The following is a 131,091-nucleotide window of genomic DNA, read 5'->3' as shown; positions in this document are numbered from 1 at the left end:
CATTCTCTCCCCACCCCACTTGGTTTAAGGAGCAGAACAACTGAACTTTGAATTTCATGGTTAACTTGGAAGAGACAAATATTTATTTTTCCCTCTGTTCAGTAAATGGCTAATGTAACTTGGTATATGTGGTTTACACTTAACCACAATGTTTGCAGTCAGGTAACACACAAAAAGTGGAGGGATTTTCTATTTTAAATGTGTTTTATTGAATCATAGGGCTGGAAGGGATCTTGGAGGTCTTCTAGTCCAACTGCCTGCTCAAGGAAGGAGCCTATACCATCCCAGTCAAATGGTTGTCCAGTCTGTTTTTCTGATAAGATATCCTTACTCCCCTAGCCTTCTAATCTCTCTCTCTTGTCCCATGACATTCCCTGACCCTAATCTCCAAAGAAATATCTTTGCCAGAGAACCAAATAACTGGGTGACCTATTTCATTTAGTACGTCAAAATTAGAACAAATCAGTGGTGGGTTCCTACTGGTTCGGTTCAGCCGAACCGGTAGTGGTTTGGCGGCCTGGGTCACTGGAACCAGTTTCCCCCCATCTTGTTTTTTGCTTCTATGCATGCGCGGAGCAATCTTTATTGCACTGTGCATGTGCACACACGGCACAGTCACCCCTGGAACAAAAAGAGTAAGGTTCTACATTTAGGCAACAAAAACGAATTTTTTTTATAATGCCTTGGTAAGGCCACACTTGGAATACTGCATTCAGTTTTGGTCACCACAGTGTAGAAAAGATGTGGAGACTCTATAAAGAGTGCAGAGAAGAGCAATAAAGATGATTAGGGGACTGGAGACTAAAACATATGAAGAACGGTTGCAAGAACTGGGTATGTTTAGTTTAAGAGAAAGAAGGACTAGGGGAGACACGATAGCAGTGTTCCAATAGCTCAGGGGTTGTCACAAAGAAGAGGCAGTCAAACTATTCTCCAAGGCACCTGAGGGTAGAACAAGAAGCAATGGGTGGAAACTAATCAAGGAGAGAAGCAGCTTAGAACTGAGGAGAAATTTCCTGACAGTTAGAACAATTAATCAGTGGAACAGCTTGCCTCCAGAAATTGTGAATGCCCCAACACTGGAAGTCTTTAAGAAGATGTTGGATAGCCATTTGTCTGAAACGGTATAGGGTTTCCTGCCTAGGCAGGGGGTTAGACTAGACAACCTCCAAGGTCCCTTCCAACTCTGCTATTGTATTGTATTGTATAAATGGCAAATGATTGGATCCCCAGAACTGCCGTGTTCTGGTAAGCAAATCTAGATCTGCTGTGTTCTGTGTACTTACTGCAGTACAAAGAAAAAATCTAATCTGTGTTCTGATAATGTCTCTTGTGGGCTATTTTTACTCTTTGGCTTTATGCCACATCATCACTCACCTCAGGGTGTGTTCTATTCCAGCTAATTTTCTCTTCCTTATTCCTCCATAAAATATATTGTTGCATCACATTTGAGAGTGATGCAATCATTTCCAAGAAAGTGGCATAGGAAGTTTCCAGGTGCAGTTTGGGAGACGCCCTTGCATTTTCAAAGTTCCTGACTAGTGGACAGAAGACCAGCTATTCCTTCCCCTTAAGAGCTCTAATAATCTTTAGAGCAGGGCAGAGGTGGGTTCCTACTGGTTTGGACCGGTTCGGCAAAACTGGTAGTGGTTTGGCGGCTTGGGTTGCTGGAATTGGCAGCTACCCAAGCCTACTACGCCCCTGAACTGATTTTCCCGGTGGCGCCATAGGCGCCACCATCTTGGGTTTTGCATCTGCACATGCGCGGAACAATTTTTATTGCACTGGGTGGCCCCGCCCCCACCTGTTGTGACGCTCGCCCTGCCTCTTTTTCGCATGTGGATCCACAGAACTGCCACCTCCTGCCTACCCACAGGTAAGCAGCATTCACTCTAGCCTAGCCCCCCTCCCGCCGGCTGCAGCACAGGCCTGGTTAACTGGTCAACTGGGCGACTGGCAGGGAAAGCGGTGATCAAGTGAGTTGGCAGGCAGGAGGGCGGGGAAGGCGAGAGCAGTCATGGGTCCAACCCAGCCAACCTTGAGAGATCACTGAGAGGAAGAGCAGCGCTCGCTGAGGCAACCTGGCTCGCTTTCCCATCTCCCTAGCAGAAGCTCGGCCTGCTCCTGTCTCTCCCTCTGATTTCCCCCCGTCTTTCGCCAGTTCGGTGGGCATGGATAGATGGGGAGGCATGTGACTGAGTGGGCATTTGTGTGAGTGATTTCAAGTTGGCCATGCCCACTTAGTCACATGCCCTCCACCTACCCATGACCCACTGAACCGGTAGTAAAAAAAATTGAAACCCACCCCTGGAGCAGGGGTGTCAAACTCAAGGCCCAGGGGCCGGATCTGGCCCACAGGGTACTTAGATCTGGCCCGCAGGGCCACCCTGGCGACAGCGAAGGGACTGGCCTGCAGTGCTTCTGCCAGAGAAAGTGGGCTCCTTAGCTCCATTTTCAGCTGCCACAGCCTCCTGTAACCCTCTGCCAGTGAAAACGGAGCTATGGAGGGTCACCCTATCCACTGCCTAGTAACATTTGTATATTTGAAAATGTCTCCAGGCAATACTACATCTTTAGTAAACATTTTATTAAGGCGTGTGCATTCATCTGCTTGCTGTAATAATTGACTTTCTGACTTGGAATCAGATGCTGAGTTTACGGCTTCAAACACAATCATTTTGGATTTTAAAAAAATAATATTCAGATACAATAGTTCCTTGTTTCATACAAACTCTTTACAGTTTGAAATATTTGAGTTCCCAATTAACAAATGGCATCATCTGCATGTAAGAATTTAGTTTAAGTCCTTCGGGAGAGGGTGCGGCTAAGAAATAAATATTTATTATTTATTTATTATTTACATGCCCAACTAACAAATCTCTCATACCACAAGTGTTGTTTACATATGTCTTATTTCATCCTTCCATTATATCCTTGTTATTGAATTCAACAATTAACTTCCAACTCTATGCAGAATATGTATTGATTTTTCCATAACTCAAACCCGTTACCATATTTTTCAGAGTATAAGACGCACCAGAGTATAAGACACACCAAGGTTTTGAAGAGGCATTTTTTTAAAGTAGGTAGGTAGATAAAGGGTGAGAGAGAGAAATACAGTAGGTAGGTAGGGAGAGAGAGAGAAAGTGTAGGTAGGTAGGCAGAGGGATAGAGAGAGAGAAATAGAAAGAGAGAGAGAGAGAGAGAAATACAGTAGGTAGGAAGAGAAAGAGAGAGAGAGAGAGGAGAGAGAGAGTAGGTAGATGTTTCCAGGTGTATTTATCCATGTGCTGGAGAAGGAAATCGCTGACAATCTGCAGCACCTAACTTTGTTTCTGCTGGCACAGCACTTGATCAATGTAATTCTCATCAATCAGTTAAAGACCTTTCCAAAAGGAAAAAAAAAGTTTTTGCACTCTGCAAACCTCCCCAAAATGGCCCGTTTTTCTCAAAAACGGTCCTGTTTTTTTTTCTCAAATAAAAGGCATGAATAGCCTTAGGGGGGGGGGCTTTGCAGAGTGCTCCTGAGGGGGTGGGGGGCCAAAATCGAGCAAACAATTGCCCGTTTTTTGCAAAATAGGCCTGTTTTTTTGCTCATTTCTGCCCTCTCCAGCCCCCAGGAGCTCTCTGAAAGCCTCCATAAGACTATTCATGGCCATTTTGGTGAAGGGGCGGGGCTTCAGGAGGCAAAAATGCTGTATTCAGTGTATAAGATGCATCCAGATTTTCAGCCTCTTTTTTGAGGAAAAAAGGTACTTTTTATACTCCAAAAAATACGGTAATTTATTATAAATTTGTTTTTAATTAACAAATACTTTTTTCTTACATTTATGCATTACTCGGCAATCTGATCTGTGTATACCCTACTTGGCATCTTGCATTTTCCAAATGATGTTAATTATTGCCATTTGTACCCTTTGACTCAGAATTGGGCCAAACACCTTCCTAGATATACAGTACTTAATAAATTAATCCTCTGTGGTCATTATGTTCACTTATGTTATATACCCGGGATGGCGAACCTATGGCACACGTAGCACGTGGAGACATTTGTCAGGGCAGGCGAGTTCAGCCTTTTTTAAAGCCATTTTTCGCCCTCCCCAGGCTCCAGAGGCTTTATAGGAGCTTGGGGAGAGCGAAAAGAGCCTCCCCCGCCCTCCCCGGAGGCCCTCCGGAGGCTTCAGGAGGTTCCCTGAAGCCTCTGGAGCCAAAAAAACAGCCCTATGGGCAAACCGGAAGTTTGGGAACGGACGTCCGGTTTGCTTGTAGGGTTGGTTTAAGCCCTCCAGAGGCTTCAGGGACCATCAGGAGGCTTCCCTGAAGCCTCCGGAGGACTAAAAACAACCCTATGAGCTCATCGTAGTTGCCAATCCACTGGCTAGCCTGTTGGGTATTGATTGGTTTGAGCCCCTGAGCCTGACTGTTGCCGGCATTCACACATTTACCATTTCTGATGACTTTGAGGACCTAACTAAAGAATTCGTGGATGTCTTTGATGGGGCACTGGGTAATTATAAAGGCACCCCTATTACGCTCAATTTAGACCCACAGGTTCCCCAATCACGTTGAAAGCACAGAGTGCAATTTGCACTCAGGGCAAAAGTTGAGGCTCAATTGGATAAATTGATCAGCCAAGGGATCCTAGAACCCGTCGATCATTCGCAGTGGGAGACACCCATAGTCACCCCTGTGAAGGCCAATGGATCCATTAGGATCTGCATGGATTATAAAAATACTTTAAATAAAGCCTTGCAATCCAATCCGTATCCTGTTCCAGTGGTGCAACACTTATTGCACTCTCTGGGACAGGGACAGATCTTTGCTAAATTGGACATGGTGCAAGCTTAACAACAGCTGGCTGTTGAGGAAGCTACGGCCAATGCCCAAACAATTGTGACACAGAAGGGGGCCTTCCAATGCCGCAGGCTCTAATTCAGAGTCTGCGTAGCTCCAGGTATTTTTCAATATTTAATGGAACGGCTTTTCCAGGGGCTTGATGGAGTGGTCCTGTATTTTGATGATATCTTACTGGCTGCAAAGGATGGGGCAGACCTTGTCCACAAATTACGGGCTGTTTTACGGCAGTTTAGGAATGCCAGGCCATGTTTAAAAAAGAGTAAATGCCAACTGGGAGTGCCCTCAGTAGAGTTCTTAGGGTTCCTAATTGATGCTGAGGGTATCCACCCTACCAAGTCCAAAGTGGACGCTATCCACAATGCCCCTACCCCTAAATCAAAGCGTGAACTCCAAGCATTCATAGGCCTGCTTAATTTTTATGCGGTTTTCCTCCCGCATAAGACGTCAGTGGCAGAGTTCTCCGCAGACTACTACACGGGTCGGCGATGTGGCATTGGGGCACAAGGGAGCAAAGGCTTTCGCAGCAGTAAAGGCCCTTCTCACGTCATCGGCAGTCCTCGTACAGTATAATGAGCGACTGCCCTTGACCCTCACTTGTGACACGTCGCCGTATGGCATTGGCACTGTCCTAGCCCACAGATTACCTAATGGACATGAGGCCTACTTCTCACGCACCTTATCGACAACCGAACGTAATTATGATCAAGTCAATAAGGAGGCACTGGCGGCTGTGGCTGGAGTCAAAAGATTCCACAATTACTTGTACGGCTGCCGGTTCCTGTTGGTCACAGACCATAAGCCCCTACTGGGCATTCTGGCCGGTGACCAACAGACCCGCAGATACTCTCACCGCGTATGTTGCGCTGGTCAGAGTTCCTAGCTTCTTATTCATACCGTCTGGAGCATCAGCCTGGAAAGAGCCTGGGGCATGCTGATGTGTTAAGTCGATGCCCACTGCCAATCCCAGTGCAGACCCCGCTCCCACATCCACTGTTCTAGCCGTAGAGGACATTAACTTACCACTTACGGCTACTGATATTGCAGCATGCTCTCGCACTGACAAAATACTGTCCCTAGTCCTTGACTATGTGCACAGAGGATGGCCGGCAGATTCCATAACGCAGGATTTCCTACCCTATTACCGCAGGCGGATGGAATTGTTGGCTCTTAAAGGGCGCTTGCTATGGGGCAACCAGGTTGTGGTGCCAGTAGCCCTGCGGACCCAAATATTGAGGAGATTACATGAGGGTCAATCAGGAATAGTACATATGAAAACCCTGACCCACAGTGCAGCCTGGTGGCCATGGTCCAGGTTACATCTAGATTTTGCTTGCTCAATCCAGGGGGCTATGATTTTAGTAGCAGTAGACACTTTTTCCAAATGGGTTGAGGTTGTGCCCATGGGCTCTACCACGGCGGACGCTATGACTAGGGTGCTACAGAAATTGTTTGCATGCCACGGGTTGCTGGACATTGTGGTCACTGATAATGGACTACAATGGACGGCTGCCACATTCAAAACATTTTTAGCCTCCCTGGGTATTCGGCAGGCGCTGACAGCCCCATTCCGTCCAGCTAGCAATGGCCGAGTGGAACGGGTGGTCCGCTCGGCCAAGGAAGCGTTGGGAAGGATGGGGGTAGGTAATTTACAGGACAAAATATTGCACTATTTGTTACTGCAACATACAACCACTTGTCCTTTGACTAACAAAACGCCAGCAGAGCTTCTGATGGGCAGGAGACTCCGCACAACTCTGAATCACATACATCCCAATTATGTCACCAGTCAAGGACCTCTTAGAGAGTACAATACTCGGGGGTTCGCTATTGGGGACTGGGTGTTCGCCCAAAACTTTGCAGGAACACCAAAATGGGTGCCAGGGGAAATAATAGAAATAACAGGACCCTGCTCTTATAGGGTCCTACTGAGAGATGGTCAGGTATGGCAGTGGCATATAGATGAACTGTGCCACCGAGAGGCATCAATGGGCCTGGCCGCCACTGAACACCCAGACTACGATGAATTGGCACCCGCAGGCCCTACCGCCGCAGAACACCGTGGAATCAACAAACCTCTGCACACTGCCTACTGGCCAAGTTCCTTGCCACCTCCGATCACTAGGCCGACCACAACCACTGACACCGCGACAGACAACTCACCTGCTAAATCCGTGTTTCTATCAGAATCTCCCAGAGGGCGGGGTGAGTGCCGCCATTCAGCCCCGACTGCGATCCCAACTTCTCCTACTTCTGGGCCGATGACAAACCTCAGTCTACAACGTTCGGGAAGGATCTGGCGCTGGCCGGCCTACCTTTCAGACTACGCATGCGCGGTCCGGGGGGAAAGTGGTGTTATATCTTAGGTGTCAATCAGTGCAGTAACAGAGCTCTCATTGGTCAAAATGCACTGAGCTTGCTGGGGGAAGAATTACATGTTCTAATTGGTTGCTGGTTTGACAGCTGTCTTATAAAAAGCTGTCAAACCGGACTTGTTTGTTCCGTTCCTCCTGAGTTGTTACTAAACACTTCTGGTTGACTTGCCTCTCGCCTCAGCCCGTGATTCCTTGTTCCGGAATGCACAAAAGGAAATCACTTCTGGTTTGTTCCTAGGGCCGGTTTAAGCCCCCTGGAGGCTTCAGGGACCTTCAGAAGGCTTCCCTGAAGCCTCCAGAGGGCTTAAACCGACCCTACGAGCAAACCGGAAGTGACTTACAGTTTGCTCATGGGGTTCTTTTTAGTCCTCTTGAAGGTCCCCGAAGCCTCCAGAGGGCTTAGGGCCAGTTTAAGCCCTCTGGCGGCCTCAGGGAAGCCTCCTGAAGGTCCCTGAAGCCTCCGGAGGGCCTCTGGGGGGGGAGGCTGTTTTCATCCTCCCTCGGGTCCTATAAAGCGTCTGGAGCCTGGGGAGGGCGAAAAAAGCATGCAAAAAATGGAAGAGGGGGACTGAATTGCATTATGGGTGCGGCACCCCTGCGCATGACCCCCCTGCGCTCCCCCCTTATGGCATGCGAGCCAAAAAGGGTTCGCCATTGCTGTTATATATTATGTTCCTATATGCAAGACCAAACAGTTTTCTGCTGTGCAACAAAAGGCTAATTTTACTTCAAACATGGCCATTTATTATTTGCAAGCTAACATCTAGATGTTATCCTGAAAGCCAATATAAGTGGCTGGCAGTATAAATCACTCTAATTAAGAGGTTCACCAGTATACTAAGATGCTTAATATTATTAATTCAGAAAAATAAAAATATAGTCATGAAGTGGAACACGGAGCCCCCTCTAGAATAATTGAACCCTATTGTCCACTCTTAGACAACTAATTCAGTCTCTGTCTTGAAGGATTTTATTACATATTGCCTATTTATTTTTTTAAGTGCTTTCTACTCCCAATAGTTAAAGATGCGATTAACAAAAATGAAAATGCTGAAGTTTTTTGGAAATGTAACTGCTGTGAATGTCCCATTGGACATAATTATTGGCACTTTGGTGACATTGTGGTTTAGGAGTAGCCCCATCTGTTCATAAGCCACGCAGGAGCAAGAGAGACTGTCAGTGGATATGTAGAGGATGGATTGTGGAGTAGCTTTTTCCTTATGAATAAATGTTGGTAGATGACGCAATTATAGAACAAAATTTATCTATGAACCGTCCATTCTCAGACCTGAAAGCACAATATCCTATTTTTAGTCGATATTTTCCACATTATGGGGAGGAAGCATAATTACAGGGTGAAAGAAATTGGATGTTCTGCTTCTTGTCAAAGACAGTTTAAACAACTGGAAAAGTTGTAAATAGGTGACAGGCATTTGCTCTTTGGCACATTGCTAAACTAGAAAGCAAACATCGGTCATAATCACCAGCCAGCTTGCCTGGAGGGTAAATTCTTTCCACTTTGATTTCAGATACAGCAAATAAAGAGAGTACAAAGCAAGGGAGAGAGAATTATGATATAGCCTACAGCTGTGTATCATTAACAGTTAACAAAACCCTACATATCCGTTACCAGCATTAATAGTCAAAGCTGGAGAGTCTACAAACAGGTTTTTCTTCCTCCAAGTTTTCCATCACATGGAATGACCTGTTGGAGTTAAGTCCTCCTGAGCCAAAGAAAAAACTTGCTAGATTGAAACACAGTTCATTCTAACCCGGTATGTGGTTTCAACGTGCCACTAGCCAGACTGGAATTCTACAATCCCAATGTGGAGCCATAGTCTCTAACCAATGTCTGAGCCTCCTGGGCACTGTAGTGTAGAAATAGCAGAAAGGAGCAGTTAAGGTTCCTGGGCTTGATCCTTTAAATGTCAAAAACTGTCAAAAGCAATCCACTGATCTGGGCCCAAAAGTGATTGGCCATTACTGCAACTGCTAATGTTATTTATGGGATGGAGAAAAAAAACGGTAAATGTTTCCCCTGCCAGTTGTGTCCAACTCTAGGAAGTGCTGCTTATCTCCGTTTCACAGCCAAAGATACAGTGTTATCTAAAGATGTTTCTGGGGTTATGTGGGTAATATCACTGTACACATGGAAGGCACATGGAACCCCGTTCCCTTCCTCCTGAAGTGGTACCTATTTATCTATTTGCATTCTGCGTGCTTTCGAAGTGCTAGGTTGGCAGGAGCTGAGGCAAGTAACAGGAACTCACTCCATCACACGGTACTGTAGTCTCAAACTGCCAACCTTTTGAATGACAAGCCCAGTGTCTTAACCACTCAGCCACAGGACCTCTTCCTAAAAAAGCAGTAACATCCTGTACCAAATGCTGCTTCAGGACAAACCTGGGGAGGGAGGGAGGGACACCAGTGATATACTGCTGTCTTTTCCCACTTCTATGTAGAATATCTATTCATTGACAGAATGTGACTGTTCCCCTGTTCCCAATGTGGAGGTCTGATTAAAGAGTGAACTAAAGGTGTGTCAGAGGAAAAATTCACCCTGAACTAAATGAGGTCTTAGATCGCGGCGTTTCCAAACAGCATTATCTTTAAAGTGCGAAAAAAGAAATAAAATCCCGGAAAACATATTCTAATTAAAAACAAGCTTTAATACAAAAATAAGAAATAAAGAAATAAAACAAATCTATCTAATTGTTACATTTTGGCAGAAAACAGTTTGTCTACCAGCTTCCTGGCAGACGGACAAAGATCAAAAGGGAAGAGAAGTCTCTGGAATGTGTGAAGAGCAGGCGCAGTACATCATTGTCAGATAAGACCTTATGACCTGCGCAGTAACTCTTTCAGTTCAGCTATTCAGTTCAAGCTAGCAAACAATTTAACGCAGTGACAAGGTGGTCCTTGCTTAATGTCCATCCATTCAACAACTGTTTGAACTTACAATGGTGCTGAACAAGTAGTTACGATCAGTCCTCATACATACAACAGCCAGAGTCCCTGTGATCATGTGATTGCCATTGGTGAATGTCACTGTTGGCCTCCCAACAAGCAAAGTCAATGGGGAAGCTGGCAGGAGGTTGCAGATGGAAACCATGTGACGTGCTCGGTTAACATCCTACACTGTGATTTGCTTAACAACAACTGGAAGTGCAGGAACGGCCACTGTTAAGCAGCACACATGTGGTGTCTCATTTTATGATTACACTGCTTTAGTGATGGAAATTTGAGTCCCAATTGCCATTGCGGTACTATCACCTAATTGTTTTGATTAAACTACCTGCTTTTTCATTGATTTAATTATGTTAAATTAAGTTTGTATGGTAGCCAAATGTTTAGCTGTATGGTTTTTTTTTTCAGAAGCAGCAAGACAGGATGATTATTTAAAATAAAATTATGGGCATGTATAAAGGTAAAGGTTCCCCTCACACATATGTGCTAGCCGTTCCTGACTCTAGGGGGCGATGCTCATCTCCATTTCAAAGCCGAAAAGCCAGCGCTGTCCCAAGATGTCTCCGTGGTCATGTGGCCGGCATGACTAAATGCCAAAGGAGCACAGGACACTGTTACTTTCCCACCAAAGTAGTTCCTCTTTTTTCTACTTGCATTTTGACATGTTTTCAAACTGCTAGGTTGGCAGAAGCTGGGACAAATAACGGAAGCTCACTCCATTGCGCTAGGGATTCAAACCACCAAACTACTGACCTTTCTGATTGAGAAGCTCATAATCTTAGCCCCTGAGCCACCACGTCCCTGGGCATACGGGCATGCCGTACTAATATTTAATTCCAGATTCATTATTATTCCATGTAACAATAAAAAAGTGCCCAGCAATATTTCCTGTTACTGTAGCAGTGCCAACATGAAACAAAATTGCTTTGTGAAAAGGAAAAGGCTGTTAGGATGCCTCAGGCTAGCTGAATGAAAATAACCAAGATATTTGGTTTTAAAAAAATTCTTTATCAGCAGAATTCGTTTTAGCTTGCAATTGTAAAGCCTGAGAACCGCAATATTGTTTGCACAGAAGAGAACAGCCCCATAGTCTGGACTCTGAAAGGCAGAATATTGCAACGGTTCTAAAATAATGCAAATGACATTTATTTTATTTAAGGTGCTTGACTTCAACCAACTTCTGGAGCAGTTGTGTTGGTAAATGGGCCCACGGTGTGTTCATTTTCTACCCTTTAAGAATGTTGATCTCTTTGTACTCATTCAATGCCCCCCTTAAGTACATTCCGAGGCCTGAAACAGGCAAGGCCAAAAGGAAGCATCAGGGATCAGACAAACACAGGATCAAAATACCGTGCAATTCCCTTCAGCATCCAAATCTGAAAAATGGTTGAAAAAAAGTAAGTTACCAAATAAGAACGGGAGAAACAGACGAAATAATACTAGGAGAAATAGGTTAAATCCTAGATCTGACATATAGGTAGCGGACATTCTTAGATTTTGGAGTAGCTGATCTTCCATACTGTAAGAAATTTGTTTGCCTCTGCAATAAAAGCAACTTGTTTCTGAGGCTTGTCCATACTCTCCCACTGATGAGTCACAAGTTACAGGTAGGGAGTCTCTCAAATTTTTCTTTTTAGTTTTATTATAATTACTCCATAAATTAAAAACCCCTTCCTGTATGATTCATGCAACCCTATTCATTAAGATATTGTTTGCGTATGCATTCATACCTTCTGCTGGCCCTTACCCATTCTCCACTCTGCCTCCCCGCCCTCCAATGAGTTATTTATGATTCTTGGTGGCATTCTTGCCAAATTGAAATATTACACAGCCTCATTCTCTACTAGCCTTTGTCAAATAGAGCCTTTATACCAGTGATGGCTAACCTTTTTGTCAATGTGTGCCAATAGTGCCCGTGAGCGCCTGCACGCATCCATAATGCAATGTGTATGTGCCCCCCCATGCCCCACCTCCAGACATGCACCCTGACCCCCCTTGCCCATTTTTGGCTTCCAGGTTGGTGCAGGAGCCTTTCCAGGTCCAAAACGGGGCGTGGAGGCCTCTGCATCCCGTTTTAGGCCTGGAAGGCGTCTTGCACCAACCTGGAAGTCAAAAATGGGCCAGGGGCTAAAGGCCCCAAAATGCAACGCAAGCACCCCCTGTGCATGCACCCTGCTCCCCCATGCATGTGCACACGGATCCCCCGGGTGCGCCCTGGTCCCCGCTCATGCGCGGCAGAGACACAAAGACCAGCTGGCTGGTGGGAAGTAGGCGCATATGCGTGGTGGAGCTGGGCTGGGGCAATGGCCGGCATGCCCACAGAGAGGGCTCTGCATGCCACAGGTTCGCCATCACGGATGTATACAGTACCTTCTTAAAGCTCACAGGCTCACCAAGGGTCAATCTAAACCATGGGTGTCAAACTCGCCATATCACGTTGCCATCACGTGACGTTTTGTGACGTTTTCCCCCTTCACGAAGCCTGGGTGGGTGCGGCCTACGTGCGACACCCCTGATGAGACCACTGATTTATCCAGAGTTTAAATGGACTAGTTGACTATTCTGCTTGTTGAAATTCAATGAACCGGATATGTCTGTCACCAAATGATGACAATCAAACTAAACTCTTCTCTCTCAAACCAGGAGAAGAGACTACTGTGGCCCTTCAGATATTCCTATTCCCATCAGCCACAGCTCAGGATGGTGAAGTCGAGCATGAGTTGGAATTCTGCAATGCTTGGGTGACCATAAGTTCAGCCCTTTTTTTCTTAAGCAAACACAGACTTCAGAAAATACAGCACATCACTAGAAAAAAAAAGGATTGTTTGTGCATAAAGTTTCATACTGAGAAAAACAGGAAGAAAACACAGAAGCTAGTCCAAAAATTACGTGTGAGAGAGAGACAGACGTCTTCCTCTGCACAGCTTTAATAAATGAACCCTATGGCTCCTGTACTTTCCGAACAAAATGACCTTGTAATTTTCTAGCAAAAACTTTTAGCACATTCCAGGAACTCTGGGGGCAAACTCTGAACTTTAAAGTGGTGGCTTGGAAGCGGAATAAGAATTACGTAATCTCTGAAAATAGCACTGAGCCTGCCTGCCTCAATGGTATTTAAATTGACATATTGTTTTGGTAATATTAGTATTGCTGGTATTGGTAGAATTCACCAAAGGCTGATCTCAGCAAGAATCAGATTATTGGTGCTCAATTGATCCTAATTAAAATGAGATTAAATGTGGGGTTTCTTACCAAGCAAACTCTTAAGTTTGGCTCCAGAGAAAGAGATTCCTTCCAGTGAAGTTTCTCAATCATATGTGTTCAGTTTGGTTTTCTTTTTTTTCCACATTCTTGACTCTCCTTCCAAAATGACTGCTTCCAAACTGCTTCACATTCCCAGCACCAGCTATTTATCATTCTCATTTTGCCAGTCTTAGGACTCTTATATCTTGTCATCCTTGAGAGTTAGCTTGACAATACTTTGAAATCTTTGAAAGGTTAAAAAAAAATATGGAAACAGGCAGCAGTGGATTACATAAAAGTATGCAAGCATGTTTACTTTGAACAAATGAGTTGGCAAGCTATATGGCTTTCCTTTTTCTCAGAATGAAGTTGACCTTGGCAACAATGTGATCATGGCATCCTGGGACAAATATGTATCATTGTTTTGCTGAAGGTGACCAGGATAGACTGGAGATAGAAGGCAAATAAGGACTGATTGATCATGGCGTGGGTTCTGGGAATAGTTTCTGCTGGAGATAGTAGAGAGAATGTGTTTTTTTAAAAAAACCTATTAGGCCTTGACATGGGACAACAGGAAAAGCAGCTGTGGTGTGAGTGGCTGTGCAATATCCCACCATACTCTGTTGAAATTGAATGCTTTTGACAAGATAGTTGTTTACAGCATGACGCAATATATTGTTTTGTCCATACACCCAATTGTACATCTTGATCCTGGGCCCTGCAAGCAATGCAGTTGGTCCTGTTCCCATATCTGGAAGTTGTGCACATCTGGGTAGGGAGAAACAGAGTCAAGCTCAACCATGATAGGACTGGATGGTTGTGGATAATTGGGAGGGGGGTGCTTTTAATCTTCAATCTAGTGCACTAGTTGTACTCATTCCTGGTGACTAATTCCCCAGCGACCTCATGAAAGGATCACTGTAGTGGTTATACATGGGGCTGCCTTTGAAGAAAATCAAAAGCTGCAATTGATCCAGAATGCAACAACATGAGCATTAATGCGTGAACCTCAGTATGTCTATGTAACGTCACTGCCGTGTGATTAGCATTGGCTCTCAAGTATGCATGTAGGTGAAATTCCAAAATTCATTTTTAAAACTAATTATTTTTATATTGGGCCCAAATGGATCACAGGTGGGTTGATCCCAGTTTGGCCTGGTTTGGCCGAACTGGAAGTGGAATTCAGGCCTGGGTTGCAGAACAGGCAGTGACCCAGGCCTGCCACCCCCACCCCCCGAATTGGTTCCTTTGCAGCCACTGGGCCACCATCATTTTGGTTTTTAGTGACTGCGCGTGCTCAGTTCACTGTAAATCGTTCTGCACTTGCGTGAAGAACAATTTACATTGAACAGCGCACATGCGTGGGGGGCACGAACCGGTAGTAAAACCAGCAGCAACCCACCCCTCAAATGGATCATTCAATCATCCCTGGTACAGAGATCCTGAGTTGATTTAATATATTCAAAACATACTTTTGTTTCTTTCTCTGGGATTTGTGGAAGAAAGAAACTTTTTATTTCAACAAGTAATCTCTCTCCCCATCCATTCAGTTGAACAGTTTAATAACCTCAGTTTGTTCTCTGGGATGTTTGAATGAGGGAAAGCCAACACAGGATAAAAGTTTCTGATTCCCTGAAAAGATGCAAGATAACATGTGATTTTGCATATGGGAATGATTTGAGGAGCAATTAAAAGAAGATAAGCATTAAAAATGCAACAGGGAAAGGCAACAACTAACTACCTACAGATATTTCTGAAGCAAAACAATAAAGCCAGTCTAACATTGCTATACCAGATGCAAATTCAAATGGTATTAGATTAACCCCTATGCCCATGACGGCAAACCTGTGGCATGCAGAACCCTCTCTGCTGGCATGTGCGCCATCATCCCAGGTCAAATCTTGGTGGCGTTTCTTTCGTGAGCTTGTTTCCCTGCAATGATGAAACATGGAAGAAAAAGATCTTATCTCTTGCCATGCTGCCGATGTTGGGATGCCCTGCCTCCCGCCGGCCAGCTGGTCTTCGGGTCTCTGCTGCGCATGCACGCACACATGCATGGCATGTGCATGTATGTGTGCATTTGCATGCATGCGCCTTTCAGTTTGGGCATGCACACACATGCAGATTGGGCACTTGGTGTCTAAAACATTCACCATCACTGCCCTATGCTGACACTCCAGAGATCCCAGCCAGACGAAGGGATGATGTATCTGTGTGCCCTATGTTTATACAATATTTATCAAATATATACATCCACCCATCTCACTAATGTGACTCTGTCTGGGCAGTATACATTTTTTTTAAAAGAATCTTAAGTAGACATTTAAACAATTAACAAAATACAAACAGGATTATGGGAGATTGCACCCAATTTTCGCATACTGTACAATCAACCATCTTGGGATCCCCAAGCCTGCTGAACCATACCCTCCCTCCCCCACCAGATTTTAAGGCATTTCTGAAAAGACAATAGGGTTAAAGCTAAACGGGGGAGGGGGAGATGAGATTTCAACTGGTGGGCGCCATGGAAGAAAAGGCTCGCTTCTTGACTCCCATCAGCTGGAACTGTTTAGCAAACAGCAGGCCCTCCTGCCAGACCTAATGGGATGGGTAAATGTAACTGAGGATAGGTGTTTATTCAAATATTTAATATCTAAAAGTCATTCTTTAAAAATGTAAGAATGTAAACTGAGGAAATTATATGCCTGAGAAGCAACAAGAGGAATGAGTTGATGTCCTAGCTTAACCTTTCTGGTTGACCACAGCAGGAATCTGGAGCAGACCATCGTAGGTTCATAAATGCATGCATTACATTTATAAGAGGGAGATAGAAAGTAAGGGCTGGTACGTGAGATATTATACTCTCTCTGTGGCTGGATTCAAAGTACAACATGTTGACATACAAGAAAAGAACTGTTTCTTGACAAGCATTTTGTATGAGAAGAAAGCCAAAGATAACACTGAAAGTCTTCTTTTATTAGTAGAAGAATTACAAGAGCAAATTGCAAACAATACAATGTCAGACTAGGGGAAAAAATGCACAGACACTTATGGTTAATTTACAGTTTTTTTTAAAAAAAGGACCCGTTAACACATGTGCATGCACAGACACACAATCACTGTGGTTTTCTTCATATAAAACATGATTAATAACAGATGTACAGTACAGCATTATTTACAACAGAGAGGGGGGGGGGGGAAATTGCCTTTGAGTCAGTATTTCTGGCAATTGGCTGGACCAGTCCCTGCAGTTTTCCTGGCATGTTTCACCCCCAGAAATGGTTTGCCATTGCCTCCTTCCTATGGCTGAGAGAATTAAGGTTACCCAGCTGTCTTTGTGCCTGAGGCAGGATTATAAATCACTGCTTAGGGCAGTGGAGGGATTCAAAACTTTTTACTACCGGTTCTGTGGGCGTGGCTTGGTGGGCGTGGTGTGACTTGATGGGCATGTGAGGGGAAGGATACTGTAAAATCTCCATTCCCTCCCCTCTCCAGGGGACAGTTACTGCAAAATTCCCCATTCCTTCCCGATCAGCTGGGACTCAGGAGGCAGAGAATAGATGGGGGCGGGGCCAGTCAGAGTTGGCGTTTACCAGTTCTCCGAACTACTCAAAATTCCCACTACCAGTTCTCCAGAACTGGTCAGAACCTGCTGAATGTCACCTCTGGTCTATGGGTTTCTAGCCTGATGTCTTAACCACCACATCAAATTGGTGTTCTATTTTCAATGGTAGACGTGGTTTGGCGGGGTTTGATTTTTTTTTTTTTTGTATATTTGTGCATTTTTGTCATTCAAAATACAAGTACTATGGTATCCTCACATTCTGTCTTCCCAAGTACTGGATTATAACTCCCAAGACTCCCAGTCACTGTTACTAAGGTTTGATTTAGCATCTTGTATGAATCCAGATATGATAGTTTGTAAGCCTCAGTTTAAGGTTCCAGGTGGTTCAACATTATACTATCGATGGCTTTGCTTGAGTGGGACTCCAGCCTAGAGGCAGACAGGAATGGCCCCTCAAATCCTGCTGAGGAAGATCAGTTCCAAAAGGGAAAAACAAGCCTAAGAAGAAGTTGCCTCTCTCTTTATCTGCCCCCAAAATAGTCAGCCCAATTTGCTGAAAATATAGAAAACCACGCCGAATACTGACCCTGTTCAAAGTTGAAAGGATAATTGCATGATCTCTGTTCAAAGAAAACACCAGCCAAAAGATCAGCTTAACCCCATCTGCATGTCAATGCCTGTTTAAAATCTGCCACTCAGTTCTGGCACTGTCCAACTCATTTCGTCTTATCATTCATTTGAGGCTGGCCGAGTACATTTTGTTCTTTGTATCCTCCTTGCCTCTTCTCATTCCCCTTACAGGTCCAGACCAGACAGGTCTTCGTCACTCAGCAGAGCAGTTTAGTGGGCATACAGTCCTGCCCAATAATCCTGCAACTGCTTATTCCTAGTGTTGAATTTAAATTTACCAACGAAGAAATAAAGGGAGACTAGTATAGCTATTTCAAACTGTTTAACTCTCATCATCTAGACATACATTTCTGGGATACGAACCTCAGCCGCTTGCATATGGCTAGCTAATGAGAGCCAAACATGTCTCCCTTTATTTCTTTGTCGCTAAATTTAAATTTAACACAAAATAGTTTGTCACGGAAACAACTGCCTGCGAAGGCTCCTGGATTGGAGCTGAAAGGCAAAAGCGGAAGCAGTATGTTCCATCCCATATTTGGGTAGACCAGGTTGCCCTGATAGATCAGTCCCACTGGAAAAAATGCTTATTCCTAGCTTTCCCAGCATCTGCTTGCTGTTGGCTCAAAAATTGAAATGTATGGTAGCAGCCTCTGCATGAGGCCCTGCTCTGTGCATGCCCTGGACTGGTTGACTCTCTGATGCTTGCATCATTTTCTGGGGTTTCTCACAACTTTTCTTGTGATCTTCTGCAAGATGCTGATGAGGAATGACAGCCAACTAGACTGGACTAGTAAGAAAAGCTGGTGCAACAACTGTGGAACCATTCAGTATAGCGATGGCTGTGGATTTTAAAGCAAAGTTGATAGAGGACTGGGCTAACAATGGCCAGGAATCCCAGACAGCTAATATGCAGTAACAATGGGGGGAGAGAGATGTCTTTCCTATTTGCATTGTGAATTTCTTAACAGCATCTGGTTGGCCTTTGTAGGGCCTGATGGAGGAAACCTCTTACATTATGAGATGGCAGAGCTTCATTTCACTTAATAGCAGAGCCAGCTCTGCTGTGTAGCTGCTGGTATATATAATCTTGAAAGACCATGCTACACTGTTCACACTTTTTAGAAACATATTAATTTCATTATTAAAAGGGGAAAAGGTCCCTGAGCTGGTTTAACTTACTCATTTACTTGCTATTTACTACTTTCAAAATCAAAGTACCTATTTTATGTAGAATGTAGTAAAAAAATAAATAAATAAAGCATCAACATTAAGCGTTATGTTAAAATGATGGTTTCCTATTAAAAACTTTACTATTGTATATATTCAATATACAGTATATCACAGAAGTGACTACACCCTCTCACATTTTGTAAATATTTAAGTATACCTTGCCAGCAGTTTAGAAATTAATAGCTTTATGTTGCATTATTTTGAGGGGACAGCACATTTACACTGTTATACAAGCTGTATACTCACTACTTTACATTGTAGTCATATATAAAAATATATATTGGTATCTTTATTATATATCGGTGCTCGCAACAGGACAAGGGGGAAGGAAGTTACATGAACCAAAGGAAGAGAGTTGAAAATCAAATGTAATGCAGAATAACACAGACAGTTTGAAAGAACACTGGCTAAGGCATTGTTTGTTTGTTTGTGATAACTACAAAAAAGCAAGTTTATTTTCCAAGCCTGTGGCTTTGTGGCATACCAAATGCAAATAAACTATTGAAATACCTGTTCTTATTTGTTAACTGTGCAGTTAATTTCTCCTTGTGATAAGCTTTTTAATTATTTCACCCAGTTCTTAGCTTTCTTTCCAAATATGTAGAGTTTCTTTTTTCTTCTTCACTGTTTTCTTTTTTTCTTTAGTCTTTTTTCCTCTGTTAAAGATGCCACCGTAGGCAACCCCACTGCATTTCAAATTATGTGCTGTCACCTCCCCTCCCCCCTCCCTTCTAAACCTGTGAAACAGTTAAAGCTGTTTGGGAAGTAGAAGCAGAGCTCTGCTGATGACCTTGGCAGGAAGGAAGTGGTCTACATGTTTTCTGCATCTGCCTCCCCTTGTCCTCATAGCAAGGCAGTGGTCTTTTTCCCTTCTGTGGCTAAGCGGAAGAAATCTAAAGTCTGTAAAACAAACCAAACACATTGTTCACTGCTAAGGTAAACTCATTCACCAGGATCATTTGAGCCCCAACCCAACCAAATGGGCGGGGGGGGGGGCAGGGAAAGAGAGGCCATATATGTAAACCTAAATTTTGATGTGTCATAAAGAAAATTAGATGTTTGTGGGTAAGGAACTTTGGAGGGAGTCCTTTGCTGCTTGGAAGGGTAAAAACTCTGCAACTATGCGGATAAGGACCTGATTTGCTGCAAGGTATGCTAGTAACTCACAAAGAGTTGCTGACATCTGATCTCTTCATGGGGCCATTCTAGTGACATTCAGAAAAGTAGTCTCTAGTTTAATCTGTGTGTAAAGCTACAGCAAAGTACCCTGAGCTCATATTTCATGGACAAGTCCTTGTAGTTCACAACATGTAATATTGTAATATGCCATTTACCTTTGGCAAAGATGCTTTTTCAAAACTCCAGTCTACTAGTTTTCAGAGAGAAGGGATTTTTCTTTTTTCACACAGTGCATGCTTTTTGTGCCTCTTGAGAAAGGTCTAACGCTGGAATAGGTGGAAGGAAAAAGAAGAAAAGAATGATGTTGTTGTTAGTTGCGAAGTCATGTCCGACCCATTACGACCCCATGGATAATGTTCCTCCAGGCCTTCCTGTCCTCTACCATCCTCTGGAGTCCATCTAAGCACATCTTCTGCTTTGGTGACTCCATCCAGCCACCTCATTCTCTGTCGTCCCCTTCTTCTTTTGCCCTCAATCTTTCTCAGCATCAGGCTCTTCTCCAGTGAGTCCTTCCTTCTCATTAGGTGGCCAAAGTACTTGAGTTTCATCTTCAGGATCTGGCCTTTTAAAGAGCAGTCAGAATTGATCTCCTTTAGGACTGACCGGTTGGATCGCCTTGCATTCCAAGGGACTCGCAGGAGTCTTCTCCAGCACCATAGTTCAAAAGGATGATAGGTTGTATATAAAGCTGTGTTAACCAGGGGCCTTAATATTCACTTTATCTGCGATATAACAGTGACTCTTAGTGTTTTAGTGCGATATATTTAATATATTGAATTTTTTATAACTAATGATGCCTTAGAAAGCTACAACCTCAATAACACGATAAAATCCTTGATTTATTCATCAGTATTATATTCTCTTTTTTAAAAAAATATTTATTGTATCTCTTTATGGGTGTTGTGAAAAAGCGTTTTACATTTCTTTAGCGTCCTAGAGAAGTTGTGTCACTTCACTAAGTCACTTTTGACTTTTTGATATGAATATAATAATCTAAAAAGGGAACATAGAACACTGATGCCACATAGTGGCATGATCTATAATAGCAACTCTTGCTTTAAAACAGCTTTTCCTAAGTACTTTCAACACCGAAACTTTAGAAGTTACTTGTGCCATGAATTATCACATCACAGGTCTGTTCCTTTAATCCAGGGATAGGCAACCTGAGGCATTTCAGGCCTTGCTAAATATGTTTATAATTTGGAAGACTTCAAAGTTATTCCAGGACTACAGGCTTTGCTGGAAAGCCAGGGAATCATTCTGGAGCCAATGGCATCTTGGATGGGAAATCAATTTTATTGTTGCCAAGAAAATGTCCATGAAGTCACCATAAGTTTTAGAATGAAGAATTGTCTTGCTCAAATATTAATATAAAGTGGATTAATTACAGATCTTTGTTGCAGAATTGTCTGCCTATTCTCTAATTCTTGTCTTGGGGGATATTGGCTCATGGCTATGGTTGATTTTGTGGGCATGCTGGGTTTTTTTAACCAGAAAAAAGCTGTTGCATCTGCCTGTATCTGCTAGGTGTTGCTTTAAAAATAAAGGAACCTCTTGACATTCTCAGTCATCCAAGTCATAGTTGTCTCAAAGGTGCTTTTTCAAAAGGCAACTGAACTGTTGTTGTTTTTTCTTGAGGAAAAGGGAGAAAATGTTTCGTTTCTCATCCAAGAAGCTCCATCGGTTGTGAATGACGGTGGGGAGGTGGAAGGATAGGTACTGACAGTTGAGACTAGATGGTGGGGTGGATGGAAGTTTGCGGACGCAGTTCAAGATGTGGGGCTTCTCGTTGTCATCCCAGTAAGCCGCAACTCCGAGGTTCATCTTCTTGGCACTGCCATCTCTCTTGAAGGCCTCAGTCACCCCCAGAATAGGTTGACAGGATAGCAGGGAGGGGGGGCGGGAATTGAAAGATTGTATTTCTTTACAGTCATCTGGTTGTTAGCGCTCTCTATGGGAACAGTTGAGGTCACTTGAGGGTTTATCTGTGCCCTCGGGATCAGCTGAAATAGGTTGCATTTCAGGGGTGAAATCAGCTTGCCTTTGCTACCAGTTTGCAAATGTGAGCACGTTCGCGCAGGACCTTCCACGTGTGCGCAGGGTGTCAAAAACAGGATATGATGACATCCGGGCAGGTGGGTGGAGCCTCCTGCCACCAGCGCTACCGGTTCACCCAAACTAGATAGAACCAGCTGAATTTCACCACTGGTGCAATTGGCTATGGAATCTTCCTGGAACTGCTGAAAGGGCTGCATTATTGTAGACTGGAGGTAGGTGTTGCCTTATTCCTCCCCCTCTGCTGTGGGAGGGCTGTTCAGTTCTAACACAGATGGATTCTTTTACCTCTCTTTCAAACCAACGGCCCTCTCTATCCAAAATGTGGACTCTAATGTAAAGGAATCTCTTGTTTTGCAGTGTGAAAATCAGGACTCTGGGGAAAAGGACAAGAGGGACTGTTATAATCTAGGAACTGAAAAGCTATTTAGGGCCAGGGACCATATTTTTAAGATTTTCAGAAGGCAAGGCTGCCAACAGTGCGGCAATGATCTAGAAGTGGTGCAAGCTGCAGGCATTTGGTCCAACATCCTGATATTTGTCGTTGTGGCTGTATGATGCAGACATGCAGGACCTGGTTGTTGCGTCTTGGGAATTTAGAAGGATTTGGATATGTTTTTTTTTTTTAGCCACATAGAGCCTCTGCAGACAAAGGGATTGCCATGCCATCACTGGAAAGCTTTACTCATACAAAAATTACCAATCATGCAGCGGCTGCCAATTCTGTTCAATGCATAATCAGATCAGGATGTTTCCCCCTCCTTTTTTTTCTTCTTCTTGAATGGCACACACTGTTCTATTTGTCCTCGGAAAAGCAGCCTTTTAGCAGTGCAAGTTGGAGATCCAGACATGTCAAAACCCTTTTCCCTCATCTGGCAGGCAGGCGTTTCTGTGATTCTGTCAGTCCTGGCTGGAAGGAAGACTTGGTCTTTTCCTCCTATTCAAGCTGCTCCACAGCCATCAGGTTGATTTCCCTTCTGAGCATTTTTGTTCATCTGTCCACACCGGTTTGCATCCAAAAGAACAAGACACGGATCCAGTGTTGGACAATCCATCCTACGCCATATGCATTTGACGAATTGTTCTTATTCTTATATAGTTACCATAGTTCTTATTCAGCCTAAGACATAGATCCCACCTTTTTAGAAACCTGAGAAGTGGAGAAAGTGGGCTACTTCCTCTTTATTTAGGGTACCATAAGAAAATCTAATGAAGCCAGCTGCACTAGAGCATAATGTATAAAATATCTTCTATAACAGGGTAGTACAGAGCAACTATACATGTAAACATAGCAGCAAACAATAGTTGCTAAATCCAATATATCCTCAGAAAAATGCATATTTTTATAACCAGAACACAAAAGAATGTAGCAGTATATAAACATTGCCTCACATAGCATTATTTCAAGGTTTCAGACTTTCCATGGTTTATATCTGCTTTTAATAATAGAAGTATAATGCTATGTGGGAATGATCTCAGAGGTGAGAGGGAACAACTTCAGCCGGGGGAACAATTGCGTGACCAGTAACTTAGCCCTAAAAGAATTGTAAGGATACTACATGTCATAGAAGGGACCCTCCCTAGTTGCTTCAATTCAATTTCAATTTCAATTTCAATTTATTTGTGCTTCTAGACCGCCCCCTCTCCCAGAAGGGACTCGGGGCGGTGTACAGTCCATAGAGAATATCACAAAATACAATAAAAAATTAAATATGTACAGTTTGGAGGAGGTTAAAATGCAATTAAAAGAACTGTACAAAGCTAAATAAATATAATTTTTTTAAAATCCCTAAAACAGACACAACAGATTAAAAAACCCTAAGATAACCAGATAATAATACATTTGCCAGGAGGGACAGTTGTAATTATGCCAGGCCTGCTAATCGGAACAGGTGAGTCTTCAATTTTTGCCGGAAGGAGCGGAGGTCAGAAGTGGTTCTAATGTCGGGGGGGAGGTCATTCCAGAGGGTTGGGCCCATCACAGAGAAGGCCCTACTCCTTGGTGTCGCCCGTTGGCATTGCCTAGTGGACGGCACCAGGAGAAGTCCCTCCCTGTGTGAGCGAATTGGCCGCAGGGATGTATGTGGGAGGATGCGATCCCGCAAGTAACTAGGTCCCGTGCCATGGAGCGCTTTAAAGATGGTAATCAGCACCTTGAAACGCACCCGAAAAACCACAGGTAGCCAGTGCAGCTCGCGCAGGAGAGGTGTTACGTGGGAGTACCTCGTACTCCCCATCACAGCCCGCGCGGCTGCGTTCTGAACCAACTGCAGTCTCCGGGCGCGTCCCAAGGGCAGCCCCATGTAGAGAGCGTTGCAGTAATCCAGGCGGGACGTCACCAGCGCATGAGTGACCGTGCGTAAGGCATCCCGGTCCAGTAGGGGGCGCAATTGGCGCACCAGGCGAACCTGGTGGAACGCCCCCCTCGCCACGGCTGCCACATGGTCATCCATTGACAGCCGGGCATCAAGGAGGACGCCCAAATTGCGCGCCCGTTCCACAGGGGGCAATTGTTCGCCCCCTATGGCCAGCGATGGAATCAGCTGGCTGAACCGAGGTGCCGGTAGCCACAGCCACTCGGTCTTGGAGGGGTTGAGTTTAAGTCTGTTGTCCCCCATCCAGACCCCGACGGCTTCCAAGCACCGGGACATCACTTCAACAGCCTCGTTGGGGTGGTTTGGGGTTGAAATATACAGCTGAGTATCATCAGCGTAGAGGTGATACTCAACCCCAAAACCACGGATGATCTCACCCAGCGGCTTCACATATGTGTTGAACAGGAGAGGCGAGAGGACCGACCCCTGTGGCACTCCACAAGTGAGTGGCCTCGGGGTTGACCTCTGTCCCCCTGTCAACACACATTGCCTCCGGTCGGAGAGGTAGGAGCCGAACCACCGCAAAACGGTACCTCCGACTCCTATCCCCTCCAACCGGCGCAATAGGATACCATGGTCGATGGTATCAAAAGCCGCCGAGAGGTCTAATAGGACCAGGATAGAGGAACAACCTCTATCTCTGGCCCTCCAGAGATCATCGACCAACGCGACCAAGGCTGTCTCTGTGCTGTGCCCGGGTCGGAAGCCGGACTGGCGTGAGTCTAGATACTCGGATTCGTCAAGGTGTTGTGGAAACTGCTGCGCCACCACATTCTCGACAACCTTCGCTAAAAACGGAAGGTTGGAGACTGGACGATAGTTAGCTTGCTCCATTGGGTCGAGTGCAGGCCTCTTAAGTAAGGGTCTCACCACCGCCTCCTTCAAGGCGGCTGGTAAGGATCCCTCACCCAATGAGGCATTCACCAGGCCCAGAAGCCAGCCTCGGGTCACCTCCCAAGATGCCAGTACCAACCAGGAGGGACAAGGGTCCATTAAACATGTGGTGGGTCGCAGCCGTCCACGCAACCTATCCAAATCCTCGGGGGCAACAGAATCAAACTCCTCCCAGGATGGTCTCACAAGACTCGCTGTTGGTGGCCCGTCCGGTCCACTGAGGGGGGCCCATCCGCTCCGGCTGTTAGGTGAAGGGTAGGGTAGAAATGTATTTTGATTCTGTTAATACAGGGTTGTCAAACTCAATTTCAGTGAGGGCTGTATCAGGGTTGTATTTGACTTTGAGGGCTGGGGTGGGCGTGGCCAGCTCGACATCACCCGTGTCGGGGCCGCCTGTGGTGGCCTGAGCGCACTGCAAGAGAAAACAGGCTTCTAAGCTCTGCTTTCGGCTGCGACGGTCTCCTGCAAGCCTCTTGCTAGCAAAAACGGAACTCAGGAGGGCCACAGGTGGCCCTTGCAAACTCTGTTTTTGGATGCAGCAGCCTCCTACAAGCCTCTGCCAGCAAAAATGGAGCTCAGAAGGGCCACCCACAGCCCTCCCAAGCTCCGTTTTCGTTGGCAGAGGCACTGCGGATCAGTCCTTCGCTGTTTTCAGGGCGGCCCCTCAAGTCAGATCTAAGCACCATGCTTTCTGGCCTACCTTGCAAGGCTGATATGGCAGTGAAACAAACATATATGAGATCCCTAGGAACATTTTAGTTCTCCTTTTTTTCAATATTGTGTAAACTACCAAGAAATGTTTGAAAGGAAAGAGATCAGGCTTGCGTGTTGGCTGAAAATAGTGGTTGGTGATTTGGGGCAAACATTTCTTCAGAACCTTTTCCACTTGAAGTAGAAACAGCTCCTTGCGTCCTCTTTATCCCGCTGTGCCTTCATCTTTTCCTCAGTCCATGCTGAACGCCAGGATGAGAAACCTAGAGGCTGATCAAGATGTCTAGAATGGCAGTAGTGAATTCATTCTGCAGCCCCACAGTTCTCCTTTGGCCCTTGAGCTACACAGACCAAGAATGCCAAAATCTTTTAGTCATGTATGAAAGAATAAGAACAAGGAGTTCTTGGAAAAGACACTGTAGTATCCATTTACTGCCAGATCTGGCAGGAGTATCTTATACCCTGATGGGTTCTGTGCACTAAGACAGGGATTTGGCAAACAGCAAGCCGGCAAATGAGCCAATGAGCCTTTGTGAAGGTCTCAGAGAGCTTTTGAGTAAAAGCAAGCGCGATGGGGCTTTGGCAGCAAGCTTGCGCAAAATCTGAACACTGTGTGTACTTTGCCACAGAACTATTGAGTCAATTAGAAATTTGACATCCATTGTATAAACAGGGGAAAGATGAGGAGTCCAAGTTTTTCTTCCTGCTAGTGACCACCAAGGCCTTCTAGGAAAGCCACTGCCGTGACTCATGAGCTAGTTAGAGCAGTTAGCAAACCGCTGTGTCATCTAATTGAGCACGGAAATCTGTTTATGTAGGAAATCTTCTTTTTTACTAAAGACTGCAAACCCCAGCAATTTGTTTGAAAAGCAGATCTAATAGGAATATGCAGGACCTTTTTCCGGGCAGATGAATTTTGGAGCAGATTGCAAATGGCATTAAAAGAAACACCATTGCTAGTATTACTAACACCATTCAGAATAAGGAAAACGCTACTTTAATATTTCTCCCATGTTTCAAATTGGTTCCTGAAAATTGTAAAAAAAAAAGATTTTAGAGTAGGGGTGAGCAAGAGGACGTGGGGGCGTGTTTAAATGTTGAGGAAAAACAATCGTAGTTGTGGTTAAACCCTCATCTTAGTAACACTTATCTTCACATTCTGATTACCCAACTTGGATTTATTAGGAACTATCGATTGTACATTGGCATGATCCTGCATTCTCTTTCCAAAGAGCAAGCATCAATGAATTTGGTGTGTGGGGAGTTGGGTTTCTTAGATCCAAGCATGCAAATATCTTATCAAACAGTGTAATGTGATGCCACTTTAAGTTTCATTGGTTAGTGCAGTTTGTGTGGAAGAGAAAACCATAGGTATATGGATTTCTCCAAATCAAAGGACTTTATTTCGGTTTACATAGATTTCTCGCATCTTACCTCACACATCCTCACGACCAATCCGCTCTCACAGGGAGGGACTCCTCCAGGTGCCATCCACCAAGCAGTGCCAGCGGGCGGCGCCTAGGAGTAGAGCCTTCTCTGTGATGGGCCCAACCCTCTGGAATGACCTCCCCCCCCGATATTAGAACTACTAACGACCTCCGCTCCTTCCGACAGAAGCTTAAGACCCACCTGTTCCAATTAGCTGGCTTGACTGATGTATAGTCCCATCTTTAACCTCCTGGCAAACATCTTACTGTGTAATTTTTAAGGGAAATTTTAATTATATTTGTATTTTAATTTAAATTTGGTACAGCACATTCTACCTCCTCCGTTTATATGTTTATATATTTATATATTTATGTACATTTATATTTTGTATCTATATGGTTTTTAATATGTCTGTACACCGCCCCGAGTCCTGTTTAGGAAAGGGTGCGGTTTATAAATAAAAGTTTACTTACTTACTTACTTACTCATTTGTTAAAAACATCTGTCTCTTTTTAAGAGATGCATCTTGGGAAAAACCTCTCCTGTGATTAAAGAAACACAGGAGTGGAGAATTTCCTCATCATACAGAGGTTGTTCGTTGGATTCCTTTCCTTTTTATTTTATTATTCCAAACACAAATCTGACTATCCATATATAGTTCAAAGCTAGAAATCATTTCCCATAACAACAAACAAAGAAACAAACAAACAACTCTTACAAGTGTGCTTCTTGGAGATCCTGGTGTTTGCACTACTCCATTATTTGCCATTTTGGAATTCTGGTTTATTTATTTGCAGAAAATGGTTACATAATTTTATTGAAATTCTTGGGGAGAGCAGTACATTCCCCTCTATTCTTGCTTGTTACAAAATAAGCCTCTATGCGCTCCACAATAAGCCTAGCCTATCCATTTGGTAAAGTATTGATTTCGATGTCTTCAAACTCCGTCACCTCAATATCTTGGGTTGCTCCAAGCGAGAGCTACGCAGGTGCAAAAAAGTGTTTTCTCTCCTCACCCACCGATGGTCATCAGCCGGCTGGAAGAGTACACAGTGACTGCGCAGAGGTGGATCCAACTTGGCTGCCCCCCCCCCCCCCCCGCAGTGTGCCTATTTTTTTTTTATTTCTAATTTTCAATTGACCTCATGCAGACTTGACAGAGACAAAGATTCAGATGTAGGCCATAAAATGCCCAGGTCTACTCTACAGGATAATAGATTGTGAGAGGCTGGTATAGACAATTCAATTATCCTAATAAAGATAAGTCAAACATATTTTTTCTCAAATAATTTTTAATATTTGCCACTTTCTCCCAAGTATTAGAACTTCCATGTTGCCATCATTTCTATTTTATAATCCTACAAAACCAGACTGAAGCCATGATCATCCTCTTTTTGGAGGGCCTTGGAATGCTGGTAAAAATTACTACTGCAAAACAAGCTATCACAAATTCAAGCAGTGGGAGGGTTATTTACTGATTTGCAAAATTCATAAAATAAAATAATCTTTTCTCTCTTGTCCCACCCCCCAGCCACATTCCTACTTGGTGTTATGTGCCATTCGCCTCTCAAACACTGTCAGCCCCATGAGATTTAACATCTGGACTTGGTTTAAACTGATGCCATCTGCTTGTGTGGAAATGCCCATTCGTTCCTGTTAATATCCTTCCTGTGTGTTTTCCAGTCTTAACCAAGTATTTATTTTGGTCAGACAAATGGCAGGAAGCTAGAATGCCAAACTATATGGCAGGTGTGTTTTTAAAAGGAAGTTTTACACAATATCTGGAAAGTGGGAGACATTTTCAAACCTAAAGACGATGGGCTGGTATATAATGGAAAATGATTCTAGCTTTTCAGAAACTCCTGGCCCTATCGAGCCTCCTTTCCCAATTTGCTCCTTATCCCTTTCTCCAGCTAGGAGAAAAAGGCTGCATTCACAAGCATGCTGTGGATATAGCCAGTATGATTAGTTTATGTTTGAGTTAGTGATTGATGCAGTAAATTATAATTGAGCTACCCATGCATATTATGTTTTATGTGAAATGTAAACATAGCCAAAGTGTCAATGTGCTCCTAGTGAGTGAGAAAGTATCTAATAGAAAGAGGGTTCAATTTAACTCACTTAATATGACACACTATTCTAAGCCTGAGTTCAAACAAGAGAATGGAGTGGCATTACTACTCATTAAGAGTTTGATTAAAGATATGCTTGGCTATAACGTATTCGCAATAGGATTGTAACAATTAAAATTAATTCATCAGTATGATACAATTATATGTACCCACTATAGATGCAGTAGAGAAAGACATTGAGGAATTTTATGGCAAACTGCTAGATATGCTAGAAGCAACTGAGAAAACGTGGAATACTACTAATGAACAAAAACAGAAATGTGTACCAAATGAAAGAATCTGGAATCAGAGGAAAATGAACCAGAAAAATAATGCAAGGAACAAGCTAATAATGTTTGATGGAGATAATTCTCTGTGAATTGCTGATATTAGTTTCAAACATATAAAACACAGGTTTTGCATATGGATATCACTTGAGCGATAACATTGAAATCAAAGGAGGCCAGAATAAGAAACAGAAAATGGTGAAGTGCATGTCAATCTGCCATTACATGAAGACATAAATTATTAGGATTAAATCTGTGGAAAATTAAAGAGGGTAGTATTCAAATAGGATAAGACTACATAATGTAGAAGTTCAATGTAATGAGCACACACATAGCATGTTTAATTTACATATCAAGACAAAATAAGTAATGAAAGAGTTGTGGAGAAACAGAAAGATTAATCCTAAGGAAGAGCACAGTAACAAAGTTAGATAAAAATAAGGACGACTTAATAAAGATTACAATAGTCTTTCTTTATACGGCTAATGTATGGCTATGGATACTAAACGAGTAAAAGAAAGGGTTGATTGATTAACAACAAATCCCACTTTCTCCCCCTCTCATATTCCTCCCTCATCTTTTTAGCTAGGTTGACTTTATAGTATTTATATAGTATCGTATTTATAGTTTTAGGGGCACAGTGACTCAGTGGTTAAAGACGCTGAGCTTGTCAGCTAGAAAGCGGACAGTTCAGGTAACTGACCTGACTGCCACGCAATGGGGTAAGCTCTTGTTACTTACCCCAGCTCCTTCCCACTTAGAATTTCAAAAGCATGCAAATGGAAGTAGATAAATAGGTATCATTTCAGTGGGAAGGTAACAGCATTCTGTGCATCTCAGCATACAGTCCTGCTGGCCACATGACCATGGAAATTGTCTTCAGACAACACTGGCTCCCTCGGCCTAGAAACACAGATGAGCACTGCCCCCCCTAGAGTCGAATATGACTGGATAGGGGAAATCTTTACCTTTATTTATATACAATTATGAATTACATAGTTTATCTTTTAATATTGTAAGTTGCCCAGATTAACATGTGGCAAGATGGGCAGCTAATAAATTTTACAATGAATGAATGAATGAGAAATAAATAAATAAATATTTCTTAGAATTATGGATTTTGAGATGTTTATTAAGAACACCATGCAACAGAATAACTATCAATCCTGAGCAAATAAAGGCTGATGCTTGATGAAGCAGAAACTCATTTATTTAGAACTTTATTTAGAACTAGAAAATCTAGTCCTAAAAGGCAAGGCTGAAGAAAATAGAAGACAATGGATGGCATTGATGGATTGGATTAAATTAACTGGAAAGTCATTGGAAGTTTTAAGTAATGATCAATCAGGTGGCAATTGTATACATACAATTAGGAGTTGAGCTTCACCTGATAGTCCCCAACCATCCCAAGCTACCATTTGCTAACTTAAAACTGTTCATCCCATGATTTAGAGAGATACTGCCATTTCATCTAATTTTCCCTATAAATTCTATAGTCCAACAGACATAGTATTACACTTAGCTCCTATTGAAGATTAAGAAGATTAGGTTAACTCGATTTTACCTATAAGACACTGATGTTCATTAAGGAAATCCAGTGCACACTAGCACAACATTCAAGGATCTTCTGGATGAGATACCAACATTTTCAGCAGTAATTTTTAGATATGGCACAACGGGAAAAGTTATGATGGTGATGCAGTGGGTAGACTTAGAGACTAGGAACTATCACAGGAAATGCTGCATCAGGAATATGACAGCAGCCTTTCCAATTCTGATTTCTGATGAAATACACTAAATCAGATCTAGTACAAGGTAATATCAAGTTGTGCTTTGTACAAATGATGGCTTCGCATTTTTATCATTCTTCCTCATCCCCTCATACATCGTCCAATTTACAGGATGTCATCTGCAGGATGGCAAAGCTGGAGGTGAGTAGGTGATCGCTCGTGCTATGCGGGTTTGCTTTGGTGTGTGTAGAAGTCTGCATATACTATTCACTTGACTCCTTTAAAGCAACTGCATTTTTGCGAGGGATCTTGCAGGTGCTCGCCCCACCAGGGTGTTTTGTTTAGACAACTTTAAATTCCCATTTAAGGCGATGCAGTGGCTCAGTTGCTGAGCTTTTCGATCAGAAAGGTTGGCAGTTCGAATCCCTAGCGCTGCGTAACGGAGTGAGCTCCCGTTATGTGTCCCACCTTCTGCCAACCTAGCAGTTCTAAAGCATGTAAAAATGCAAGTAGAAAAATAGGGACCACCTTTGGTGGGAAGGTAATAGCGTTCCGTGCGCCTTTGGCTCTTAGTCATGCTGGCCACATGACCAGGGAGACATCTTGGGACAGCGCTAACTCTTCAGCTTTGAAATGGAGATGAGCACCACCCCCTAGAGTCAGGAACGACTAGCACATATGTGCCAGGGGGCACCTTTACTTTTACCTTTAAATTCCCATTTAAAGTTGTCTAAATTGCTGGAGTGGCTATTCTCCACAGGCCTCTGCAGGAAGGGCAAACGACACGTGCCTCCCTGTTGCGAAAGATGCAGCGTTTACACGAGACATCAAGATACATGCACACGTATCATCACCTTGACACTATTAGAGCTGGCTACACAGATACCAATGCTATCACCACTCAGTAGTAATAAATTCAACTATGCAATAACATGTACGCGAAGAAGGATTTCAGTTCACCTGTCTGTTGAGCCCCTCTATTGGAAGCAACCCTATAGAATCAGGTGGGGTTGACTTACGGCAGGGGCAGGTGCACCGAGCCAAAGAGAAGCCGAGTTCGAATTATGTGACGTCACAATCCCCCCCATGCAACGGAAAAGTTCCGTGCGAAATACGTCATAGAGAACTCCCGAGGCGATTAGTTACAGGGTCACGTGCGGGACATATCACGTGACAAGGATTGCCCGGTCTCGATTTTATTTTTATTTTTATTTTCCAAATATCACGAAGTCGCAGAAGTACGACAAGTAAAAATCAAACAGTATTGCTAGCCTCTACTACGGGGCCCATTGGGAAGTTTATAGAACGATAAAACCTTTCTTCCCACTTCAGATGCAGCCTTAAGCCTTGTTTCTGCAAAGCAATGGCGATTTGCAGAAATGCTTCGACGATGCTATTAGGCAACCGAGTGCCACCTTCCGCCGATTGAAATATTTCAACGTGGATAATGCGAAACCAAAGAGATATTTTTTTTTTAAAAAAATACGGTTTTCTCTTTTTTAATTCTAGAAAAAGTCACTTCTCAAGAACATGTTGCGAGGAGGCAAAGGAAGGTTGTCATGAAGGTCTTTAAACTTGGCAACTTTAAGACTGGTGGACTTCAACTCCCAGAATTCTCAAGCCAGCTATGCTGGCTGGAGAATTCTGGGAGTTGAAGTCCACCAGTCTTAAAGTTGCCACGTTTGGGGACCCCTGGGTTAGGGCAATCTACTCCGCCTCCAGATTTGTATTACTTGTTAAAAATGGCTTAAAATGAACTGTCCGTCTCTTCCGTTCGCCAAATCCAGGCTGCATATTGATTTTTTTAAAAACACTCTTTACATCTCAAGTCGAAAAACCTTCAATCGGGACGACCCCCGCGAAATAGAAGAAGCTTCTTTTTTGGTACTACTTGACAGACATACTGCAATGTATTATTACATCTGTCGCACGTTTTTCTGATCGTTTCCCCCCCCGCTTCTCCTCTAAGCCTAAAGAAGAAGGGGGTGGGGGAGGCGGTCACAGGAGACCGGAAATGAAAAGCCATCGAGAGTTTATCATGTGGTGCATCTATGGTACGAAGAAAAGAGAAGTTGACCCGGAAGTGAACGAGCGGGGTGGTTGGGGGTGGAGCCAGGCTTGTGTTTCGGTGTCGAAGGTGGCGGGTCTGTACTTAATTCAAGATGTCGATCGAAATCGAGTCCTCGGAGTGAGTGTGGCAGGCAAAGGGGCGGGTGGACGGGTTTTGCGCTTGGTTCCCGCTTCCTTTGGCCTGTCCCAGGCCTAGCTCCTCCTGACTGGCCGCCCTGCAGCTTTTCCCGTTGGTCCGTCGCTTCACTTGCCGTAGCTGCAGTCCAGCGGCCGTGGGGAGCACCGGCTTGCTCTTAAGTTCATGCCGGAAATTTTCCGAAGGCGACCAAAGCTTCGCGCCTGTTTATTTTCTAGTTATTCATAAGGAAGGCAAAAGATACCGGGGTGGGGGTGGGGGAGAGAAAGAAATGCATTTGGCAACGTCAATACAGGGAGTCCTCGGCTTACGACCACGATTGAGCCCAAAATGTATATTGCTAAATGAGAAGTTTGTTAGTGGATTTTGCCTCGCTTTACAACTTTTCTTGCTGCATTTGTTAACTTCCCCATTGACTTTGCTTCTTGGAAGGTTGCAAATGGAGATCACAAGAACCCGGAATGTGCAGTCGGTTTTCAAGCCGATGCAACCAAAATGTGGGTCGGTTGTCAAGCATCCGAAGATAAAACATGTAACCATGGAGATGCTGCAACAATCCTAAATGTGAAAAATGGTCACAGCTTAACTTTTTTTAGGTGCTGTTGTAACTTCGAACGGTCACTAAGCTAACTGTTGTAAGTCGAGGGCTAGCTGTAGAATCAAAAAGGAGCGAAAGCATCTCTTAGTTCACTACACCATTGTGTAGTTTACTAAGCTCGGATTGAATTTTTTCTCTCTTTGAAGCAGAAATTAATATTGGAGAATGCCTTCTAATGAGACAGTATGAATGCTATGTGTGTGGGATAGAGAGAGACTGCAAATGGAATAAATATCAATAATTAATTGTACTAATTGTTTTTTTCCCCAGTGTTATCCGTTTAATCATGCAATATCTGAAGGAGAACAGCCTTCATCGTGCTCTGGCTACATTGCAAGAGGAAACTACAGTGTCTCTGAATACGGTGGACAGCATTGAAAGCTTCGTGGCGGATATTAATAGTGGCCATTGGGATACAGTACTGCAGGCAATACAGTCACTAAAGTTGCCAGACAAAACACTCATTGATCTGTATGAACAGGTCAGCAAGCTTTGTGCAATAATATTTTGAGTTGTATCTTCTGGCATATTTTTAATTGCTACAAAATAAATTGGCATTTTGTAATTTTGCAGAGTATTCATCTTTCATTTTTGAACAGAGGGGCAAATGGTGATACATGTATGATGTATCATATGTAGGATAACACAGATATCACAGCTTAATATTTGTGCCAGATGTCATGGCGTCACCACATAACTAATTATGGTGTCATGCACATATAATTTGATATATCATGGCATGTTATGGTTGCTGTTGTCTGTGAAAATTGAACCATCTCCATTTAGTATAAAATTATATTGGCGCCGGATGCAATCTGATTTCCCCCCAGTTTTTACAATCTGTCAATTATTTTTTAAAGATTTTTTTTCAAGAATATAAGCTTTGCGTTATATTGTGCTTCTGCAATGTAATATTGGTACCATATAACTGTTTTAAAGATGTTAGTGCATTTTATATACATCCCCCTGTTCATGCTTTGAGGGTTTTTTTTTTTCATAAAAAAAATAAGAATTTTCGAGACTTATGGTCTACACTCTTTCAGTTTTGAAACTTGAATCAAATTTTGATAACATTGATCAAAGTTTTCAGCAGTGTAATTCCATTTAAACTGAATTTACAAATCATATAAGTGCAATAGTTTGGTGCTTTAACACATGTTTGTATGACTAATAATTCTTTTTCTGTTGATATTTCAGGTTGTTCTGGAACTGATAGAACTTCGTGAATTGGGTGCTGCTAGATCTCTTCTGAGACAAACTGATCCAATGATCATGTTAAAGCAAACCCAACCAGAGCGATATATTCATCTTGAGAACCTTTTGGCTAGGTCCTATTTTGACCCACGTGAGGTAAAACTATATTAGCTCATAGTTTTTTACATGTATTATGTGAAATAATATGTGAAGGAACCACTAGGGCGACTAATCTGGCTCTTTAATAATATTATATTGTTGTTTATTTTGTCTATTTAGGTTTACTTTATTATTTTTCTCATTTACAGTTTGCAATATATAAAATATCTCATTTAATCATTTCTGCATAACGGAGGATCTAACGTTTACTAATTTCTGCATTTCACAATGATATAATTAGAATTTACAATTTTTGAAAACTTATATAGCTAATGATATCATTTCTTGCACAGATGCATTTTGTTGTTTAATGCAAAGCAAATTATGTAAGCGACCACCCAGTTCTAAAGTTATTGTTAGTTAATTGTGTAATTCAATTTGTAATACTATTGCATGGTTGATGAGTGTAAAATATGTTTAAATGTGCTTAAAACAATTCAGCTCTCTATCCCAGTATATCCCCCTAGATAGTGAAACGGGCAGCATATAAATGTAATTAATAAAGAAATGATAGATAAATGCTACCTGTCTTCTAAGAGATTTAGGACGTGTAAAAGAAGAAGTAATTTGATGTATTTCAAATATTGTTTGGATTAGTTCAGATACTTCTCTGGAACCAGTTTTAAGAATTTAAAATTCTCTGTTGGTATCCGCATACATAATTTCCTTTTGCCTCACATATTCTCTATGTTTGTTTGACTAATGTTACCTAAGGTGACATGTGTTTTCTTTGAAAATTCTGATTAAACCTGGCCTGTCTAAACAAGTTGAGGCATATATAAAACATGAAAGAGGAATATGACTTTATACTGAGGAAAGAGGCTGAGAATCCATGATCTTGTGCTTTGCCTAAAATTTAGAATTATTTCATGTTAGACATTTGTTTCACTGTGTCGTAAATAATAGTTCTTCATTACATTTCAGTCTGAGAAGTGATCTAGTTTGGGGTAGAATCAATATGGTACCTCTGTCCTTCTTTATGTGAGAGAGTAGGAGAATGCAATTTTGGTGATCTAGCTTGTTTTTGAGATAACTTTTGATATAATCAACAATCTGCTCTTCCTCAAATTGTCTTTGTGAGTTGGAGATCCTGTACAACGGCTCTCCTGTTTGCAGAATGGTTTTACATAACAGAGTGTGCTTTTAGATTTGGCAGTGGTATATTGTTAGGTACCAAAAGGCACTGCTTTGTCCACAGTTCTATTTAACATTTATATAAAGTTACTGGGACAGTGCCACTGTTATATCTTTGAAGCTCTATTTGTCCAGATCTTATTTTTATGAATGACAGAAAAATGCTTTTTGTTCCTTCCTGTATTTTACATTCCCTATTCCTTGTTATTGTAAAGTGTGCATATTTTGTTTTATTGTGTATTTTTATTTTATAAACCAAAATGGATTTATTTTGTTCAGTAAACATATAGATACTATTTCCCTTCTCAAAGTTGTATTGTTTTCTATTTGCTTTTAGATCAGTGTAATTTATGCAAATAAGCAATCAGTGTTTCTTAGCTGGCTGAATTCAATTCTGTCCCTCACTATTCAATAAGGAACAAAAATTAATGTTTCTACATAGGGTATGCTCTTCAAAAAAATAATTATTTATTTTTCATATTACGTCCAATTTTTCTGGAACTATATATTAGACAGGTTTGCTGATACTAGTTAGAAAGACTGTCAGCATGATGTTTGGTCATTTCTGAGAATATAATAATTATTAAGTGATCGTTGGATTTTATTATGTATTGGCATGGAAAATTGCTATTTTGAAGGTAGGTAACATTTGAACTGTGAAGACTTTGTTTTTCTTTCTTTGCTGGGAGATATTTTGATGTGTCCTCCACTTTCTCTGGCTGAAGCTGTCATGAAGCAGAAATAATGTGCATTTTAACAATAAGTAGAAGGTTGGATTAAAGTTTTCTTCTGAGTCAAACTAAATAGGATTGATCTTTCCCAATATAGTTATTTCTACCAAATTTATCCCAACACTTAAAGCTGTGTTGTAAATTTAGAATTGCATATATAAAGTGTCAATTTTTAATAAAACATCCAGCTGACAATCCAGACAAATTACTGGTTTTTGAGAAAGTGGCAGATTTCTCAAAAGGAAGTTACTGCTCTGTATATCTCTGGATCTGAATGAATTTGGAAGCATGCAAATCCAATGATTGATGTTGCATTTCAGGCATACCCAGATGGAAGCAGCAAAGAGAAGCGGAGAGCTGCCATTGCCCAGGCTTTGGCTGGTGAAGTTAGTGTGGTACCTCCATCTCGTCTTATGGCGTTATTAGGACAGGTATTTCCTCCCCCTTAAACTTAATTGATGAGTATGAAATGGAAAACTGATTGTTCTTTAAAGCCTATGATTATTAATCTTTAATACGGTGCTTAGAAACCTTTCTTTTAATGTTTAAGTGTCCTTTCAAAAGTGTTACAATCTGTATCTGTAATCCTCTTTGGTATCGCAGGCCTTAAAATGGCAGCAGCATCAGGGGTTACTTCCCCCTGGTATGACTATCGACTTGTTCAGAGGAAAAGCAGCTGTCAAAGATGTGGAAGAGGAAAAATTCCCCACGCAGCTGAGTAGACATATTAAGGTGGGTTGTGAGGAATATGCTCAAGGCTTAATATATCTCACTGGCTGGATTCAATATTGTCATATGGCTTATTTTATTTAGCTCGTTATGAGAACCCAACTGTGATTCCTTGATCAAACTCTAATATATTCTAGATGACATCCATATTTTAAAACAGTCATTTTCCACATGTCATTTTCGTTCTTGTATTTTTTAAAAAATAAAAGCAAAGTTGATTTTAGTAAGGAATTGGACGAGAGCCAGATTGGTACAGTTGTTAAAGCGCTAGGCTAGAAACCGGGACTTTCAGTTGTAAAGCATGATATCACATGACCACATTATTTAAGAATGACAATCCCATTATCCCCTGTTGCTATCGATAAGTAAAGACCTCCTGGTAACTTCCTCACAACTTCCAACAACATGTGGGAGAGTGGAAGCTGGCAGGAAGTGGCAAGTCCCAGCTGGCTTGCAAGCAGGCTGGTCGGGAGGTAAATGACTGCAACTTGCGCCTCCCACATGCTTCAGGTGCAGCACCAAGGCAATGCTTTTTGGATCCAAGAGTAAAATAAGATCAAGATCCAATTAGTGAGTGATCACCAGGGTATCATTTCCAGGGTTATAGAGAAGAAAGGCACTGCAGACTACTTTTGTACAGTTGCCAAGAGAACTCCCATCAGTGTAACCATGTATCCAATGGGAATTAAGTTTAATTTGAGGATATCTTTACCTTTCCAGTCTAGATTAGTACATATTATTTGTTATATGCTATTTCTTTCTTCCTATGAAACAGTTTGGGCAAAAGTCTCACGTGGAATGTGCTCGATTTTCTCCGGATGGTCAGTATCTGGTTACTGGCTCTGTGGATGGATTTATTGAAGTCTGGAACTTTACTACTGGGAAAATCAGGAAGGTAAATTATATGACTTTTCTTAACTGCCATGTGAATTGCTCAAAACTCTGCATCAATTCTTTAGGCACAATAAATGAAGATGAGTAATATGAACTCTTCTGAATTTCCAGAGGAAATTAGAATAGAATTTTAAATTGGGATATACAGTGCTGAACCAAATGTTCAATTTGTCTTTTTTTTAAAGCAATGCAGTGTAATGTCCTTTTTAAAATGGAAGCCCATAGAAGATGTTATAAGGTGCAAGATCCGTGATCCATATCAAATGTTTTCTTCTTTGTTTTATCTTTGCTGTTGTTGGGTGGGTAGAAAACTTTGGGAGATTAAAATGGGAAATAGAATGGGAGTTCTTGCTGGTTACTTTTATATTTCAAAATTAGAAATAAATGTAGGTGGAGAAAAATGGGTTTTGGAGAAGATTTGTAAAGAGGCAGTAATGTTGATTGTTATTTGTATAAACGATGGGTACAGTGTTGGAAACTCCAAATTTATTGAGTAACAATTAACAACATCTAAGGTATGCACTTTGAGTATAGAAGAGCTTAGCCTCAATCCTTGACTTATTGACTTATTCTGTTTCAAAGAATCTCATGGCCCTCTGAATTGGAGAGGCACCACCAGTCTGGATTTTAATAGTATGATTTAGCATAGTGTGACTCTGAAATGATTTTGTATACATCCGTTCTTCCCAATGCTTGTTTTTATCTTAGTTCTATTAATTTGCTTTGCTCACTGCTTTGTTTAGGATCTGAAATACCAGGCACAGGATAATTTTATGATGATGGATGATGCAGTGCTATGCATGTGTTTCAGCAGAGACACTGAAATGTTAGCAACTGGAGCACAAGATGGAAAAATCAAGGTATGCTGTTAAGGACAGCTGGAGGCCCATAGGGGCACCCAAGGACTCACTTATAAGCCATGTTTCCTGAATGTCTAAGACATGACAGACACACAATACTGGGAGTTTGTCAGGGCTCAAAAGAGTATGAATTGGAGAAGGAGCTGACGTTGTGACGATACGGACGTGCGTTCTCGGAGCTCTGAGATTGCAGCCAATACTTTTACCGCTGGGTGGTCCACCTGGACCTAAACTGTCCCGAAGAGACGGTGACAGAGAAGAGTATGTCTTGCTGATCTCAGGGACATTGCAAAGTCCCTGATTGATCCAAGAGAATCTCTTCTAGCCAGCGATAGAAGCGCAGCCCCAAGGTGCTGAGGTCGGGACAGCTCCGCAACTGGAGGAAAGCGGAAAAGAGAAAGTGTGTCCATCTGGTGAGGAAATTTTATTTTTACAAAAGAGACTGCCCAAAAAAGATTAAAACCAAATTAAATTTGTAAAGAAAAGAAAAGAAGTGGCGAATTTAAGCTATTTTGGACAGTGTGTTATCCTTTTTTTAATGGTCTTCTATAGATGGAAGTTTTGCAAATACTTCCTACTTTTTAAAGTGAAACTATTGGCTTTTCTTCTACTTTTTTTTAACCTATGGTTTAAATCTTTTTTTTTACTTTCACAATACTGGCTTGGATGGTGTTTTTTTTTTCTTTTTATTTTGTTCCATTTTGTTCCATTTTTATTTTGTTCCATTTAAGAGCCTTGTTTCTTTTAAGCTTGGAATATAAAGAGGATATAAAAGGAATATAAAGAGAGCAGTAACATCAGAAGGAAAAGAAGTTACACTGAGACTTGGAGGTTGGAGGCTAAATTCTGGAAATATTTTTCTCTCTCTTTTCTTTGATCATGTTGACCTAGCACTTCAAAGGTTTTAGCTTGCAAAGAGATAAGATGGGTTGTTTATGCAGGTGCCCTGTGGATGTCTCTTTGGCAGCGAGAGAGAAGTGAAAAACAAAGCTTTGTTTTCCAACTGGAGTGGCAGTGTTTATAAATTGGACAATAACACAATACCAAGAAGAAACCATAACATTACAACAGATTATGTTTGAAATTCAAAAATTATTAGAAACATCAGGGAGAATTGAGAAGAAATTGGAAAATATAGATGATAATATAGCAACATTTGATGAAATTAAGATAGCCAGCTAATGGGAAAAGTGGAGGTTAGAGTCTCAAAAATCCAAAGGAAAAATGAACAAAGAGGCAAGATAACTGTGGATATTGACAGTGATCTGAGCATGGTTGGAAATGGAAAGAATGGAACATGGAAAGGGAAGAGAGATGGAAAGGAGCCCTACCCCAGATTTCAAGGTATAGAAGGAGAAAAAAAGAGAAGAATTGATGGATTTAAGGAGAGGAACTTTGACAAAAGCACTACTGAAAAGAGTATGAATTAATCATCTTCTGAAAGTGTGTTCTTGGTCCTTTCTCCATGATTTTCTGTACTGCTTTCTAAGCATTGATTCATGGAGAGAGGTTAGAAGTATTTTCCTGAAGTTCTGTGGAGATTCTCAGTCATCTAGGTCACAGTTGTCCCAAAGGTACTTTTTCAAGAGGCAACTGCACTTTCTGGTTTTTCTTTGAAGATGTTTCGCTTCTCATCCAAGAACCTACTTGGTTGAGAAGCTCAGAGCTGAAGAAGTTTCTTCGATGAGAAGCAAAATGTTTTCAAAGAAAAACCAGAAAGTCCAGTTGTCTCTTGAAAACGATCTTTCGGATATTTTCCTGAAGGAAAATAATTCTACTCTTCCTTAGCATCAGGAACAGTTTGTACAGTCCCCAATCATGGTGTATAAAGAAACAGAGACTGTAAACTGTTCCTCTCTACCTCCAAGACTGCATAGCAAGAAACAGGTTTATGGCAATGAATCATGCAGAAAAAGCAGTTTTCTATGGGTGCCCATTTCGGGTCCAGATTGTTTTGTTTTTTCTTTATGTTTTCCTCTTCTGGCAATTTAATGACATTCACTAATCTCAGATATTCAGTTAATAAAAGGGTCCAATTTGAGTACAAGAGCTGCAGTAGCGCAGTGGTTAGAATGCAGTACTGCAGGCTACTTCTGCTGACTGCCAGCTGATTGCAATTTGGCAGTTCGAATCTCACCGGGCTCAAGGTTGACTCCGCCTTCTATCTTAGGTTGGTAAAATGAGGACCCAGATTGTTGGGGGCAGTATGCTGACTCTTAAACCGCTTCGAGAGGGCTGTAAAGCACTGGGAAATGTATATAAGTCTAAATGTTTTCTCGTTCAACATTCCGTCCCAACAATGGCCAATATGCTGCCCTGGAAAAGTTATTTTATTCATAAGGACAAGCAAAGGGTATGTTTTGGGTTTACCTGAATGAGCCAGGCAATTTGGCAGGAAATGTTATTGTTGTGTGATGGTAACATCAGTTCCTTGGTTTCTCTGAAGGTGTGGAAGATTCAGAGTGGGCAGTGTCTGAGGCGATTTGAAAGAGCCCATAGCAAAGGTGTCACCTGTCTGAGCTTCTCAAAGGATAGCAGTCAGATTCTGAGTGCCGCCTTTGATCAGACAATCAGGTATTTCTGATTTTGCAATACATTTGGCTGTTCCATCTGACTTGGACAAATGAAGCTAATATAGTTTTTATGCTGTAACAGGATTCATGGCCTGAAATCAGGGAAGACTCTCAAAGAATTTCGTGGTCACTCCTCATTTGTTAATGAAGCTACATTTACACAAGATGGACATTATATTATTAGTGCATCCTCTGATGGCACTGTGAAGGTACGCTCCCGAGTCCCAATCACTAGGTGTAATTTGCATGATTAGTTAAAATCTTTGCTTGTTGGTTTGTTTGTTTTCTTGAAAACATATTCTTAGTAGTATAGGTAGTCTTCGATTTACAACCACAATTGAGCCCAAAATTTCTGTTACTAACTGAAACATTTGTTGTGATTTTTTTTGCCCCATTTTATGACTTTTCTTGCCCCATTTACGACCTTTCTTCTTAAAATGAATCAGGGCAGTTGTTATGTTAGTAGCACAGTTATTACGTGAATCTGGCTTCCCCACTGACTGTTTGTCAGAAGGTCGCAGAAGTTGGTCACATGACTCAAAGGCGCTGCAAAATGTCCTAAATATGAGTGCGTCACCAAGCATCTGAATTTTGATCACATGGCCATGGAGATACTGCAACAACCATAAGTATGAAAAATGGTTGTAAGTCACTTTTTTCAGTGCCGTTGTAACTTTGAACAGTCATTAAAGGAGCTGTAAGTTGAGGACTACAATACAGAAATATTTACAAATGCTGTTCGCTGCCTGGTCCGGGTAAAATTAAACTCAATGCAATTTCTGTCTCTCAAATGATTTCTACCAACTGCAGCGTTTTCAGACATATGTGGTTGCTTTGGTTTTTGGCGAACTTCTCCCCCCGCTCCCCTCCCAAAAATAGTTTGAGTTTAAATTAGGTTCTGGATGCTGTCTTCAGGTCAATCTCTTTTAAGTGACTTGATTAGTAGTTTTTTCTTTTTCTTTGTTTTTAATATTAGTACAGAACGGGTTGACTTTTTGCACTAAAATCACTTTTGAATGAAATGTTTATATTAGCACCCATCATAAAAGACAGGATATACAAATGGAGAAAAGGCCTATGTATTATGGGAAACAATGGTACGGTTAGGGCCATTATATACCCTGCATGAAGACACACGTGGGGTATGCTTGGGTTTCATTCTAATATGGAATTTGCATATTTTCCCGTTTGTTTATTAGGTTTGGAATATGAAGACCACAGAATGCTGTAACACCTTCAAATCCCTGGGTAGCACAGCTGGAACAGACATCACTGTGAACAGTGTGGTTCTCCTGCCTAAAAATCCGGAGCACTTTGTTGTTTGTAACAGATCAAATACAGTTGTCATCATGAACATGCAGGGGCAAGTACGTAATTGGATTGTGTTTTAAAACATCTGTGAGAATGCAGTCGGTGTTCCTTTTGGATTCGGTAACTGACAATGGCAAGTCATGGTTCCCACTTTTTCAGATTTGTAAGACTTTTTAAAGTCATGATTAAATGTTGCATTGGTTGGTTGAGGATGCTGAATTAATCTTTAGGATTTTCAGGTAATCCAAAAGAACCTTATTTTAGCTTATATTTTTAGCTATTTGGTTAAAGCTTATATTTTCATTTATACACAATTTTAAATTGGTTTGGAAGGTTCTTAGCTTTTGCTTCAGTGAATTTAGTCGGTTAACAAATGCTAAAGAGATCTCAGAAATTTGTACTGAGAGAAAAATCCTCTTTTCCCCATATATTAGCCCACGGTATTTATACTTTTTATTTTTATTTCTTATTATTAAATTTTTATGCTGCCCATCTCTCCTGGAAGGCGAGTCTAGGAAGCTTTAGAGATTGTATATTTTTTTAAATCAAGGTTTATAAATGTCTCTAGTAACATCATTTATAGCACATCTCACTTATTAAAGATGCTTATTACTAAAATCCTCTTATACTGTAAGGTTAGCTGGTGTTCTCCTGCTTTACATTTAATATATTTCCAAAGACAAAAGCAAAGGAGCTAGTGAGGTTTGAAATATGCGCATCGTAATACTTGTACTGTATATTGAATCAAAAGTAAGGTGAAGATTTATTATACATTTCAGCTCACACACACACCTTCTCCAGGTGGAGAGATAAAACTCCTTCTTAGCCTTTGGTCTCTGTCCATCAGCATCTTTTAACCTCTGAAGATCTGCTTGCTACTTGTGCTGTTGCTAATAATTTGCAGTAGAGATTGCAATTCCCTAACGTTTTACTCTGTCCTTTGGAAGGGCGTTGTCACAAGAAATGAAAACTATACCTTGAATAATACGGCTGCTGATTTCCTTTTTTTCTTGTTAATATTTCAACTTGGTAGATTGTGAGAAGTTTCAGCTCTGGTAAGAGAGAAGGTGGTGACTTCGTCTGCTGTGCCCTTTCTCCTCGAGGCGAGTGGATCTATTGTGTGGGTGAAGATTTTGTCCTCTACTGTTTCAGCACAGTGACTGGCAAACTGGAGAGAACACTGACGGTGGGTAGCAGAGGGCATCTTGGTGACAACCTAGCAGCAGTTCCATATGCGGTAGAGACCAGATTTGGCTCCCTGGCCCCATAGACCTTTCCACCAAATCTAATATTTCCCCAGTTTACACTTAACAAAATTCCTTGGTAGAGCAGGTTTCCTTCTCAAAAAATCACTGGTGAAGATTACAAAACTTTCTGCCCTGTTTCCTGATTGCCATCCCACTTTTTCCCAAACCCAAATATCTACCAGATGTATAGACTTCAACTTCAGAATCTTTTGGCCTGCTAACATGGCTGACATTTGAAGTCTTCAGATATAGGGTGTATCTGGAAGCCTGCTTTGTGGCTTCAGGACTTATATAGCACTTAGGACTATAGCCTTGCTCGTTCAGGACTTACTTCAACTTTAATTCAACATACAATCACCTCCGGTGCAAGTAAACCATAAACCATGCATTTAACAAACCCCCAATGTTTCTCAAATTAGATGTAATCCTCAATCACAAAGTCAACATTTAATTTTTCTCCTTTTCCTGTAGGAAATCTAATAGGGATATCCAAGCCACAAGAAACAAGTAGTCGGGTTGCTGTTTATTATTAAAGCTAGTTCTACTATTTTCAGAATCCATTCTTCCAGAAAACACTTGTTTTTCTTGATTATTTTATATTCTTTTAGGATAGAGGAAGATATGTATAGAAAATACTTCATCTGATCTTATCTCTGGAGATAATCATGTTTCTTCTTTCTTTCTGATGCTAAGGTTCATGAAAAGGATGTCATTGGTATTGCTCACCATCCCCATCAGAATTTGATTGCTACCTATAGTGAAGATGGGTTGTTGAAGCTGTGGAAACCTTAGAACTGCATAAATTCCTTCCGCATATGGCTACTGAAACTCCTGGGAAGTGCGTACCATGTGCAGGGGATATGTCTCCAAAAATATTTTTAAAAGGCTTGTTTTAATTTATACTGAATTTCATATTCAGCTGTCTGAAGAGGAACCTTTAGCTATATATAACGCTAGTTGTGTCTGCAAATTGAAAAATCAGTTCAATTTCTATGAATGTTTTCATACGTTTCATTTCTGCTTCTTACGTGAATGGCATTACTTCTACATATTTTTGGATTTAAAAAAATATAAAATGAGATTAACTCTTAGTTAAGGGGGAAATGAAGAGCAAATAAATACATGCAGTTTTGCTATTTAAAATGGCATGTTAAAATTTTGGCAGTATTTATGGAAATATAAAGCACATATTTAAACATTGTCTGTTGAAAATTATGATCTTGCAGATTGTTATTTGGCTGAGTGAGATCTCTTGTTATCAAGGTAAATGTACCATTTAAAGGAGATTAAGAGGGGCTGGGAGTTCCTGCTCTGGTTAAATGTTAATTTCCCTCTCCTATTTAGAATATATAAATTGTCTTGAATAGGATAGAAACTAATTGCTATTGTTTTGTAGACTTTTTGATGTTCTGAAATATACTGAGTTTATGTTACAAGCTTCATCTTATTTTCAGAAAATAAAATATTTTTCCCTTGAAGAATTGTAATTTTGCTGTTCAAAATGGATATTTTGTTTCTAAATTTGTGCAGATTTTTTTTTGTAGCTCCTTTTTTAAAAAAAAGCACTGCCTGTTCTACAATAAAATATTTCTTAAAGAGGCATCTGGCTTAGAACTTTTCTAACTTTTCTTTTAAAATAAGACCAAATTTGAAATTTATCGTGTTTATAAAGAAAGTATGTTTTCTTGACTGGTGAAGAAATGGTTACTTATTGAGTTGCATCTGCAAATTAGTACTATTAAATGTATATCCATCTTTCCTATAAATATTCATTGGCATCAAGAGGAAATCTCATCTTTTTTAATATTCTAGAGTAGGCTGTGGATAGAGATTGACCCTGATGTCTAATTCCTTAACTATGACTATACTCTAATCATGCTTTTTGCAAGGTATGGTAATTCATCCAGCCAATCAGGAGAGAGGGAGGGAGAGTTCATGGTAAAGAAATAACTATAGTATGTATTGTACTTGGTGGCATGATCTAGGACAGCTTTTCCAGTGGCTGCGTGGTAACACTATGTGCCCCAGACTTTTCCTTTTTCATGTTCTAATCTAATATCCTTTACAAAAGCTCAGTTTGGGGAAAATTTTTTGAGTTTAGGGAGAATTTATTATAGGAATGACAAAAGCTTACTCCCATTTCAACTCTCCTCAAACACTGATCATTTCTTAACTGGAAAAACCCTCTACGACCCTACCTAAAATGTGAATGTGTGTGTGTATGTAAAGGTTCACCTCACACGTATGTGCTAGTCGTTCTTGACTAGGGGGCAGTGCTCATCTCTGTTTCAAAGCTGAAAAGCCAGTGCTGTCCGAAGATGTCTGTGGTCATGTGGCCAGCATGACTAAACACCGTAGGCGCACAGAACACCAAAGGTGTTTCCTATTTTCTCTACTTGCATTTTTACATGCTTTCAAACTAAACTTACTTCTTGTAACAGGCTTCAGTGGGATAAAGATGGATACCAAAGTGTATGAGCCTCAGGATCATCCCATTTAGCAATATGCCAAACTGGACCAAGGGTTTTTTTAGGACATTTTCTTGACAAATGTATATTTGGAATGGATCTTTATATAGGCCAAAAAGGAAGAAGAGATGAAGCTGTTAGAAGGATAGTTTTATTTCCCCCTACAGGTACAAACTGAGTGTAAAGTACAATAATCAAGCATTTAAAAGACACATAATTCCACTGTAACTCATCCTTATCACAAGGATTAAAATAATTAGCTGTACAACTTAAATCCCTGCCAAGGATTTAAGCTAATTTTTTTTGCCAATTTAAGATTTTAATGGTGAGATTTATTTTAAAATTACATATGGAACTGAAATGCTATTTTCTGCTATCCTATTTGCCCATATACAGATATATACATATAGCAGTTACGTAAATTTAGGGCTTATCATAAATGACAATGTTAGCAACTTAGTTTTCAGAAATAGTCTTAGGTATATTTAAAAGACGTACTTAAATTCTCTGCTAACTCTTCCCCCCCCCCGTCATAATGCAATGCCTAATTATTATTTTGGATGAATCTATACTAGGTTACTTATATTGACATTTTGAAATAGCCATTAAAAGGTAGTCTTTTTCAGAAACTACACACAAAAACCTTATGGACTGTGAACAGTTCATTAAGGAGTCATTTAGTACTAATGGGTTTTTGGTTTTTTTGCTAGTATTCATGCAGCATCGAATTTGAGTGTTAGTGACATGAAACTCAAAATGCATGTAGTTTTATATCATTATTCTTAGGCATATATTTCAGTTGCAGGATTACCTCTATAAAAATTATGTACTGCTATTCAGAATCCTTTTTAAGATTTCAGCTTTTGTCCCATTTACACTTAGACGTTTGTTGAATTTTTTACTCCTACCCAAGAACCGTGCCGGGATCCTGTCTAACATCAATGAGTTATATACAGCATTCTAACTAAAGCTCAGTATAGAATGAAGGGTGTTCAACATTCCAGAATGGAAAATAAGTAGAGTCTCATACAGGTGCTGTGCAAAGTCTAAAGTCAAAGTTTACACATCAATGTATCTAGATGAATACAAAAATTTAATTTCACATCTTTAACATGAATCATAAATACAGATGCATACATAACAGGGAATATAATTTATAATACTAAACAGAAATCACTGAATACTAAGCCAGTGCATTTGCACACAACACACTTATGATGCACAAAATAAAACAAGCCAGAGTAAAGTGGCTTCAGGTTTCCTTAGGAGCCCCTGTAGAAATATGAACATTCCAACTTGATCCAAGTAGTTTTATCGATTTCAATTTGTTAACTTGATTTAAAAACAACTAAGTTTAAATATTACAGAGACAATAGCAATTCTGAATATAGCAACTTCAGTCCTTCACTCATCCACAACTGACATACAGGACAAGCAGCACAAGTGTAACTGTGAGACCACTTTAAGAAGTCTGGCATTGGACACCACCTCTAGGGTGATGCTCATCATCTTCATAGGCTTCACCATTGTAATGCTGTCTTCTTTCCTGAGATGGGTCAAAGTCTACCAACTCTACTTGATCCATGTCTTCGGTTTCTTCCACTTCTTGCCTTGGCGGTAGCAGTTTTTCCAACAAACATAGCTTATCTGAGCAAAGGAAACCATTTTCTGGAAATATCACCTGAAAATCAGGAAAAAAAGATGAATGCTTCTCATAAATGTACTTTTAACTATGAAATAAGTGCCTGAATGTTAATGTAAAAGATACATTTGCTTAATTTGTATAACTAACACCAATTATTTAAGCAATCAGCATTATAAGGCATTGCCTAAAATATATTGAAGAAATTTTCCATGAGATATTTAATTAGTAATTCAACCGTCACTTACCTTAAATTCAATTATAAGACGACCCTTTTCGTATGGCCTACGGTAGATTGGCATTCCTTCATTTAGCACACACTTAACATCGCCATGTTTGACAATCTGACCTAGAAATTAAAGAGACATAACTTATGTTTAACAAACTATATAAAATTAAAGTTACAACTACTTGTAATTGCTCAAGCAGAAACTCATCCTGGCAGGAAACTAGACAAGTGAACAAGGCATCCACAGAGGGTAGTAACCTGATTCTGGGAAAAGATCCAAGTGCTAGAAATATTTTGTAACTGAATCCAAACATGGCATATTCCTAAAGTGCAGTATCATGATAAAAAAAGGGTTTTCCAAGATATGTTTAGATTATTTCTAATTCATCGGTTACAAATGATTGTGCCATCCCTGTCAATCCAAGGCAATGAGTTTGATAAAAGCAATTTAATTACAGTATTAATTTAAGAGTTATAGCTGTTTAAGAATTTTATAGAATTTTACTTGGATTCTTCAAAAGGATAACATTTATTGTATGGTGGGTTCCAATTAATAGTGACTCCAGTATAATTGCAAACTTTTAACAGACTAATATTAGGGAACAGTTGTCAGTTAAAATAGAATGTTCATTTAACTGAAGAGGAAGTTTATAGATCATAAAAAGATAGATAAGACTATACACATAAAGTAATATAGACAGATTTACATCCAAAGTCTATTAAACCATGGTCCTTTAAATTTAAACTTATTGTACCCAAGTTCTTTTTTCAGAGCAATATAGACTTACCAGGATGAGAAGTAATTATTATAGTTCGATTATCCAGCATTGCAATTGGTTTTTGAAAGCCACAGAGTGCTTCCACTAATTGTATATCCATAGACATGACCAGGTCTTCACCTCGCCTGCAGAAAAAAAGTTATATGCCTTAGAATTGCAGGGCTATATCATATTATATAGGGTATCAATTTCAAAAAGACAAGTAAAAAACCTAATTGCTTAAAATGGTAAATTGTACTATTAAATAAATGCACAGGGAGAATATAAAGAGATCTGCATTCCTACAAAATTAAAAGGATTTGTTAGTGAAATAAAACTATACTGGCACCAGATCTGAATATATGGAAAAATAAAAAATAAAATAAGGTTTTATCTTAATATCTTTAAATATTATGCTACATATAATATAGCAGACCATTGGTCCCCAGCATGCCACCTCAGAGTGCCATAGAACATACAGACATGGGGGGGTGGGGGGGTTTCCTTTATATGTTTCTTACATCTTCTAAATTTAAGCATGTTGGCATGCTGCGATTCAAAGTGGTATCTTCCAGCATTATCTTTATTTGCAATAATGCACCTGGATCCTAAATGGACTCTATAATATTTATTGAAAAATACAATGTATGGGCTGTAGGCAAATACTTTTGGGAGGAAGGGAATTTGTTTGTTCCCAAAAATCCCAAAGATAAGCACGATAGCTTAAATACTTAACTTAATAATTAAGTACTTAACCTGCACAACACATAGCATTCTGATAAACTGGCCCTCTGTAAGTTTCCCATGGCAGCCATTTTGTGAAATGGCAATTTCCGCCATCCAAGCAGCCACAGGGCTGCTATCATGTTTTCAAAATTTCTCCTGCTCAAAAAGGATGAGGACCCCCATAATATAGATCAAGGAATATTTTGAAACTTAATGACATTCCATGTTTAACTATCTAAGTAAAAAAAAAACAACAGTTACAGTTTCATGAGAAAAAACTAAACTGATTTTCCTTGTTACTGTACAGTAATCAAATACATACTATTTACATCCAAACATAAAATGTTTCAGCATTTAAACTAGAGAAGATTACTTTCAAGCTTTAAAATCAATGTAACATTTTACTTAATATCCGAAGGTCAACTTCCTGAGAAGGAAAACCAGTTTAATGACTTTGCATCATTAGACTGAACAAACGTCTTAAAACTGAGAAATAACTAACCTTTCTCTGTGGCGGGCCCAGCCCTGTGGAATGACCTCCCTCCGGATATTAGGAATACCTCTGACCTCCGCTCCTTTCGTGTAAAGCTCAAGACCCACCCTTTTCAAGTTGCTGGCCTGGCTCAACTTTGATCCAACTATATCGCTCCTGACGGTTTTTTTTATTTGGGGTATTTTAATTGCATTCAATTTATTTAGGGGTTTTTAAACATTGTGTTTTTACTTGTTTTTATCTATCACTTCACCTCCTCCTTGTATATGTCGTGTATATGTCTTGGTATATGTTTTGTTATATGTATGTCGATATATTTATTTCCTATGTTTTGTTGTACGCCACCCCGAGTCCTTCGGGAGAGGGTGCGGCTAAGAAATAAATATTTATTATTATTATTATTATTGTAGAGAGAAAGTTAAGATAAACTGCAATTGTTACTCTGACCATCCTATTCTGACTACAAAATTTAAAACCTGCTCCAATCAGTGTCTTCTAAAAATAAACCCTAATGTCTGACAACCTATGTGCCCAAGCTGTTATACATACTACCCAAATAGGTTTTCCACAGTATTATTAAAACTTGCCTTGTAAACACAGAATGATCTTTTTGATCCAAGACAATGATAATGTCTCCTGGCTCCAAACCTGGTTCTTGATCACCTTCACCATGAAAAGTTATTTTCTGACCATCTTTCATTCCTATTTCAAAAGGAACAGATTAGACTTAAAATCTACACAATATATTTTAAATTATTGTTCTAATAAATTTAGCATTCTTCACTCTGCAAGTAGAAGCATGAAACAGGAGCAGAAAGCATATTCCTTAACAGCTAGTGAAAAGACAGTTATTCCTTACTCATTTTCTTTTGCCAAAATTTCTAGTTCTGTATTATGGAATGTACAGGTGACCTGTTTAATTTTTTTTAGATATTGTGATGTACACTTCTTGTAATAATTTAATTTGAACATGTTTAGTATTTTCCTTTTGTGTTTATTTATTTCAGCCCTTAAGTCAAAATTATTTTTATCCAAATACTAGTTTTGCAGAGCCATCTGATGTCAACTGTTCTAGCAAGTCAGTTTGTCACCCACACAGCATCCCTCAATTCTTACTGGAAGCCATTAAACATCCACAATTCATACAAAAATTATGGAAGTTCTACTATCTTATGAAAGCACCATATCTTGATAGAGGTATTGAGGTTTAATGCCTAGAAAGTCAGGGAGTGGGAGAACTATATTCTATCGAACCATGATGGTGAACCTACAGCACACAGAGCCCTCCCTGTAGGCACATGTGCCATCGCCAGCTGGTCTTCGGGTTTCCGGCACATGCATTCCTGATTGGGCACTCGATGCTGAAAAAGTTCACCATCACTGCTATAGAACTATGTTCTTTATCAAACAGGGTAATTCTGAAGAAAAATTAGTGAAAGACACAGATCTCATGGCACAGACAACCCAAATGTAATTTATCATCCCTTTCTAAATTAATATATATAAATCTTCTCTAGGACTTTTAATATTCCACAACTCCTAATTTCTCATTTAGTATACCTTTATCAATGTGGACTTCCAGAATTTTCTTTTCTCTAACAATTTTCCTTCCATTGCAGCTTTTACACCTGTCCTTGGGACTGATGCGCTCCCCATGGCCTTGGCAGTCCATGCACACAGACTGGATTTGCTGAACCATTCCGGGTCCTATCTGATGAATTCTTATTTGCATGCCTGTTCCTCTGCAATTAAGGCAACATTCTACTGCACCCTTCTTGCCCCCTCGTCCTAGAAAACATGAAAAAAATTAAAATTAAATAGACTCCATCTTTTTACATTAAAATTTCTCCTAAACATCTAAAAAATTAATGTTTTAGCCTACCTTCACATTTGTCACAAATCACATTTTTCTGCAGAGCAAGTTTCCGGGTTGCTCCATTGTACAAGTCTTCTAAAGTTACTGATAACTGATGAACAACATTTTTACCTGAAATGAAAAGCATGTTATTAAGAATTAATTCAGTTCATGGCTGAGAACTTTTTTGGGGGAAAAAATCACATTTATTACAATGGAAATTAAACTTGGCTGGATCCAATGGGGCATTTCTAAGTAAAGAGTCACAAAGGCCATTTCACGTGCAGTTTAAAGTATGTTGAAAACATTTGGACTATTGTATAATTTATACAGCTAATAAGAGCAAACAGACTTTGAGGTACTGTTCAAATAATGCTAATAGATGCTTTAGTGGACATTCCATTATGACAGCTCCCATAGCAATCATAAGAAACAAATGGTTTTACATTAAATAAAAATTCTGAAATTAAAAGATATCTTTTTACCTGTTCACCTTGAAAACTACATCATCACCTTTATCTTTATAATGTCTGTAGGGAACCACTCCTCTTTAAACTAATAAAAAGTTAACCACTAAAATTTCCATTAGATGAAACAAAATTGTGCATTACCTCTCCTCTCCCGTTGCATTCTTCCACTTCCTCCAAAGAACATATCAAATATATCCATTGGTGATCCAAAACTGCTTCCACTGCCACCTTCTTTTATTGCTTGTTCACCACCTTTATCGTACAACTCTCTTTTCTTGGAATCAGACAGGACTTCATAGGCTTGGGAAATTTGTTTGAACTACATTTTTTAAAAAATCAAAAGGCTTAGTCTATTTATGTAATTGTTGCCAAATGATATTATTTATACCATGATCAGTCTACTACATTTACATACTTTTATTAGTAACATACAATAATTACCGATGATTGGTCCACCTTACGGATTGAATTTTCTCTTTTTATTACAAAGGACAGGTCTTTAAATAATGTTTTATTTCAGCAGAAGAAACCAAATCTAAATTTTAACCTTCCTAATTGTAAACCTTTAAGTCCACTGAATGATTGTTGGGGTTTTTTTTTAATATAGTGATAAAGTGATTTGTTTTTTTTTCTGCTGAATATTTTTCTTCTATATCTAAGTCTAGTTCACAGGTTCAACGCTGCTTTAACTTTTTCAAAAACAGCTAACAATGACTAGGTGCTGCCACAAGAGCTAGGCTGCAAGCTTTCCAACAGGCAGTGATTATAAGACAGACTGGGAAGTAAAAAAAAATGCTGATCTGCATGTGGATATGTCCACATAAGTCACCAGGAGTCAAGTTCATCATGAAAACTGAAGATCACACTTGGAAATGACATGGAGAGAAAATTTTATGTAAGTTTTTCAAACCTTCTCAAAAAGAAAGACACTTTACTGTAAAAACCAAGTTGCATTTTCAGTAAGAGACAGGAATGTTCAAAGGCAAGCAACAGTGAAGCAAAATAGAACATGGAAACATTCGAGACCTGAAGAAATATTATGTCCTGAAGATAAGTATGCATATGGGCTCAATAACCAAAATCCAACACATCACACCAAGAAATGAATGGGAACAGAGTAAAATGAAATGGGTGCAGAGTACCTGCCATACTAGCAGAAAGTGAGAGGAGAAAGATTTTTTTTTTAAAAACCACATGTATTAACTCACCTTTTCACCTTCATTAGGATTCTTATCTGGGTGATACTTTAATGCTAGCTTCCTATAAGCCTTTTTCAACTCCTCCTGAGAGGCATTAGGTTTTACCCCAAGCACATCGTAGTATGTGGTCTCCTTCACCATGATGCAACCCTACCTGCATGAGAACATGGAGGGGAAGAGAATAATAGTAAGACCACAGGGGTTTAAAGGAAGTAAAAACAGCTGTTGAGACTCTCCCACACTTTCCTATGTCCCTTCCCTTCTACCTCTTTTACCCTCAACAGAAACAATCCTCCCCCATCTTTAATCCACCTCCCCGCACTAGCCTCCCACAGCCTAAATGGCTATACAAACAGGTACTAACTCGGTCACAAAAGCACCTTTTCTTGTTCCTCCCGCGTGACTAGGCCACCTTCGTTTTAATTGCCTGAATGAGGTTCCGCTCCTTCAGTCGGCACACCTGCCTGTTCCCGAGCAGATGAAGGTCACTCACCTGAAAAAGGGCTTACTCCCCCCCCCGCACCCCAAGCCCTCCCCCACCCGCCTTCTCCCCAACAGGACACCCAGAAAGGATGCTTCTTCATGGTCACCCTTCCTCGTCTCACGGACAACGGGCACCAACCCCTCCTGCCCAGTTCCCCAAAGACTCCTTTCTCCCCAGTTCCCCCACCGGCCGCCACCACCCCTTCCGCCCTCGTGCCTCCTTTACCCACCTCGTTCGGGTCCCCCCACCCCCTTCCCCTCAAGTGCACGGTTTCGGCTCGCGCACGACGCCACCCCCACTCCACTCCCGCGCGCGCCTCGGCTTCCCAGGCGCGCGGACGAAGCTGCCCGGGCGGCCGTTCCTCGCACGACGAGGAGGGGAGAAAGGGTGGGGGGGAGGGAAGGCGCGGCCAACAGCTTCCCTTTGTCTTCCACCCACCTCGCGCTTTCGGCCGAAAAAAAGGCAGCCTGACGTCTTCCCCGTAAGTCTACCCGCTCCTGCCGCCGAGTGCCACCTTCGCCTGCCTCTTTCTCTCCCACAGACAAAACGACCGCGACTTTTCTGGAAAGTTCCGAGCCGGTCTCAGGCTAGGCAGCATCCGGGGAGTTTTCTTTTTTCAAGGAAGCCCCACCCAATCCCGGAAACACCGCCTCCTCTTCTGGTACCATCGTTGGCTGGCATTCGTCGGCTTTCTAGAAGCGATGACGAAAAACAAGCCGTCTTCCAATCACTTGTCGAGGGATTATATTACCGCCGGGAACTACAAGTCCCATCATGGCAAGATAGGCAACGTGCTCGGCCCTCCGCCATTTTTTCGATGCGGCTCAACAAGGGCAAACTACAAGGGCCAGAATGCAAAGCGGCAGGGGTGGGCGCATCCGACCTTTCGAAGTCCTGTAGAACTGAGCGGCTCTGCGCAGCTACAGGGAACTTGAGGCCAGGATTAGGGCAACCCGAATCCTCGAGTGTGAGAAAAGCAAACGACAATCTTTAACACTGCGTCGAAAAAGCTTTATTTTATTTATTTATTAAATTTATATTCCCCACCGTCCCACTAATAAGGTGACTCTGAGTAGCTTACAAATAGTGTAAATAAATAAATAAAAGCAAAGAAAAAAGTGCAGGAAAAAAGAACTAAAAGAAATGTTTTTTACAGGAAATATAAACAAAATTACAACCATTAGTCTATGATTACAAAAATGCGCAGTGTTTTCTATAATCAGTTTTTTGTAATAACCAAAACCAGAAATCGAGTGCATTTTTTTCTATTTGATGTAAAAAGTCTAAAGGATTTCCAGTCAACCATAAATACAGATACTGTTTTTTTCTCTAATAAAAGAAGTTAAATTAGCCATCTTTGCAAGTTCCATCATTTACACCAACTACCATCGTGGGGGGTGTTGAACCTTTCTTCGTTTGATCTTATAATAGTCTCACTGCAGTTATCATATGTACGAAGTTGCATGACTTTTTTCTGATCTGGCCCTTGGTCATCCCAAAAATGTCTCTGGTTTTGGTTGTACTTTAAATCTTCTGGATTAATGTATTTGCATCCAAAACTCATTAGGATTTTTAAAATATGTATTCATACCAATTTTAAAATTACAATTTCACTGTTCAGGATATTTAGCTCTTCCTGGTATAGGAAACTAATGTGACATTATGTAAAACAATCTTAATGGTTTAGGATGGGGCATTTAAATTTGTTCCATATTTGTGCATGTGTGTGTCTTTTTCATCTGGTCTTTAAAAGGTTACTTCTGAATTTTAGAAACAGCGGGGACATCTCGAAAAAACACATAAAAAGTGAAACTTATAGTTCTATTAAATTCTGAATTCTAGTATTAATATTCAGCATAGGTTTTTTTTTTAAAAAATACATATTGGCTGCATTTCATTTTTGTCAGCAAAATGATATTTTTGCTGACATAAAAATGTCAGCAAAACATGGTGGGATTCTCAAAGTAGCTTCTACCTTTTCTGCTTTAATTTAACATCCAGCTCGGTAAAAAGTTGGAGAATTGAAGCGCTCGCTAAATATTTGGTAAGATTTTGAATGGCCTTAATATCAATATTAACTGGCAATGATTTTTTGTTTTAATGGATCGTTATAGCTTTTTTATTGGTTAAATAAATAAGATAAATCCGAACAAGAATCCTTGCAAACATACATCACAAGACCAAACGTTTTTTGCCTCCCATTTTCACTGCGGGGGGGGGGGGGGGGGAAGGTCGAGAAACTGGCTGGGTATTTACTTCCTTCCTCTTAGGGGGTGGGAATAAGGAGTCAGAAACTGGTATTTGATTGGGCTCGAGGCGGTCCAGAGGAACGCTATTGGCTAGGACATGTAGAAAGGTGCAGAGATGGCAACGTGGAGGTGAGTAGAAAAGCAAAGGAGTGTGTAGATGAAAGGAGGCGGTTCCCCGTGAGAAGCTTCTGGTATTTTGGGGGTGGGGGTGAATAACCCATCGAAAATTGTTAGGAGGGACGAAATCGAATGGGGTACATGGGTCTTTATATGGTCTTTTAAAAAAGCAAGCACAAAATTGTACTGTGAGATGGCGCAGGAGATATTGTTTCGAAGAAATGTTTCTATTATAACATTTTCCTCGGAGGAGCTCGTATATTCATACAGTTATTGACTCTCAGAAGCTACCCTAATGCTTAATTGATTGTGTCAGATGTCTCGTTTCATTCGCAGTCCTTTTTGCTGAAGTTACTTAATAGGATTTTTAAATAAACATTCATTACATCTGGTTGTTGGTTATATGTATCAGAGCCAATGCAGTGCAGAGCCAAACTTTGGATCCATATATCCATGAACAATTCCTTTCCAACATAGTCCTCATCTATCATATTTGCAATATCATGATGGAAAAAGAGGGAGTTAACCGCTTCCATTTCCATTGTAAAGTAGTTTCTATATCCTGAAAAGTGCTGAACACTCCTGCTCCCAGATAGAGAATCTATTCAAAAACCACCTTCTGAAGGAAACTGGAAATTCAAAGAAAAACTTAATAATGAAACTGCATCCTTTTCTTGGTTTCTCTGTTTTAGGTAATAAAAAGTACAGAGTAAATAGTTATTTTATGGAGTAAAAGGAAGGGCAGTGAATTCTCTGTTTATAATTGTTCAAAATCTAAGGTTCTGCAAACTTTCTCCAAACAAATTCAAAATTGTTTTCTGAATTGTTTATGAAACAAAATACAGTTAGCTCTGGTTCTTTTTCCAATTTAGAAATTTAAGTAAGCAGTCTCAGAGTATTCTAGAAATTAAAAATAGGATGATTTGCATTGTCTTGCTCTGCAAAAATAATTCAGTTCCTTGGATTCTACCATAGACACGTTCAACAACAGCTTCATTGAAAGAAAACCTTCATTTCATAGGCACATTGCTTTCAGCTAATTCACCCATCACAACTTAATGTTGCCCTTTGGCCAGCGGTAAAAGGTTTAGCACTGTACTCCATCAGCTGAAAAAATCTGATGTGCTGGAATATTTATTCCAAATAAGCAAATTCTGTTTTTTTCCCCCCTGGAAGAAGAAAAAAGCTATGCCAAGTATGAATTGGTGATTTTGGTCTATATTAATTTATACACTTTTAATTAAATTTGTTAGTTAAAAACCATTAGCAGACTTAAAAAATGACACTTTATAAATGTACTGTAAAGTTTTAGAGTGAATGAAATTATTCTGTGGCTCAATATTAAAGTATAGTTTTTAAAAATGACATTGCATAAGAGTCCCAGAATAATTTCTTTAATTGGAATGCTTTATAATCTAGTTAATCTATTTTAAATTTAATATAATTATAAATATGTTCTGCATAAATATAAAGGTAGCATAATGTAAATTGTTTAATAGATTATTTTGTCAAATCTATGCATTTTATAACAATAAAATAAATGAAAATCTATTTGGCATCTCAACATTTTGGATAATAAGCTATTCAAAGTCTTGTACATTTTTGTGCTCTTCCCTTTGTAGATGGAGAGAGTAAATTTTATACAGTAGATAAAAACCTCTAGCGAGTGTTTTGGAATAAAATACTTTTATAGCACCTGTAGATCATAATCCCTAACTGAACCTTATTTGATAAAACTGAATATTTCTTTTTTTCCCCTCCCTCCCTGAGCACAATGCGTGTATGCTGGCTAGTGAGCAAAGATAGAAGCTGTCAGCGAATTAAACTACCGCATTTAGAAATGGTGGTGATAGGGCGTGGGCCTGACACGGAGATAACAGACAAGAAATGCTCACGAAAACAAGGTAAATTAAGATTAAAGTAGCAGCCTTAAATATGCTAGGGAGTAAATCTTAGTAAATTCATTTATTTTATTTTATTTTTGCCTCTTTTTTTATTATGCCTAATGACATAAATATCTGGTGCCAGATAAAGGGTCAAAATAGGTGGCATGATGAGTAGTAAGTATGAAGCTAAAAAGTTGAGTTAGGAAAACTGGTTTGAATTTAATTTCTACTCTCAAGGATGACTATTTTCATTTTCTCAGGTTATTTTTAATAATTGGATTTTATTATGACCATCTACTCAGAAAGACTCTAGAAATAAACTGCACAGGAAAACAGTAAAAATAGGTCTCCCCAATAGGATTACAAGATAATATATGTAACATATTTTCAATCAGCATTTTATAACTAAGTAATGTTTTGTTGTACAGATAGTCCTCATTTAGTGACCACAATTGTCACCTTGGTTCTTAAACCAAACAGTTGCTAAGTGAAACTGCAACTGTGCTTATGATCTCACTTCAGCTTTTTGCTTTATAGACATGGTAAATGTGAGGATTGGTTGCAAAGTTACTTATTGTTAATGCTAATATTTAATGCTAAATGAGAACTACCCATACTTCCCAACATTTTATGGATGGAAGTAAGGTTATGCTTTTATATTAGGAATTTGCAGTTGGTGGGTAGAAGTAACTGTAGAAGATGGAGCAATATAAGAAAGTTTAATACAATTTTTAAACCCTGCAGTGAATCTGCCCTTTTAGAAAATAATAGTGACTTCAGGTAAACTCAGCCACATATGCTGCTTAGATAGTCCTGGAATGGACTGAATGAGGAGTACCCTGACATTTTCAGTCCATGTCTAGAACACTGATATACAATGTGGTGTGTGGGCATATGTGTATAACCTAATCTGAAAAAAAAAATATTTTTTTCCCTTGAGTATAGCTACTGAAACCAAGAGATTAATTAGAATAGGGGGCTAGTATGAAACTGAAGTAAAGAATTGGTAAACTATTATAGCATGTAATTGTAGCAATTTTAATCCACACAATCATAGCTCATAATTTTCTGGCTGCATTTATTTCCAAAGAGGAAAAAAATGAGAATAAATTGGTTGTCTCCTAGCGCCTACTGTTTAATTTAATTTGCGTCACCGTTAAAGCATTTGCTTTTCTGAATTGACCCCTTTTCTCTCCCTTCCCCAGAACTTCCATAAAATTCACAGCCTAATATCATTCTTTGTCACTTTTTTTTTTCAGTACAACTAAAAGCAGATTACAACAAAGGGTATGTCAAGGTTAAACAGGTATGCTTTTTCCTTCCATACACTATTATGGAATAAATTATTAAAACAAAAAGAAGTAAACATAGATAAATACATCAATATATATACAGTACTGTGCAAAAGTTTTAGGCAGGCGTGAAAAAATGCTGTAAACAAAGAATGCTTTCAGACATATAAATAATGATTGTTTATTTTTGTCAATTTTCAAAATGCAAAGTGAGCGAACAAAAGAAAAATCTAAATCAAATCAATAGTTGGTGTGACCACCCTTTGCCTTCAAACCAGCATCAATTCTCATAGGTACACTTGCACACAGTTTTTGAAGGAACTCGGCTGGTAGGTTGTTCCAAACATCTTGGAGAACTAACCACAGATCTTCTGTGGATGTAGGCTTTCTCACATCCTTCTGTCTCTTCATGTAATCCCAGACACACTTGATGATGTTGAGATCAGTGCTCTGTGGGGGCCATGCCATCACTTCCAGTACTTCTTGTTCTTTATGCTGAAGATAGTTCTTAATGACTTTGGCTGTATGCTTGGGGTCATTGTCCTGCTGAATAAATAAATTTGGGGCCAATACTTATCCATCATGCAATAGCATCAGGGAGGCCTCCCTGATGCTATTGCATGATGGATAAGTATCTGCCTGCATTTTGAAAATTGACAAAAATAAACAATCATTATTTATATTTCTGAAAGCATTCTTTGTTTACAGCATTTTTTCACACCTGCCTGCAACTTTTGTACAGTACGGTATGTATGTATGTATGTATGTATGTTGCCAAGACAATCTCAATCTTACATGGGAAAAGACCCGAATACAACAAGACCATATTCGGGTCTTTTCCCATGTAAGATTAAGATTGTCTTGGCAATGTTTCGGCGAGGTCTCACTCGCCAACTTCAGGCTGGTGGTTTTGGCTTAAAGCGTGGTCGGAGCTGCTGTCTTTCTATAAATCTTGGTGTGTGTGTGTGGAGTGCTGGCTTTGTTTCAGTAAGTGGATTGATAGGCTGTGTGGTTGTATCATGATTGGTAGATTGGTGCTGGCTGTGTGTCCGTTGTTGTTTTGTATTGTAACAGCTCATTTGTTGACTAGGGCTGGTTTCCAGATGTCTGGTAGGCGGGAGGTATCGTTACGTTTATTCATGTTGTGGGTGTGTTTCTCTATTTCGATAGCTTCCATAATCATTCTCTTGTTGAAGTGTTCAGTTTTGGAGATTAATTTGGTTCCTTCAAAATTAATTTTATGTCCTGTAACTTTAAGGTGCTGGACAAGGGAGGAAGTTTTTTCTTTTTTTCTTACTGCGTTCTTCTGTTCTGCGATGCGTGCATTTATTCTCCTATTAGTTTGTCCAATGGATATGGCAGGGCAGATTTTGCATGGTATATCGTAGACTCCTTGGTTTTCTAGCTGGATCTTGTCTTTGGGGTTTCTTAAGATGTTGGCCATGTTTTGGTCAGTGCTGAAGGCTGTCTTGATTTTGTGCTTGTAGAGAATTTTGCTGATTTTATCTGTGGTGTCTTTGATGTAAGGGAGGAGGGCGATGCCGTTGTCCTGTTCTGTGTCTCGGTTCTTGGGGGGAGTCTCCCTTTGGATTAGGTTGGTAATTGGTTTTTTTGGGAATCCATTAGAGATTAATACATTTGTGAGTGTGTGTAATTCAGTTTTTAGGTGGTCTTTGTCGGCTAGGCGTTTGGTTCTGGAGATGAGGGTCTTGGCTACAGAGTTGATCTGTGCAGGATGGTTATGGGATTGTGCGTTTAAGTAGTGGTTGATGTGTGTTTTTTTCCGGTAGATGGTGTGTCCTAGGGAGCCATTGGGTTTTTTGTAGATTAGGGCATCCAGAAAGGGAAGTTGGTTGTTTGCTTCTATTTCCATAGTGAATTGTATTTTGGGGTGTAGGCTGTTGAGATGTGTGAGGAAGTTGTCCAGTTTTTCTTTCCCATGTGGCCAAATCAAGAAAGTGTCATCAACGTATCTAAGCCAGAGTTTGTGTTTGTCTTCAGATTTATCTAAGGCGTTAGTTTCAAAATGTTCCATGTATAAGTTTGCGATGACGGGTGAGAGGGGTGATCCCATGGGTGCTCCTTCTATCTGTTTGTATCTTTGTCCATTATGGATGAAGTATGTGTTGGTTAGGCAGTGGTTCGTCAGGTCCAGGGTGTGTTTAGGGGGGTTGTGTTTGTTCTGGATAGCTGTCAAGGCTTCTTTTATAGGCACTTGGGTGAAGAGGGATATGACATTGAAGCTTACGAGTAGGTCGCTGGGTTGTAGGTTTTGTTTCTTTATTGTTTCTATGAAGTGGAGTGAGTTTTGTACGTGTGAGGTGATGGATTCTGTGTAGGGTTGAAGTTGTTTGGCGAGGAATTTGCCAAGATTCTGTAGAGGTGAGCCTTTGGAGCTGACTATGGGTCTGAGTGGTGTTCCTTCTTTGTGTATGTTGCGGAGGCCCTAGCGCTTGGGGCATCCGGGTGATTTCTCTCTGTGGATGATTCTTTTCTAGATCTCTTCACTGATGGGAGAGGCTTTTATTTTGGATTTGGTGGTTTTTTTCCAGGTAGGTGGTGGGATCTGTGTTTAGAGGTTTGTAAGCGGGGTCTTGGAATAGGTTGGATAGTTTGGCTTGGTAGTCAGACGTGTTCATCACAAGTTATCAACCTAATTACCAACCTAATCCAAAGGGAGACTCCCCCCAAGAACCGAGACACAGAACAGGACAACAGCATCGCCCTCCTCCCTTACATCAAAGGCACCACAGATAAAATCAGCAAAATTCTCCACAAGCACAATATCAAGACAGCCTTCAGCACTGACCAAAAAATGGCCAACATCTTAAGAAACCCCAAAGACAAGATCCAGCTAGAAAACCAAGGAGTCTACAAAATACCATGCAAAATCTGCCCTGCCATATCCATTGGACAAACTAATAGGAGAATAAATGCACGCATCGCAGAACAGAAGAACGCAGTAAGAAAAAAAGAAAAAACTTCCTCCCTTGTCCAGCACCTTAAAGCTACAGGACATGAAATTAATTTTGAAGTAACCAGGTTAATCTCCAAAGCAGAACACTTCAACAAGAGAATAATTATGGAAGCCATTGAAATAGAGAAACACCCCCACAACATGAATAAACGTGACGATACCTCCTGCCTACCAGACATCTGGAAACCAGCCCTAGTCAACAAACGAACCCCACCCACCACCCAGGTTGTTACAACACAAAAGAAAACACCAGCCTGAAGATGGCGAGTGAGACCTCCCTGAAACATTGCCAAGACAATCTCAATCTTACACGGGAAAACACCCGAATATAACAAGACCAGCATACCTACACCCGTGAAAATCTACGAATACACACCCACACCCACACCCACACACCACACACAAACACCCACACATATACACACACAAACACCCACACATATACACACACACATATACACACACACATACACACACACACATACATACATACATACATACATATATATATATATTTCTAATACACTTATAAAACTACCATGCTGTATATTATATAAATGAACCCCATATTTCATTTGACTTACCCGTACAAAATCTATGTCTTTATGTCACCTGATCATAAGTAGCAAGTATAATCAGGTCTTCAAACCTTTGAGTAAATGGGGGCATTTATCATTCCAATGCTTCAACATCAGTCTTTTAGCTAGAGTAAAGGCATGGAGAATCCATTTACATGTCCAGTTGCCAAATTCTATATACTAGATAAGTAATAAGAAAATATTATTCTCTGAAAAATTTAACTTTTGTTGCATAGTCACATTTATATGGTCCACTACTTTCTCCCAAAACAAAGTACAGGACATTGTTAAAAATATGTTTACAAGAAGAATTGTCTTTATATCTTCAACAATAGGCTGTCCTCAGTCTCTCATTGTTTAGGCAATATAAGAACCTCTGATTCTTTATTCCAATCATCAGTTAGCACCTGCATATCAAATTGATTTATTGATCACAAATCTCTAGAAAAATTAATAGCAAGGTTTTTTTAGTTTTAAATGATTAACCAGCTATTCTAGTAGTCTGAGAAGCTGAAAATCCTGCTAGTCCAAATAATGATGTTAACAACTGTTTTACCCATAATTATTGCCACTGATTTACATCTGATAGATAATATTAATCTGTGTGTGAAAAATTCATCTTCATCATCTATTAATTGGTCCAAAAGTTAATATCCCTGCTTTCATCCAATTTTTCCATATCATTAGCTGTTTCCCGATTTTTAAATTTGAATTTCACCATGAGGTCAATTTAGCATGAGAAAAAACACTGAATCGATTCCATTCTACAGTTTTCTGATATAATTGTTTCCAGATAATAGAGTTCTGTTTTATTTAAATCTTAATACTGTCCCACCAAAAGTAATGGCAAAATTCTTTACAGGTAGTCCTCAACTTACAGACATTTATTCAAGTGGCTGCAAAGTTATGGCAGGATTGAACAAAGGGATTGAACAACTGAAGTTACAGCCTTTGTGCCCCGTAGTCATGTGATCAAAATTTGGATCCATCAAATACTTAATGACTATAAGGGCATGTCAACTCCCTCCATCCACCTACCTCTTCCAATTTAGAACCTTTTGTCCTCTGCCATCATACTCTTGCCACCCCAACTGACCTTTGGTGTTTTCCTGCACCCACTGCTGAGCAGACATGTCCTTTGGAAGGGGTTGGGTTTTTGTTTTTGCTTTGTTCCTCAGATGAAGCTCAACCCAGCCAGCTCAGAATCCAGGGTAGACATGTCTGGTTAGCAGTGGGAGGAAGAAGACAAGGTTAGCTGGGGTGGCAGCAGAGTGTCAGGGCAATCGGAGTGCAGGGTGGCAAGACTGGGACTGGGCTATGACGGTTGGGACTGGATTGAGGTGGCTGTGATTCTCCAGGGCATGGCAAACAGCCCCAGAGCCATGCAATCCTGGGACTGCATGCTGCCTCACAAAGCTGGGTACAGAAAAGCGAAGACATAGGGCAGGGGTGTCCAAACTTGGGAACTTTTAAGACTTGTGGACTTCAACTCCCAGAATTCCCCAGCCAGCATGGCTGGCTGGGGAATTCTGGGAGCTGAAGTCCACAAGTCTTAAAGGTTCCCAAGTTTGGACACCCCTGACACAGGGGGTGCGGGTTGGAGACTGTCCCTTGTCTTACTGAGACTTAGGACTGGGAGTGACCAGCTTTGGGTGGCTTGGACTGGGCTGGGTATTTGCTTAATGACCAGTGGTTCTTGGTTAACATGTCCAGTTGCCAAATTCCATATACTAGGTAAGTAATAAGATAATATTATCCTCTGAAAGTTTTTCCTTTTGTCGAATAGTCACATGTACATGATCCACTATGTTCTCCCAAAACACAGTGTCGCATGCAGGTGTCAAACTCACACCATCACCAGGACTGATGGGATTGTGGTTGCTAAGCGATACAGTCATGTGACATCTTGCTTTATGATCGCATTGTTAAGCAGAACATTTCGTTCATAACTAGTCATAAGTTGAGTCCTACCTTATAAGAACTAACCTTTGCTATGAATCATTACATCTTATGCTAAGCTATGATTTAAGAAAGCCTTACTGAATCAGTATATTCACCGAGTTTATAAAACATGATACGCTACAAAATGTATTTTACAAACTATTAGTGGTTAGGTTTACATGTTAAATCGAAGGAATTAAAATGATTGGTGTTTTATAAATGTAATAAATAAATGCTTTTAATAATAGTCCACAATGTGCCAACCATAGTGACTGGGTTTATAAACCATGCTAAGCCCAAACAAAACAATCCTCCATTTGTCTTACTGCAAAGCAGCTTTATTAGGAACAGGACTCTATGTACTCTATACTACTTCAAAATTTATTTGCTTTGGGAGTTCAGCATCACATCAGATTCAAACAAAATGCTGAAATCCTTCAAGTTGTTAAAAAGGGGAGGGGTAAGTGGCTTTCTGTGGTAAGTTTTGAGGCAATTGTACATTCCACATTTAAGCCAGATCCTAATGAGTTTGCTTATCAAAATTCTTGACCAAATGACTCTGGGTGGTGCATAGGGGTCATGGCTTGATGTTTTGTAATAAAAGGCTCAGGAAATGCTTTATAAAACTACAGTTCCCAGAATTTTCCAAAGGGAAACCAGGAGAATATTCAGGCTAATTTGAACCCACACTATAACTGAACCCACAGACACAAAAGAATGAAAGCTGGGCTTCTTTTTCTTTTTGGTTTTTTAAAAAATAGGAACACTCTAGCATGATTTCCCTTTTGCTCAATTTGCTTCCACCGAAATTAATAAAGCAAGAGAGTTAGCTGCCTGCTCTAAGGTTTGATTTTTGTGGATTCAGGTCGATTATCTATTGAATAAGACGGTACATCACGAGAAATATCCTTTGTTTACTTTTATTAACTTTGACCTTTATTGAACTTCATTCTTTTGGTACACCTGTTAAGATCCATTCCATTTGGTGGAAATCTATTACAGTACATTCCACTGTCTTCTTTAATATATAACAGATTTCATTCACAATTATTTGCTCCAATCCAGAAAGTAAAGCTGAATTTCTGTGATTTCCTTGTTCTTTATAGGAGGTTTAGAATGCTATCCTATGTGTATTGTCACAGCAGGAATCCCCATTGATTCTGTGGGACTTACTCCTAGGTTAATCAGTATGGGATAGCAATCAGTCTGAAATAAACTGCTTTCTTCCTGTGTATTTAAAATGCATTGGCAAATATTTCTTAATCCTTAAGTATTTTAGTGCATAAATCCAGATTATAGGATCTTTAACCTAGAGCTATCAAGCCGGTTTTGGTAGGAACATTGCATAAAACATAACATTTTGCAAAAACAAAGGTATAGTTTATGGTATAGCAGCTTAAGTTTCCCACTTTTGTTTCCTTAGTTAAGAATTAAGAATTAAAATATGAATAATTATAGGAATCAGCCTTTTTTCACTCCACTTATCAGTTCTCATGACACACTCCTACATCACAAGATTTTCACTATTTGATTATATATACATAATTTGAGGAAACTGGTGGTAACTTGGGGATGGTAGATGCTTTAATATATCCTAGCTTTTGTTGCACTATTGTAACTTCATATTAGAATTGCATAAAATTCACTTTACTATGGAGCTGTCTCCAGTCTGCCACCTTTCTCTGGAAATGAGATGGTCAATTTTAATTATTTAATACAGTGGTCCCCAACCTTTCTGGCACCAGGGATCAGTTTGGGAAGAAAAATTGTCTTCCATGGACAGGAGGGACATGGTTTCATGAGCAGCCTGGATCCCATGCATGTGCAGAGAAAACTTTGCTCATTCACCCACCACTTGTTTGGCCTGGTCCCTCATAGGGCATGGACTGGTACTGGTTCATGACCCTGTTGTTGGGGTCCTCTGATTTAATAAGATATCACAATATATTTCAGGGATTCTGACTTTCAGAGAGAGGAAATATTGACATGATAAGTAATTTTGCCTTTTTTCCCAAGATAGGAGTCAATCCAACCAGTATTGATCTAGTGGATGTTGGCAAAGATCAAGAAACAAGACTGAAGCCAGGACAGGTTCTCCATATTGTCAATAAATTGTATCCATACACTGTACAATTCTTGGAGGAAATGGGCACATGCGTTGGTCGGGAAAGCAAGGAACTTGCTGAAAAAAGGCCATACAGTGAACCGGAGAACAGAAATGTGGAAAGCTTATCTGGAAAACAAATAAAAACAGACCAGATGGAACTGCAAAACTACAATTTGTATAACAAGGTGACAGATGGCAGCTCTGTTTCTTCACTTGAAAGCTCTTCTACCAAAATGGTGAGCAAAGAAATGAGAGGGATTGATGTTGCAAAACTGAACGCAGGAAAGTAGGCAAGGAGAGCCTTTGGTCTATAGGACCTCAACCAAGGTCTCTTTTCCCCTCCCCCCTCCAAATCTCTGTTTTTCTTCACTCCCCTAACACTGACAGGGCAAACTACTGTACATAAACAGAGAATGAACCCCTCTCTCTGGTTTGGTAATGCAAGCAAACAATCTTCCTTTCACTCTTCCAAGTTATTCCTTCTGCCTGTTACATGAGGACTGGAGTTCTTAAGAGAATTCCCAATACCTCTGCAAATAATTGCCAGATTTTTTTTTTTGAGGGGAGCCATAAAATTTGAATAAGAACAGACTTTGACGCCACACAATCCGATACTGCCCTTCCCTTCTAGGCCCCCTTTAGAGGAAATTCTGAGAACACACTAGGGCTGCAGGCAGAAGGAAACCTTTCCCTCTTGTTCTGCTGATAAAAGCCACTCCATCATTAAGAGAGGTTAATTCAAGACTCCTAATTACCTAGGGAGCAGGAAAACGTACTGAGAATGCTTTTGGAGCTTAGAGTGTGCGAGTGACTGGCATTTTGAACTAGGTCACCACCTGGGTGCAGGCACTATCTGAATTGCTCTTACTTTTGAGTAAGGTACTGTACATTCTGTCTATTGAGTTATATTTGTTTCTCTTGGGGGCAGTCTCAAAGTGATAAGCGTTTTAGCATTACGTATACTGTGAAAAGTATTTAAGTGCCTCTTAAAATTATTTTAGCCATTCAGAAGCACAGTTAAATTGAATTTAAGATTGCAATCTGAAGCTTGGTTACTGAAGTAGTAGGAAGTCTTTCCTACTGGACTCTTCTAAATACATTTTGTAGTTTTAATTATCTATCTATCTATCATCTATCATCTATCTATCTATCTATCTATCATCTATCTATCTATCATCTATCTATCTATCTATCTATCATCTATCATCTATCTATCTATCATCTATCTATCTATCTATCATCTATCTATCTATATCTATCATCTATCTATCTATCTATCATCTATCTATCATCTATCTATCTATCATCTATCTATCTATCTATCATCTATCTATCTATCATCTATCTATCTATCTATCTATCTATCTATCTATCTATCTATCTATCTATCTATCTATCTATCTATCTATCTATCTATCTATCTATCTATCTATCTATCTATCTCAATGTATTTAGATTCTTCTGTTTGTCCTTTAGGAATGTATGCCATACTGGGCTCAAGGTCTGAAGGTTTCTATGCAAAACCCTGACATGCAGGTAACGTTTTCATGTTGCTTTGCTTCAAGATTGATAATCATGAGAATATTAACATCATTGTTAACTCTGATCCATTTTCTTTCCTGTTAGGTTTACAAAGATGAGCAAGTTGTAGTTATAAAGGATAAATACCCCAAAGCTCGCTATCACTGGTTAGTGTTGCCCTGGAAATCCATTTCCACCTTATTTGAAGTAACTCATGAGCATCTTAAACTGTTGGAACATATGCACAAGGTTGGAGAAATGATAATCCAGCAATGCACGGAGAAAGACAGCCTGCACTTCAGACTAGGCTTCCATGCCATACCCAGCATGAGGTAAGGCAGAACTAGGGTGTGCTAACCTTTTATCAAACATGCATTAGAAGAAATGCTGTCTTCTGGCCTATATCTTTTGTTAGTAAAAATACTCTTTAACACATTGTTTTTGCTGTAGTGATACCAATTCTAGTTATAATTTTTCCTTAATTTTTTTTAGCCAGCTACATCTTCATGTCATTAGCCAAGACTTTGATTCTAAGTGGTTTAAAACCAAGAAGCATTGGAATTCCTTCACAACCAATTACTTCTTGGACTCTACAGGTAATAACAGAGGCTCTTTTAATTTCTATGCCTATTCAGACTTGGGTTTCTTCCCATAACTTAAGATCAAAGTAATTGAATAGCTACCACCCTGTTGGTTTAATAAAGTTCCTGCACCGGTCCCATAGAAAGCAAGCGGACAGGTAAAGAATTGAGGTAAAGACAGGTGTTCCCCTGCAAAAGGTTTTCCCATATGAGAGAAAAGGGCCATTGAAAGAGAATTCCACTTCTCTCCCTTCTTGTAAGGACAAATATCTTCCCTATATATATTTGAAAAGCTCTCACGGTAAAACAAGTTTGACTGGCTTATAAGATTCTTTCAGAGCAAATTTTTGGACAACTCATTCATACCAAACATTTTTTGGATGCTTTTCCCAGAAACACAGCCATTCTCTGGATGCTAATTTTGGCATTAATATAAAGAACCTTGAGATTGTGAGCTTGCCGATATTGCTGAAAATTATATCAAACGTCATGAATTCTCTCCTCCCAGTTTCTAAGGTTTGATCTAAGTAAGAAAAATATTGGTAGCTAAAACCACATGGGATTTGGAGTGGGATGGATATGACTGGAGCTATAATCCTAGATCTATTATGCCAGCGGCCCTGAAGCTTTTCGGCACCAAGGACTGGTTCCGTGGAGGTTTTTCCATGGACCGGAGGAAGCATGGTTTTGTGTGCTGCCTAAAACCCATGGATGGGGCTTTGCTTGTTTGCGCTGCCTGGTTTTTGGCATAATAATAATAATTTAATAATTTATTAAATTTCTAGACCGCCCCCTCTCCCCGGAGGAACTCGGGGCGGTGTACAGGAATAAATTTAAAAACATACAAACAATCATATACATAGCTAAAAATCAAATTAAACAACCCCTGTACGAATTTATAAAAATTAAAAACATTAAAAACAGACCCTAAAACCAATCCTAAAAATTTAGAAATAAAACTGAGATGGGAAAGATAGAATTAGACCAAGCCGGCTAGCTGGAATAGGTGGGTTTTAAGTTTCTGACGGAAGGAGCGGAGATCCGTAGTCATTCTAATGTCGGGGGGAAGGTCATTTCAGAGGGTCGGGCCCATCACAGAGAAGGCCCTTCCCCTAGGCGTCGCCCGCTGGCACAGCCTAGTGGACGGCACCCGGAGGAGTCCCTCTCTGTGTGAGCGAATGCTGGGTAAAACCTGTGTGAGCAAATGCTGGGTAAAACCTCATCCATGGAATACAGGCAGCACACAAAACCACACCCCCTCCAGTCCACGGAAGAATATTGGTAGCTAAAACCATTCATACGAAGTTTGGAGTGGGATGGATACGGTCTGTGGATTGGGGGCCCCCATATTATGCCTCTCCCCTTTTCCTCTTCAGATGTGATAGCAGTGATAAAAAAGAAAGGAAAAATAACTGTGGATAAGAATGCTACCCAACTTCTAACACTGCCTCTGAAGTGCCACATGTGCAAAAAGCAACTGCCAACTATCCCTCAGTTAAAAGAACACCTTAAAGAACATTGGCCAAAATGACGCATGGACTGGTTTTATTTATGCACCACAGCTTCCTGAGTATTGGGTAAACTCAGTTCCAATGTTCATATGCAAATATTAATGCTATTGCCTTATGAAGTGTACCAAAACATTGTCTACCTTAATGTGACCAATGGTGTTTGTGGAGGAAAGTGGCTGTTATGGATAGGAGGGATGTGGAAATGTAAAAGGTTTGTACAATGATGTTGTATTTGTGCTTTTGCAGTGGAACCCTCACCCAAGACATCTCTCTGCCTTTCGTGCTAAAGAATTTGTTATAACTAATTGGCCAATTAAAATGAGCCCTGCTGTTGAATGAATCTTTTTGTTATGTGCTTTAACTTTGATGTGACGGAAGGTAACTTTGCGCTTCCATTCTGGGTACTATTCTACCTTTCAAGCTGAACCTTGGCATTCATTTTCAAAACTGGCACGGGTAAAAGGTGAAAAACCTAAAATGTACTATGATAAGATTTGATTTGTAGCCTGAGATATTAGGATAATGTTCTACCCTATGTTGGAGGCATTTCTCTGCTTTCCCAATTTGACTTTCAGCTTTATCACTATACTGTTTCTAAGTGGACTGCTGTGGGTGTAGCAAGCATTACGATGTGAAATCTGAAAACTTATTAAAAAAAAATTACTTGAACTCCTGTGTTTATTTCATTGTGTATGTATCTGCAATTCAAAGCAATTCCTATTAAATTCTACTTCCTGCCTACATCCTGCATTTTTTCAAATGATCTCAAGGTAGTGGCGATACTATTTCTGTTCCACATGCTCCTCCCATTATAGCGTCGCAGTGCCATTAAGTAGCACAGGCTGAAAGGATCTAAGACACCACTTCATCCAGCTAAATAAGAGGTGTTTTTTTAAAAGGCCAGTGTCTATTTTAATTATCTCTGTTGATTGCAATCCTGTGTAAAGCGATCTGACAATCTCCCTAAACTCAGTTGAGTTTATTTCTGCGCAGGCATAAATGAGATACATTTAGGTATAATTCTGGAATAAATGCTTCTATTAAATTCTGGGATACCAGTCCAAGAAAATATTTGACTTCATAAGCAAAAAACCACCCCCAAAACATTAGAGATATTTCCATAGGGGCAAGCAAAACGTATTTAAATAGCATTAAAAATAAACAGAATTTTTATCCAACAATTCATCCTTTGAACAGAATTAGCAAACTAGTCGGAATAGTCCTTAACGTTAGCAGATTAATCTTCCCAGTAATTCCACAACCTCATTGCTATTGTAGAAGAAGCCTTTGTGAAACCCAGTTGAAAGTAAATCGAAGCTACATATTGTGTAAGGCAGGGTGTCAGCCCTTCGAGGTGGGACTCCACAAGCAGGGGAGCTAGAGATGAAGACTGTAGAGCTCCCCTACCCCCAAGACTTAAAATTTTCTTGTGCCTCACCTCTTCAAAATGACCATCTATTAACACCTAATGTTGGGACAGCTCTTCCAGATTCTTTGGTGTGCCTTGTTTCACCAATTCATCTCAGATCATCAGCAAGTCCTTCTCAAAATTGATTAATGAGAGCGAAAACATTCCACCCAACATCTCTGGTAAATAATTGAAAATTCGATGTGGATGCAAAAATACGTGGACCTGTTTTTAGCTTTAAACTTTCTTGATTACCTGTTGCTTTCTTAGCAGAATCATCAAAAGAAGCTCCCCATCTTTGTGCAAAATTCTGGTAATTGTCCAATACTGGACTATTGCTTTCAATAATGGACATACTCCATTCGGCTATCTCAGCAAATTCAGAACAAAAGTCATCTTGATGAGATCTATAGGATGTTCTGTCATCCAACTCATTATAAACCACCTCAATGTGAAGCTATAAAAGTTAGAATTGACTCTGAGCGTTTCCGAAACAAGCTCCCGTGTCACTGCTGGTTGAGGTGCTAGCCACTGCCATTGGTTAAGGCAAGCTTTGTCGCAAATGCTGTGCTAGATGCATCATGGAATTTTGCTTTGTAAGTCCACTTGTTGGTGTTAACAATAATGCTGCAGCAAAATGCTTAGCAGATGGTGGGATGAAGACATCCTTTTGATCAAAGACAAGAGTCTGCTGCTCTTAATAGGAGGTATCAGTTCTTCAATGTAGGCCAGGGCAGGAAGCAGATTCCACAAGAGATACAGTACTGGATTTGTAATTTACATTATAGTAGTAGAATTTTGGAAACCTAGCAGATACCGAAGCGAGCCTGTTTAAATGTCTTTCAAGAGTTGTCTATTTTCCGAGAGTTTAAATTTGTACTTGGCTAACTGCTACACTCCTCCAAGATCATATATATGCTCTGGTAGGCTGGACTTGTATAATTACTGCACCACAAATTTGGAATCATGTTTAGAACATTGTGAATGTATGTATGGTTAGATACATTGTACAAATGTAACCTAAATAATCCTCTTTCTGAATCTTAAGTGTACATTAAATGTAGACAGCTTGCCCTTGAGGACAATCTTCTCCAAACTAATGTGTTGGAAGTACTGCTGAAAGAATTCCCATTATGATGTCACAATGCTTACTGTTGGTATCATCAGGACTCTACATCATGTCCATTCCTGCCATTTGAAATGGTGGTCAGTACATGGAGAGTGGGCATATATGAGCATCAGGAAATAAAATGTCAAGCAGAGGAAGTGTAAGTTCTGGCGCTCTGCCAGCAAAGAAAGCAATCAAGCCCAATGCCAAATTTAGAGAAGAGGGGGAGATGACTCCAAGGAGGATAGTAAAGGAGACAAGGGCTGTTGTCATAGACATTGGTACAGGCTCCTGCAAATGTGGTTTTGCTGGAGAACAAAAGCCAAGCCATGTGATTTCATCTACTGTAGGCAAGCATATCCAGGAGACTGCAAAAACTGGCGATAACAGGAAGGAAACTTTCGTTGGAAGAGAACTTCAGGAAGCTACGGTACCCTTAAAGCTTGTCAATCCTTTAAGACATGGAATAATAGTGGACTGGGATTCTGTTCAAGATATGTGGGAATATCTTTTCCTTAGGGAGATGAAGATTCGTCCTGAAGAGCATGCTGTCCTAGTATCGGATCCTCCTCTAAGCCCTACTACCAACAGAGAAAAATATGCAGAAATGCTCTTTGAAACATTTTGCACCCCTGCAATGCACATTGCTTACCAGTCAAGGTTGTCAATGTATTCCTACGGAAAGACCTCAGGTCTGGTTGTGGAGAGCGGTCATGGTGTCTCCTATGTAGTTCCCATTTACGAAGGATACACCATGCCAAGCATTACCGAAAGAGTCGACTATGCTGGATATGATGTCACTCAGTACCTAATGAAGTTAATAAATGAGAATATAAAATTGTTCACAGAGAAAGACTGGAATATTTTAGAGGATATCAAAGAGAACCATTGTTTCACTTCACTGGATTATCAACATGATGCAGCCACAGCTCCCAGGAAACATGAGATTGAGTATCAGCTTCCTGATGGGCAAGTTGTCATTATTGGCAAAGAGAGATTCTTATGTGCTGAAATGCTCTTTAAGCCATCCTTGATCAACTCGCAGCAATTGGGACTTCCTCTCCTGACAATGACTTCCCTCAACAAGTGTGATGTCACCCTCAAAAAGAACCTGATGGGCAACATCTTGTTATGTGGGGGCTGCACCACACTAAAGGGCTTTGCTGACCGCTTTCAGAGAGAGCTGATTAGAATGTGCCCAAATGATAATCCCATTTCATCAGCTTCTCCGGAAAGGAAAACATCTGTCTGGACCGGAGGCTCCATTCTTGCATCTCTCAAGGCTTTCCAGCAGCTTTGGGTTCATAGAAGAGAATATGAAGAAAAGGGTCCTTTTTACATCTACCGGAAATGTTTCTAAATCCCAAATGTGAATCCCTTTGCCTAGGAGAACGGGATGAAGTTTGGTCGACGAAAAGCACACACTTTCCCTGCTACCCCTGTAATACCAACCTGAATGTTATATGATCTGGATGACATTCTGGTTCTCTGTGTATTAAAAGCTTCCTGTTGTAACAGCAAAATATAGTGTTCCTTTGTTTTTGGTGGGAGTAATGACAAAAAATGGAGAAGATGAGTGCATCAAGGAAAATCTTCCAATTAGATGATCTGTGCTTGACAGCCAGCAACTGCACTTATTCATTCATTCATTCATTCATTCACTCACTCACTCACTCATTTATTCATCCCAGAGTAAACTTTGTTGAACTGAATGGGGATTTTGAATAAATTAGGTAGGATTGTACACTTAATGAATTCCTGAAAATCAGTGTCTTATCTTACCAAAGAAAAACAAAAAGAAGAGTAGAACACCTTAAAATATTAAAATATCTCATGAACTCCAGTTGTGTTTTTGCAGAATTCTTAAATCTTGCCTGTTACGTAGCCAGTGCTAACCTTGCACCAGCCACATGCTTTCAACTATATCCCAGCAACTTTAGCAGCTCTGAGATTTCTTTTTTTTTTAAAAGTCAGGTTTTTATTGGCAAACTTACACAGGTTGACCACGCATTAATCTTCTTTAGAAGTTGCACACCCTTATGAAATTGCAATCCACAATTATTTGTAATATGCACCCTTTATTAAAAATATAAACAGGCATTGGTCAACATTCACACACAAACATATATGTTGATGTATCTGATTCAGTCCCTGGAAACTTTCCAGAAAAGGACTCTGTACTCAGTGTTTCATCATGTAGAAAATCAAAGATGAGAGATTCAAAGAAAAAAGTTACAATAAAACTGTATTAATCCCTCCCCCTCTTCTTTCTCCTTTGTTCTCAGAAAAAGAATGTTGCATCAATATTCAATTTGTCAAAACAGGGCTTAATATATTAATAAAGATCTTGCTCAGTGTTACTGAGTGGAGTATCCCCCCAAAAAATCCCTAAAAAATTAAAATGCTAGTGGTAGCTCTGCTTTAAAATCTCCAAGAACATTTCAGATATCAAACTGCGAAAAAAAGAGTTTGGAGAGTTCAAAGCAACATATTAAAAATAATGTACACTAGTAGAAGCTGACGAGTTGCTATCTGGCTATTAAAGGCAATGTTGGGAGAAAAAAATGGAAGGAAGCCCATGATCAGACATTACTGGGACAAAGCGAATTTACATTGCCTTGTGAGCCAATTCATCCTTCATTTAAGGATACATGATGAGAAACAATACTTAAGTGCAGGTAGCCTTCACTCAGTAACCACTCGTTCAGTGGTGCCGAACAAGGACTTACGATTGGTCCTCATGGTTATGGCCATCGCAGCATCCTTGTGGTCACATGATTACAATTTGGAGGCTTAGCAACCAACTTGCAGTTAAGACATTGAAGGGTGATCACCATTTGTGACATTTGCCACCAGCTTCTGATAAGCAAAGTCAATGAGGAAACAGTCGTTACAAATGGCGATCATATGACCATGGGCTACTGTGACTGCAGGATTTGTCTAATGATGGCGACCGGGACTGCTAGAACTGCTGTCGTTAAGTTGGCATGGTCACATGACATCATGCCCTGTGACCGCGTTGCTTAGTGATGGAGTTCCTGGTCCCAATTGTTGATAAGCGAGGACTACCTGTACAGAGATCTTCATCCCGACAATAGTTGTGGAACTGAGTTTATTGGAGCAGGGCAAGCTTCCATTGAGTGTTTTTGTTGAGTTTGGGAGCAATAAAGTTCTCTGGATCTGAGAGAAAGAAAAAGCAAGAGATAATCCTACAAACAACATAAGCAAGCAAGCAAAACAGATATTACAGTACACTTTATATAAACCAGTGGTTCCCAACCTTTTTTTGGCCATGCCTCACTAAGCATCTCTAAAATCCTGATGCTCCTCCTGTGACATATAATTCTTACTTTACTCAAAAAGTGAACTCTATTCACGTGGAGAAAATCTAAAAGGCCATTAATTTGGTTTAAACAAAGTTCAAATTGCCCCCATTAAAAATCAAACTGCCCCCCCCTGTGAGGTATGGGTCCACGTTGGGAACCACTGATAAAAAATTCTGACAAAAAATTTAACAAAACCTTACAAATGAGATAAAAAGCAATGTACCACAGTGACAATAATCCTATGCTTTGTCTCCTACTTGAAATCAATGAAGAATAAACTAAAACTTTATTCCTTTGCTACCTAAAACGGCAAGCTCAATTCTGAGCTTTCCTAAATGGCATGCTTCAGAGTAACTACATCTAGGGAGTGGGTTCAAAACTCAAATGCTAGGCCCTGGGCAAAGAGCATAAGTAAGCAAAGAAGGGGATTGCTCAATTTCTAAAGTTCACAATCTCCTTCCATGCTGCATAAAGTAACCTTTGTTGCAACTGGGAGCAGAGTTTTATTTTTTTGATCAGTTTTTGGCAGCTGAGAATTACAAAAGGCCAGAATTATCAGCCCACAGGTGAGCAGTATTTGAAGAGGTGGTGATAATAATGCATTTGTATGCTGTTCAGAGTCAGTGTTGTAAGACAGAAAGCTCAATAAATCGTTAAAATAAATACAGTACATGCACGCACATTCAAATTGCAATTAACTTGTACACTACATGATCTGTCTTACCTTGTATTATAGGAGCCATCACTTTCTGTTGAGTATAGGCAGCACTTATGCTATTAGCGGTTGAACTGGGACCCAGGATCTAAAATTGCAAGGAATTAGTAAAAGATGTTGATTTATTTAGAATAACAGTACCAGAAAACCATTATTTTCCCTATGGAATGAACAGGAAAATTATAACTTTATTTTGTTTTCCAACCCTCTCTTGCACCTGCTTTGAATTTACAAGTAGTCCTTGATTCATGACAGCAATTAGGATCATGCTTGGGTGATAATCATATAGTGTGTCTGCACTGTTAGTAACAAAACTCCCTGCATCCCAACTGCTGTCATTAATTAAATCCCATTGTTGTTAGGTGAGGCAACGTCCTGCTGACTTTCCACAACCAGTCAGTGGGGAAGGAAGCGAGGAGGTGTAGGGGAGGATCAGTGAGGGTGCACAAAGGTTCAAGGGAAGCGCAAGAAGGGATGAGGGGATGTGCAAGGCACAGAAAGGACCAGGGAAGGTGCAAGGGGTTGTGCAAGAGCATAAATCAGGGCGGGTGAGTGAGAAGTGCAGTGCAGGTGGATGAGGGTGTACGAAGGAAGGTTGGGAGTATGAAGATACATGGGTAAGGGAGAATGCGTGGGGTGGAAGGGAGGGTCAGGCTGTAGTAGGGTTGAGGATGCACAGGAGTGCAGAAGAGTGTGAGGAAGGCTTGGGGAGGGTGCGTGAGTGACCGGCAGGGTGTGAACAAAGAGGGGCTAGGGAAGGGTGCATAACTAGGGGAAGACTTAACTTAGTGACTGGGGTGACTTTCCCTGCCAGCTTCTCCATTGATTTTCTGGTCATGCACCTGAACTGTTTGCCAAGTGCCCAAATTGCATTTGTATGGCACAGGTGCTGGGACAGGCAGAACTCCAAGCATCATTTCTTCAGCACCATCGTAATTTTGAACGGTTGCTAAACAAATGGTCATAGATCAAGGACTACCTACATTCATATAAACACCGTCTTCCTGGCAGCAGATTTCTTGACACAAACCAGTAAAATGGCGTTCTCTTAAAAGAAATTAGGTAAATAAAAATTGCTATACATTGAGCCGTGCAGCACAGTATTTAAACCCCACAGCAACCCATTGTCAGGGACAGCTATGATTTTTTTAAAAAAAATAAGATGCAATGCGAGTCAGAACCCAAACTGCGACCATATCCAGCTTCCTCCCCAGGCCAAAGAAGTGGCATGCAGTTGTACCGTCAGCTTTCCCCATTTTGAACATGCATGCGATTTCACAGTGTACATCAAGAGTAAAACAGGCAAGTTGATGCTGCTTTTGTCATTTGCTTCCTCTTGATTCCCCCCCCGCCCCCCCCCCCATGCATCCACCTCTTGTGAATATCTCTGTCGCAACGGATTGATTCTTCCAATCAAGTGACCTCCTTAAGGACACCATTTCAAAATGAAGCAGTATAACACAGTGTGCCAGTGAGCGTGCCAAGGGGGCACAGGCTGGAATTAATGTCTTACTGAGTTGGCTGGGGTACGTTGCAAGTCTGGGCTCCAGATTTCAAGCAGGGAGCTCTCCACCAAGCGAAGGGTATCCTCAAAGGCCTGTTGCAATTCCTGGGCTTGTTCATCATAGCTATACAGGACTAGATGCCTTAAAAGACTCTGCATCTCACCTTGAGGGGGAGGGAAAAGATCCCATTCTAGTGAAATGCATTTTTTAAAAAAAGAATGGGGTACACAGAGAAGACAAACCTCTTCTTTGCATGCCCTCTGATCCTAGGTTGAAAATAATGAAATCCCCCCCCCTCCCTTTTTCAGTAATATAGGCATAAACTGTATCTATCAGCTCAAACTCCCCGATTTCAAAACAACAGCCCTGGAGGTTGCTGAAGTGCTTGATTTCTCCAGGGACATTCTGGAAAGGTATTTAGAAATGCCCTACATTCTAAAAATAACAATATTGGCTGACAGTGCTAATAAGTTAGAAAGTTTCAGCATTCTATTCTTTCTTTCTTTCTTTCTTTCTTTCTTTCTTTCTTTCTTTCTTTCTTTCTTTCTTTCTTTCTTTCTTTCTTTTCTCTCTCTCTCTCTCTCTCTCTCTCTTTCTTCTTTCTTTCTCTCTCTCTCTCTCTCCCTCCCCCCTCTCTCTTGTGTAAAAGTTACTTACAATCAGTTACTTACTTATAATCAGTTCAGAGGTGGTATTCAGTAGGTTCTGAACAGTTCTGGAGAACCGGCAGCAGAAATTTTGAGTAGTTCTGAAAACTGGTAAATACCACCTCTGACTGGCGTCGCCCCATTTATTCTCTGCCTCCCGAGTCCCAGCTGATCGGGAGGGAATGGGGATTTTGTAGTAACCTTCTCCTGCCATGCCCACCAAGCCAAGCCCACAGAACCGGTAGTAAATTTTTTTTGAATCCCGCCACCAAATTAGTTGTCATTCTTTTACAATATAACTTCCAAAATCTTGCCAAGAAAGCTGCAAGGACTTATTCAGGCAGTTGCCAGTCAGTACTGAACTGAAGATGCATACAGATGCACACAATTTAAAGATAAAAGTTTTCCTGTCCAGTTGTGTCTAACTCTAGGGCACAGTGCTCATCTCCAGCATTGTCCAGACATTTTCCATGACCAGCATGCCAAATACCAAAAGCATACAGAATGCTGTTGCCTTCCCTCTGAAGTGGTACCTATTTATCTACTTGCATTTGCACGCTTTGAAACTGCTAGGTGGGCAGAATCTGGGGCAAGGAACGGGAGCTCACCCCGTTGCGTGGTGCTTGGGTCTCGAACCCAGGCTCTCAAGCTTTCCAGCTGACACATTCAGTGTCTTTAACCGCTGAACCAATTGCGTCCTTGCACACTGTTACTCTTATACTATTCTGCCATTAAATAGCGACTACAGCTTGATTGTATTTAGGAATGAGCGCAAGTAAGAAAATGAAAGGGGAATAAAAAGACAAGAGAGTGAGAACTATCATGTTTCATCTCCTACGTAATGTTTTTTTAATAGCTCATTTACAGCCAGATTTTTAAAATTAATCTGATTCCTTAAGATTACTATCATATCAAAATACTCTAAAAGGGAGAAGAAAATGAGAGCCAGAGTAATTTACGTCTTCTGTAAATTCTAGCCTCATCTTAAGCATCAAAGTCATCTGGGGTCTTTTGGCCACTCACATTCTCTCAGCCCAGCCCACCTCACAGAGGGTTGCTGTTGTGGGAAAAATAGGAGGAGGAAGGAATAGGAGGAATGTCCACTGGCCCTGAGCTGATTATGAAGTAATAAAGGTGGGATAAAAGTCTAATAAACAAATAAGTACATAAATTAGCACCAATAGTTAAATATTCATCAATTGTTATCCCATCTACAAACTTGGTTTTAGATATGTGGATTTGGTAATTAGGCTCATCCAGTAAGGAAGCAGCCTTTTGTGCAACTCCCTGTTACCCCAAGATTACTGAAGATCAACATTTGGAATCTCTATAAACACGGTCACTAGGCCCTGCTTTCCCATCAGATCTTTTGCTGATCTCCTTGAGGGCTATACTTCTGTGCCACATACAAAATTTGAAGAAGCAACTCTTGCAACTAACCTTTCAAGTTGTCAATACTTCGAACTATTTCCCCTAAAACCTCCAGAAGTGCAACATCTTCTAAGGGACTTCCTTCCTTCAGGCTGTGTTTCTTGCGTTCTGCCTTGCGACGGTTCTTTGAGGAACGTCTACAACAGATCAAAGAGCATCTGCAAAATGAGCTGGCTGACCAGGGGGTAGTGGAGAAGTGCAAAGAGAGACTAAAGGGATGGGAGAGGACAGCTTATAAAAATTTCATCCGATAAGTATTTTTGCACTTGCACGTGGCTTGAGTTGGATGATGAAAGCCTCATCCTGAGATAGTGAGCCTGATATAGATTGCACTATTTCAAGACTGCAGATGAAATTTATAGGACAAGATGGCCTCCTTAGATTAGTTCTGCTTCCCCCAACCCCTTTCCGTTCTTGAGAATGGAAAAGTTGCACATCAGAAAAAAGGCTTTTTCTCCCCCTCTTATGCTTGTTTTCTATGTGCAGCAAGTTTTGATTCTGGATTTTTATAGAGGGGCAATAAAGGAGATTCAAATGGAATACCTCTGCCGTCACACAGAAGCAAATTTACAGTATTCAGATAAGCAGAATATCATTTGAACTGGGTGCATTCACATTCAAAAAAAATTGCTGCTTTAATGAACTGAAGAAATGCCTGTTCACATTCTCATATATATGAACCACCTCATTCAAAGAGCCTTGGTTTACCATGTCAAGGACAATGATAATAAAGTGTAAAGTTTGGAGGGCAATTTATCCATTTTCCTTCTTGTTTCACTATTAACTGTGATTATTGCCAAAGACTGAAACGTCTTTATGTCCTTCTCTTTTGGGGGAAATGTAATCTCTCGTTCCAATGAATAGCAACAGAATCAGCAAAAGAATTACTTGATAGCTCTCTCTTTGTTATCTCTCTGTACACCCATGATCTGGGACCTGGAAGCATATCATTAGCCATACACTCCCACCCGTCTTCATATACGGTCAGGCTTTATAATAGTTTCAGCAAAAAGGTTTCATGGTTATAGATGGCTTATTCTCTTAAGACATTACACTGAATTCCTAAAGGAGATTATTTTTAAAATGTGAAATGTTCTCTCTCTAACTCGTACAAATGTAAAATTCTAAAATTATTTTTCTTAGAGGTGAAAATGGGAAAACATTTTAATTCATGTTTAATAATTAATGATGAATGACTAATGTCGCAGGCCTCGAAGGAGCTAAGAGAAGTTGCTTTGTAGTCTGTTTGATGATCAAGCTCCCAGGGGAGTTCAGGGAGATCTAAGAAAAGCAGTCTTAATCTGGAGACTAAAATTTTCCACTTGGGGCATGAACAGCAGTCAAACTATTGTACACCAAAGCTATGATAAGGCAAAGTAACATACGCAGATATTCTTGAATTACTGTGAGTATATTTGGAACTTGTGTCACTGGCTGTCACCAAACTGCTGGTATCAGAAAAGAGATCCGATTCAGGACAATTTGATGCTTCGTGATCTGCAAAAATTAGTTACTTTGATCAATAAAAGGGGAAAACATTCACATCTTATCTGTTAAATAAATTCTTCTCTTGTCACTTCATTTCAATAGCACTTTCTGGACTGTTTTAGAAACATTCTGCAATAGGTGCATCCAGTGAATGGTGAAACCAAGGAAAAAGGTAGGAGCAGACCGATGAGTCCTGATGTGAAATGTTCAGAATTGCACTCTAAGCTTTGATCTCTTAATTAATAGGTTGACTGAACGAATGAATCAGCTCTATCTAGTCCAGCATCTTATTCCTCTGGAGGTCTGGCAGATATTGTTGGAAACTTTGGTTCAAATACTTTGTTTTCAGCATCTGGCATACAGACAAGCACTGCCTTTGAATACGAAGGTAGCATGATTTCAAACAAGGCGAAGAAAGTAAGAACTACACAGATTGCAATAATGGACCTTCAATGCTAATCTGGTGTAAATACAGAATCTTGGAAAGTGTAAGAGGAATGTCCTACCCTCATTTACAATGAATTAATTAAAGACTCTTTGGGGGATTCAAAATGCTTTTCCTTGATTTGTTTCCATCTAGGGTAAACTGCCATTTATGAGATCGGTTGCCAATTGATTTACTGCGAACTCCTGATTGTTTAAATCAGTGATTTTACCATTGTTTTCCCCACTTCCCACAATCTCACTTGTGTAGCACGTCATAACTAGTAGAAACCAAAAAAAGTAAAGTTCTATTATTTTGTTGAAGTAGTAACTGAAGTTCCTGCTCTTAAGGCACTAATAAGCAGCTTTCTATGAATTAGTGTCACAAAACATAATTCTATTGAAGTACATTACCTAGTAGTTCATTTTGGGCTTGCTGCTTAAGCTCTCGAACTATAGAAAGGCGCTTACGATGGTGAGAAAATTCTGCTTTCTGTGTTTCCAAGAACACCAAATGATTTTTTTGAGCTAGAAAGGTGATCATAGTAAAAGGAACATTATACACATGTAACTGAAACAGACATATTAAAAACAAACAATTACAAAAAAAATCAAGGTTAGATGTTCTTTGTGCCCAGAGACAAAATTTTGCAATATCGCGTTATATGTCCTTATCTCAAACCAACACTCTTTTCCCCTTCACCTAATTTGAATCTCATTAAGCTCACACCTCCAAGCACATATCAGCTCCCAGGAAGCCTTACCTTCCAACAGAGATGGCCTGAAGTTGGTCTCTAGAATATCGGTCCTATTATATTTGTAAATCTAAAATGGGGGAAAAAAATAAACCACTCTGACAAAACAAAACAAAAACAAAAACACTTTCTCACAGATAATGGAAAAAAATCAGGGGTTTCAGGACTTACTATTCTCAAGGCTTCATCCCAGGCAGTTCCTTCTAAAAGAAGCAGGATGGCCTCTTCGTAGTCCTGGAAAAGGGTAAATCAAACATTTACTATCATTTTGTTAACTAATCAAATATTTCCCTCTCCTGAAGCCCTTTAGCAGAAAAGAAATATTTGGGATGAAATCCCGAATCCTGTAATATTCATAATATACAGTGAGTATATTCTGCTTGACCTGTTTCTAATATATGTGTGCGTGCGCGCATCCAAACTGCCTATTACTATTGGTATTACCTTTGCTTTCTTTTGCCACAATTGTTCTATTTCTATTTGTGGTTCTTCATATTTTGTGATTTTCTCCTCTAGCCTTACCATTTCCATTGCAGGTAATGTTCTGCTTCAATGAACAATTAGAACTGATATAACCTCATGTTCCAAAGGCTTCTATTTTATCACGTCAACTCAGCCACAGTGCTGTTCAAGAGCATCAGATGATGTATGCCTCGAATTAAAAGCTATTTCTAGCCATGCATGCCTGAACCATACCTTGTTTTTTCCTTATCGGGCATCCTTCCCAGGACTTTGAGATATCAAGCTAATTTTAGTAGGTAGGTTAAATTTTTAGGATAGCAACTAGCAATACTTTAGCAATACTTATATTGTCTGTCATTCTACCTGCAGGGAATTGATGAACGACAGATAGCTTTGCCACGTAGACAGATGTGGCACGGACGAAGAGGTTTTCATAATATACTAGCTGTACCCAGCCACACATTGCTGTGGCCCAGTCTGGTTAAATGGAAAAGAAAGAAAAGAGAAAGCGCAAGTCCCCCAGCAGAGGTGGCCCCCGCATGGAAGTGATCCACGGTGGCCCCTGCAAGAGCCGCCACGGAGGACGCTCCCACAGGCCCCGGCCTGGATGAGCTGAGGAGGAGAGGAGGAGGAGGCAGCCGCTGCCCCCGACCTGGCTTCCCTCAGCGGTGATGGTGAGAGAAGGCGGCCGGTGTCCCCTGAGGAGCAGGAGGAGGAAGGAGCCGCCCCTGGCCACGCAGACTCAAGGCAGCCCCCGTTGGCTGCGGCCTCATCCAGAGACGCTGTCGCCGCTGCAGTCGCCGCCTCACGGGGCACCCAGCGGCCGCCCCAGCCCCGCTGCACCTCAGGCTGACCCTGCCGCTGCCCCGTCGGAGCCGCCTTGGCGAGGCCGTAGCTGGCTCTCTGTGAGGGGGGTGGAGAGCGCGCACAGCCGGCCGGGCTGAGGAGACGCTCCGCCTCCACCTCCTCTAGAGCTCCACTGCGTTGGGCAGGAGGAGGCCAGGGCCGAGGGATGGGACAGGCGCCGCCCCGCCGCAGACAGCAAAGGCCTGCCAGGAGGGGAGGAGAGAGAGGTGAGGAGAAGGCCGAAAGGCTTTGGCTCCCCTTGGTGAAAATGGCGAAGCTCGTCAGAGGAGGGGCGGAAAGGGGAAAGGGTGCAGCCGCAGCCCAGCCACACACATAAAGGGACGTTCAGGACGAAGCTGGAGAGAGGCCGAACTGTTCCGAATATACTATACTCAAGAAATGAACGCTATGGTAAATGACACAGCTGAATTCCAACACAATGTCACACAAAATAATTAAATCACAATGAAAATAAATCAAAATGTATGAACATTCAATATAACAATGCAATCGGAAAACATTGAAATGGAATCGTGAAATATTTAGTATAGCGTGTGTTGCTTTTACATCCAGCAGATGGTGCTGGTTTTCAAAAAAGCATATTTTTTCAAAAAAGCATGTTTTTACCTGTCACAGATGTGACATCTATATAATATACGTATATAAAAATATGTCCGTAGTCGAATGCAATGTTGTGTCAAAATTTCAAAGCAATCGGTGAAGAACTTTTGGAGATTTGAGATTTTGAACAAACAAACATTACATTTTCATTTATATAGATGATTTGGTGCCATTAAACAAAAGGTTCAACACTCTGAAGTGTATAGATTTGGCTGTAGCTAGAACACAGCATGCAAAATCCAATTGAAGCTATGTAACCACGGGGACTTACAGATGAACTGCTCTCAAATATATCATCAAAAATAGTTTATACTACCTTTCCTCTCTTATCAAATATCCTTTGATATGAAAGATGAAGTAACAACATGGAAAAAACTGGAGGCTTATGAGGACACAAAAAGAAACTTGTCCAGAAACATGGTCCCCCAACAATTTGGGTTCTCATTTTACCCACCTCGGAAGGATGGAAGGCTGAGTCAGCCTTGAGCCTGGTGAGATTCGATCTGCCAAACTGCAGCTAGCAGTCAGCTGAAGTAGCCTGCAATACTGCACTCTAACCATTGTGCCACCTTGGCTCTTACGCTACATGATTTATGTACAGCTATGTCAGATGTATAGAATGATAGCACTTGGGTGGTGATGTCATCATTCTGGCATCATTGTGGTTTGCTATATTTATTTATTTATTTATTACTTGAACTTATTAGTCGCCCCCTCTCCCCACAGGGACTTGGGGCGACGTACAAAAGTATTATATAGCGTACAGAGGAGGTAAGAATAAATAAATAAGTTACAATACCTAAAAAAGTTAAAACCCCAGTGAAATTAACCCTTAAAAACTAAAATTACCAATTAAAAATGCCCTGGGCTGGAGAGGTTGTAGAATTATGCCAGGTCAGCTAGTCGAAACAGGTAGGTTTTCAGCTTCATACGGAAGGAGCGAAGGTCGGTTGTAGTCCTGATGTCTGGGGGGAGGTCATTCCAAAGGGTGGGGCCCACTACAGAGAAGGCCCTACTTCTGGGCGCTGCCCTCTGGCACTCTCTGGAGGACGGCACCCGGAGTAGTCCCTCTCTGTGTGAGTGGACGGGTCGCAGGGATGTATGGGGCAGGACGCGATCCCGCAGGTAACTAGGCCCTGTGCCATGGAGCGCTTTGAAGGTGATAACCAGCACCTTGAAGCGCACCCGGTAGGCCACAGGAAGCCAGTGCAGCTCGCACAGGATAGGTGTTATATGGGAGAACCTCGATCTCCCCATAATTACCCGCGCGGCTGCATTCTGGACCAACTGCAGTCTCCGGGTGCACCTCAAGGGGAGCCCCATGTAGAGAGCATTACAGTAGTCCAGGCGAGACGTCACCAGCGCGTGAGTGACTGTACGCAAGGCCTCCCGGTCCAAAAGGGGCCGCAATTGGCGCACCAGGCGAACCTGGTGGAACGCCCCCCTCGCCACGGCTGCCACATGATCTTCCATAGACAGCCGGGCATCAAGGAGGACGCCCAAATTGCGTGCCCCTTCCACCGGGGCTAATTGATCATCTCCGATGGTCAGCGATGGCAGATGCTGGTTGAACCGGGAAGCCGGAAGCCACAGCCACTCTGTCTTGGAGGGGTTGAGCCTGAGCCTGTTGTCATCCATCCAGACCCGTACGGCTTCCAGACACCGGGACATCACTTCAACAGCCTCGTTGGGGTGGTTTGGGGTGGAAATGTACAGCTGAGTGTCATCAGCGTACAGATGGTATCCCACCCCAAAACCACGGATGATCTCGCCCAGCGGCTTCATATATATGTTGAACAGGAGAGGCGAGAGGATCGACCCCTGTGGGACCCCACAGATAAGGGGCCTCGCGGTCGACCTCTCCTCTCCTGCCAACACACATTGCGTCCGGCCAGAGAGGTAGGAGCGGAACCATCGTAATACGGAGCCCCCGACCCCTAACCCCTCCAGACGGCGCAATAGGATACCATGGTCGATGGTATCGAAGGCCGCCGAGAGGTCTAATAGGACAAGGATGGAGGAACAACCCCCATCCTTTGCCCTCCAGAGATCATCCACCAACGCGACCAAGGCTGTCTCCGTGCTGTGACCGGGTCGGAAGCCGGACTGGCGCGGGTCTAGATAATCAGCTTCTTCCAGGTGGCGCGGAAACTGCTGAGCCACCACACTCTCAACAACCTTCGCTAAGAAAGGAAGATTGGAGACAGGACGGTAATTTGCTAGCTCCGCTGGGTCCAGAGAAGGCTTCTTGAGCAGGGGCCTCACCACCGCCTCTTTCAAGGCGGCTGGTAAAAGGCCCTCACCCAGCGAAGCGTTCACCAGCCCCAGTAGCCAGCCTCGTGAGCCCTCCCAGGAGGCCAGTACCAACCAGGAGGGACACGGGTCCAATAAACATGTAGTGGCTCGCAGTCGCCCGCGCAACCTGTCCAAATCTTCGGTGACAACAGGGTCAAACTTCTCCCAGCATGGTCTCTCAAGACTAGCCTCAGACGTCCCCACTGGAGCACTGAGGTGGGTCCATCCCCTTCGGATCCGATCGATTTTATCCTGCAGGAACTCTCCAAATTCCTCTGCCCGGCCCAGCAATGGGGGGTCCCGTTGCCCCTGTGACAAAAGGGAGCGGGTCACCCGAAACAGGGCGGCAGGGCGGTTCTCTGCGGACGCTATAAGGGTGGCACAATACTGACGTTTGGCCACTCTTATTGCCACAAGGTAAGTCCTTACGTAGGTTCTTACTTGTGCTCGGTCGGATTCGGAGCGGGAGGACCTCCACTTGCTCTCTAGGCGTCTCCTAAGGCGTTTCATTGCCCTTAGCTCCCCGTTAAACCAGGGGGCCTGGGTAGATCGTGGCCGTCGGAGAGGCCGCAAAGGCGCCACCCGGTCTAAGGCACCGGCGGCCGCGTTATTCCACGCGGCTACCAGGTCCTCTGCCCGGGGGCGGGGCAGGTCTGCAGGAGGTGGCCCAAGCTCTGCCTGGAACCTATCTGGCTCCATCAGACGCCTGGGGCGGAACCATCTGGGATAGTCTGGTTCCGCCTCCCCGCGGTGGGGAGCAGCGCCAGGGAAGTCCAGCTGGAGAAGTGAGTGATCTGACCATGACAGGGGCGTGATGACTAAATTCCCTCTTCCCAGATCACTCGTCCACTGGTCGGAGACAAACACAAGATCCAGTATGTGGCCTCCCTCGTGTGTGGGGTCCTGAACTACTTGAGTCAGATCCATGGCTGTCATGGAGGCCATGAATTCCCGGGCTGCCCCGGATGCCTCTCCCGTCGATGGCAGGTTAAAATCCCCCATCACTAATAGCTTGGGGGTTTCAACCGCCATCTCCGTGATCCGCTCGAGGAGCCCGGGCAGGGCCGCTGATGTATGGCGGGGAGCCAGGTATACTATCAACAGGCCCAGCTGACTCCCTGGGCCCCATTTCACACCCAGAGACTCACAACCAGATATCTGCGACACAGTGAATTCTCTCGGTGCCAAATCTTCCCGGATGATTATTGCTACCCCACCACCCCTACCTTGACGGTGTTATGAAGAGAGACGGGATGGATAGAAAACTGCAGATGAAAAAGTGGATCAGAAATGGGACAAATGGAAAGGAGTAAAATAGGAACTCTACCTTGGCATATTGTTCCAGAAGAACGGCTGCATCAACATATTTTCTTTTTTCAGAAAGTCTTCCTGAAAGAAGGAAAGTGCTCAGGAGAGAAAATGCAAGATTTTAAAAGGCTGTTTTTCCACTCCTAAAATCAAAGCAGAGATGTGGTGCTTCTACAGAATTTCGAATCTGTAAAAGTTTCAAAAGCCTCCGAACCAAAGGTACCTCCTCGATCACTTATCCCTATTCTTAAACTTTGGCAACAGCTACATGAAAGGGTTAGGGTTATTCCCTGTTATTCCACCCCAGCTATGCAATTCCAGGGAGAGTTCTAGTCCAAAGAACTCTTAGTGGTGATGGCTTACATCAGCGGAAGAGAGTGTGCATATTCTTTCCCAACACCTGAGCCCCATATCATACTTGGCTGGTGCTAAAAAAACATCTTCAGAAGTCTGGCAAGGTTGATGTTTGTGAAGGACCCAACAAAAGTAGCTTTCAATGATAGGTGAACATTAGTGGACCCCCTTGGGTCCCCTGGGAGACGTTACTCAGGGTCACTCATATTCTAGTGATCTCTAGATTGGACTGCTGCCACAAACTCTACATAGGGCTGCTACTGAAATACATTGAAAAACCTCAGGAGGTGTAGAATATTGACACATGCAGTTAGTGTTTTTCAGCATGTGACACCATTGCTAGGTTGTTTGCATGGCCACTGGTATGATTCCGGGTGCAATTCAAGGTCCTGGTAGTCATCTTTAAAGCCCTTCATGGCTTGAGACCAGGTTACTTATTTGGGCTATCTCTTTCTGGCTGCTTCTACGTGCCCTATCTGGTCAAGCAGCAGAGGGCAAAAATGTCAATTATCAAGCCCCAGGAAGAGATATTTTTCGGTCATGGCATCCACTTGGCTGCTATGTGTTTTATATTTTTGTTTTTGCATTTGCTTTTATCATTTGCAGCCCTGAGTCATATATTTGTGATGAGCAGTCACATAAACCTATGGGCAGCCATATAAATCTATGAATAAATAAAATAAGGCATGACAGTTAAGATGCCTTTGGCCATGTCACAACTTGAATGAATTTCTTTTTTTTTTTTTGTATGTTTTATTTATACATTTTTCTTTAACATACATAAGTGCTTAGTAAAGAGCGGGTCAGTTTACTTGTACATAATAATAGTAATAATAATATTATCCACTTATACCTAGTAATAATCTTCCAACTTCTAATTTCTACCTCTATTGTCTACCATTGATAAAACAAATCCCATGTTAAAAAATATTGTGTCTTCTTTCTCCTTTATCATTAATGTTGACCTATCCATTTCTGCAGTCTAATATTTTTCTAATTATATTTTCATCTGTAGGAGTTCCTTATTCTTCCGGTGCTAGGTTGAATGAATTTCTATAAGTTGATCAGCATACAAGCAAAATTAATTTCATGAACTAATTGCAAGCTTAACGGTGGGGTTCATCTACTTGCAGGTATTTATCTTTGTTTTCCATGCCTCTCCAATCCCCCTCTTGGTCTACCTCTCAGCTGAAATTTAGGCTGCATTCAGAGTACATGCCTGTCTTTTTTCCTGCTTTGGTTCTTAAATGATTCTGACAAGAGCCATGCATGTCAGTTGTACTATCTAATAAGAATGAGCAGTCTTTTTAACCACTACGTTTATGTTTTTGGAAGGGAAAAGAAATTGTAAGAAGATAATACAATTAGAAACATTGGGATGGCTAAATTTGGAATGCAGAGACAGGTTTAGGCTCACCTGCCATGCTCCTCGCCAGGCTGGCTAACTTCTCTTCAGTGTAACAAAGCTCAGCAGCTGCGCAGAGAGCTTGCTGCCAGTTGCCATTAATCAGAAAAGCATCCAGAGCTTTCTCAAAAGCACCACATCGGAAGAAGATCAACCCAGCTTGTCCAGCAAGATGCTTCTGGATTAAATATTCTCCGTAGGCATAGCTGATAGTCTGCAAAAGACAGTTACAGGGAAATGGGACCTGGGCCTTCTCACAGATCGAAGAGTTGATTGTTCTTGACTCTTTTTGTAGATGACCGGCAGAGGTCTAAATGAAATTGTAAAGTGCGCATTCCGTTTACTCATCTGCCAAAGGAGCACAGGCTGTCTACCCTCTCTGTGTAGGTGAGGTTGAGAAGCATTTGAAGGCAGTGGTGGAATTCAAAACTTTTTACTACCAGTTCTGTGGGCGTGGCTTGGTGGGTCCATGGCATGGCTTGGTGGGCAGACTTGGTGAGCGTGGCAGGGGAAGGATACTGCGAAATCCCCATTTCCTCCCGTATCAGCTGGGACTTGGGAGGCAGAGAATAGATGGGGGAAGGGCCAGCCAGAGGTGGTATTTGGCGGTTCTCTGAACTACTCAAAATTTCCGCTATTGGTTCTCCAGAACTGGTCAGAACCTGCTGAATACCACCTCTGATCTGAAGGTATGCTATAATTTTGCCTTTTACTGCAGGCAGTCCTCAACTTACAACAGTTCATTTAGTGACCGTTCAAAGTTACAATGGCACTGACAAAAGTGATTTATGACATTTTTCATACTTATGACCTTTGCGGCATCCCCAGGGTCTTGTAATTTACATTTGGATGCTTGAGAACTGGTTCATATTTATGACGGTTGTAGTGTTCAGAGGTCATGCAATCATGTTTTGCGACCTTCTGGCAAGCAAAGTCCATGGGGAAGCCAGATTCAATTAACAACCGTGTAACTACCAGTAATTTAATGCCTGGAATTCATTTATCAAATGTGGCAAGAAAAGTTGTAAATTTCTCCCTTAGCAACATAAATTCTGGGTTAATTTGTGGTCACAAGTTGAGGATTACTTGTAGTTGCGCTTTCCATTGCACATTTGGGGGAAGACTGATAGTATGCATGGAAAAATTATCAGAGAATTCACTTTGCTTTACGAAACCTTCCAAGGAGGAATCCCTGGCAGATTTCTAAGGGAATCAGATTCTACACAACCTTTAAGGCAGACAATTGCAGATCAGATTACTTCTCTAATTCTAAAGACAACAGATCACATTTAAAAGCTTACATGAACCAGAAGTCACAAACCACAAATTTTATGCAAGAGGAGCTTCTAGCTAAAGTATTCTGGATTTGATAAAGAAAAGAAATGTTCAGAGAAAGATATCTGCCACTATGTAGCACATATTTTAGGACTTGAGTACAGCTGCCTGCTCTCACCAGTAAAGGACAGCAAATAAAGATGGATGGAAAACTATTTGTGTACCTTATATTCTTGTGTGCCTGGCAAATAGAGCTTGAGGGCTTCATTATACAAATTCTGATCAACCACCAAATTTAGGAACTCTGGAAAATGTTCTGAGCCTGAGAAAAACAACAGATATTTTCTTCTGACACTCAAAAGACAAAGCTTTGCACAGGTCTGTTGGAGTTAGTTTGACAGGACAACATTTTATTTTAAACTGCAACATGTAAGATGCCCAAATCCAAGAAACAGTCTCTACAGCTTGCAGTCCAAATCATTCATACTTCAAATCCTTTATTTTTATTTTTCAAATCTGGATGACTGCTTAGTACAAATATATCAGACCTGGGGTTTTGGAGGCTCAATATACTGCATCTCCCTTGGCGGCCACTTGCCCATTAAAAAAAACCATCAACAGATTTTTTTTAAACAAAAAAGAAGATAGAAGCAACTGGGGAGGAGCCTCATATGTTTATCTTCTAATTCATCAGATTTTATGTTCTACATCTCCACTTTGTAATGCATAAGTCCCCCCACAGGGATCCGTTCTCAACATTCCATTGGCCTGAAAAGATCTCCTCTCTCCTTACTACTTCTATCCTCACAGTCTCCACTGAGCTGATTCAAAACCTTTCCTAAAGCATGATGGGCTGCATACATGCTCTTCCTTGGGTTCAGAAACTCAATGGCTTCCTTATCAGGTTTACAAAAAAGGATGGCCATCAGCAATTTTAGTCATTTTTAGGCAGTATAATGATGCTAAAACAAAAGGTATTGCTTATTCATGTTTCCAATGCACATACCACATTTACTAAGGTGGTAGAGAGCCTTTGGAAATCTCTTCAAATATTTGTCTATTGAATATCGCTGGTAATTGATTTCCATTTTCTTAAGTTTGTTTAAAAATGGGAGATATTCCTTAGGATCCTGCAAATAAAAAAAGTAACATTAGGACTGAATTGCCACAGTAATTAAAAAACACTGCAATAGCATGCTTTTCTTTAATGAAGAGGGACCACCAAACTAATTTCTGACACTTGTTACAAACATATTTGTACCTTTTGGTATTGTTTTCTGTACCAATTCTTTTGTTCATCATTTTGCTCATGGGTAATTTATTCTATTCACTATGAAATCATACATGGCTTTGTTGATGCCCCACACTGTTACTTCTGATATTATGGAAACCATAAATGTGCGCTCTCCCTCTCCCTCTCCCTCTCTCTCTCCCTCTCCCTCCCTCCCTTCCCACTTTCTCTCATACACACAAAAGAATGAGTCGTTGTTGACAGTCTAATTAAATAGCCAAATGGCTAATGAAATGTAATAATGTGGCTGAGCAACAGAAAAAGCAATACTGAAAAACAAGCAAGACTTGCACTGAATGTACAATTTATTGTATTTTTATAAATGCTGAAGAGTTTGAGTGGTGATGGTGGCAATGTTTGAATGCATTTGTAGTTTTTCTCATAATATAGCTAGACCAAGATTTATGGAATCAGAACAAGATCCAACCCTACCTTCTGAGACTTCTCGGCAACCATGATGACTAAATCAAAGTCATATGTCCCCAATGAATAATCATACAATTCGCTGACATCCACCAGATACAGGAGGTATTTCAATGCTTCTTCCACTTTGACAGATCCAACTGTTTCTGAAGTCTGTCCTGTTAAGATTAATTTTATTTAAAAGCCAGACATTGTTTCCATGTATAATATGGATTCAGTCTTTATGAATTCAATACTGAAAAAGCAAAACTTTATCCAGAAAAAAACCAGGCAATAATGTAATGAGTAAACCCTAGCTTTGGACAAAAGACTATTTTTGCTAATAGGCAATACGGAGGTACTTTTCTGATAAATATACTGAAATACTTTCTCCTTTGTCGTGATTACATCCTTGAATCAGAATTGCCAACTACCAATTCCTGCTATTTTCTCCTTTCCTCTTCCATAAAGGGTTTGTAAGGAATGCCTTTCTCCTGACAGATATCTTGTGGGGAAGGAAGTGAAAATCACTTTTCAATTTCTATTCTATAGTAAAAACGGTGTTCTAGGACACACTTTGGAACTCATTGTTACCTTGCTTTGAGTCCAAAGAACAATAAGGTCATTTCCATTTTAGCTTCTTCCAGAATTACTGAACACTTTTTGTGTCAAAGACACAGCAAAGATATTGCATCATTTCAATGATGGCTTGGGGATGCTATGAAGAGATTCTAACTCAGTAGTGGGAAACTGGTCTAAGCTCTGTTGCTTTATCCTGATTATGTTGCTTTGTGTCATAAATCTGAATGGCCACACGGGCCTTGGAAATGATGCTCACCTTTTCAGTGAGGAGATCCTCAACAGCAATCTGTGTAAGAAGGTGCATAAGAGGGCAATTTGTCTCAACTTGACTGACAGGCAATCTTACCTCTTGATCAGAGTTATGAATAGTCAGTAATATCATTACTTGGAGAACCCCAGCACCATTGGAGCACCTTACCTTCTCCCTCTCTACTCTATTCCCACTCCACCATATCTCTCCCTTGCCATTCAATCTGGAGTACTGACTTTTGGCAACACTTTAGATTTACAGTAACTATGAAGATGTGTGTTATCCGTCCATCTATTTACTTTTATACACACACACACACACACACACACACACACACACTGTATATGTATATACACACGCACATCTTTATTCTCTATGCAATATAGATTCATGCCACTCAGTAATTTAACGTTTGTAAATTGAGGTTCAAAGAGTAAAACAAAAGCCATTAAGTCACACAACATATTTGTATGTGTGTGTGTGTGTATTAATCTGCTTTGCTTGAGTAGAATAAATCACAATATTAATTTGGCTGCCATTTGAAACTCTACCATTCCTGATGTTTAGTTACATACAACAAAGGAGAAATTGGTAGGAAGTGTGCTCTACACACTAGTTACTTGAATTATGATTTGGATAGCCATAGGACAGCGATGGCGAACCTTTTTTGGCTCGCGTGCCACGAGGGGGGGAGCGCAGGGGGGTCGTGTGCGGGTGTGCCGCACCCATAATGCAATGCACGACCCCCCAGTGCGCATGCACGCACAACGCAATCCCCCCCCATTTTTACATACTTTTTTCGCCCTCCCCAGGCTCCAGAGGCTTTATAGGAGCCTGGGGAGGGTCAAAAGAGCCTCCCCCGCCCCACCAGAGGCCCTCCGGAGGCTTCAGGGACCGTCCAGACGGTCCCTGAAGCCTTCAGCACGCTTAAAACGATCCTCCAAGCAAACCGGAAGTGACTTCTGGTTTGCTCGGAGGGTCGTTTTAAGCGCTCCGAAGGCGTCAGGGAAGCCTCCAGACGGTCCCTGAAGCCTTTGGAACACTTAAAATGACCCTCCAAGCAAACCGGAAGTGACTTCCGGTTTGCTCGGAGGGTCGTTTTAAGTGCTCCAATGTGGGATTGAATTGGTTGTGCTCTTGGTCACGTACTCATGTCTGACAGGATATGTGGATTGTCTGTAAGGAACCTTGATTCTTTGAATGGTGATAATTAACTCCTTATGTGTACTTTTACGTGTAACTAATTATCTTTTGGTGCTTTAGACTTTCATGTGTATTGAATAAATAGAGTGTGCCGGGCTTTGTCCTGGGCTACTCATCCCTAGGACAATCCTTGTGTCCGTCTCTTTCATGGGTAGCCGGGAAAATCACCACAAGTGGTGACCCCTGACGTGATTGGAAAGGGAAAATCCAACGGGATTCCCCCCAATGCGTCCGCCTTCCACTCTACTTTCGCCAGGACTTGGACCAGAGCTCCATCAGGTTGTCGCGGGTCGATTCTGATTCTACGTGAGTATGAGTGGTGATCTCTCAACAGTTCTGTTAGAACACGTCAAGGAGATAAGGGAGATAACTAGGCGAAATTATTTTTATTTTCAGCTTAATGGGAAAACAGGTCAGTTGAAAGAGAAAGAAATAAAACTGATTAAGGAGAGAAACGGCTTGGAGCTGGGAAGAGATTTCCTGGCAGTTAAAAAAGTTTCATCCTTGCCTTTATTGTGTGTCTAACTGATTTTACCTGTTCATTTCTTTCCTGAAGCATGTGAATCCAGACTCCATTTCTCATCTGTGATATTCCCATAATGTTTATCTGTTTAGTAACTGATGGTTTTATTTTTCAAACTCTGTCTGCAAGCTATCCCCCCCCCCCACGCTCCTTTATCTCTAATCCTCCAACAATGCCTTTTCTGTGGGGGAGGGAACCTTGTTCTCATGTCTTTCAGCCCTAGAAGATTGTACTCTTCAGTTGAGTATAGATTTTTTTTCCTTTTGGGGGGAGGAGGAGAGTGTTGCCTTGTGTGTGCATGTATGAAATGAAGGAAATTCCTACTAAAGGTTTGCCTTCAACCTGAGTAAAAAAGAACCTCTGCACATTTTTCTGACCAACCTACTCTATTACTCCTAAAGTAAAAACCTGGCTTCCAGAAGACAGTTTTGATTTAGATTTTGTCAACAAATTTGCTGATTTTCTGGCCATGTGTGTGTGTGTGATCATTTCCAGACCTGGAGGGAAGTTGAGATCCTTTATTAATAGAAAATGGAGCTCATTGGCTTATGTACAGCTCCCTGAAGTAATTGTAATAACTGCCTTGCATGAAGAAAGAATGAAATGGGATTTTTGTATGTGAAATTAATGATTGCAGTGCAAATGTGAGTATGTTGATGATAAAAGTTGGTATGAATGTAGTTTGATTCTCTTTGATTTAAAGAAAAAGTAAGTTGCAAGGTTGTTTAATGGTATGTGTGTGTATGCATGTTTGTTATCATTTCAAACCTGAAGGGAGGGTGAGATCCTCTAATAAAAGAAAATGAAGCTTGGTGGCTTGTGGAAAAAAAAAAGCTTTCTGAAATACCTATGATTGTTTGGCATGAGCAAGCATGAAGGTCTGATTGCAGTATGAATGTGAGTATGTGTCCCCCCATGCCCCAGGGAGTGATAAGTGAATGGATCCAGAGATCCACGTGATTGCCTGTGTGAATTCCCCCCCCCCCCCCCCAATCTTCCTTCTGGGTCATTCTTTGGAGGGAAGTAGGAAAGGCGGGGAGAATGAATGTCTGCTCATTTTTACCATGAGTGTGTGTATGAAACGCCCCAGTGATACCTGTGAATGCCTCTAAGAGCAGTTGGTCAATGGAACGGCTTGCCTCCAGGGGTTGTGAATGCCCCAACACTGGAGGTCTTTGAGAGGATGTTGAATGGTTATTTGTCTGAAATGGTATAGGGTTTCCTGCCTAGGCAGGGGGTTGGCCTAGAGGACCTCCAGGGTCCCTTCCAGCTCTACTATTGTATTGTATTGTATTGCAGATTGTTCCAGAAAAAAAGCATAACTGCATGAAATGTTACAATCTTTTTTGCTCCAAATTTCTTTGTTTAAATGCACACGGAGGTATTTTGCTAATTAATTTATGGCAGCTATTGGGGAACCTTTATTTGGATTAGTCCGTCTGTGTCTGCCACTACTTAAAGTTTTTTATTTGATTTATTTTTTCTTTTTTGTGCCCTTGCCACAGTTGAAAAGATTAATGAGATTTTGAGCATTCCATTTGTGGTTTGCGTAACTTGTCAGCTTATTCTTTTAATATTTTTAAGATAAAAAGACTCCGTTTTAAAATGTCTTGCCATTATTATTTTTTAGGCAGTTGTTGAATTAATGACCTTGGGTTTGTTGTAGAAATTGGACCGATTTAATTAATATTATTTTTCCTATTCCAAAATCTGATTTTTAATTTTGTTTTCAGAATAACTTCTTTCTTCAGTGTGCTTTAACTGACTATGTAGTCTGTATTTCATATCATTTGCCTGAAGTTTTTTGGCTTGCGTGTTTAAAGACTTCTTTTCCTACCTCGCAATACCGTTGTTCTTGCAACACTAAAAATTGTCTGTTGCTATTTTAACTTTTCACATCTTTTTTAACAAACTTTTAAACTATATTTCTGACTTTCATTATGTGTGTCAACTTAGTTTTAATTTTTTTAGGTAATTTTTTTAACTATGTTTTTTCTTCAGATTTTTTTTGATAATTTTTTCATCAAAATGCCTGGGGACTGGCACAATTTTGCGATATGCCACTCAACCAGGTCAAGCAAATTGTTTCATCTTGCCCCCAGTGTTTTGGGGCATCCCCCTCTGGGGAAATGGAACTTAATCCTCATGATTTGGCCTTTAATCACTATGGCAAATGGATGTCACCTATGTTTCTTTTTTGGCTCCTTAGAAGTCAATTCATTTATTTTATTTTTTTGGCCACATTTTAATGAGAAGAAACAGCTAATCATGTTTTTTCTCACCTTTTTTCAGCCTTTACTGCCTTGGGCAAACTTTTCTTTTTAAAGACTGATAATGGCCTGGCCTATTTTTCATTGGCCTTTTTTGTAATCTTGTACTACTTGGAACATTATTTTAATTTTGGGGTTTTTTTCCTTAAATGGTCCTTAGGGACTGTCTTCTCAAACAAATAAAAAAGGAGGGATTTTGGGTACCTAACAATTTGGTGTACCCCAATTTGGCTAATTTGGCATAGGTAACATAATAGATTTAAAAAGTTTGTTTGCCTCCCCCGCAAGGGGGACGAGGACATGCTGTGTTTGCTTCTACAGATCTTTGTGGATTCTAGTATATGACCAGTTCTCAAATCCAGTTCCAGAGATGACCAAGATGACTTTACAGACAGCACAGTGGCCAATACGATCTTGCCAAAACAGCTGTCCAGTGATGTGAAAAACCAAAAACCACCAAAGCAGTGCTGAAACAATGACACGTGGAACTAATGCGCTGCCATTTTTGCCAATTCCCTAGTCATCATTTGTTTATGTTTACTTGTTCTGTCATCTCACCCGAAAACTCATTTGAACAGTGACTGTAATAAAAATCTATGGGTGCAACTAGCATCACACACACTGACTTGAACTGTACATGAAACATTTGCTTTCTACATGCTTGGATCCTGTTTGAATCTTGCCTGCAGTAATTCAACACTTCATTGGTTCGAATTATAAGACTATCTTTCATTGAGGATTAATTGCTTATGATCCTCCACCTGATGCAATTGCTTTGTATACTCCCATAGTAGCAGTTCCTGAAAATGTAACATGTGCTAAAGTAGTTAACTGTATATCTTTAAGTAAAAAGCCTCACTGTTTCCATATTAGTTCACCTGCTTTAAATTGTACAGCTTTGAGGAGATTTCCTTTCACTTTGCTTATGTTTGGCTTCTGCAAGGATGGTTTTTTACATATGGTTACGAAACTTTTAATTACATTTCTGTTAATATTAGTGAAGCACAACCTTGCTTTAGCTAGTTAATTCTTGTGTTGCTTTCCAAACAGCAACTTCAGACATCACTTGTGACTCTGAGACTAATGTGGTTGTATGTAATTTGGTCTATGTTAGTAATTAATGTGTTGTTTTAATCTTTCAGATGAATCCAGAACTATCCAGTACCAATTCAATATTTTACACAATTTGGCCTTTGATTTGAAAATTGATACCCTAGGATCCTGGTGGGAAAGCTTTTACCCACAGGTCTGTTGGGGAATGTTTTAAGTTATTTAGTCATCATTTGTGCTAGAGGTAACCTTACGTAAAGACATGTGTAGAAAGCTACCATGATCTCAGTAATTGGTTATCTTGGACGCCTATAAGCTCACCTAATTAGCAGAACCAGATGTGGAATACAGCTATGGTCTCGAGTAGCCTGTTATTTTTTAGCTTAACCAAAAACAATAATTTGTTCTTGTTGTTTTATTCAATGTATTCCGTCTTTGATGTCTGTATGTAGGAATATGGTATCTGGAAAAAGGACAATTATGTACTCAAGCAGCCAAGATGAGCTTATGAAAATCACAACATTTGCAAGTGAAGGAAAAAAAAAAGGGGGAGTTGTGGGATTGAATTGGTTGTGCTCTTGGTCACGTACTCATGTCTGACAGGATATGTGGATTGTCTGTAAGGAACCTTGATTCTTTGAATGGTGATAATTAACTCCTTATGTGTACTTTTACGTGTAACTAATTATCTTTTGGTGCTTTAGACTTTCATGTGTATTGAATAAATAGAGTGTGCCGGGCTTTGTCCTGGGCTACTCATTCCTAGGACAATCCTTGTGTCCGTCTCTTTCATGGGTAGCCGGGAAAATCACCACACTCCAAAGGCATCAGGGAAGCCTCCGGACGGTCCCTGAAGCCTTCGGAACGCTTAAAACGACCCTCCGAGCAAACAGGAAGTGACTTCCGGTTTGCTCGGAGGGTCGTTTTAAGCGTTCCGAAGGCTTCAGGGAAGCCTCCGGATGGTCCCTGAAGCCTCCGGAGGGCCTCCGGGGGGGGGGGGGCGGCTCTTTTCGCCCTCCCCAGTCTCCTATAAAGCCTCTGGAGCCTGGGGAGGGCGAAAAATGGCTTTTCAAAAGGTGAATGCGCTGACAGGGCAGTGCCTCGCGTGCCCTGACAAATGGCTCCACGTGCCACCTGTGGCACGCGTGCCACAGGTTTGCCATCACTGCCATAGGACTATGGAATAATCTAATGCAATACTGCACCTTGAAGCTGACGAATTCTCTGCAGGGCTGTTTCTAGTTCTGGAGGACTCTTTTTGACATGAGAGGTCAGTATGGCTAAGCAGTACCTAAAGAGTCCAGGGGGAAAAAAGGAAGAGTTAAAAATTGGGCACTTTAAAGCTTTGGTTTTTGTTTTGTTTTTTTAAATTCTCTCATGACAATTCTGATTGATGTAGGACTGCTACTGAATTCTACTACTTGTACACCCAGAAATTTTTAAAACGGGCTATTTGATTAAAGCCCAATAAAACAAACAGAATTTTGCTGAATCGCTGAAGTATTATTAACCTGGAAGAAAGGGTTAGTTTTCTTTTTCCAAACCTATTCTTCATTCTAAACAGGCATTGGCTTGTATCAATGTGTGTGACCCTAGACAGCCAGTAACAAGGCCCCACAAGATTGCAAACTTTTAAAGGAAGTTTGTTGTTTGTATTCATGATCTGTATTATATATTTTGTATGCAGTCCCAATTTCCCAGTTGAAAATGGGGTTGAATGATCTATGTCAGGGGTGTCAAACTGGCAGCCCATGGGCTGGATATATCATGCGCAGGCCACACATACCCCAGCTCCGTGAAAGGGAAAAATATCGTGAAACGTCACACAAAGGCAAGAGATCTATGTGTTGAAAGATTGGGAAACTTTTTAAAAAGTCTGGCACTATAGTATGTATGAATGCAGCATGTCTTGTTAGACAGAAGAGAGACATGATATGCTTTCTACTCCTTAAATCAGAAGTACCGTTCCCTCTTTTTTCAATTGGTGAAGGTCCATCAACCTGTAAAAAGTGAGGAAAGAGAGATATGTCTTTCCTTTTCATAGCTCTTGCACTTGAGCTGCTTTCTGAAGATGGACTATCATTAAGACTAAGTATGGGGCTGCATCTTGGGCTTTGTTACCACTTGTTAAAAGTCTGATAGTGTACTGAAACTGCCTTTGTATATGTAGATGTTTTGTAATTTTATGTCCCATACTTAGTAGCACTGATGTTCTCCATTGCTTGTCTCATGGCATCACAGATGATATTAATCTTTTTATTATTGGAAGAGTGCAATTCATTGATACTGGTGGGATCCAGAGGGGGGTACATCGTTTTTGTGAAATCTTCTTCTCTAGGAAAGGGGAAAAAAACGACCTTATTACATTTACAAAGCAAATGTACATATACACAGTGTGATAGTATCAAGCAATAATATTTACTAAAAATATTTGGTAGAGCCAAACTATATGCTATGGTTCCTCAAAAATAAGAAACAAAGTGTTTGGGCACAAAACTGAGCTTTTATTAATACAATTCCTATCCCTTAGAACAGGGGTGTCCAAACTTGGGAACTTTAAGACTTGTGGACTTCATGCTGGCTGGGGAATTCTGGGAGTTGAAGTCCACAAGTCTTAAAGTTCCCAAGTTTGGACACCCCTGCCTTAGAACATCCATAGTATTCTTGAAAATGCAACCAAACCAACAAAGCTCTCAGAAGCTAAGCCAATAGACAAATTTCAGCCTCATCCATTTCATCAGATATATTATTTAGATCCCTTCCTGTAAGTTTTATTTCTATTCAAGTAAAAAAAATCAGAGAAGAAACCATGAAAATATGAGAAAAGTAACTGAATTTGCAGTTTGGGCAGATTGCAAAATCTGGTTTCAGAAATTAAATATATTTAAATGTTATAGAAACAGAACCCTCTCTTAACAGTTATTTTGATAACTTCCCCGCTATTCCCAATCAATAAGTCCCAATGCACTTATCAAGTTTCAACCAAAATGTTTCATTTCCTCTCTTCTACTAACCTAGCCTTGCATTCCTCAACCTGAGTTCCTCTCAATACACTGGATCATAATTCTTAACATGACTACTGGCTGGGGAGACAGTAATGGTACAGTTTTAATCCAACATACATGAATTGCAATTCAATTGGGGAACTTTGCCTCAATTCCTATGGGTAATCCAGATTATTTTATTCTTTTTCGCTTCATATAGTTCTAAGGCTTCTCATGCTGATCTCACTCAGCATATTAAATATTTGCTGGAGTTGGATGGAATCTAATTGTGCCTTGCATATTCATGCATTTAAAAAAACCAAGATGTCTCTTTTTAAAAACACAGAGTAGCTTATATACTGATGGAAAAACCGATTTATAGTACCATTTATTTTCTCTGGCACCAAAGGGAGCAAATTTCAAAACAGAAAGATTACTAGAATTAGAAGGAAGTATTCCTAACCCCTTTCACTATTTCAAAATCCACTTCAAGGTGTAAGAAGCAGTTAGCGCTCTGTCTTAAAAGCCAATCATAAAAGCCAAATACTCACTTCAGTTCTGTGAGGAACAGGTTGATATAATTTACAGAATCAATTTGTTTTATAAATCTTTCCACGTGATTTAAGAAAACCTGAAAAGAAAGCAAATATCATTAAATTTTAATTAAACTGCCATATACTCTACAAGTATCTATTTGAAATGGAAAAATACTCCAATTATCATGAAGTGACTCTCATTGTTCATCACATTCTGATGGAAAGCCTGAATTAGTCCCATGCAGCCACTCTACACATTGGAAAATAATTATATTGTGCTGTGATACAGCAAGATTTCCCAATCCACTAAATCACTAACTTTGATTTTAAAAATAGGAAATGTGTTGGCATCTAATCAAGTTTATATCTTGCTTCAGTGTTTCCCCTTTTTCCTAGCTGATCATATAAACGGATATACTGTATCAACCTCCCTCCATGCCATCAACCCGTTATGAGCTTGGTGAATGGATTGATGACTCTTAAAGACCAAGTGGTGGCAAAAAGAGGTGCCATCTCCCTGTCCTCATCCTGAAAGACTATCATTTGAGTTCACAAGACTCTCTTTCCAGTCTATTTGCCATCCCTTCGCAAGATGCCAACTGAGCCAAGAGCTTCTACTCGCCTTTGGATTGTGGTCATAGAGCAGGTTGAGATTGACTCGCAGCTTCCTCATACATTCAAACGCTTCTTTAAATTGGAGGCTAGCAGGAGAGGTAGAAAAGAGTTTGTCAGTTCCAACATGGCTGCAGAAACATCAAGATGCACAGCCTCTCTGAGGCCAACTCGTATAGACGTTAGTCAGCTCAACTCACCTATCCAGCCATTTGCGAACCTGAGCTAGAACAAGGGCTCGATGATGAATAGCTTCCAAGTTTCCTCTTGGCACCTATAGAGATCCCAGTATAAATTCACTATGAAGCAGAGGACCCCCCACAGATGGCTCTTACTGATCTGTAGCCACTTGGCATCATACACCTTTAGTACAAGAAGCATCAAGCTTTCGGTTCAATAGTGGTTTGGAGTGGAACTCATGAAATCTGTTGAACATGCTAATAAAAATTATGATTATATGCTAACTAAATCAATAAAATACTTCTGGCTGAGCCTTTACTGAACTCCAGGCCATTCAGCATATCTTGCACGTGTGTTTGCTGATACACCAACTCCGAAGTCTCCATATGGAATGAGACACAACAACTGTCTGTTTTTGATCCTCATCTAGGCACACATGTATTTTATAAATATACCTCCCCTAATAGACCTCCATCTATCTAGGCCAATTCATATGAGCAGGAAAATCACACAGTATGGTTTCTGATATATTGTACTACTTTACACTGAAAATAGAGTGATACCCTATGTTTGAATTAACACTCTTTATTCCATCCAATATGCTATTTTTTCCCATATGAGTAGATATTTGATAGCATAGATGAGGCTGCTGTCTGAAAGGTATATTGCAACAACAGCCAGCTGGATGATGGGAGGTTTCAATTTATTTTTAATTGAAAAATAAAGGACTAAATGAAGGACTCTCTACAATCATTTGGGGGTCTATATGCATAAAGAAAAAACACTAACCTGCAATATCAGCTTTGTGTGTTGTGGCACAACTGTGACTATCCGGGCTCCTCTTTCAATCTTGCGCAGAGTCTCGCTATTGGGGAGAGAAGTGCTGCCCAGACCTGTTTGCAAAGCTGAAGGTGCCACAGTCAATAGCATAAAAACCCAACTTCAAGCCCTATCAGCTTTTATGAATGGGACACACCTACACTCAAAATTAAAGCATGAAATCATGAAATGCAGTAGTGAAAATCCTATATAGTAATTTGGAATATGACTTGAAAATCCCAGTGTAAATATCCCAATATATTTACGTATTATTCAGGTTAATGTTACCCCACCTCCTCAGGATCAATTGTAGTGGTACTCAGTGATATGAACATTAATATTTCCTTCTTTCCCAGAGACACAACATTTATGTCACAAAATATGCTATTTTCAATTAAATAAGTATGGTCTCAACTCAAACATTATGACCTCCCTATAAAGTTGGACACAAATATGCCCAAAACTGGAGTGAGATTAATTGGACTGAGATTTCTCCTTAAGAACTTAAACACACCCACTGTCTAATAAGTAGAAAGAATGTCCTGATCATCTTTGAAATGGTGACATTGTTGAATAAATAAAAGGAGTCTTTCCTCTGTTTTACTTGGCTTATTCATATGTAAATTTGTATATATGCAACCATCAATGTGTGCAAAGAAATAGTAGGCCATTTTTGGCCACCTTGCTATATGTACCTGCCCAATAACATGCAATCGGTATTGTTTCCATCCCTAAATTCTCTTGGGCATTGACAAGCTAAAATGTGTGTTTGCATAGGAAATGCAGCAAAGGAAGACAAGGTCAGGATGAAACACCATAACCTTCATTTTCAAATGACAATATTTTGCAACATGCATACAGAAGAACGTTTAAAATGGCATTTCAACTGGCATTTTGAAAATGAGTTTGCAAAATTTGGGATTGCCAGGCTCATCCTCTTTCTGCTACTCTCCCACAGAAAAGTGAATGACTATAAGAATGCAGGAGTCCAACAGGATCTTGGACAACTCACAAGCAATAGTTCTTCATAAATGAACAAACATATTTGTAGAAGGGTGCACTTGATCAAGAGATAAGAAATTGTGATTTTTACCTTTCAGGGATGTGTTCCTTATAGGCAGGCACTGACAAGTATGAGAATGTGTAGTCAATAAGAGAAATTCATCACTGATTGAAAAGGACGTAATATTTGAAGAAACCTATGAAAAGGAGACAATCCAACTGCCAGTCAATTGGGGGAGACATTAAAGGATTATGGACATAACAGATGATATAAAGCCATGAGAACAATCAGTACCTCAGTATCATTAATAAAAAAACGGCATCTGTCAGTCAAGCCAAATATGGTTTCCTAAGAAAGAAAAGCAGAATGGAAACCGGAGTTAGAAAACAGAACAAAGAAACCAAACTCAATGCTCTTAATTCTGATGAGAACCAGTTCAGTGTCATAGTTAAGGTGCTGGTCTAGAAACCAGGTTACTGTGAATTCTAGTTTTATGCCTTAGGCATAAAAGCCAGCTGGGTGACTTTGGGCTACTCTCCTTCAGCTTTAACTTACTTCACAGAATTATTGATGTGAGGAAAAAGAAGAAGAGGAGAAAGGAATATTATGTATGTTAGGGTCAACTTTATCAAGCCACTTATTGAGATGTAAGAACTTTGGATTCACCTTGTAATCTAGTCACTAAGTCAAAAAACCTGATATTATTACATTGGCACGACTTGTTTTTTAACAAACTTATGCTGGCTTCAAGTACCGTAACCACTTTACTGCTTTCTAAATGTTTGCACTCTGCTCAATTATCTTTTCTAGGATTTTCAAGATACAGTATTGTCATAAAGCTCTCTCCTAGCTGGTGCAGCTTCTGACCTACTGGGTCACTTTTTCCTCTAAAATAGAATAGTAAAATAGAAATTAAGCACTTCAGCCTTCTCCCTATTGGCTGTTACGTTTTGTCATGTTCTCCAACCAGAAGACCAACTGCTTCCTTGACTTTCCTTCTTGTTCCTCACATAACCTTTTTCTGTTATTTCAAAAACGACTGCTCTGATTCACATGGAAATTTAGGGACTTCAAATATTTATGTGGATTTTTCAAAATAGAGGTAGCCCCGGTTCGCTACATAAACTTAGTCGTTATCCTGAAGCCCAGAGAACGTGAACACTAAGTATGCAAGTTTGTCTGTCAAGCTCCAAGCGGCCATGCAAAATCAAAGAAACAAGAACTATACACATTTCCATTGGATAGTCTGAAGCAAATACAGAACATTGGGGAAACATAAGAGGAACCTCCCACCCTCATTTGTAGTAAGTTAATTAAGGAGGCATAACTTTAAATGATTTGAAATATTTCTTCCGAAGTTTCTTGCTATCCAATCATGTTGTCATTTATAAGAGAAGCTGCCAATTGACTTGCCTGCTACCTCTGTCCTTTTTCCATTTTTTTCCTGGACTTTCCACATACAATCATACTGAAAGACTTCAGGAAAAAGTATCTACCTATGATAACACCACAGTGGTTCTGCAAGCCAATTTATCACAACCGATAATTTCTGCACGGCTGAAAGTATATTAACTCTAAGATGTTATGTGCCATGAGCAGTTCTGTGCTTTTCTACTCACAATGTACAAATGGATTAGGAAGAATAGCCACAGGCAAAGGTTATTTAAGCAAGAAACACCCAGGGGAGATGCATGGTGGACAACTGGCACAACCCAAGATTTCCATACTTGTTTACTTACTTTCCCGTCAATTACAGCTAGTTTTGTCTGCATACAGGGGGATGGAAACCGAACAGAGGAACCATTATTATTCATCCAGGGGATGGCAACTGGTTTTTCAGCTCCTAGAGCATAAGGGAGAGCGGACTGATTATCAATATTTAGGAAACCCTTCATATTCCAGGAAACTATGTTGGATTCATTTAACATGGCATCTTATAGAGCAAGAGGCTGCCCCCCAAATCTTTGCACATAAATTATGAATGTCCATAATTTACATGTTTGGGAAGCTGATAAGAGAATTAGTAGGACAAAGTAGGATAGTTGGGCCTTAGGAACCTCCTTCACTTCAAATCTTCCCAACATGTTTTCATGCTCTGAAATCTTCAAAGAGATCATTAGGTACCTCAAAATGCAGGTTTATTGTGTTTCATATACACAGTGCACCATAGTACAGCATAGTAAAGCAGAGACAGGGCAAATTTTGGGGCCTCAAAGATGCATTACAAGTCAAATCAGGGCTCCTGTGTAGAAGAACTATCATGCAATTTCTTTTTTTTCTGAGAAAAAAAAAACGAAAGGCATTTTTCTCTAGTCCAGCAGACTGGGCCTTGGGAATTGGATGGGAGGGAAGATTTGGCAAATTTGAACATGAACACTGCAAGAAAATTGTAAAACCAGTCCATGAATTCTCAGGTTATTTGAGCATAAAACTGCCTTAAACTGAAACAAAGCATTTCCACCCAATACTGCTTCCTGAGGTGGCTATATGAGCTAGCATATGGTTGTGAAATTATGGAAGGACGTTAATTTTTTATTTTCCAAGCATCATAATTCTATTTCCTCTGCTAGGGAAAAGAAGCAGCTGGAATATTTTCTGTCTTGGTTAACTTTGGCTACTGGGCAATCTGACTCATGGGTGTCCAAGACCTTAGCAGTTCCTTCCTAGGTGGAACAAGGACTTGGATTCTGTGCCAAGCCCAAACTAATGGAGTACATCACACACACCCCACAGATACTTCAGGATTTGCCCATCAGAAAGCTGCAGAGCCACTGTTTTGGTCTTCGGATTGCAGCACAGGCTGATCACATCACCATCCACGCTCACAGGGGACCTATAAGAAGGGGCAGAAAAGGGAGAAATTTGGGTCAACTTATTCCTTCTTGAATGTCGTCTTGCAATCACAAGAATGTTGGCAACGACCACAGGGGGGAAAAGTAGAAGTATCTGAAGCTCGATCTTCAATATGGAGCACTTGTAAACTGAGCTTTACAAAGCTTTTTTAACAACCCTGCCCCCACTGCTCTAATAATTTTTGCTCACAATGTACTTTTCTGAAATATTAATAATCACTATTATTTCTCATTGCTAGTATATATCAGATGTATGAAGACCCCTGGGTATTTAGGTCTGGAGTAAGTAGGCTACACATAGTACAAAAGTATTGAACTATAAGGCTTCTGATTTCTGGTCCTTCAGTGTAGCTGTAAATTTCACATTAGGCAAGTTACTAGTTGTTTTCCAGGATAAAAGGAATGAGCTGCCCTAAGAGAAGGGTAATGTATAAATATGGGCAACAAAATCATAATAGGTACCTCAAAAAAAAAAAGTGTGGGTTGATCAAACTTGAAATCTAAAGGGCGAAATATGATTCCCAGTATACATGGGCTAGATGCAACACCTACTAGAAACTCATTCAAGGAGCCTCATCTTTTCCTGGGGCTTCCAGAGCTGCCCTTTTGGCTGCTACATAATCCTGGCAAAGAAAGTTTAGTTCAAGGTCTTCTTGATGCCTGCAAACCCCATGCTCTAAATTCACATTTTGTCCTTTGAATCTAAAGTGATGCACAATCATAATAGCAATGACAGGAAGGCAAAACTGAAGGGCATTTGAAATAAGTATATAACTGTTCTTATGCTTCCTTCAAGGGACGCGGAGGCTCAGTGTCTAAGACGCTGAGCTTGTCAATCAGAAAGGTCGGCAGTTTGGCGGTTCGAATCCCTACTGCCGCATAACAGAGCTCCTGTTATTGTTCCAGCTTCTGCCAACCTAGCAGTTTGAAAGCACATAAAAAATGCAAGTAGAAAAATAGGGACCACCTTTGGTGGGACGGTAACAGCGATCCGTCCACCTTCGCCATTTAATCATGCCGTCAACATGACCACGGAGATGTCTTCAGATAGCGTCAGAGATGAGCATCGTCCCCTAGAGTCAGGAACGGCTAGCACATATGTGCGAGGGGAACCTTCAACTTCTGCCAACTTGAAAATGGTTTATAAGGGTTTCCAAAGTGTACCAAAGTTTTTATTTGACAGAAGTGAAAGCCGACTACCAGTTTACAGCTACGGGATAGCACTGATATTTATCTTCATGGGTGCTCCATTGAACCCCATGGGTCTTATTGACATAATTTATAGTACGACTGCACATCAAAAAAAAAATTATTACAAAGTTACCCATAAAAATGCCAATTTACATAGTCCTCAACTTACAACATTAATTTAGCGACTGTTTGAAGTTACAACGGGACTTTCAACTTTACTCGCACTTATACCCATCACAGCATTTTCACAGTTATAGTCACATGATCAAAATTTGAGTGTTTGGCAACTGGCATGTATTTCTGATAGCTGAAGTATCCTGGGTTGATGTGATCTTTTCAGGTAGGTTCTGACAAGGAAAGTTAATAGGGAAGCCAGATTTGCTTATTAACTTATTAATCTAACAACTGCAAGTGATTTGCTTGACAATCATGGCAAAAAAGATTGGGTGTCACTCATTTAATAATTGCCTTGCTTAACAATGAAAATTCTGGTCTCAATTCTGGTTGTAAGTCAAGGACTACCTGTAACACAAGTATGAACACGGTAGGGCAGTGGTTAGAGTGCAGTACTGCAGCAGTACTTCTGCTGACTACCGGCTACATGCAATTTGGCAAATCTCACCAGGCTCAAGGTTGACTCAGCCTTCCATCCTTCCGAGGTGGGTAAAATGAGGACCCAGATTGTTGGGGGGCAATAGGCTGACTCTGTAAACCGCTTAGAGAGGGCTCTAAGGCACTATGAAGCAGAATATAAGTCTAAGTGCTATTGCTATCTCACACATTGAACGTTTCCTAACACAACCAATCATGCACCTTAAAGGACTGTTCCACTACAGTACTATTTAACTATTTAGAAATACGTCAGCAAGCTGTAAGAGAAATATATATATATTGAAAAACGACCTTGTCTCCATCATCAGCATTTATGCTGTCAAAGTTTCTATGTTAGTTCAAGTAACCAGTTCAAAAAACAAAAAAAGCATTCAGGAGGAAAGTGGCCTTTTATTCCAGAACCACACAAAATAGTTTGATTTTCATTAATGCAATAAACATAAAATCCTGTCCAGTACCAGATATTGGCATATCCTTCTTGTCCTGAGGAGCACATCTTCAGATGATGAATAACTGTGTTCATTGGAAGGTAGCCCTGGCTAGCAGCTAAGAATAAGTCATCTTGCAGCCAAGTAAGAAAGCGAAGCCACAGTGGATTTCTTCCTCTTTTGTCATCACACAGGTCAATTCTATAATTGCCCCCCAAAGACAAAGGCATTTAGATGAGTGATTAATGCTAAATTACACAATTTTCTAAAATACATCTTGGCAAATTGCCATATATATGGACTCTACAATAGTTTTCATGACACAAGTATTCTATGGTAGTTATTACAATTTAGTCAAGGGTAAATTTACATGTGTATTTTTATTGTTACCATCAACCTATTCTCATGTCAATTCAACGGCAGTGCTATTAAATCAGTTGATTTATTTTACATGTTGACTAGTAAGAAGTATACAGCAAGTCTTCTCCAAACTTGGCATTCTCCAGATGTGTGAGCTAATTCTTGGTAATTCAGTGAAATGAAGCCACACGTTTGGCGAGTGAAGCAATTGGAAAAAGCTATGTTACAAAATCGAGGAAAAACTGTCTATGAGAAACAGTCCTGAAAGCTACTTCATACATCTTACAGCATTCTTCCCAACTAGAGGCTTCAAGATGTGATGGATAAGAGTCCTGATAACCACAGCCAATATGGATCAGTTAGCCAGAAGCTATGGGAGTCATACTTAACATAGCTAAACGGTATCTAGTTCAGACCACAGCATTAACAGTATCTATGCAAACACAACCTCTTATTTATTCAACTTACACTCTAGCTTTGTTGATGAGAGACAGAGAGAGTAAACTCTACTAATTATATTTAACTATGGGTTCTGTGTTAATTTCTATGTACACTTCCCAAACAGCAACTTTCATTTAGAAAATGAAAGAAAGAACCATCCTGGAAATTAGGGGGTCCTATAGAACCATTCCCTGTCTCTAACTAATGACTCCAATCAGTGCTTTCCAGAGTCAAGTGTGACATCTAATACCTGTATGATGTTTCCAGTCGAGGAACTGCAGCTGTAAATCTTTTTCCACCAACTGCACCCATCTTAACTGTAGAGTCCATTTCTGGATGATTATCTGTCAAAAAGGAATAAGGTATATCATTAAGTTAAATCACACACAGCTTTTAATCTTTACTGCCACAATAGTATTCTTTAAGGTTATGGCTTAGTGAATAAAACATCAGGTGGCCATTCTGCATGGACATCTCCAAAAATAAGTGCAATCTATTTTCTAACAGAAGTGTTCTATAATTTCCAAACAAATATGACCTATGATTCTTCTATATCAAACATTTCCTGAACAATGGAGGCTGCGATGAGAAGAGAGAGAAGCTACCATAGGCATCTTGGAGTCCGTTCTTTCTTCCATGATTGCTCTAAGAGAACTGGCTGCACCTCAGCTGTGACTTTGAAGGACTAATAGAAGAGGGAAATTCATACAATAGGGAACCATCTAGTTGCTGTTATGTAAGAAGGAAGAGATATGTGCCACTCTTTCCTTCTACTTATTTTGTATAAAATGGTGACACTGAGATTGTCTGTTCTTCATGTGAAAGTAATTAGCAATCAGATCAGTTCACCATCATCCTGTTTGTTTGCAAGAAGCAGCTGCTGAAGAGCGGTGGGATTGCCTATAGAAGTGAGGGAATCAAGAAGGCCCTATGTGGCTGACCTGCTTTTTCTGTGAGTGACTTTACGTGACTTCCACCCGTACACCCTTGGAGGGAATTTCTGTATTTTTACACACAATATCCTGTGTTGAATTTTTCAGTTACATTGATGGAGGTCTTAATGAAATTATCAATTCCCATACTTTTCAAAAGTCAAATTTACTACTATGCCTCATTTGAAAAAAGGTTGCATTAGAAAAACTGGGGTTCTCTCCAAGAATTTCCCCCAAATACAGACATCTAAGAGTTACAAAATGTAACGGGATCTGAGGCAATCCATTGTTCCAGCCAACATATAGAACTGAAGCCATATTCCCATGAACAAAAATCAAAGACAAAGAATCCTACAAATTATCTGGTGGACATGTGAATATTTCCATGCCATTTTCTGGGAAATAATATTGAAGTGGCAGCCAGTTGCCTTTTCCTGACATTTCTCTGATTCCTCAGTCTAGATTACAACCTTGGAATTCTCTGATTGTCTCCCATCCAAACATTAACCAATGGTGACCCTACTTAGCTTCCAAGCCTAGACAAGGTTGATCAAAGATTCAGATTACTTACCCAGTCTATAAATGGATAACTTGTTCTCAGAATCCAGCACAGCAAGATCTCCACTCTGAGACTTTGTAGAGAAAGCAACTTGATTGACAGCAGAGGAGAGCTGGAGCTGATATGTACAAAGAGGTGGGGGAACCACAGCATGAAGAAAGGCTGTCCATAGAACCTTATCTTTCAAAAATGAAAAGGGAAAAAAGCTCATTTAAGTATCAGAGGGGTGTGTGCATGTATGTACAGTATATGTATGTGTACATATGTACAGATATATACATATCTGTATGTATGTGTGTGTATTAATATTCAGATAATTCAAATATGATTAGGCAATATTAATGCAAGACATGCTGGCTTGCATTAAATCAAGCAGTTCAGACACACCAAAGTTTTAATAGCAGCATACATGGTTTTGGGCAGTCTTTGAATGATAAAAAGCAAAGTGTTTAGCAAATCATTGCCCTCTCTTCTCATAAGACCTGCCATAACACATGACTGGGTGGAAATAACATCATAACAAAAGTTGCCTAAATAACACAACCGAAATGTTTTGGTTGTATCTTTGAAAGCTACTATGTAAAATTCACCCTGATTTATAAATTTGCCATTGAAAAGATACAATCAAAGCCTAGAAAGGAAGCAAATGTAGACTAGGACGCAACCGCCTCAGAAAGCAACACCCATGTCAGCAGGAATCAGCATCAGGGAAAAAATAATGCCCCAATCAAGAAGCCATCAAGGAGGAAGCCCTCCCATTCCCCCAAGATTGGCAGGGCTCAAGTTAGCATATATAACAGCCAGCAAATCTTGACTCTTCTCCCCACTGATAATATAACCAAGCCTAGTAATGAAACATCTGCAAGAAAACAACCAAGCTCAGCGGCTACCAAGGACTTAACAGCTCATCCCTGAGCTACTTACATTTTCTCCTATTAGTTATTGGTGACTATCACATTATCACCACAAGTATACCTAGTTCACCCACCTTTATAAACCAGCCAGCAAGATGCCTCCAACCCTTCCCTAAAGTCATATACATATTATTCTTGTGAAATTCTTGTAGTTGCACTAAAGGGAAATTTGAACTGTACCTCCATCAATGACTGCTACACTAGCTGAGTCATTGGCCCCTCCACTAGTGCTGTGATCAATACTCCACTGCCAATCATAGCGAAGATAAAGCCACTGTTCACAGAGGACATGAAGTCGATAGGGAATCTCTTGATCCCACGCCAGGGATACAAGAAGTGGGCTGCCCTCCAGGCTGCCAAAATGCAGGCTTTGTTTCAGGTACCAGTGATGGTTTCCTGTTGTCCACAGCTGGACTGCAATTAGAAGACAAAATGGTTATAGAACACAAGATTGGTAATAGTACTTTAATTATGCAAGCTCCAAATCTTATTGATGATGTGGTGCCAAAACTGATTATAACATGAACTCTTCCCAACTGATGGGTTCTACAAAAAGTTGTTCTATCTAATTACTCAACATAGGATGCTTGCCTTTTCCTCTCTATCCCTAATGTCCAAAATTCCAGGTAAGAGGCATGGCAGAAACACTAATTGGATCATACTTGATTTTAGGGGCTGCCAGTTGCTGATTGCTAGATGGACTCAGTTGTAGCACCTTTAGAAAACCTGAAGGACCAGTTTGGTGACAGATCCTCCTAGAGAAAACTATTAATTTATCTATCCCAATATCAACGATGGCATATATTCATCATCAATCAATTACTGATTCCCTTTAATACTCATATCTCCTTTATCTTGTTGAGAAGAGTTAAAAACACATGTTCTCCACTGCAATCTTAGACACCTGATATATTTGCAGTTTTGATACTATATCCTCCAGATTTAAAAAAATGGCTGAGAATAGCCATGCAGAAAATCAAAATACAGTAGGCAAATACCATAGGAATGTGATAAATCGAATAAGTTCTAAAAAATTAAGAAACGCGAGCTCTGGGGACCCCCCTCCCCACCGAGTGCCGGTGGCTCGGGGCCCGCAAAACTGCCACAAGCATAGCTCGTGTACAGGCAGGGAGAGAGCGCAGGAGAGAGAGAGGTAGGAGGATAGGTAGAAAGGTAGTGAAAGCCTGAATTTTAAGAAAAAATTAGGAAAAAATCCAGAGTCAGGAAATAGCTCCTTTTAGGCCGAAGACTGAGGTTAATCTGGGGAGTCAGAAGGAGGAGCAGAGGGAGTGTCCTCAGATTTACCTCAGTCTCCAGGCAATTGGGCTGTGATAATACCCATCCAGTGACTCCGCCCACACCCCACCTTGGAGACACTGAATGTTCTTACCATACATCTTTCTTTGACAACTACTGTCGCTTTCCAGTGCTTCCACCCAGGCAGCCAATATTGTAGAGTCAGAATTCCAGAGCAGCTCATTTACCTACAGAAATGCAGATAGGGTCATCACCTATGTAAAGCATTTTTAACAACCATTTTTCATGCCTTACATAACAACTTGATTAAAATCTTCTCTGGGTAAAGTTCTACTCTGGGTAATCTGCAAACTTGTTCATGTAGACAACTTGCAGTTTAAAAAATAATATCACTGATAGAAATAATATCAGATACACTCGTGAGAAAAAAAGTCTGGAAGATTCAATGATCGGTAACTGAGTCATGCCTCAAGAAAAATTACATCCTACCTTCACTTGGCCCTTTTGGAAAGGAAGAGTGAATTCGCCATGGAGGAGCCCATTTTGTTCTATGAACACAATGTCATGTTTGTTTACTTTATCCTGTGTAGAAGCAATCAAGCTTCCCGAGGGCCTGAAATAAAGCCAGAAAAGAAAGGTTTGGTTTGGTTTATTTGGATTTATATGCCGCCCTTCTCCAAAAGGACTCAGGCCGGCGTACAACATTAAAAACACACATCACAAAAGTTAAAAAAAAGATTAAACCCATTTCCAAAAAGACCAAACCGATTTTTTTTTTAAAAGAAACAATACATTTAAAATAAATTAAAATTAACATTAACAGGCCAGGCCGGCTTGCTGGAAAAGCCAACTTTTTAGGGCGCGTTGGAAGGACCGGAGGTCAGGGATTATGCGGAGCTCCGGGGGCAGCTCATTCCAGAGGGAAGGCGCTCCCACAGAGAAGGCTCTCCCCCTGGGGGTCACCAGCCGACACTGCTTGGCCGACGGCACCCTGAGGAGGCCAACTCTGTGGGATCGTACTGGACGGTGGGAGGCTACTGGAGGCAGTAGGTGGTCTCACAGGTACCCTGGGCCTAAGCCATGGAGCGCTTTAAAGGTCATAATAAATACCTTGAATCGCACCCGGAAAACAACCGGCAACCAGTGCAGGCCGTCTAAAAGGGGTGTGACATGGGAGCACCTAGGTACCCCCATGACAACCCGCGCGGCCGCATTCTGGACCAGCTGAAGCCTCCGGGTGCTCTTCAAGGGCAGCCCCATGTAGAGAGCATTGCAGTAGTCCAGGCGAGAAAGGAATGAAGGAATAATTTACAACAGGTTTTCAAGCAACTTTTCTCCAAATATTCAGATTTTTCTTTTTAAAAAATACGTTATCATGTGTGGTTGAGTCCCAATTTTGGTAATGTTGACAATGTTGGTAGGTTTTACCTTGGGCCCTATATTTATTATTCACTGCTTTTTATAGTATCTTTTTCTTGTTTTTATAAAAATTCTGTTAGCCACCCAGAATCATATGTTTGATGGGTGGCCATGTAAATTGAATAAATAAATGCATTAAAAAATGGATTAGGAGTGATTTAGAGGGATCATAATCCTACACCCTAGATCCAAAATTAATGGTGAATTTAATTTCAGTAAAATATTAGCTTGATGAATAATAGCAGGGAATTATAAACAGAAAGCCAATAAGATACACACCGTGAACTACCCCATGTTTCCTTACTCACTTCCAGGCCAGTGCTTGTCCTAGTCCTGGGACAGACTCACTGGTACTTTGTAGAATAAGCTCCCGGCTCCACACTCTCACTTTTCGAGCTCCTGAATGTTTGCAGAATTCCCATAATTCCCAAGGTAGAGGATGAAATAGAAGAACCCACGAATGGATGAAAGAGAGGGTGAGAAAGAAAAAGAGAGAGAGAGAGAGAGTCATTGCAACTCATAGAATTGCCATAATTCCTTATCACTGTGGTGAGGTATCATGGAAGCAGTAAATCCAGCACATCAACCATATCAAGTTGGGGAAAACTGCATCAAAATGTGAGTACAGCCATGGGACTTTGGAAGATTTTTTTTTTTTTAATTAAGATTTTCCTTCCTCCATCTGCTCAGCCAAAAGCTGACAGGAATTAACATGCTGTTATTTTAAAATTCTACCAACCTGTTCCTGGGCAAATGTCACTCACTGCTACATATTGTCCATCTCCTCTCCAACTGATCCGAGGTTTATGGTCATCCCATGGTAAAGCAGGCAATATTTCCTGAAAAAGATCATGTAAAATTATGAAAACTTTGGAAATAGATATTTTTTAAACACATTGACTGAAATCTTACAAACATCACAAGATTTGATTAGATTTTAGGTGTTTTAAAATTATTAAAACTTGCAACAGTACTCATCACTTGTAAAGGGTGATCCTCGATATATGTAACTTGCTCCTAAAGGACCATTACCACCTAATTATTATTCTTTAATATAATTGTATTTCTATTAAGGATTGGCATGCAGGCTCCGCTAATAGCAAGGCCAAGCCAAATATTGCCTCAAGACATATCAGTCTTCCCTAAATTCTCATTACATTCAGTAAGCCCGGTAAAATAGTAGTCATTATGGAATTCAAATCTAGCAAAATTTCACAGTAGGGGAAGCGCTACCATTTGTGATGTCCTCTGTATCTAGGCACACACATTTCTCACAGGGATCTTAGATGCTCTTGAAGGGAACAGTATTAATTAAATATTGATTCATAAAACCCTCTTTATCCCCACAAGTCAGTGAAGTAGCAGTGCAAGATCAAATAAGTGGACCCATTCACATATAATCTTCCATATCATATTAACACCTATTAACCATATTAATATGGTACTTAGCACCATGTGCACAATCATTAAAGTGTCACCTTAGGCATCTATGTTTTTTTTATTCTCCCACAAGCTGGAAGAACTCTCATTGCCTTAAATTTTACTTTCTGGAATTCTTGGCTTGACATTAGGTGTAAACCAGGAATCACAATTTAAACACACCCATTAAAATGGTTTGTTGATGGTTTATTTGGCAACTATTACGCATATTCCTGATCTGAACAAAAGAGGCAGGAATCAAGGAAAATAAAATTAAGTCATAGTTGATATCTCCTTCTGGTTGTATTCAAATACAAGGGATAAAAGGCACATGAACTTAGGACTTAACTTGGACTTGCAAAAGTTTATGTATTAACATTAAATCCTGACCCATCATTACATGCAAATTCAGCTGTGCCACTAAGTCAAGATCAGGCAGTGAACTTCATGGTTACTAGAAATCTGGCTGTTTTCTATCCAAGTTCCAAACTCTAATCACTATTACTGTTCTATAATTTACTGCATGTATTTTAATATTCATGTATGCAGCAAAAGTGCATCCTTGTGCATCATTATAATTAATTAAATGTTTACCTACAGAATCAGTATTTGCATTGTTAAAAACATAGTACCTTTGGCTTGGTATGAGCAGCTTGCTTGCCCTCCGATCCATGAAATTGTGTTTCTTTTTTACCCCATCCAACAGTAATAAATTTGCCTAAAAATCAACCAAATAAAGAGTATTTGAAGATTAACTTTTTCATATATTTGTCAAAAACTTACATCCAACTTTCTTAGTTTCCTTTTAACTCTCCAGAGACTACTGCATAACAAATTAAAAAAAAATCTTTAGACTAGTGGTGGAGAACCTATAGCACACAGAGCACTTTCTGTGGGCACGCACGCCATCGCCCCAGCTCTGTTTTGGGTCTTGGCCGCACATGTGTGTGCGCCGCCTGCCAGCCAGCTGGTCTTTGGATCTCTGCCATGCATGTGTCTTGCAGTTTAGGTACGCACATACACTTCGAGCACTCAGTGCCTAAAAGGTTCTCCATTACTGCTGTAGACAAGAAGTTTAAAAAGTCCACTCCACATTCACTATATGCAAGTTCACCTTTTTATACTTGGTAGATTGCCAGCCAGACTGATGGCAATGTTACATGTATGTAACAAGTGACTATAAAACGTTCCTCTCTTTAAACTTGCTGCCCTGATACCAACGAACACATAATTTTGGACTTCAACCCATAATAATTGATAAGAGCAGCTGGAGCTAGATACTTTCGATTCAATTTCTCTGTGTAGCCCAGCCCTTCCCAGAACTGCAGTAATGTATTTTGTAAGATTCTAGCATCTGCGCTACCGTCTCACCTTCTCCAAAATCATCCTGATGAATCTGTCTTTCCGCAATTGGTTCAAAGTCTCTTGTCATCAAAATCAGAGTCTGCTCACCTGTCACAAAAGGTGTATATAAAGAACTTTGAAATTAAAATGTTTAAGTGCAGTTGTAGAATCACAGAAGGAGGCATCTTCTAATTCTCAAATCCAATCCCGGTTTAGAGTTCAGATTAACTCTTCCTTGAAAAATTATCTCTTTTCTTGACAGATATCTAGAAAAAAGGAGCCCTCCAATGCTGTCCACATCAAAGAGGAGAGAAATGTGGGTGCCACTATGGTTTCAAGCCCACCCCTTTTTATCAATGTCAATGTCATACAAAGGGGAAGAGCTTTGAAGTGTGGATTGTATCCACCATCTGGCCCTTTGGCCCTGCCTATTTCTTTGTTGCCAGTTGTGATTAAAGGTGATATTAATGCACGTCATAGGAATCCACCACACTTTGGGCAAACAAGGAATAGTTAATACATATCAACAGCTGGTTACTATTTTGTAAACCATCAGATGCAATGAGCCATTCTCTGCCAGAATGCAAAAGACAGAAAATAAAGTTGAGAATGTTTTGCATTTTCGATTTGTACCTGTAGCAAGAAGAACAAGCTCTTGGTCAGGACTCCAGCTCATTGAGGACAGGCCACTGTCCACACTGCCAACACATTCCAGCTGCAAAAGAGTAAGATTTTAATACTGTTTGTATATCTCTTTAATAGCAATCAACTCAATATATCAAGCAAATTACATGTTTTACTTCAATCATCTTCAAGTTAGAGTCAAATACAGATGAATAGTGACACGCTCTAGTCCTGCAATACTACTATTTCTGTAGTCTTGTATAAGAACTTCTCTCCATAATATTTAACTAGAAATGAGGTTGGATCATAATGTCAACACAGGTGAGCCATAATTGAGGCCAAAATTTATGTTGTTAAGCAAGACATTTGTTAAGTGAGTTTTGCCCCATTTTATGACCTTTCTTGCCACAGTCTTTAAGTGAATCACTGCAGTTGTTAAGTTAGTAACAAAGTTGTTAAGTGAATCTGGCTTCTCCGTTGACTTTGCTTGTCAGAAGGTCGCAAAAAGGTGATCACATGACCCCAGGACACTGCATCATAAATATGAGTCAGTTGCCAGGAATCTGGATTTTGATCATGTGATCACCATTGCAGCCGTAGTAATAAAGATATACAGGTAGTCCTCAACTTACAACAGTTTGTTTAATGACCGTTTGAAGTTGCACTGAAAATTTGTTTTCACTTATGACCATGGGGATGCTGCCATGGTTATAAGTGAGGAAAAAATCAGTGCAACTTCGAACAGTCATTAAATGAACTGTTGTAAGTTGAAGACTACCTGTGTATCTTTATTACTATGGCTGTAGTGATACTGTTCAAAAAATCTTAACTCTTTGCAATTTTTCTTTACTACAGTCAAGCATATTAACTGTTTCCAAAGGTCATAAAATTCATCATTAATTAATATACTCCTCTTAAGGATTTTAAGATAAAAATTATTAACAAGAGATGTCAGTGGAGGTGTTAGCTCTTCCTGAATGTTGCAAGTTCTGACACATAATTTTGCCACAACTTGGGTACGCTCAACATCTTAATGTGATGTGTTTATGTATTAGCCCTATGAAGCAGCATAGAGAAGATGCACAATCAAATCAAATCTTTATTATGTTCAAAAGCCATAAAAGATACAAAACAGTAAAAATTACATCAAAGTCTAAAAATATTAATTATGAAAAGCTAAAATATATATTTTTAAAAATCTAAAAAGAATCTAAAAAGAATGGCACAGGTCATGTTCTTATGGATTTTAAGTGCTGCTGCACAGAACCTGGCAACATTATGATACAGAATCAAGGAAATTACATCTATAACTAACATCACAGACAACATATTGCCAAGGTCAAGTAAACATACATTCCATTCCTCAGAAAATGAGCTCATCTAATGTCCTGGTCCAACATATGGGGAAAACCAGGTTTTCCTTGCTTTCCAAAACAATTAGAATGTTGGGGGCCATCTGAATTTCAGGGGTAAGATCATTTCAAAGGCTAAACTCTACAGAAAATATATGAATATAGTGATTAGTATGTTTTATGCTAAATATTTTTATTCTTACATTCAAGAAGCTAGTTATTATTATTCTTATGTTCAAGAAGCTGATAGCTTTATTTAAAGGGGCAACAACTATATTAAGACTAGCAATATTAAAGCAAGTATTTTTGTATTAGGTGTTGTGTTCTTGCATTCAATTTCATATTTTATTTGGGCACTGCTCTATTTGCCATTCTGCCATACCTGGTGAGTGTTTAGATTGCATAGTATAACATCGCCAATTGCTGTAGCCAAGCAGACCGATTCTATATCTGGCAAATCTTGCAGGCCCACAATATACCCGCTTCCATCTTCTGGTAGAAAACCCTCAGTTGTCAAAGTAATTTTGTTGATGACCTTTAAAACAAAGACAAGAAAAAGGCTCATGAGAAATCTTTCATCCTTGTTCTATATATTGTTTGGATCATTATTGCTAGCTTTTTGAAAGATTGACAAACAAATCCAAATATCTTTGATTTTTATCTGTGTCTTGGTGCTGCTCCAAATTAGGGTGCAGGCACAGATATTCTTTATGATATCAATGAAGTATCCCACCAAGAAGCTTCTTAGCCTGCAGCACTTAAACGGAATGAAACATTCAGCTTCTTCTTGCACAAAATGACAATAAAATGTAGTGATTAGATTTAGAAAAGAAATATTCATTTAAAAAATCTTGTTTGGATTGTAACAGCTAACATCTTTGTAACATCTAAGACTAGAACATTTTTACAGTTTAGAAAAAAAAATATAGAATGGAATTTTCTTTGTATTCTTGGATATTCCCAAGTTCTTCCAAAGTTTGAAAGGGCCCTCTGAATAGCAAATTTTTTAAAAAATAAAACCTTAATTTAACGAACCATTTGAAAGAAGAAATTTCCATTAAATCTGCTTCAAAGAAATTAGAGCACTTTTGAATGTAAATTTAGATATGTCACCGAGGATTGCATTACTGATGCGGGTGGAAAAACAGGATATAAATGAAACAAAAAAAGGAAATGATTGTAAATTTGATAATGGCAGCTAGATTAGTGATGGCTAAATATTGGGGACGAAATTGGGATATTCAAAGAAATGAGTGATATAATGAAATTTGGCGTATGGCAACAAATGATAAATTAACAGAAATTAAATTTTAAAAAGGGATGATTAAAGTAAACAATTACAATAAAATAGGGGGGATTTTATAAAAACAGTGTTGGTAGAAGGCAAAGGGAATAAACCTACTCAAGAATATAAGTTGTTTTAGAGGGGATAAAGGGCACAATCGGAATATATTGTTTATCTTTTAGTTCTTATAGAAGAAGAAATATAAGGAGAAAAAAGATTTCTGGGGGTGTGTGCACTGTTATATTTGTATTTTTTTCTTTTTTATTGTATTTAGAGTTATGTGCATTATGTATGTATTATTTATATGCAAAATAAAGCACGTATAAGAAAGAATCTGTTTTAAGGCAGCAATATCATCTAGCTTTCCTTCCACAGCACCTGATAGTGAGAAAATTCTTCAAACCCAAAAACCGTATCTGGGATAACATATGAACTCTCACCTCCTGTGTAACAGGATCCAGTTCCACAATTCCATACTCAGTGCTGATCAACACTGTTCCTCTGTCTGCGCGGACAGTGAAACCTTGAGGAGTTCCAAGAGCTCGGTCTGGATGGCATTCTTGAGCTCTCAATAATTTTAGGTTCCTCATCTTTTTCTCCACACACGCCACTGGGAAAAAAAAGAGATATGGTTTCCACATCGAATGATGACCTACCAACTCCATAATGAAGTATAAAGATGGAAACAAGTTTGGTTCTTGATGATTGACTACATCCCCCATTGCTCTGAGCCTGCTCCAGTTTAACCATGCTCAAAGGGGCTACAAATCACGTGATAAGAGTCACAGAATATGCTAAGCCAAAAATGAAATCATAATCTAGTACCATTATGAACGAGTCCAGTGAATGATTAAGAAATACACAGCTACAATGCCGGTTGCCTGCAATTTGGCAGCTCAAATCTCACCAGGCTCAAGGTTGACTCAGCCTTCCATCCTTCTGAGGTGGGTAAAATGAGGAGCCAGGTTGTTGGGGGCAATAGGCTGACTCTGTAAATCACTTCAAGAGGGCTGTAAAGCACTGTAAAGTGGTATATAAGTCTAAGTGCTATCGCTATTGCTACAATGACTGTGCTGGCTGGTTTTGTTTAATTTGCTTCAAAAACATGAAGCATGTGGTTCTGGAGCAAGGACTTCCATGTAGAGCAGCAGTGTATCTGGAGGACTTCCATGTACATCAGCAATGTATCCGCAAACAATAGACCTTGGAAATCAACAGCTGAAAAAGGCTGCCCTGCTTGGGAGCTTCCTGAAAAAATCACTCTCACCAGAATACACAACTGGAAGCATAACAGCTTACAGGTAAAGAACTAAAGAATCCTTTTTGAACAAGAGGATTGTCACCCCACTCCGCCTGTCTTAAAAGAAGCAGAATCTTGCATTCAGTTTAAATGCTGCCGTCTAAGTAGCTTCTTGGTGGGATACATGACCAAACAGTATAAGGATCTAATCCAGGGTTTCTCAACCAGTTTGGTTTAGTGGGTTAAGGCACCACACTAGAAATCAGGAGACTGTGAATTCTAGTCCTGCCTTAAACACGAAAGCCAGCTGGGTGACTTTGGGCCAGTCACTCTCTCTCAGCCCAATTGTAGGGAAAATAGGAGACGGAGGAGAAAGCAGTAATATGTTTGTTGCCTTGAGTTGTTTATAAAAAATAATAAAGGTGGGATATAATTTAAATAAGTAAATAAAAATAAATGAGCCACGGCAACTTTTAAGATGCTGCGTAGGGAATTCTGGGAATTGAAGTCCACACATCTTAACGCTGCCAGGGTTGGAAATCACTGATCTAAGCAGTAGCTCGAACCCTCCATGACCGCTCTGAAATTTGACCATGCTAGTAAAAAAAAAGAGAGAAATCTTTAGATAAAGCTTCCAACGTTTTATCTTCCATTTCTCCTTGATAACAGAGGATTACCTCAAAATCCGGAAATGAGAAGATGAAAACGCGTCCAAGCTCGCTTTCCTTGCAACAGCCCGCGTGCAACCTTAACTGAGCGACGTAGCGCGCCTACCATCTTTAAACCCACTGTCTGGGACCAGGCCTTCCGGAGCATGCTCTGTGAGCCGGTGAAGCTAAAAAGAATGAGGGCAGCTCGGCTGCTGTGTCGCGCGTGCTCAGTGGCGTTCTGAAGTCCCAACTGCTTCGGAGCAGAGCCGTTAAGTAACTGCGCGTGCAGGCAAGCACTGAGGTGACTTCAAAACTGGTTTTGCGTTTCTTTTCCTTCGTTAAAACATGCAAAATGTAGTTATCGACGTGCTCGATAGTTAAAAAAATAAATTTTCAGAACTAACTTTGTTTAAAAGTTAGCGTGTGGATGAAAGGGAGGAACAGATTTGAAATGGACTCTATAATATTCAAAGTATATGAAATACTGGTGACTTAATAACTGGTGAAATACGTGTAAGTTCTCTTTTAAATGTAGTTTCATCTCTGGCAACCAGTGATTTCTAGATGATGTGTTGGGTACATTGTTGTGGCAAGTGCCCAATTTGTGCAGCATAGACCCACATTCCTTCTGCGATTGTAGAAGTGTGTCTGTGGTAGCTCCAAATCAGGAGTTTGATTAAAGGGCAGAGGCATAAACTTTTTAATTGTCTGCTTTCTAATAAAATGTGCTAGTCTGAAAAGTTACTACCAAACTTCTAATAATAAAGAGTCATCCTTCCAAGAAGAATTAGGCATTCATCTGATTCACTCTTTCCTACAGCCAGCAAAACAGCAAAATCCCAGATCCTTCTTAGAATGTAAAAAAGAGAAAAGATTGAATTGGCACATTGCACTAAACCATCATATGATTTATTTTAGTTAACTATGTGTGAATCCATACATTGTAATTTGCAATGTTTGATACTGTGTAAACCTACCAACTTTTTCTATGGAATAAATTATTTTTAAAACCCATAATAGTATGAAGTGAGCAAAGTGGCTTTGGGTGAAATGATTTCGGAGCTGACAAGTACTTTACCAATTGAGAGCTGGATTCCCATTTTTATTTCTGAAGGTTTTAAAAATGCTTTAATGAAAATGTGCTAGTAATGTAAAACAAATAATAAAAATTGTGATAATTGCTTCTGATAACTGTTGGTATTACTTTCAAGATTAACTTAAAAAAAACTTTTTTGATTATTAGGATTTTGCATGCTGATTTCGAACTTAGAGTCTTAGAACTTTGAAAAGTCGTAAGTATCACAGAATTAGAACTGAGAACATGATGGAGTGGGGGGGGATCCTGCCTCACAGGGTTGTTTTTGGGATAAAAGAATAGAAAGTTGCAATGAAATCTATCTTGAACATTTGGAAGAAAGGCAATACACCGTATCAATCTCTTCTGTCCCAGAAGAACAATGAAGAAGAAAGTAGGGAAGTCAATACCAAGGAAAAGCAATAATAAAATAAGACAAATTCTGGGTGCTTATCTTTCTGTTTTTGAAGCACCTCCTCCAGAGAAAAAGGTTAGGAGAGTTTCTTGAGGGCTGCAGCTCAGGGGAGACCTCCACACTGTAGGTTGGATTGGCAAAGGCCAAAATGGCAATTGGCTGTTGGTGGGATTTGGCCTTTTCTCAAATTGCAGAGCAGTGAATCAGGGAGGATGCTTGCAGGGCAAGAGATGCACCATGGGGCTTTCATTATCATTATATCCTGAAGTAATTGTCCACCATGCTTGAGTTCACATAGTATATTAGACTAAACTGAGCTTGCCTAGCATGGATGAAGCAAGTTATCCAGGTTCCTGGTAGTGTTTTATGTATCCTATTTCATCAGACCAATTGCAAACACTACAGCAGTGGTAGTCAACCTTTTTCTACCTACCGCCCACTAATGGATCTTTCTTGATGGAAAAATTTCCTTACCGCCCACCAGTTTTTGCGCAAGTGCAGAATATTTTTTAGAAAGGAGGGTGTTTAAAAAAAAAAGAAATGTACATACATTTATCTTTTTATTTCTACTTTATGCATGTTTATAATGTTTTTAACTTTATAAAGTAATTAGAAAACAATAAAGTAAATTGAAATTAGCTTTACTAGTGATTAATGAGATCTTTGAGGCTGATGCTGCGAGACTAAATATTTGATATCTGGTTCGATTTTCGTAAGGAATAAACGAAAGTCTCCTCTTTCGGTGCTTTTCCTTTTTATCTCCTTTTTTATCTTCCTTAGGGCTATGTACAAAAGTAAGGCTGAGCTAGTTAGCCCACTTATTATTATTAGCCAACAACAATTCTCTCCTGCCTTTTCTTTCTCCTATTTTGCAACTGCTCTGCTCCGCTTCTGCCTGTCCCTGCTATCAGTTTCTACTCGACTTCTCCTCCTCTTCCTTTCCCCACAACCCCACTCCCTTTTAGCAGTGATGATGTTACCTAGTTTGGTAATGAAATGTCTGTAAGAAAACCACCAAGCTCAGAAAGCAGCAAGGATCCCACTATCCCCCACCTCCTCTTTCTCCCTTTCATTCTCCTTTTTGTCTTTTCTGCTCCTTCCCTCCCCCCAAGCTCAGAAAGCAGCAAGGATTCCACTATCCCCCACCTCCTCTTTCTCCCTTTCATTCTCCTTTTTGTCTTTTCTGCTCCTTCCCTCCCCCCAAGCTCAGAAAGCAGCAAGGATTCCACTATCCCCCACCTCCTCTTTCTCCCTTTCATTCTCCTTTTTGTCTTTTCTGCTCCTTCCCTCCCCCCAAGCTCAGAAAGCAGCAAGGATTCCACTATCCCCCACCTCCTCTTTCTCCCTTTCATTCTCCTTTTTGTCTTTTCTGCTCCTTTCCCCTTCCCCCCCCCCCGCAAGCTTAGAAAGCAGCAAGGATTCCACTATCCCCCACCTCCTCTTTCTCCCTTTCATTCTCTTTTTTGTCTTTTCTGCTCCTTCCCCCCCCCCCCCCCACCACCTTCTAGCACTTCACCAGCTCAGGCGCGACCGGAGAAGTTTCTGTCCTCAGAAATGTCTTCAGTGGAGCGGTGAGGAGCTGAGGAAACTTCTCCGGTCGCGCCTGAGCTGGTGAAGCGCAGGCAAGCGCCGTCCCATCGCCAGGGAAACAGTGAGCGAGGTGAATCACGTGGTTGCTCAGATCACACGGGCACAGCCCGACCGGAGAAATTTCTCTTCTCAGAAATGTCTTCTCGGGCTGCGCCCGTGTGATCTGAGCAACCACGTGATTCACCTCACTGTTTCCCTGGCGATGGGACGGCGCTTCTCGCGCGCGTTAGTTCAAAAGGAGGTTTTAACCTCCGAAATCCCCACCGCCCACCTGGAATCCCAAAACGCCCACTAGTGGGCGGTAGGGACCAGGTTGACGACCCATGCACTAGAGTATGATTTTTGAGCAAACATGAAAGGGAGAATAGTAGCTTCCAGGTTCCATTTCAATAGCCCATAAAGACTCCCCATCTAACTGGGGTGCATCAGGAAAAGTAAAAAAGCCAAGAAAACAGTTGTTCCTGCATAATTGAAGCCCCAACTCTTTTATGTGCAACAGGCATAAAAAAGAGGTAGAATTTCCACTGCATGGTTGCACCCAACATTTATACTTTTTTGACCCCCTGCACACAATCCTACTCCTCTATGATGGCTAAAAATTGTTGAATGAAACTTGCTTTGGATACACTCTCTGGAGGAGGTGATCCGTTTTTTCAGCCTCAGACAGTTCTGATTTTACAATTGAACCCAATATTTCTATTTCTAAACAGTACAGTTGCTAAGTGAGTTTTGCCCCATTGTATGAACTTTCTTGCCATAGTTGTTAATTGTATCTCAGTGGTTAAATAAACTGAGCTTCTGGAAAGTTGACATCCTGGGTCGAAACCCGAGTGTTGTGCAACAGGGTGAGCTCCAGTTACTTGCCCCAGTCCTGTACACCCAGAACTTTGAAAGAATGCAAATGCGAATAGATAAATAGGTACCACTTTGGTGGATAAGTAACCACATTCCTTGCATCGGTGTATCATCATTCTGGCCACATGACCTAAGAAATATCTTCAGATAATGCTGTCTCCCTCCACTAAAAACCGGAGATGAGTACCACCCTGTAGAATTAGATATGATTGAACAGGGGAAACCTTTACCTTAACCTTATCTTTTACCTGCAGTTAAGGTAGTATCACAACCTTTACGACCTTTTTGCCACAGTGAATTACTTGTTTAAGATAGTAACAAACTTGTTAAGTGACTGGCTTCCCCACTGGCTCTCCCTTGATTGCAAAAGGTGATCACATGACCCTAGGACAGTGCAACCATCATAAGTATATGCCAGTTGCCAAGTGTCTTAATTTTGATCACGTGACCAATGGGATGCTGCAAAAGCCGCATGAAAAATGGTCATAAGTCAATGACCATGGGATCATGTTTGTGACCTGACAATCTATGTCAATGGCAAAGCCCAATTCACTTAACAGCAATGTTACTAACTTAACAACTGCAGCGATTCACTTAACAACTCTGGCAAGAAAGGGTGTAAAATGGGACAAAACTTATTTAACAACTGTATTGCTTAACAATGGAAATGTTAGACTCAGAGGTTGTGAGTCAAGGACTACCTATATGTATGCAATGCATAAACTTAGCAGCGCCAATTATATCTAAAGACCCCTTCTGTAAGACACAACTCAGCAGATGTTGGTTTGTTCTTAAGTCCCCATTTCATTTCATGCTAGCAGACGACGATGGACTCCAAAACATTAG

At 40.5% G+C, this 131,091-nt stretch overlaps 5 protein-coding genes across 7 annotated transcripts; 3 read left to right on the top strand and 2 right to left on the bottom strand.

Annotated features, from left to right (window-relative positions):
* The first annotated feature begins 33,688 nt into the window (after window positions 1–33,688).
* Window positions 33,689–46,866, top strand: SMU1 (SMU1 DNA replication regulator and spliceosomal factor). The gene is made up of 12 exons (XM_081940415.1): window positions 33,689–33,822; window positions 34,709–34,919; window positions 35,636–35,788; window positions 37,977–38,087; window positions 38,260–38,388; window positions 39,161–39,280; window positions 40,023–40,139; window positions 42,586–42,713; window positions 42,795–42,921; window positions 43,912–44,079; window positions 45,057–45,209; window positions 45,964–46,866. Exons 1-12 carry the CDS (start codon window positions 33,797–33,799, stop codon window positions 46,060–46,062), a joined length of 1,542 nt encoding a protein of 513 aa, XP_081796541.1. The 5' UTR covers window positions 33,689–33,796; the 3' UTR covers window positions 46,063–46,866.
* A 1,007-nt stretch (window positions 46,867–47,873) lies between these two features.
* DNAJA1 (DnaJ heat shock protein family (Hsp40) member A1) lies at window positions 47,874–56,272 on the bottom strand. Its single transcript, XM_081945240.1, has 9 exons — window positions 56,033–56,272; window positions 55,120–55,264; window positions 54,053–54,230; window positions 53,469–53,573; window positions 53,147–53,374; window positions 52,174–52,288; window positions 50,398–50,513; window positions 49,629–49,729; window positions 47,874–49,419 (listed from the first exon to the last, which is right to left on the bottom strand). Exons 2-9 carry the CDS (start codon window positions 55,249–55,251, stop codon window positions 49,201–49,203), a joined length of 1,194 nt encoding a protein of 397 aa, XP_081801366.1. The 5' UTR covers window positions 55,252–55,264; window positions 56,033–56,272; the 3' UTR covers window positions 47,874–49,200.
* Window positions 56,273–57,830: 1,558 nt separating this feature from the next.
* On the top strand, window positions 57,831–73,023 carry APTX (aprataxin). 3 transcript variants are annotated; one of them, XM_081944654.1, is made up of 8 exons: window positions 57,831–57,972; window positions 59,731–59,864; window positions 61,106–61,152; window positions 68,651–68,977; window positions 70,218–70,277; window positions 70,368–70,594; window positions 70,755–70,858; window positions 72,220–73,023. In XM_081944654.1, the coding sequence occupies exons 1-8, from the start codon at window positions 57,959–57,961 to the stop codon at window positions 72,372–72,374; spliced, it is 1,068 nt and encodes a 355-aa protein (XP_081800780.1). In that variant the 5' UTR covers window positions 57,831–57,958; the 3' UTR covers window positions 72,375–73,023. The 3 variants fall into 3 exon arrangements, with proteins under 3 accessions (XP_081800780.1, XP_081800782.1, XP_081800781.1); XM_081944656.1 differs by lacking the exon at window positions 57,831–57,972 and adding an exon at window positions 57,978–58,034; XM_081944655.1 differs by lacking the exon at window positions 57,831–57,972 and adding an exon at window positions 57,979–58,652.
* Window positions 73,024–73,137: 114 nt separating this feature from the next.
* On the top strand, window positions 73,138–76,383 carry ACTL7A (actin like 7A). Its single transcript, XM_081944653.1, has one exon. The coding sequence runs from the start codon at window positions 75,013–75,015 to the stop codon at window positions 76,228–76,230; it is 1,218 nt and encodes a 405-aa protein (XP_081800779.1). The 5' UTR covers window positions 73,138–75,012; the 3' UTR covers window positions 76,231–76,383.
* A 436-nt stretch (window positions 76,384–76,819) lies between these two features.
* On the bottom strand, window positions 76,820–126,495 carry ELP1 (elongator acetyltransferase complex subunit 1). Its single transcript, XM_081944664.1, has 37 exons — window positions 126,338–126,495; window positions 124,861–125,030; window positions 123,518–123,670; window positions 121,793–121,874; window positions 121,187–121,267; window positions 120,448–120,533; window positions 119,136–119,235; window positions 118,705–118,795; window positions 117,467–117,590; window positions 117,111–117,204; window positions 115,901–116,134; window positions 114,819–114,986; window positions 113,566–113,659; window positions 112,545–112,715; window positions 110,158–110,264; window positions 109,171–109,274; window positions 107,726–107,779; window positions 107,522–107,627; window positions 106,399–106,514; window positions 105,630–105,703; window positions 105,440–105,518; window positions 104,833–104,912; window positions 103,494–103,631; window positions 102,503–102,588; window positions 95,450–95,598; window positions 94,733–94,856; window positions 93,951–94,048; window positions 92,464–92,665; window positions 90,712–90,773; window positions 85,332–85,394; window positions 85,170–85,230; window positions 84,820–84,933; window positions 83,880–83,991; window positions 82,504–82,631; window positions 80,425–80,579; window positions 78,921–78,999; window positions 76,820–78,050 (listed from the first exon to the last, which is right to left on the bottom strand). Exons 2-37 carry the CDS (start codon window positions 125,008–125,010, stop codon window positions 77,983–77,985), a joined length of 3,987 nt encoding a protein of 1,328 aa, XP_081800790.1. The 5' UTR covers window positions 125,011–125,030; window positions 126,338–126,495; the 3' UTR covers window positions 76,820–77,982.
* Window positions 126,496–131,091: the final 4,596 nt, after the last annotated feature.

The sequence above is a fragment of the Natrix helvetica genome, assembly GCF_964273705.1.
Source record: "Natrix helvetica genome assembly, chromosome: 2".
NCBI lineage: Eukaryota > Metazoa > Chordata > Lepidosauria > Squamata > Natricidae > Natrix > Natrix helvetica.
The sequence above is the reverse complement of the archived record's forward strand: the minus strand, read 5'-3'. Positions and strand labels throughout refer to the sequence as shown.

Coding starts and splice junctions, on each gene's coding strand:
- SMU1 (XM_081940415.1), top strand. CDS start 33,797: ATGTCGATCGAAATCGAGTCCTCGGA. Junction 33,823..34,708: donor ATCGAAATCGAGTCCTCGGA/GTGAGTGTGGCA, acceptor TTTTTTCCCCAG/TGTTATCCGTTTAATCATGC. Junction 39,281..40,022: donor CTACTGGGAAAATCAGGAAG/GTAAATTATATG, acceptor TGCTTTGTTTAG/GATCTGAAATACCAGGCACA.
- DNAJA1 (XM_081945240.1), bottom strand. CDS start 55,251: ATGGTGAAGGAGACCACATACTACGATGTGCTTGGGGTAAAACCTAAT. Junction 53,375..53,468: donor GATTTGTGACAAATGTGAAG/GTAGGCTAAAAC, acceptor CATGTTTTCTAG/GACGAGGGGGCAAGAAGGGT. Junction 52,289..53,146: donor GGAAGTCCACATTGATAAAG/GTATACTAAATG, acceptor CTTTTGAAATAG/GAATGAAAGATGGTCAGAAA.
- APTX (XM_081944654.1), top strand. Junction 61,153..68,650: donor GGTATGTCAAGGTTAAACAG/GTATGCTTTTTC, acceptor TTTTTTCCCAAG/ATAGGAGTCAATCCAACCAG. Junction 70,595..70,754: donor CATGCCATACCCAGCATGAG/GTAAGGCAGAAC, acceptor AATTTTTTTTAG/CCAGCTACATCTTCATGTCA.
- ACTL7A (XM_081944653.1), top strand. CDS start 75,013: ATGTCAAGCAGAGGAAGTGTAAGTTCTGGCGCTCTGCCAGCAAAGAAA.
- ELP1 (XM_081944664.1), bottom strand. CDS start 125,010: ATGAGGAACCTAAAATTATTGAGAGCTCAAGAATGCCATCCAGACCGA. Junction 121,875..123,517: donor GCAATCTAAACACTCACCAG/GTATGGCAGAAT, acceptor ACTCTTTTGCAG/CTGGAATGTGTTGGCAGTGT. Junction 117,205..117,466: donor TCCAAAAGGGCCAAGTGAAG/GTAGGATGTAAT, acceptor GCATTTCTGTAG/GTAAATGAGCTGCTCTGGAA.